The sequence below is a fragment of the Ambystoma mexicanum genome, chromosome 2p (genome assembly GCF_040938575.1).
Source record: "Ambystoma mexicanum isolate Mex_15411 chromosome 2p, UKY_AmexF1_1, whole genome shotgun sequence".
NCBI classification, from domain to species: domain Eukaryota; kingdom Metazoa; phylum Chordata; class Amphibia; order Caudata; family Ambystomatidae; genus Ambystoma; species Ambystoma mexicanum.
The window spans coordinates 1,177,408,754-1,177,552,932 of NC_090923.1; the positions used below are offsets into that span (position 1 = coordinate 1,177,408,754).

Sequence of the window (144,179 nt, forward strand, 5' to 3'; positions counted from 1 at the left end):
ATCCGGGGTACATAGATTTTAGCCCTAGTGTCTCCTTTTTTCACAATGTGTGTTTGGTTGGTGGTGACCTAACTGTAATGTTTTGCTGCTAAAGGCCTAAACGTGTCATCTTTTTGTTAGTAGATGCTGGCTTATTTGTGTTATTTGTCCTCGCTACCGCCTCCAGTGTATAATTTTTGGTGGCTACTGGCCTAACTGTTCATTTCTGGTCAATAGCAGCCCAACAGTGCAACTTTTGGGGGCTCTTGCAGCTGTGCTAGCAAATCGGATGCACTCAACCTTACCTCTGTGCCAACCGCCCAACTACTTACACAATGTGCTCACCCATCCTCAACATCCGCTACCCTTCTCCTGGGATTTCATGTAATCCACATCACAAGTCCTGCACTGCTCCTCTCTCACCCCCACCTTCTTCCTGACCCCCACACCTTGCATACAAGGAAAGCTAGCCAAATCCATTCCAGTCTAATATGAACCTCTCGTCTTCCTCAAGCAGCACCTCTAATCCCCCCACCTTCTCCTGCTCAACTACTGATCTTAGCCTCATGTGCTGGAATGCCCCATCACTCTAGAATAGAACTGCCTCCCTTGCTGACCACTTTGACTCTCATCCCTCTAAATCTGTGATGGTCATTAGAGAAATTGAATTACCCCTCAAGGCAAAGATGCTGACATAGCATTGCAGACTGAATCCACTATCTCTCTGACTCTCCTTGCCTATACACAAGAGAGAGAGGGGACGGCATCATGATTACACAGCCCATCTCACCACCCAATCAACCTCCCTCTCTCTGCCCCTCCATTTTTAATATATTGCAATTCTACTTCTCCTACAAACCCTGCATCATCATCATCATCATCATCTATCACCTCATGCCAGTCTGAATTGCTTCCCCCCTGAGCTTGATAGGCTACTAAAATCCCTACCCTCTGAAGCCTCGATTGTAATCATGGTTGACCTCAGCCTTCCAAACCCATTCAATGCTCACTGTCTTCAACTAGACTTGGCCATTTCCAACCACTTGCCTGGTTACCCTCAGCATACCTGCCAACTTATAATTTTATCAACTCATGAATGTGTTGCCAGTTGCCACCTCTGGTAATACCAATCCACCTGACCGCTCCCTCATTCACTACCCTGTCTCTGTCCCTGCTGCACCCCCCTACATGCCCTCATTCCTTCCAATGAATACTTTGCTCACTGCTTCACCTTTTGAGACTACATCTGGGACACTCCTGTCCTATATCTTCCTCCCACATTGGCCTTGAGCTCACCAGTGCTGCTCTTTACACTCCATGCCCCCCACTAGCATCTCAGTCGATTTTGCATCCATTCACTTGTCTGCCGACCCATCATGACCACCTGTCAACTTGATCACACGTCAGACAATCAAGGCTCTGGCCCCTTCGCATGCTCTTTCCTTTCTCGTTTCTTCAACCGTTCAGTTGCATCTGGGACCTTCCCAGATTGCTTCAGGGTGGCTAGTCCTCTACCCATCCTGAAGAAATCTTCAGCCAACCCCAATATTTTGTAAGCCTACCTGCTTCTCCCCCACTAGCTCAAAGTTCTTGACCTTGTGGTATTTCACCATATCACAACCTAAGTGGAAGTCAATGGACTTTACAACCCCATTCAATCTGGTGTGGGAAATCCACTGAAACGACACTCACCCACATCTCAAACTTCCTCCTTAGTGCCCAATGCTCTAAACACTTCCATTATCATGTAGTCTATCCCATTCCTGCACTTGATACGGTCAAACTTCACACACTCTCTCATCCTGGCCACCACACTGATTGAATCGCTTCAAACCAGTCTGACCACTCCTGGTTTATTGGATTACTGGCACCTCTTATGTGCCCCCATTGAGGTAGGGGTTCAGCAATAATATGTCCTTGGTTCACTCCTCTTCACACTCCTCTGCAGACTCATTCCCCATTCGGCGTCCCCTCACACTGATTCACAGATGACACCCAAATCTTCTTCCCCTTCCACGCCTTTACTACTGAACTATCTTCTGGCATCTCCCACTGCTTTGCTGTCATCCATCAATGGATGGTACTTTGCTCAGTAATGCTCAACTCGTCCAAAACAGAAGTAGTCTTTCTCCCTGCTCCTAATATCCCACCCTTTCTTTCTGCTCCTGTAACTTTTCTCCCTGATATCCTAACCACATTCATGAAGGAATTCAACTTGGGGTTTCCTTCGATAAAATATCTACTGCAACCAGGCTTAATCATTCGGAAGATCCATTCCCACGATCCATTCCCACCTCACTTATCACTGCCCAAAATCCACGCTCTCCACTCTTCTTCTCAGCAGCCTGAACAGCTGTTGGAACATCATTTTGGGGCTTTCTCTCTAGTCCTTTGCCGCCCAACAAAACACTGAACTTTGCCCCCTGTTCACATTTCATCCTCACACATTCCTCATCCAAGTCTGCCCACTGTCTCTGTGTAGGGAACTTTGCCCCCTGTTCACTTTTCATCCTCACACATTCCTCACCCAAGTCTGCCCTCATTCCTCATACAAGTCTGCCCACTGTCTCTGTGTAGGGAACTTTGCCACCTCTTCACTCTTCATCCTCGCAAATTCCTCATCCAAGTCTGCCCACTTTCCTCATTCAAGTCTGCCCGCTGTCGCTGTGTAGGGAACTTTGCCACCAGCTCACTCTTCATCCTCACACATTCCTCATCCACGTCTGGCCACTGTCTCTTTGTAGGGAACTTTGCCACCTGTTCACTTTTCATCCTCACACATTCCTCATCCAAGTCTGCCCACTGTCTCTTTGTAGGGAACTTTGCCACCTGTTCACTCTTCATCCTCACACATTCCTCACCCAAGTCTGCCCTCATTCCTCATACAAGTCTGCCCACTGTCTCTGTGTAGGGAACTTTGCCAGCTCTTCACTCTTCATCCTCACAAATTCCTCACCCAAGTCTGCTCTCATTCCTCATACAAGTCTGCCCACTGTCTCTGTGTAGGAAGTTTTGCCACCTATTCACTCTTCATCCTCAGACAGTCCTCATCCAAGTCTGCCCACTGTCTCTGTGTAGGGAACTTTGCCACCTATTCACTCTTCATCCTCACACATTCCTCATCCGAGTCTGCCCACTGTCTCTGCGAAGGGTGGGTCACTGTCCATTAGTAATCCCTCTCTCAGAGTTCCTTCACCTAGTCCATAAATCTATCCATGGACTGGCTCCCCCTGCATAGCTAACTCCACCTCTTGTATGGCCCTACACACCCTCTCCAATCCCATGTCCTGCTCAACTGCACTGTTGCTTACCCGCCCTGCACTGCACTGCACCTAGCTCCCGCTCCTTTACCCTCTTTGCTCATGTTATGCTAAGCTAATTTATACCCTGCATTGCTGCCATTTCTATGGTCTCCAGGCGCTCTCGTGGCTCTGTATGGTAAAGTGGGGTAGGTTGGTTAATCAGGAAGTGAGGGATAAGACAGGTGTATCGCTCAACTGTTGATGCGTGTAGAACCAGGAGAAACTGGCATATCTGCGTGCGTGCATTTCTGGCTGTGCTTTATTTTGTACCCTGGGTGTTTATTGTTTCCAGATGGGCGGCGGCCAGTGTTTGTTTCTTTGGGTGGTGGAGGCTATCAGGGTTTGTGAGTTGGTTGGAGAGTAATGCTTGTTTTGGTGTTTAGCAGGGTGGTTCGCTGGCCACCTGGGCATGTGGGGTAAGTGTGTGGTGAAGGAGGTTGGTAGAGAAAAGGAAAATGGTTAGTAGGTTTTTGGGGTGGTCTCTGGGCATTGTGCAGCTATGCTATTATCACCACTGAAGCTCTCTAACACTGATATCTACAATGCTACCAATGTACTGACCTAGATGGTTGTTATTAAGAAGCACCTCCTTTCTCTAGCAGGTGCACCTATGACATTTAGTGGCATGTATAATCCTCGGCACTATGTCCACCTGTAAACTATTGTAAATGGCTGTAGATCATGGAATTGTTCATCTGCATTGCCGCATATTCATTTCCCAATTTCCCCCCACAACCAGCTGGGATACATTCATCGACGTTTTAATGATCTGTCTTGTAAAGAACCAACAATGACCGCGCCCTACCGCCTGTTGTGAATAATGTACAGTGTCTCTGGTCAAATCACTCACTCACCGCAATTAGCACCTGATGGCAGGGTAGAAGCCGGTCATTTCGCTCAGATGCTGGCCGGAAGCTGCTAACATAAGCCCGCTTCCTGAGAGAAATGTACGCCACTTCCTGCATGGCAGCTCCATTCTGTTAGCATTGTTTGACCCGCTTTCCCCACCCTTTTCCTCATGCTGCTCACCGTGTGGTTCCTGCAGTCTTACCAGTGCCACCATCCCTTGTCGGTGGAGCTGCTCCATTCCACCAACTCCAACTGGGATGGCACCAGTCTCCTTAATGGAGGCAAGGGGCCACGGTTTAATAGCCAAAGGTTCTTTGCCCCAAAATGCTCCAAACGACGTCCTTCACAATTCTTTTCAGCCCACCCTAATCTTGGGTGTTTGGGATATCTTTGGGCAGGGTTGGTGTTGTTTGGACACATCTGCTATGTCTTGGCCTTCCCAGCGACTGGCACAGCCGGCTCAAATAAGCCACACAAACTAACGGTGCTTCCTCTAGACAGTTGGGGAGTGGGGGCGGGGGTATGCACGTGGGGTCAAATGGACGATTGGTGGCACAGCTGCCTCCCTTGCCATTTTACCGAGACTCCATATTACTTTATGCCACTCCACTGTTCAGACTTGCATGACAACACGGTCACATAGCCAACACCTGGGACGAAGAAGGACGCCAACACCAAGCACTCTACTGTATTACTTTATTGGGGAAGTGTAGACTATTGGCCTAAACTCAAAAAGCGAATCTCGACAGAAAATAACACAGCAAGATGGCCGCCTCGCAATATTTCTTTCACTCTCACGGAAGGGGGTAGGCATTTCCCTCTGTATATCTCATGAAAGATGTCATATTAGTCAGCCAAAAGATGGGCTGAGGGTTTCCCTACCAGAGAGCATGTCATTCCTTCACGCGCCCTCTCTGAGATCACATTAAGCTGCCTGACCCCAACATGCCTACTGGAATCTTCTGACTCTAACTGACTCTACTCTTCCCATGCCTTCATCTAAATGAGCAGTTCTTCAACAAAGGCTTGGTCTCTCAAACTGAACACGTTCTCCTTCCTTCCTTCCCTGCCTTCCTCACTACAATATGCTTCCACCTCAGTCTGAGGTTCTTCACTCCAAAGCTGCCAATCTGGAGAGATCTCTTCCCCAGGCTTTTTTCTATCTCCCACCTCCTAAGCCACCTCCTCCTCCTCCTTGTCCTTCACTGTCTCCCCACTACCACTTTGACCTGTCTTTCTCACTGACAAGTTCTCTTTACACCATTGCGCTGCTATTCTTGCTACCACCTCGCCTCTAGCACCTTTGGTGAACCTTTCTGCCACCACCTTACCTCTACTCCTTTGGGTGCTTCTATCTGCCACCACGTCTTCACCTCGCCACTGGATGTCTCTACCGCCTCGGGATGTTCTTGCTCTCTCCATCTCTCCACAAACGAGGCATGTCCCAACTCTTCTACTACCACCTCTTCAACCATCACTGTAGATATTATCACCTCCTTCCTCTTAGTGCCCCAGCTCCTCACCCACCTTCTCCTTGCATATCACCACCTCCATCACTCCGTTTAATACACCACCTCTTTCTCTTCTGGTTTTAGCACCTCCTTCCCTTCTAATCTCACCACTACCATCTCCACTTTAGGCGTCACCTTCTCCGCTCTCCTCCTCCCACTCTCTACTCTCCATTCCCCATCAAACTATCTCCAGTCACCTCTGTCTGTGTCACACTCCAAACTTCAGCATTCACTGAACTCAACCCTCTTGCTCCTGCAACCCACACTGCTGCACTGGGATACCTGGCTCATATAGGCAGATCCTCCACCCCGTGGGTTGGGGGGTCTTCACCTGTGACTCCGAAGTGGTTGAATGCTGTGTTTGGCCGTGGCTCTCAGCTTCCCATGAGTCCGATTGATTCGAAGGGAGCAGACCTAACACTATGTGAGTACTGGGGCCATTTTGGAATTTCTGCGTATGTATGCAGAGTCAGCGAGAGCCGTCGGTGCCTTGGACAAGTTTGTGCTGGGATTTTGCGTCAGTAAGTACATATTAGGGGTGTCCAGGTGCTTCCTACTCTATCCCTGGGTTCTTTTTTATGAATGTGCGGCCCCAGGAAGTTACAAGAGTCCCAGTGAGTGGTAAGGCCACCGGGATAGTCATGGATTGGTGTGTGAATGCCATGGAAAAGTTTAATGCTGTATCTGGCTTCTAATCTCATTTGGTAGGGTGCAGGGACACAGGTATTTTGCAACTCTCTGTACACTTGCTCACACTTTCTAGTGATGATTCACGCTCAATTGCTCAGCATGCCCGCAGTAGTTGGGATTTATGATGTTTACACTGATGGTTGTGACGGTAGGTGGATTAGTGTGATTCGTTGATGGTTATAATAAGAGAATTCAGGTTTTGTCTAGGCATGTGATTGACACATGGTGTGGTATTTAGCGTTTTTGAGTAGGGGATGTTGCATCTATTCAGGAATGCTCTTATTTGTGCTTTCATTTGCTGGAGAGTTGTGGGAATTCCTTTAGACCAAATTGTATTTTCAACTTCATTTGAATTTGACCAAATGTGGTCTGTGACACCCTTTATGGGCTTTCTATAGGCTGACCTAAGGGAGGGAGGGGGGTAGTCCCTTTCAGCGTGTAGCTGGAAGGGATGTTCTGGATGGTTGGGTGGTTCAAGCCCAGGAGTGTGTTTTTTTTCTTTTTTATTTTTTTTCTTTACTTGACTATAGTTTTAGGTAGTATTGTGTCTTGTGAATTCATTGCAAGGATTGGGAAACGGGATCTAGCAATGTCTTACACTTATCAGAGGAATTTCAGAGTGGTATCCTGGAATGTGAATGGTGCACATTGTGCTGTCAAGAGGAAGGTGATTTTGAGTAAACTAGGGGAGATGGGGGTGGATGTCGCGATGCTTCAGGAGACTCATTTGTTAGATGCGGATATAGATAAGTGGAAAAAGGAGTGGGTTGGTGATGTTTATGGTTCATCGTTCACTACTGGTTCTAGGGGTGTGTGTATTCTTTTTAGGAAGAATCTCCAGATCACTGGGGTGAAGTGTGTGAAGGATGGGGATGGAAGGATAGTATGTGTCACTGCACATATTCAGGATGCTCAGTATTGTTTCTGCAATATATATGCTCCGAATGGGGGTGATGGTAGTTTTTTTGTAGCTTTAACGCAAATGTTGCAGAATGTAAATGCGATTAATGTGATTTTGGGAGGGGACTTCAATGTGGTTTTAGAACCTGGACTTGATAAAAGTGTGGGGGTGTGGACAATGCCAACGCTCTGAAAAGAACAGCATTAAAGAGACTAATTGATGAATGGAACCTCACAGATGTTTGGAGATTGCAAAACCCTTCTACGAGACAATATACTTTCTTCTCGGCAAGGCATAATGCTTATTCGAGAATTGACCTCTTTATGACCTCTGGCCTCTGTACACAATCATTCCAAAGGGGTAACATCGGATCACTACTTGTTTCGGACCATGCTCCAATCTCCATAGACTTGCGATTGACCTTCCCGGTTCCTAGGTCTAACACCTGGCGGATGAATGTCTCCCTCTTGGACGATGATGAAATTGTGGACAAAATTGTTCAAGAGGCGAGATTCTTTATATCTGTGAATTGGACTAGTGAAGTCAGGGTGGAGTTTGTGTGGGAAGCCTTCAAATCATATATGCGAGGATTGTTGATTGGTTTGTCCAGCAAAAAGAAAAAAATGAGAGATGCAGAAGTGAAAAAGCTTATTGTGGACATTCAGGATATTGAGAGAAATAATATGCAAAACTTTTCAGATGAGACTATTAAAATATTGAAGCAGAAAAGGAGACGATTGGAAGATTTGTATTCTTCGAAGGCTGAGTGGTTGCTTTTTCGAACCAAAAGCAACTACTATGAAAAAGGAGAAAAATGTGATCGACTTCTGGCACATCGATTGAGGGTTATGGACAGTGGCAGATCTGTCAATGCAGTGGAAAGACAGGATGGGTTGGTGACTTTTGATCCTGTGGAGATTAATGCGGCATTTCTGTCGTATTATAAAACCCTGTACTCTTCAGAGATCAACTTATCTGAGCGTACAATTGGTCAATTCATTGATGACTGCCATCTGAAGAAAGTGAGTTTGGAATCCTTGGAGTGTATGGAAAGAGATTTGAACATGGAGGATCTCAGGTTGGCTGCTTATGCGCTGAATTCTGGGAAGTGTCCAGGCCCGGATGGGCTACCAGCTGAACTTTTCAAAATTTTCCCAGAAGAGGTGTTTGCTTTGATGCTAGAGATGCTGCGCGCCTCTTTGAGGAATGGGTGCCTTCCAAGTTCAACAAGACATGCTTCAATCTCCGTTTTTCTGAAGGAGGGACGATCACCAGTGAAAACTGGCAGCTATAGGCCGATCAGTTTATTGAACACGGACAACAAGATTTTCGCCAAGGCGTTAGTTTTGAGGATTGAGAATGCGCTGATGGATATCATAGATGTAGGCCAATCTGGATTTGTAAAAGGCAGACATGTTTCAGAAAATGTGAGAAGATTGTTGCTGACACTGTATGAAAGCAAAGAACACCATAATGATGTGGTGACGTTGTCCTTGGATGCTGAGAAAGCTTTCGACCGTATTGAATGGACATATCTTTTAAGTACATTGAAAGGCTTTGGTTTTGGAGATACCATGATCGGATGGATAAGACTGCTGTATTCCCGGCCGACTGCTTGTGTTCGGACTAATGGCATGGACTCGGGCATTTTTGAACTTGGGAGAGGGACGAGGCAAGGCTGTCCACTGTCGCCAATTCTGTTTGTGATCGCCATGGAATTGCTGGCTGTGAGGATAAGAGAAGAGGATAGAATTGAGGGCGTACGCTTTGGTGCAGCCTCCCAGAAAGTTTGATTGTATGCGGATGACATGCTGGTGGTGGTTCAGAATGTGGAGAGCTCCATTCCTGTGCTGATGGAGTTGATCGATGTGTTCAACAAGGTTTCTGGATACAAGATCAATTGGACCAAGTCGGAAGCGCTGCCGGCATCAACCACTTGCACTGTTTTGAAGATGCGGGGCTTTGCCTTTAAGTGGTGTCCGAATAAGATGAGATACCTTGGGATTTGGCTAACGAATGATGTCTCGAAAATAATGGATGTCAATATTACACATGTGATTCAATCTTTGGAGGTGGACCTGAAGAGATGGAATGCACTTAAATTGAGTCTCTGGGGGAGAGTGAATGCCATCAAAATGACATCAACACCGCGAATCAACTATGTGCTCAGTGTGCTTCCCCTGGACGTAAAGAAGGGCCATTGGCGGAAAATTGAGAGTTTAATCCAGTCTTTTCTCTGGGAGAACAAACAGCCACGCCTCAGCTTGTGGAAATTGCAGCTGCCCCAAGACTGTGGAGGTTTGGGGGTTCCTGACTTTGAGAATTATCATTTGGCCTTTGGAGCCAGGCATCTGGTTCCATTTATTGAAGATTCGGAGGATGTTTGGACGCTGGCGGAATCAAGTAGTTCTTCTCCGTTGCCGCCTAGGGCCATACTGTCCACGGTGGATGGATCTGGTTATCGCTCATTTCCGCCGACAAGATTCCTGAGAACTTGTTGGAGGGAACTATGGACGAAAAGTAAGCGTAAGGTATGTGATAATGATTACATCCCTATCTGGTTGAATCCAGGTATTTTGCTGAATGGGAGGCCGCTATTGTGGTTGAACTGGCTCCTGAGTGGTGTACTATGGTTGAGTGATCTGATGGAAGACGGCAAATGGATCAGCTATAGAAGACTTTCACAAATTAAAGATCTCAGAGACTGTACAATGGGTGAATACAGAAAATTGAGAGGTTTGCTGCGGAACCAGAGAACTGTTGATGGCGGTGGTTGGCAGTTATGGCTACCTGAATATAAGACATTAGGTGGTATGGCGTCCAAAGTATATAGAAATCTGAGCCAACAGTACACGCCAGCAGAGGGGTTGTTAACTAAGTGGTCTGAGGTCCTTGGCTCTGATATGACTGTGGAGAGGTGGAGGTTTCTTTGTAAAAACTTAACTCTGACATCCATTAATCTTGGAGAACAATGCCGCCAAATCAAAATTCTTAACAGAGTGTTTTGGACTCCCCAAAGACTTTATGCGAGAGGGATGATTGACTCAGAGTCCTGTTGGAGGTGTAAGCATGATGTCGGCTCCTTTGAACACTTGATCTGGGACTGTTATGAACTGAGGACATTTTGGAGGAGTGTCACTGAGAAGATTAATGAGGTTCTATTACTGCAAGAGGATTTTGATTATAACACTATCATCTTGGGTGAGGATGATAAAGTGGAAGATCTCACTTATCCACAGAAATGCTGGTTTTTTAGGGCTGCAAATTCTGCGAAAAAAATTGTTTTGAGAAAATGGAAATGTGATGAGAGGCCGACCTGTTCAGAATGGTTGGAGGACTTGAGGCAAGTGGCCAGAATTGAGAAGGTTATCCTTCGCAGGAACAAAAAGTTGAAATTGTTTGATGATATGTGGGGTGGGTTTTTGGATGATATGTGATAATAAGTTGGCCTGTTTTGCTTTTTAGATTCTGTGAAGGTTGGGGGTGGATATGGGGTGTGGATTCTATGCAATGAGTTCTACGATTACAATGCTGATAAGTTTGTTGCTTGTATGTTTTCTATAAAATTCAATAAAATTAATAATAAAAAAAAAAAAAAAGAGTCCCAGTAATATCCTTTTGGATTTTTAGAGGTGGTCTTGGTGTCCCTAATATGTGGAAGGTGTATAAAACGGGCCTGCCTTTCTTGGGGGAGGAATCTGGTGTTGTTAGAGTGACTGACCCCTGCCAAGGGATGCAGACCCCGGGAAAGTGATCCGAACATCCTACCCATTCTGCCCCCAGGCATAACATTCACTGGTCCAGGGAGGTGCCTGGCCCGCCAAACCACTCCCCCAATGGTCCACAGAGCCAGTCATGGGGTTTCATCACACAGCACGTACAGGCCCAAGCTTTCCCCCCTGATTTTGCAATTTGGTCAAACTACCAGCAGCTTTCAGGGTGCTAATAGCATTAACGGCTTCCCTAGGGGGCTTTGCTGACCGGTAATGGCCCTCACTGAAGACCCTTGCTATACTCTGGCCAGTCAGCTCTGGAATTATAATAATGGGCCTACAAAGCCCTGCAGAGAAGCCATTAATGTTATAATAATCAACCTGAGTGGCTGCCATCCTCTTGAAGCCCATCTGCACGGGGTGTCGGGTCAAACGTATGTTGGCTTGATCCCAACTTCCTTGTGGTGCTGTGACCAATCACGGCACACATTTTATTCCACTAGTGAGGCCCTTGCAGATTCACTTCAGATGATCCCTCTAACCTATCCAACCTATCCTCCTGACTGGCATCTTCCCACACTGCTCCAAAACAGCCAGAGTCAGCGCTCTTCTAAAGAAACCAAGTGATGACCCTAAAAACCTCTCAGTTTACGGACCAGTCTCTCTCCTTCCCCACCAATCTAAAATCCTTGAGAGGGTTGTCTTCAACTAAATCGTCATCTATATTAAGGTGCATCACTTGCAGATCTTCTTCCATCTGGTTTTTGGTATCCAAACACTCCACCAAGCCTGCTCTCAGCCACACGGCCCGCTCTCTCACCACTGTCCACCACTTTTCACCTCTCTTCTCTCTCACTCTTCTAGACCTCTCTGCCGCCTTCATCCTTGTAGACTGTCCCTCTATCTCATAAACTATGTTCACCCCTCACTTGAAGGACACTGCTGTGGACTGGATTTCCTTCTTTCTCTCTAACTGCTAATTCTGTATGTCATCCACCACAACTCCCCCGACACCGCTCTGCACGACTGTACCACGTGGATCAATCCTACACCCACTCCTCTTTACCATGTACACCTCCTTTGACTTCAAATGGCCCCTCTTTGCTGCTGAACATCAGATTTTGTTCTCCTTCTTCACCTTCAACCCTTGTTAGGAAAGATTTCATAATTGTATGTAATTTTCCCTCCATGTGTACACCCCAAACTTTTTGCTGCTGTTTAGACACCATTGACTGACTTTGCCAGAGAAGCTCAGCCTTCAGCTGCACTCCTCTGGGCTTTCGCTCACTTTTTATGGGGAAACTGACATGCCCTTAAGACAGTCAGTACTGGGAGACTTTGTTTCCCTTAGTCCTTTTACCATGTTGCAACTTTTGTGCAACATGTAACAAGTGTGCAACGTATCTTCCAATACAGCACACTTGGGTCTATAGTCACTTTCCAAAGGTCCTAGATACTCTTGCTGGATGTTTTATGAACTGTGCAGGTGTGTCATGGACAGGACTGGTGGCAGCTATCTTTTCGCATTCTTTTTAACCCTATCCTGCCATGATAACCGCGTTTACCGCGTTTGGCACGAAAAGGTGGCCTGCTTCCAAACTGGCCATGCCACAAGGTTCTTTGTCCTGTCCTTTGGCCATCTTACCCTTTCACCTTCCCCAGGTCGAGTTGACCCGGGTCAGTCCTTATTTGGTCATGCACTTTCCCACGAAACCCAATGCTTTCGCAGACTTCTGCATGCCTTGTGTGTGTGCCTCCAGGATGTGGGCTGGAACGTCTGAGTACAATACACATCGTGGTTGCCAGAGATTCTGGAGTGCCCTGAATGACTGGGACTACCATGGTCCGGGATTGGTCCACTTATGGAGTGAGTGTTTGTGAGCAGATCTCCCATTGGGTCCTCTTCATTTTGGCGCGAAGGGAACTTTGGATAAGGGGAGGCCAAAAACACCCATACCAGGTCGATCTCCTGAGTTCTTACTGAACAAAGGATAGGATCCAAGTATCCTGCAACTACGAAGCCGAGTCGAGGAACCGCTGGTGACCCGCTAGAAGGTTTGGCACCCTGAGCCCGCTGTCGTCCCATGGGACCCCTCTGAATCTGGTCGTCCTAGAACAAGGTTGTCCAACATACGGCCCGCGGGCCACAATGCGGCCCTCCGAGCCATTTCATGTGGCCCGCGAGGCCGAACAGACAAACAAAGGAAATCCAAAATAACAAGCTGCATGGTTGTGATTTCCATTGGCTGAGAAACAGCCAATGGAAATACTGTTGCCATGCAAGGTACGGCGAGCGCACCACCTTCACACTCCTGTTCCAGTCAGCTTCGTGTGAATCACCAGCCCAGCCCCCCAGCATCACGCCTATGACTGAGGCCTGGTAAGTTTTTCTTTTTTTTTATTTATTTGCAGGCCACGGCCCGGTTTATTTATTTATTTGTTCGATGTTCGTCGGGTCCGTGGACCCGACAAACATCGAACAAATAAATAAATAAACCGGGCCGTGTGTGGCGGAGCACTGTTACTGCCTGGTGCCCCCTTGCAGGGGGCATCAGAGGCAGTAACAGGCCACGGCCGGGTTTATTTATTCATTTGTTCGATGTTTGTCGGGTCCGTGCACCCGATTAATTTATTTATTTCTGCAATGTTGGGCCTGACCAACATTGCGGATATAAATAAATTAATCGGGTCCACGGACCCGAAAAACATTGAACAAATAAATAAATAAACCGGGCCGTGCATGGCAGAGCACTGTTACTGCCTCTGGTGCCCCCTGGAACGGGGCACCAGAGGCAGTTACAGGCCCCGTGCATTTTTTTTTTTTAAAGAATGTTTGTCGGGTCCGTAGACCCGAATTCTGGGCCGTGGCGGGGGACTGTTACTGCCTCTGGTGCCCCCTGTAAGGGGGCACCAGAGGCAGTTACAGGCCTGATGCATTTTTTTTTTAAAGTATGTTTGTCGGGTCCGTAGACCCGAATTCTGGGCCGTGGCGGGGGACTGTTACTGCCTCTGGTGCCCCCTTGCAGGGGGCACCAGAGGCAGTTACAGGCCCGATGCATTTTTTTTTTTAAAGAATGTTTGTCGGGTCCGTAGACCCGAATTCTGGGCCTTGTTTATTTATTTATTTGTTTGATGTTTGTCGGGTCCGTGGACCCGATTAATTTATTTATTTCTGCAATGTTAGGCTCGACCAACGTTGTGGAAAGAAATAAATTAATCGGGTCCACGGACCTGACAAACAATGAGCAAATAAATAAATAAACCAGGCCATGTCAGAGTTACAGCCTCTGGTGCCCCCTGGAAGGGGGCACCAGAGGCAGTTACAGGCCCGGTGCATTTTTAGACTTTGCCAACTTTGCACCAGACCTGCAGATGAACTTAACTGGTCTGCTGTTAAATCTCAGTTACCAGTTTAATGATATCCACTACACTACAGAATAATTGCTCATTTTACTATAGCCAATATGATAGCTCAGTGGGTTGAGCACTCACTGCTGCGATGTGTGTGTGATCTGCATATTCGAATCCCCGCAAGGCCATCTCAGCCTTTCATCCTTCTTAGGTTGATAAATGAGTACCAACACAGGTTGGGTGATATTGTATGCATATTTGTTCTATAAAAAAGAGCTTTAGTGAAAGTGCTATAATATAACATATTATCATTTGGCCTTGGACGTCTGCTGCCACTCATAGTAATTTGACAATAGGGATCTATACACACAGATATTAATGAAACATATGGTGATCCATTCTTGTATGAAATGTGTTCAATGTTTGTCGGGTCCGTGGACCCAAGTAATTTTATTTCTGGGGCATGGCGGAGGACTGTTGCTGCCTCTGGTGCCCCCTGGACCAATCACCTATGGTAGCAGACATACAGGCTGCAATGGATCTAGTTGCAGCTCACTAATTGTGCCCCCTGCTCCTCATGAACCCCCATAGTTGGTCAATCTAGTGGTGTCATCAGGAATCAAATTTAGGAGGGGCACAGAGGGGGCCAAAGGCAAAAGTAGGGGACATGGTCAACATAGATACAGAATATTTACTTGGCAACACTGGTCAAAACTATTATCTGCATAGTGAAGTACCTAATCACCAGAACCATGGTATGCTCAGGGAGCATCAATCATGCTTTGTACAGGACAATGCTGCCTAAATTGGGAACAACCAGCATAGACATGTTGCTACAGGGGCATATTTTGGGCACAACCAGCATGCCAATGTGTTACATCAGTGACAGTGCTGTTTTACAACACTGTGGACACATTGATCATTAAAATGTGTTGTGTTCTACAATGTTCTTGTCTGCTGTTAGTGACCTGGAATGTACATGTTCCCCTTTAGAACGGATTGTAAACTTATGGCTTTTTGGCCAGTTTTCCTGCTGTAAAATGCACCATTTCAGCCCCATATTTGGAAATAAAATCTTGGGGGGGGGACCCCCCAAACCCTCCCTAGATCATTATAGCTCCCTCGCTACGCTCGGTCGCCCCCACTGTTTCAGAAAAATATCAACACATACACACTGGTGGAAGAAATCACAAGAAACTAACCTTTGATCACTGCCCCTGACACCCAAAGCTATCTTTGGGACTGCATGGCTATCACTGCCTGTGATGCTATTGTGTCAAAGGTCACACACCATCGATTTTGAATATACTGCTTTGGGTAAGGGTGTTGACTTTTGGCTCGCCGGCCCACCGGCCCACCGGGTGACAAAAAGTTAATGCTTCGGCCCCACATTCAAAAAGGTTGGACAAGCCTGTCCTAGAAGGTCTGCAAAGATGCTTCGACCCATTGGAATAGTGGGTCCAACTATTCTCGCCACCTTCATCAAACCCTGCAAGTAAGCTTTCTCGGAAGTGTCCGTGGGCCAACCAGTGAGCTGACCAGCTTACCCAGTTGCTTTGCTCTGTCACTGCCGCTGTTTTGAGGAGGCTCCCAAAACCTGGTATACTGCTAGCTCTCTGTCCCTGGCACCCTCACGCCGAATTTCGTACACTTGGCATTCCCAGGTCTGAAGTAAGACGAGTGCGCCAGGACCGGAGTGAACGCAGTTACCGTGTTGCCCTGCCGCGACAACGTCTTTTGCAAGTACACTGCATTTGTGACCCTCTTGCCCCTGAAGCCTGCTGCAGTGAAACTGGGTTGATTCATCCACCTGGAGCGGCGAAATTGCCACTGTCCCGTTTGGGAATCATTGCTGTATCTCAGGAACTGAAAGCCACAGAGATGTCCTTTTTGTTGTGTTCGAACATGCAACCCGAGTGGACTGAATGGGCGAAGTTTGGGTCTGAGTGTGCCTGGGACCGGTGAGTACTTCCAACACTAATCAGTGGCCTCTGGCGCCAGGGCCCCTTTTACACACAAGTGGCCCCTGGGGGCCCCTCTCCTTTCCACTGGCAGTGCGAACTAGCGACTCCATCCCGCTCTCTGGAACTGCCTCTGCCTTCAAGTGGAGGTCCTCCCTGAATAGTGGGAACTTGTTCTGCATCACCTCATCCACATTCCCGAGCTGCTAGAGACCCCTGAAGAGACCCTATTTTGCCCATTGGAACAACCGCGTGCGCTTGCATTGCATGTACTATTGAGCACAAGGCTCCTCTCTTCTTAGGGTTTGGACTGCCTCTTAGTTAGGTGTATTGTCGATGTCAAAAGGGGCCTAAAGACTATCTGCACTGCCTGTTTTCTTCCCGTCTGCATTGTCGACATACTTCATGCATTTAACCCTTTAGACCCCAATGGTCTTGTATATACATTGTATTGATAATATTGTGTTGGTTTACTTAGTGTTACTGTGATTCTTTTGCTATGGTCTATGTTACAAAGGCCTTGTAATAAATGTGTCTATATTTTTGATATAACACCTGTCTGCAGTAATTTGTAAGTGTCCTTGCTTTGTGTGCTCATTGAATTCCTTCAGTCACCTTCACCCCTCCTGAGACTTAGGGCCTCATCACGAGTTTGACTGTAACCCTTAAATCCGGTGGTAGCGCTATTACTGCCGGATTTAAGGGTCCGTCAAATCAGGGCTTCAGCGGATTTCTCCCCAGCTCTGAGCTGGGGGAAATCCGCCAAAAATTCACGCTCTTACCGCCGGCGGGAAATCCGCCGGCGGTAAGAGCGCGAATATTCCCCATTGAGCCCAATGGGGAATGGGAAATTCCCGAATGGGCTCAGTGGGGAATGGGCAATACCCGTTCCGTCAAACCCGTGATCCCGTGCTATTAGTGCCAGGGGGTTTGGCGGTAGGGCTATTAACGCCGGCGCTATTAGCGCCGGCGTTACTGCACAACTCGTGATGAGGCCCTTAGTCTTGACCGCCTGCCATAGCTACCCTGATTGGTCTGGCTTGTCCAGAGGTTACCCTGTTCCAAGAAACAAGGCTGGCCTTCTATACCTCTGCCCTCCAGGTCAGAGTTCAGAAATCCATCTTAACAACCCTGCAAACACTGAATGGTTAAACTACTGCATAACTGCCATCCGCCACTGGATGGTTTTACAAAGCTTCATGCTCAACTCCTGAAAAATGGAAGTCATCCTTCTCCCTACCTCCAACATCAACCCCACTCCACCTTATCCCCTCTCATTCGGACTGGAACTCACCACCCATTCGCAAATGGCTCGCAAACCTTATAGTTCTCTTTTACAGCAACCTCAATCTCAGTTGATCATGGTTACTGCCACAACTACACTCAATATCCTAAACATCAGAAAACATTGCCCACACCTTACGCAGCACTCAATCAAAACCCTTATCTTTACTCTTGTGCTCAGCAAATTGGATTACTGTGTGAACCTACTTGTTGGTCTACCCGTCTGCTCTTTTGATCCCCTCAACAAAGTTCCCAACTTTATGACACAACCCTTTTCAACCTATCCCAATTCTCCCCCACCTCTACCCACTGTCATCATGCCGGATGGTTTCCTATGCAAAAACATTCCCTCTTTAAATTCTTGCTAATTGTCTATAAATCCATCCAGGTTCTGTCGCTCACTGCCTGGCTGACTGCGTCTATGTATACTGTTCCTCTGACCCCCTCGGTTCCTCTTCGCTCTACAACCTATCAATCTCCTGCCAACTCTGGGCCCTCTCAGAATTTTGCTCCTTCTCCCTACTTGCCCCTCTCCTCTGGAATTCTCTCCCCTGGCAATCAAAACCATCTGGTTGGTGGAACTCTATAAATGAAGGCTGGTGGTGAATGCCGTAGCTTCTCTGCCCTCAAGGGCCACAGCGTTCAATCCAACTATCCACTCTACCCACCTCTCTTACACTTGACCCTCAAAACGACTCTCTGTAAATTGGGCTCTATGTACATTATGGCCTCAGGCTTGTCCTCCTGTACCTAGTATTTGATCCCACTCTACCCCACATCACCTCCTTGGCCTCATTCAAACCAACAGTGCTTCCAATTTTGTTTGTTAAGGTGCCTTTCCCAAGGACTGCGTCCGCTCTCTGTGATTGCTCACTTTGTAAGACATTTCATTTCAGATTCTACAACAGATTCATTAAATAATGTGCAATTGTGCACAGTTGCTTTTATCTAGACAGGTGCAGAGCACAATCCCCTTCTAAGTACTGTAAGTGGAATGGAAAATTAGGGGGCTTTAAAAAGTCACAAAAACAATACATATTTGTGTCAATATTTTTATTTATTGTGTGCATATAATCTTATAAAGCCCTTATCCACTATCCAATACTTTGACCTATCCGAACACACAAGAATACAATCAATGTACAAAAGAAAAATAAATTTAAAGCATAGCCTGTCCTAACAAAGAAACTCCTGCAATAAATCAAATAGCACTTCGGCAAAGTGAATAATTTAAAACATCAACTTAAAATCGTGACCATTTAAAAATTGCACTCACAGTAGTTGCACATCAACAATTGTACCAATATTGCAATATTTCCGGAGGTGGCTCCCCCTTAGCTTATCTAAGCATATACAATCTATTATCAAAGGGTAATGGTGTGTCGATTCCAATACATTCTCATTGCATAGCCGGCAAACTCAGTAGGGATATCCATATGGCCCCCCCATCACCTCCAACAAGGGCATAATATTACATTTAATCTCTAAGTATTTCCTTATGATGTTTCCATATGGATATGCCTTGAGATATCTCGCCGGGGTGCAATTACCCTCAACATATTCCCAAAATTCCATGCTATTAGATTTGGTTGCGAGCACTGTAATTTGTCGATCTCTGTCCTGGGAGTCCAATGCCCCATGTAGGACAGTTATAAAACTCCCAACTGACAATAAAATCGACTCCCTTTCCCACCCACTGCAGCAGACTCAATAACAGTACACCCTGTCCAAGGGGGACATTCAGGCAGTTATACGCAGACCATAGACGATGTAACAATGAATTGCTTGCTGCTGTAACAAGCTATCTATATATGCCCCATCTACCATTTCAAACACTGTAAAAGTGTTTTAAAATAGCATTCCAGCGCTCGGCGCTCCAGTCCCCTTCCTCCTTCCCCCCTCCTTCCCAGCTCAATCCCGCCTCCCAACCCTCCCCCCGGCACCCTGATTGGTCTCGTGGCCAAAGAAAAAAAAAGGAAACAAACTCGGGAGCGTGGCGTCCTCGCCACCACCATCACTCTACATGAGGCTGGCCACAGTGAGTTTTCCCCCAGTTGCCCCATCTACCATTTCAAACACTGTAAAAGTGTTTTAAAATAGCATTCCAGCACGCTCGGCGCTCCAGTCCCCTTCCTCGTTCCCCCCTCCTTCCCAGCCCAATCCCGCCTCCCAACCCTCCCCCCGGCACCCTGATTGGTCTCCTGGCTACATATCATGAACCCTTCCAGGGCAGCCCTCTGCCAGGCAGCCCCTGTGGCTAAGGGCCCCAAGGCCAAGGACGGCTCCGACATTGGCGGCTCCAAGATGTGTCTGCAGGTGTCCGCAGGGGACGCCAAGGAAGCCAGCAGCTAACAGACACCAACAAAAACTGTGAGTGTGGCATGGGTGGGGAGTAGAGCAATTACTCTACTCCAGAAAACCACTGCCACTCTATCTTACCTCCCAATAACATAGAGTGCCATAATATTAGCATGTCCACCCTTAGATAGAATTGTGAACATTAGCTTGCGTTGCATCTAGATGGAATTGTGAATATTGGCATGTCCACACTTAGATAGAATTGTGAACGTTGGCTTGCGTTGCATCTAGATGGAATTGTAAGTATTGGCACGTCCACACTTGGATAGAATTGTGAACATTGGCCTGCTTCACATCTAGGTAGGACTTTGAATGTTAGCATGCCCGCACTTAGATAGAGTTGTAAATGTTAGCATGTCCACACTTAGATAGCATTGTAAATAAATACTAGCATGTCCACACTTAGATAGAATTGTAAATATTAGCATGTCCACACTTAGAATTGTAAATATTAGCATGTCCACACTTAGATAGAATTGTGAACATTAGCCTGCATCGCATCTAGATGGAATTGTGAATGTTGGCATGTCCACACTTAGATAGAATTGTAAATAAATATTAGCATGTCCACACTTAGATAGAATTGTGAACATTAGCCTGTTGCACATCTAGATGGAATTGTGAACATTGGCATGTCCACACTTAGATAGAATTGTGAACATTAGCCTGCGTCGCATCTAGGTAGGACTTTGAATGTTAGCATGCCCGCACTTAGATAGAGTTGTAAATATTAGCATGTCCACACTTAAATAGAATTGTAAATATTAGCAAGTCCACACTTAGATAGAATTGTGAACATTAGCCTGCATCACGTCTGGATAGAATTGTAAATGTTGGCATGTCCACGCTTGGATAGAATTGTGAACATTAGCCTGCGTCGCATCTAGATAGGATTTTGATTGAAGGTTAGCATGCCCGCGCCTAGATGAAACTTGAATGTTAGCATGTGCCACACTTAGAACTGTAAACACCAGCCTGCACCGCTTCTAGATAAGATTGTGAATGTCAGCATGCCCACACCTAGATAGAATTCTGAACATTGGCCTGCGCCGCTTTTAGATAGGATTGTGAAGGCCAACAAGTGCTACACTTAGACAAAACTGTGAATGTTAGCATGCTAAAGGTCAAGTAACCCACTAACCAATATAACCTCAAACTCTGCATACTTATATCATTCAAAAACTCACACAACCATCTCTCGCACCACAAGCCGCACGCACTTCACAACACTGCAACAACACATAAGCCAGAGCAACAGCACACGCAGACTGACACCGATCCAATACCCGCACCAAAGCTCAGCACCCGGTGTATACCGAGTTCAAGCTGCCAACAGAACACCACTCCTCTCACTATCCTTACTAACCCATCCCACCTTATCGTTTACAGATCCGCCAGTGCGCCTGGGGACCAATTCCATTGGTGACGGTGCGCGGTACAAATACCTTTAACATTTAACATTTAACATAGCAATATTAGCTTCTGTCTACATATTGCTTTACAGCTAGGCAGATTAAATTCCATGGTTAAATATTCAACGGACAGAGTGGGGCTTAAGTTTGCTAATTTCCTTAAGGTTTTGGGCTTCAATTTATCTGGGAAGGACATAAACATAGTACCCCATATTACCACCCCATACGTCATAATGGAGCTGATTTTTGCTTTGTACAATGTAACAATAGCTTACAGGCTATGTCCTACATGAATCTTTGAGAAAACATGAATTCCTCCCACAATTTTACTGACTTTTAGTTTTACCGATTCCCAGTGCTTAACCTATTTTAACTGGCCATCAACAATTAGACCAAGGTATTTGTATTCTCTAACAAACTCAAGTTCCTTGTCCTGGAGATATCACTTATAGTTCTTCAATTTTTGTAGAGCCTTTACTAAAGACCATTATTTTTGTTTTTATTGTGTGGTAATCCTCAAAGCATTATCTTTACACTACTGATCCAAGACAGATAATTTTTTGTGCAGGCCGTAAGTCATACAATGTATAATCCATGATGATCAAGTCATCCGCATAGCTCAACCAAGAAAGAGTTAACCTTCCAAATGTAACCAAGCAAACTTCCGATGAGTCAAGAGCACCAACAATGTAACCAAGCAAACTTCCGATGAGTCAAGAGCACCAAGGAGATCATCCAGATATAAGTTAAATAAACAAGGAGTCAGTAGGCATCCCTGCATAACTCCTCTATGTAGTCACCCTTTTTGTAGTCTTCCCAGCTTGATTCAGATGCCCTCGTACTCTAGTATTAGTATGTAGTGCCACAATCATACTCAGGGGGCCACCTGGTATAATCCAGTCACGCAGTTTCTTCCCGAGTTTACCTCTGTTGACTGTATCAAATGCAGCCGAGTAGTCTATAAAGGCCACATACAAAGGTACGCCCCTCCTGCCCCAAGTGAACCCAATTATGCTTGTAAGCATCAGGATGGTATTGATGGTCCCCATTGTGTTACGAAAGCCGATTTGGTTAAAAGGCATAATTTTGGCACTCTCACACAAAGCCGATTTGGTTAAAAGGCATAATTTTGGCACTCTCACACCAATCCGTAATATCTGCAAATAATATTCTTGCCAAAATGTTTGATTATATACGGAGCATCCTGTAATTACCCGGGTGATTTTGCTGTCCCTTCTTAAACACAGGCAGCAAGATTTACTATCGTTCCAGGATTTGGGGATTTTTCTGGATTTACTGATTGCAGCAGAACATCTGGTCCATACTAAGGGGTCTAGTTTAAGTAAAGCACTGCACTTTCTATCTGGGCCCATGAATCAAGACACCTTTAATTCACTAATCATTTTCACCAGGGCTTCAATCAATAAACGAAATGGCCAATTCTTACCATACACATTTCCCCCACCCCCTGGACGGCCACATCTGCCACCCCTAAGGAGGAGGTGAAATAATCCTGCCGTTCTTTGCTCGAGACCCCATTGATTAGAATCCCCGGGCAATTGTTTCAATTGATATATTGTCAAAATTGTCTGTACTCATTGTCATTCAGTGCCTTAGCCATACCCAGCAACTCCTCCTTTTTTTTCTAAGTTGAGTTCGAACCCACTTCTTAAATTGGAGTTTTCAGGCCTTCACACTCTTACTTAGGCTCACATTCGAGCTTAACTCCCCATATTGTGTATGCATTTGATGTATCGCAACCAAATCATTTCTAAGGCGTTGTTTTACTAATTGAGCCTCACCATCATGGTCTTTGCTTTTGGATCTAGGTCTTTCCTGCTATTGCCCATGTATTAGTCAATAGTTATTTGTGGGCATGACTTTAGACGTGACTATCGAGTTTTTGGTCACAAAACACTTTTTATGAAGAGAGAAAGGAAAAATCTAGACAAAGATTGTTAAAGATTCTATAAAATAAAACAAATTCAAATTTAAAAAAAAGTAATCAGATAAAAAAGGGTCACTGCGGTTTGCCTCCTGAAGAATTATGCTTCTACCCTTCAGGTCAGAATGATCCCATTCAAGTAAGACAACTCAGTGGGTTCGTTTGCTTGCTGCAGAGATATCTATGCAAATATGCAGGGCACAGCTCCATCCATCAAAACATCAGTGCTCTGTGAAGCCACTCTCACTATTCCTGCCCCGGCCTGTCCACACTCTCCAATGTGCGGCAGCTCATACACAATAGAAAATGCCTTCCCTTGGGCTAGAAAGGTGGAAAGCGCCTTTTCAGAAAGAATTGCTTCTCCTCCAGCCTATCCCTCTGACAGAGACAGCGAGGTCCTCGTGTATTGTATTAGCTTCTTTTAAGTTTCAGAATCTTCATCTTGGGAGAGGAGTGGGAAATCTTTCTGAAGGTTGCCCAGGATATTGGTCTGTACTGGCAAGACTCATTTGGTGAAAATATCTTCCTTTAAATGGTTACAAAGAATCTGGTCTTGATACCAAGTGCCCTCTGTGCTACAGAAATGTATGTACAGCTCTTTACCCAGTGCTGGCTAATTTTCTAAGCAGGCGTTTGCAGATTTTCGGGAGACAGCATTTCCCATGTGAAGGGGAAAAGGGTGCTTTACTTTTATCACCTTCATTGCAGGGAGGGAAGTACTTCTACTTGGAGCTGTGTGCGAAAGACCCCTTCAGTGCAATTTTTCAGTTTTCTAACACGTAGCAGCTCATTTTCATCAGAGCCGCAACATAGACGCATGGCGTATAAGGCTTGCGTATGGCGCCATGCATCGACGTCACGGCTCCTTTTCGTCCATTAGTATGGTGGGGAGGAGGGCGGAACGCAACTTGAGTTTACGCCGCCTCCCTTCCTCTTTGCCATACAAATGCACTAGCATTTGTGCCGGCATGCATTTTCATGCTGGTGCATATGTATTTTATTTATTTATTGTTTGTTTGTTAGATGCTTATACATGGTATCCCTATGGAACCCTACGCCTTTATGCATGGCAGGCAGCGTTTACAATTACAATTAAATGTATTCCGGGCAGCATTTACTTAATTTGCACCGGCGAGGTGCAGGGCAAAAGGTGTCATGGACGTGTGTGTGGCCACATTTTACCCTGTACATTTGCACTCCGCAGCGCAACTGATCAAAATGTAGCAACGGGGATGTGTGTGACTACACGTAACGGCTTCCCGCGTCCAAATTGCGGGGAACTCGAAAATGAGCCACGTAGTGGTAAAGTGTAAAACACAGGCAAAGTCAAGTCACTTGTGGACCTTAGTTTTTCACTGTGTATTTGGAAGAGTGTAAGTGCCTCACGCACTTAAAGACATCGGGATACACAATGGATTCCAATGGAATCGACCTGCAATTACCAGGTGAAAAAAACAGGCAGATTCCTTAGGGACCCATTGGTTTACTGCCAGTATGGACATCTTGTTGTTGTGGTAAACCTGGCTGTTTTGGCAGGTGGGTTGTAGAAGGTTCCCCAAATCCACCTGCTAACTCCGGGAAAATCCTGCGCATTGGCAGAAGTGGTGGAGAAAGTGTTCCTCCACTTTTCCCGATTTGCCCGACTTGTGAATTGACCCCAATGTTTTACCTCCATGCCAGGCGTGGCCTGCTGGCAGGCCATGTTGAATTGAAAGGCTTTTCAGCAAAGTGAAGGCTGTTTATTTGGCTTTCTAACAGGGAACCAGTGGAGAAATGGAGAAAAGGCAACTGCGGGAACGGAAAAAGCTGTCGCCCCCTGCTGGAGGCATGAGGCATAAGCGCGAACAATGCACGTTAAACTGGTCAAAATCAGCGTTGCACACATCTTTTGCACTCTGCATTGCCAATTAGTTCAAAAGTCTTTCATCGTGTGTGTGCAAGGTGGGCGGCGTTTCGTGTTTCCTGGGGTCCACAGTAGCTGGCCACCGAAATGCTGGCAGTAAAGCATTCGGATGTATCAGGCAGCCTTCCTTAAGTGGTTCTGTTTATGCAGCTGTGCTGTTTGTCACTTTTCATTCTCTTGTTCTTCGATGGGTGGCTCCACACACGAGTGTTGTGATTAGTCCGCTTGTGCTGTTTGTCACTTTTCATTCTCTTGTTTTTTGATGGGTGGCTCTACACACGGGTGTTGTGATTAGTCCGCATTTGATTTAATCTGGTGCTCTTTGTCACTTTTCATTCTCTTGTTTTTCGATGGGTGGATCTACACGCGGGTGTTATGATTAGTCCGCTTTTTGTGCTGCTGGTTATTTAATCTCGGGCTGTTTGTCACTTTTCATTCTCTTGTTCTTCGATGGGTGGCTCCACACACGAGTGTTGTGATTAGTCCGCTTGTGCTGTTTGTCACTTTTCATTCTCTTGTTTTTTGATGGGTGGCTCTACACACGGGTGTTGTGATTAGTCCCTTTGTGTGCTGCTGGTTATTTAATCCTGGCGGCTCTGGTGCTGTTTGTCACTTTCATTCTTCCCGAGTGGGTGCTCTGGCCAGTGCTCTGTGCTGCTTGTCAACTTTTTGCTGCTGCTCAATTCTTCTAAATGGAAGGTCCCAATGAGAGTACAGTGTGTCGCTGGTAAACGTCCAGGGAGATAGCTCAGTGGGCTAGAAGACACAACCGGCACTGGCGAGATGTCCTGGGAGGTGGAGGCATAGTTCTAGAATGCCTGGGCTGGGCCAGAGGCAGCCACGCCCCTAGCACCTGACATGGGATGGACTAGACAGACCCAGCCCATCTCACCTCCCAAACGCCAGTGGCCAGCAGAAGCGAGGCCCGCTGAACCCCCAGGCCCCGAGGTTTTCATGTGCTTACAGATGCCCCCATTGGGATACCCTAAGAACTCCTTCAAAGGCCCATTGCCTGTAAAATCTCAATGAAATGACTACTGAAAGGACCCAAAACGGCCTGAAATGACGGTTCCACTATGGTAGGCGTCTAAGATACATCTTCCCAGTGCCCATGCGCAAGCAGGGTGCTTTAGCCTCCGTGCCCCGCCCCCGCCGACCTTCAAATTCCTAAAAAAGTACTGATGGTGGGTGCAGTAGCCAATATTTCCCAGAACAGCAGCCAGCCTCTGGGCTATCAGGGGATGGTTTGTGGGTTTAGGGGTGAGGGAGTGGGGGGTGGGGGGGTTAAAAGTGGAAAATCCCTCAGTGGTTTACTGAGAGCGGGGGGGGGGGGGGGGCATACATGTGCAGCACATTGGCCAGCTGCGGTAGCTGGGGGTAGCAACACACACTTAGAAGAGTTGTTCAGAAGAGTTGGTCCTTGTAAAGCAGGGTCTGCGACCTTTGGCTCTCCACATGTTTTGACTACGCCTCCCATGATTCCTCATCATTGACTATGTTGACTGGGACTGATGGGAGTTGTAATCCAAAACATCTGGAGAGCCAAAGGTTGCAGACCGCTGCCGCAGGGGACGACAGGACACATGTTGACTCCCTCCCACCCTCTACTCTGGTGAAATTTGAGTCTTTCAACTCGACATTGAAGAAATTGACTTGGTAAAGGAATAAAGAGCGAGGAATCATCCCATCAGCTTTCCTGAAGTCGGGGGGTGTACATGGGCAGCACATCGGCCCATTGGTGGCAATTTGTGTCAGCCCACTCTAGGAGCTCTTTGGCCCTGTTGAGGAAGATGAGCAGCATGGCAAGGACATCCCCTTCGGCAGAGTGTGAGTGCTTTGGCAAATCATTGAAGAAACGCTTGTAGAGACCTGGCAGCGTGTACGCGCCTTTTCTCACCGCTGGTGTCGTACCTCGACGCTCGTCTAACTCCACCATGGCCTGCATGGTGTCCAGGCAGTAGACGGGCCCGGGCCCGGAAAGATCGCTGCTGTGGATCTGCAGCTCAGTCTTCAGCAGCGGGAAGTCAAATCTATCGCCATTGTGGGCCACCAAGCAGACAGGCTGGGCCTGGCGCAATAGGAAGTCCTGGATGAGAGCCACGGTGCGGGCGTCAAATATCTGCTTCTCGCTCTCGGCCAGCTTGCCGTTGCTGAGGCCGGTCATCTGAGCGGCTTGGGGCGTCACCAATTTGTCTGGGTCAAACAACAAGCAGAGCTTGTCCACCATGCGGGGCAGCTTCAGGGCACCAGTGGCGGAATCGCAGGTGGGGTTCTCCAGCGATGTGCGATGGACCGCCAACAGGCAGATCTCCGTCACTTTAGGGCGATCTCGGGGCAGGCCCGTAGTCTCCAGGTCGATGAAGACAAAGGATTTGATTGAGGAGGACATGGTAGCTTTCCGAAGGTATGCACGCTGACTGAAAGAAAAAGAATCAAAAGTGTTAGATATGGAAGTCAGAAAAGAGGGACGAAAGAAGTGGCAACAAAGCGCATAATCAAACAGGAACCATTTAACAAGTCCATAATTACAGGTGCAAGTCTCTGCCAGCTGAAGTGGCCAGAGCAACACTTAATGTAGAGTCAGGAGACCTTGAAGGCAAAACTAGGGCCTGCAGCCATCCTCTATGAACCCCACGCATTTCCATAAAAACACCAGCCACACCCCATTCTTCAAGATGACAGAGATAGTAAGCACTTGATAAATCTCTCTACTCAAAGCTCAAAAGCACCTGTGAAGTTCCACTGAGCAGGACCTCAAAGAAACACTCCATGAAAAAAATCCATTCTCCAGGACCCCGGACATACTCTTCAACTAGGAACTTCCGCTCACCCATTATCTTCAACCTCTTCATGGGACCGTCGCAGCCAGTCGCAACCTCCACACCCACCAATATGCAGACCATACATGAAAATATCATCCATCAAAGACATCCACCACCTCAAGGCCTGCCTCATCCAGATCCAAACATCTAACTCAGCAAGATGGAGCTTCTGCTGCTCACCTAAAACACAGAATAACCTCACACCCCAAACCGTCTGTCCAGGCAGAACCTTGGGGGCTTTACCCCGCAGTGACACAAGAGCCAAGCCTCTGTGGATTCCACAGAGACAGCCTCCACTCCTGCAAAACACACACAGGGGAGAAAACCCCAACACCACAGTACCAACTGCGTCTCTTACGGAAGATCACGCTCACCTCAACAGACATCAGCTTCAGATCCACCGCGCAGGTCGTATCTCGCCTGGCCGGAGGAACCACCCTGCTCACAATCTCACCCACCACCGCTACAGCACTTATAAGTAGCGTCCTCCATGCCGCTGCCCGCCTCATCATAGGTTTCTGCAAATGGCAGCCCAGCAGCAGAAACGCAAAAATGTAAGAAGCAGGAAACAAGTGTTCTCCATCTGCGCACCCGCCCCCTAGACTGTGGAGTTTCATCTCTGTCAGCATCAGACTCGCTGCTGACGTCACGCAACTGAATGAAGACCCTCCTCCACAAGGAGCACTCAATAATAATAGCCCATACCCAAGTAGCCCGGTGTCCCTCCTGCCAACCGCAGTCTATAGCCAACGCCCCTGTTTCACCTCCATGGCCCTTTCAGCACTGTACATGCTGCCCACTAACTGTAAATGTTTACTATTCACTGTTACTCTAAATGGTACGCTCTTAATACATTTCATGTTGCAGGAACTGCTCCCCTGTAACCATCTTATCTATGCATGTAACCCGACTGATGTATATCCCTTAGTTGGTTCTTGAAATTAGGTTCATGCTCAACAAATACCAAAAATAGAATGAATGCCCTCCTCCAGGATCTTAAAGACATTAACAACCCGCACACCCTTCTACAAGACCACAAAGAGGCCCCCAGGGCCCGAGAAGGCCCCTCATCCAGCGAGTACACCCTTGAACAGGTCATCAGAGGCATTCCTAGCTTGAGTGTGTCTTCCTCCAGGAACTCGATGGCCCTCACAACCTGAAAACATTTTCTCACCAACTGAGAGCAAGATTCTCTAGAGCCGGGACCACATATGACCTAAGAAGGCTCTCCTCATGGACATTAGAGTCACTCAAGAATTGGAGACCATGGTATCCGTCCATGCTGCACGCAGCCTGTAGCCCATAATGCCGGATACAGCCTTTGGTCCTGGTCTGTAAAAAGGTGTGCTACTGAGGTGATTCCTACATGAGTAGTTGTCCCAGCTAAGGAGTGAAACATGTGTGCAATGCTCAGGTTCCAGGTGAAAGCAGCTGTGTCAGTTCAGCTGTCAGTCACTTTCTACCAGAGGATAAGAACAATGGTCAGAGTGATGGAGTAATGGGAAGGGGATTCGGATTTACAACCAGATGCCCCAGGGTTAGGCGTGCTTTACAAATGCCAAAATAAATAAATAAATGAATCGAAGAGAGGGTTTGCTATTGAAACAAGTACATCACTGCAATTAACCCTGACGTTCCAAATGGGGGTGTCTTAATATCCTCCCTAGAAAGGAGAATTTGGGTGACGTTTCAGAAGACACACATCATCCTTTAGATGTGTTGCTAGTAGAGGCCACATTCAGAAGGCGCGTCTCTAGAACAGCGCTCAGATGTCTAGGATTGGCTGGAGCACACTTACACGAAGACCATCTGAAAGAAAGATCCCTCAAATGCATATTGAAAAGGGCCTCAAGCATTCTTGATTCGAACGGCGGATCCCTGCAAAACAACCAGAGGTGCTAGACATTTGGGAAGCCCTGGAGCTACAGGGGAGGTTGCTAGGGGCGATGGAAGCCTTTTCCACCCCCAATATTGCGGGTGGGTTAAGAGAATAACATTATGAAAGAACAAACAAAAGTGAATCAAAAGAGAAAATGTGAAAGTGTAGGGGAGCGGGCAGAAATTCTTAGAAGTAGAATGGAATTCGGCTGGGTGGAACCAGAATGGGGAGGGAAGAACAGATAACAAAGGGAGAAAAAGCAGTGGGATTGAAAGAGAATAGTAGAAAATGGGGAGAAAAGTAATTTATTAACAGAAAGAATATGGGATAAGAATTAATACAAAAGGGGCTAAGAGAATGGGAAAAGAAAATTGTACAGGGGGTAGTCGTACCCCCGCCCCAAACTGAATATATTGGAGATAGACCCCCTCGCACTCAAACCAAATGTCGATAATGTGTCGGATTGATCAATGACTCTAAATGTTGCTAAAATCAGAAATGTAGTGCCTTTCAGAAAGGCACTTTAAAGGCAATCTATTTTGTGGGGTTAGAATGTTGTGCATAGTAGAAAATATGTCAAGTAGTACATGTTTATTATAAGTTATTAAAAATCTAGATTAGAAACTGACCTGGTATCAAGTATTGAGTGAAAATAGGTAGGTCAGACATTTTGTAATGTAGTCGGCCATTCTTGTTAAGACAAGTCAGGCAATTCTAAGATGGATTCTTGAGAATAGACAGAATGGCCGATTTTTGCTAAATCATGATGAGGTCAGTGGATAACATTTTTCATAGAAGTTCATCTGGCGGCCACTGGTGTGGAATGAGTTAGATGAAACCTGTTCAGATTAGATCTGAGTGACAGGTAGGCTAACTAATCACAGGCAAGAAAGGGGGTTGTACATTGATCATGCCATTGCCTCACCTCTCTTGATTGTATAAAAGGGGGTGCGAGCTCAGGGGAGTGAGGAGGCCTGATTTTTCTTCAGTGTGCTGTATCCTGTGTTCTGCCCTGCTGCAAAGAATACAAGATGACTTTGAAACTCCATTCTGGGTGTCTTGATGTGCTTCAGCCTGCCTCCCCTGATCCCGGATTGCCAGAACTCACAGAAGGTGTTGGGACATTCCGGATTGCCAGACCCCACGCAGCATCCTGAGGCAGTGCTTTACAGAGCCCTCTAAGTTAACTCGTGCTAAATAAACCAAGCTCCATGGATGTCCATTTGGGTGTCTCCCTTGCTACCCCTAAAAATAACGTTTATTTTTTTTAAAATGGAAGTTCCTGTGCTGTGTCCAGCATCATGTGGCTCTTTATTTCTGGAGTGGCTGGCATTCTTGTTCAGGCCTCTTAAAAAAACATGGGGTGCCACAAGTGTAACACTTTAAGCAGTGACCCTAAATAAGAAAGAATAGGAATAACACATAATTTGTCTTTCTGGAATTCTACACAATAATTGCCAGACTCATTAAAGGTTTATTTCAGGCACACTTCAGGGGGGAAGTCACTGATTTACCCTGTTCTTAACACCTCCAATTTACAATGTAAACAAAAACTTACAAAAAGCATTTAGAGTACAATAAGCATCCATTTCAGACTATGTATTTTTATTTTCGCAAGTTGCAGTTATAGCATGTTTTTTTCTGCTGTTCTCTCTGTTATGATCATCACAAGACATTCCATCTCGGTGTCCTCGGTCACTTAACAAAATCCTTGTGCCTAAAAGCTTGTAAACAGTTTAGACATATTTGACCATAGCACATCAAGTGGCCATTGATGTCAATGTGCCACAATGAATGCTTTCTTGTAATGTGTCTATCTTTCCTATCTCCATGGCATGCTGTTCTGGATGTTTGTTTGCATGTATGAGGTAAGGAGTGCCCAGAGTATGGGATGTTGTGTTAGTGTGCTGCTTTCCCTATTTTGCCAACCTCTGAAGTCTGAAAAGTAGATGCACCCAGGCTTGACATGTGACTAACTTTGCACCAGACCTGCAGATGAACTGACCTGCTGTTAAATCTCAGTTACCAGTTGAATGGTACCCACTACAGAGTTTAATTTGCTTACTGACTTTGAGAACATTCAGACATTACATTACTATAGGCAGTAAGATAGCTCAGGGGGTTGAGCGCTTGCTGCTGTGATGGATGTGTGATCTTCAGGTTGCAGGTTCGAGACCCGGCAAAACCAGCTCACCCTTTCATCCTTCTGAGGTTGAAAAATGAGTACCAACACATGTAAAGCACTTAAGCTTAAGTGCTATATAATAATTTATCATGTTGCCTTGGACATCTGCTTTCATTCACAGTAATTTGGTAATATGGGCCTTTACACACTGATATTTTTGATGCATATGGTAATCCATTCTTGTGTGAAATGTATATCACATTAGTGATATCGTAACCATATTGTTCGTAGTGTATTTAGGAACAATGCTGTGATGCCACTTCCTGTTTTGTCAAGGTCGTGTGTCATCGCTTCCCATGATGTCACTTTGGGGTGGGATCAAATGACATCACTACCTGTGATGTCATCAGAGGTCAAGGGTCATGTGATGTCACTTCCGATACCCCTGGAATTTTGGTAAAAGGACATCACTGGCAAGATGAGGCAATTTTCACTACCCACTAAAGAATTGTCTGTCTCTTTATTTCAAAGGATGGTTTTGGTAATTGTGGCGGTTTGGGAGGGGGTTAACAATTGCCTTGGCTGGGATCAATATTGGTCTGTGTTGGGCTTGAAAAGGGAGGGAGCATGTGTGGGCTGTCGATGCTATTTCAGGATACGCTGCTGCTGGTTACAGGAATCTGCAGCTGCATAGGCCATCTGATGTGTCTATGCTATTACGAGGACCTGGGTAGAGGGAGCTGCAGAGGCCTTTAGCATGTATTGCTGTGGCTGGAGACCTTCCCACTTTGAAGTGAGCCCCACTTGCTAATTCTGCAAGATGAATGCTAACATTTCAGCAAGCCTGGTCCCAGTAGGGAAGGAGCCAGAAACCCTGCAGGTCAGTTTTCAATACTGTTTTTTATTTCATTTGAATTGAAGCATCCTTGAAGATTCACGACGGGGCAAAATGACACTCCTGCCCGTGTTGTTAAAAGAGTATGGGGGCAAATGCCCCCACTGCCCCAGTATACTCAGCGCCTATGGCTAGTCAGCATTCGTATTATAAGGAGATAGTTAAGTGAGTGACTGAAAAAATGGGTAATAACATCCATGTAATTGTCAACTTATATTGTTATTTTAGAAATATTGATCTCTTACAAGCCCTTAAATTGATATACAATGTATGATTTAATCGAATAACAGTGTATAAAATAAGTGAGACGGGTTCACAATTAATAATGTTCTCACTTGCAATGTATTGTTATTTTCAAAATACTGTAGAGGAGGTCCCAAGTAAAGCCTGCACTCCAACCACCCATTTCAAAGTACCAGGAACGTTCACACCGAAATATGTGATGTATGATGAGCAAATAAAGCAGCAGAGAGCCGCAGCGGGGCTTTGTCCAGTACCTATCAGAAGAACAGCTCCTATTGAAGTACCAGTACCAAGGAAACCATGGACAGCAAGGTACCCATTGAGAAAGCCATATCAACAAATGAAACTAAATGAGGATTGTCTGAGTACAGTCCCTGAAGAAACCAAAAAGGTCTTAATGGAAGACGAATGGTGACGTCAAAAGAACCTGGACTGACTCCCATAGAGAAGATAGAATGACCTGAGAATGATAAAAAGAGACGAAACACCATGAATAAAGGATATCGTGAATCTAAAGTGAAAGGACGATGTCAAACGTAAGAAGCTGAAGCCATGAGCATGGTGAAGATATTCAACCAGTTTACACATATACATATGCTTGGAACCGCAAGAAAGTTAAGATAACCGTGCGGCTTGCTATGCTTAGTAGAAAGATAGTGCGGCAAGCGCTACTGTACATAATCTACCTCAAACGAAGCACAATAGTATTTCCACTTTGCATGAGAAGCAGAATCTTGAGAAACACAAGAAGAAGCTTCATATTTAGCAAAATCGAGAAGAGACGGCTGAAATGAAACTCAGCAGAGGCAACTCATGTCAGGAAAGCCAAGGTCGTACTAATACAAGAGACGAACAGTAGCTACATTTAATTGAAACTAAGAACAGAATATCCTGCCTCTGAAAAGGTCAAGATAAGAAGACGAAGGCAGGTGGTGGGTGAAACGAGAATCAAATACACAAATTGATGGAAAAGAGGCAAATTCACAGTGACTGAATCACGTGATCAGCCGAGCAAGAAGAAGCGAGGGCTCACACCTACACATGGCACCAGGCCAGGCAAAGATATCAGAACTTTTTCCAGACAGAAGATGCAGTCTAGAGGCCAACCACAGTGAAATAATTGACACAAGGCTACTAAAGTGATCATTGACTGTAACAATAATTGGAGGAAGGCCGGGTAACTAAGGGGCACCCCGCACCTGGCCGACCATTCTGCATGCTGCTAAGCAAAGTGGAAAAGTATGCATGGGGTTGGTGCCAACCCAATCACAATGGACCAAATAATCTAGGGTCCTATGGTTAGTAGAACCAATGGGACGTCATACTTTTAGTAACGTCTGCAGTAGTCGTTTTGAACGAAGGGCTTAGATGCCCACCTGACAGTGTTTACCCAATCCTCTCACTCTGTTACCATATACAGATATAGTAGCTATATTAAAGTTACCTTTCCCAAACCAATAGAATTGCATGTCAACTTTTGAGTGTTACACGTCAATGATGGGAGTTTTCAGTATATGATTTTTGTGAAGATCGTTGGAGTTGAAGCGAGAAGGAAGATTGCGCCATTGCTGATATTCATAACTCCCAGTTTTTGTACTTGTCATTAAACTGACTCCCTTTGCCAAACCGTTGAGTTATCCTTATTGATTGGTGTTGAAGCATATATCTGCACCCCCATCCATCTCACAAGTTCTCGTTGGCGTATCACCCACCAGTTAATGAGATATGTGAGAAACTCAATGCCCTATTAAAGTAGAGGACAGCCAAGTTGAAGCTTACTCTAAGAAAGGGATGGTTGCACTGCCTTCCTTTGGCACTGTATGCACTCAGGAATCAACCCGGTTCTGACCATCATTTTATGCCGCACAAAATAGCCACAGGAAGAAGAATGCGCACTCCCCTGACACCCCGAGACAGGGCTAGATGTGATGCCCAGTCCACAGGAGAAATCTTAGGGTCTGAAAAGCAAAATTATTTGAATTGCATGACATCTTGCCTTACTATAATTTCAGACCAGCTGCAGCAACGACGAAAAGGGTGCAGGGCAGCACGGAACACAGAAGGAGATACTTCTACAGGCACAGCTCAAGGACTTTGCGTTCCATCCGTTTACCCTGGAGACACCGTCTTGGTAAAGAACCATACGAGGAAAAGGTGGGACGAGCTAAGCTTTAACGGTCCCTTTACAGTGGAAGACTGCACTCCCTCTGCAGTAAAGCTACAAGGAAGGAGAGCTTGGATCTTTTTGGGTGACATCAAACCATACATCGGAGAAGGCACCCTGCCTGCACCCCAGCGTGAGGAGACTACAGGCGACGGGGAAGAACCACAGCACGTGCAGACGAGATCCATGACGAAGAAGAAGGACGCATGATCAGCAGCAAAAGAAAGACAAAGAACTTTTGTGCAATAGTTGTGGTTTCACTTTGGACATTCCTCTGAGCAAAAAAGAGGATAAGGACATAAAAAACAGACACTCTGTGCCCCCTATTTGCAGGGTGAAAAAGAAAATTACATTTATAAACCACAACATAGTCTGTGGGCCTCATTACGACCTTGGCGGTAGCCATGCCGCTATTGGCGGCATGGCTGCCGCCGAAATTGCGTCCGGGTCCTCTGAATGAGGAATTACCGGGCCATTCGGAGTTCGGAACGCCCAGTAATTCCTCCCTCCAAGGACCCGGACCCGGTCCTTCCCCATTCCCATTTCAGTCCCCATAGGGCTGAATGGTAATGGGAGAGAGAGCAAACAACGGGCCATTACGAGTTGGCCCCTTGTTTGCTCCCTCTTCCCCTCGCGGGACCCGGTAAACACACCTGGTTTGACCAGGCGTTGCTTCCTGGGTCCCACGAGGGGACCTTGTAATGAGGCGGTACGGGGTAAATGGCGCCGGCACCTTCTACAACGCTGTTTACCCCGTACCGCCAGGGTCATAATGAGGCCCTGTGACTTTGAATTTTGGACAAAGGCACACTGAAGCCTTGACTAGAAAAGAATATGCCACATTTTGATCAAGGATACATAAATTGGAAGAAAATACAGTATCCAGATTCCTTCCACACACAGACCTTGTTCGGAATAACTTATGGTGTCCCACAGTAGTGACATCACCAAAGATGTGGTGACATACTTCGATCTAGTGCTAAGATCGTACCCGTCATTGTTGGGGAGGCTCACCAGTTTCACTGACTTTCTTCAAGATCCTGAAAATGAAAAAGACTATAAGGAGATTGCTTACTGTGATTGCCAAGCAGTTCCTCCTACTTCCTGAGTACAGCGAGGAAAAACCAAATGTCCCAAGCGGAGAAGGAAGCAAATGAGCTTATCAACGTATTGTTCTTTCACTTAATCGAAGACTGCCCAGAACTTGTCTGAGAACGACAGATGTATTAACTTTTCTTCGAGATCCAGCAAATACAGAATGTCTGAACACAATCCTAAACAGTATAGTAAGCCAAGTTGCTCTCCACGCAAATGGAAAGTGCAGACACTGTTCACAGTGAAGTGAAAGTCTACATTCCTGAAATCCAGCAAGACAGGACAAATGTCCCCTTCACCAGAAGACAGTAGGTTGGCAAGTAATGTTTTCTTTTGCCTTATCACAGATTTTCCAGAGCTAGTGGGGAGACCTGTAGATGTTGATGTCCTCAAATTCATCAGAGACCCAGCTAATTCTACACAGATGGGCATGCTCTTGCATGGCATCGTGATGCAAGTGGAACCTTTTAACCATCAACCGAACTATTTGAGAAGATTTTAAACCTTGCGCCGAGGGACAGATCGAGGGAGCTGAGCCAGAGATCTAATTTCTTTATTTTTCATATGGACAAGGACACAACATGTCTTTGGGAAAGAAGCAGATCAGGGACACAGACTGGGAATTGGTATATTTTGAACATGCACAATAGAGAGACGTGTTGGATTATTGCCTGTTTTGACACACACATAGAAAAAGAGAACTGTATCCAGAAATAATAGACATTCCAGGGTCAAACAGAGAGAGACAATTGTTTAAAAACCTGCAGCCCACAAACAGAACCAAACAGAATCCAGAGACAATATTGTTTAGAATTTGTATTAAATGTTAGCACATTTTGACAGATGATTGAGCTGGGGATCCAGAACAGTACTATAGTCTTCCCGCAGGACGAAAGACGTTCATATTTCTCTGGAAGTAAATGCTGCCGCTTAACCTACAGGGGCATAATGTATTTATGTATTATATTCATCATTGTTTTACTGTCATTAACGATGACAGTAAAACAAAGGCACCCAAACCTTACATATTCATTCCAATCACTAGAAGATCTGATGGTGGAAGGAATGAACTTGAGATGGATGTGATTAGCAATGACAGACACACTCTTGTGGTAACAAGCAAATCGAAAAGCCAGAGACAGGGTCAGCAGAGCATGAATGTAAAAAGGTTACTGACAACCACACGCATGCAAACATAGAATACACATACACCAGGCCTAGTGTCAATGACTGCAGAACCACAATCCAAAGCATGGAAGAAGAAAACACTGCCTACTATGAGAATTACCACTATAAGCAAAGTAAAGAGCCAAATGAAGAAAGCGGATGTCATGGAAAGACAAGAAGAGTCGGAAAGAAAGCCAACAAAAACCGCAGTATCAGTAACTCTTGATCCAACACCAAGAAAGGCAAAAGCAAACTCGGAGAAGATCTCTGCACGAGCACAACTGATAGCAAATACATTATGGTCATTCTTAGCCAGGACAAGGAAAAGACAAGAGGAGTTGAAAAATAAACCCACAGAGACAACACCGCCAAGCATATATGTTCCAGTGAAAGGGACAAGTACATGTTCTACAGTACAGCCATATACTGAACCGATGCCAGAGTGGATGCGGACATTTCTAACCAGAAAGAAAAAGATATATGAGGACAAGGAAAGAACTGCCAGACTTTTGTCTACTCAAATGGCACAGATGAGGAGGCCTGCACCAGGGACCGGGATACCCTAGAATCCTCCAGCAAGAAGGAGCCATACAGAGGCATTCAGGGATGTAGTTATAGCGAACTACATGAAAACCTTAAGAATCAAGAGAAGCATGCCCGGAGATGACAACAAACTAAACGATTACTTGGATAGCACAGCACATTTGGGAAACAACATTTGGTACCAGCTGTGGGATGTTTTAACCCACTAGTCCAGGCCGTGCAACATTCATGTGCACTGCTTGCATCAGGAACATCAGAATGGCCACTGGAAAGCATTATGCATGCTAAAATCACCCAGAAGTGCGCAGGAAAAATCTGAAAAATAGGCCACCAATCCACTTTTGCCTATGTCAGTGGTAACACAGGAGACCACTGCCAAAATCCACCATTGGGCTACCCACAGAGTAGCCTGAAACTACTTGAAAAAGCAATGCTGATTGCAAAAGGAACACAGAGCTGTTTGGAAATCCGTTTTTCTTGGTTGTCAAATTTGCAAAAATCATGGTTCACAAACCACACAAAAGATCCAACCTCCTTGTTGGGTGTTAAACATCATTCTACTTCAAGAATCCACATAAATATAATGTCAGCAGAAGTACATTTATCAGACGAAAATCCACATTTAAAGATGCTTGCTTGGGAAAATATGTTGAAAGTAGGCGCAATACTGCTACTCGCCTCTGTCAGAAGCTGGCGATCTCTAAACATGTCATGTTAAACTTGTGTCTCAAAATCTAAATGTGGGGAAAGAAGAGACTTCCATCAAATGCAACATAGGTTGCCACTATTAATTTTCATGTTGAAAAAGACTGGAATTGAAGATATTTATGCTTATTTTAAATTTGTAACTTTAATTTTCAAAAGGAACAATGTCACAATTTACTGTAAGGCAACCTGATTCAGCTAAAACTTCAAAGAGGTTTTCCCCCACTGAGAACACACCATCCTTTTCCTTCCCACCAAAAGGAGAGGATATCTCATTTGGATGCTAATGAGAAGAGGAGGAGACTTGCTCTGCTACTCTGGTAAAGAGACAATGGGCTTCTTGAACTGAAAGAAAATGCTAATTCGGGTGTGAACAGTATCCAACTGCCCAGGAAGACAAGCCCATGTGACTCTCTGGCCCAGCCAAGACCTTGGAGGCGGAGATAAACCGTTTGTGGATTCAGAAAGCACAGAAAATATGTTTGAGAAAAAGACCTATAGCAAATTGTATTGAACTGATAAAAATATGGAATTTATAGGTTATTAAAATGAAAAGTTCGCTCAGAGTTTAAAACTAATCTGGAATCTGTGCGATATTCAGAGACTGAACCACGGAAATTTTTATATTCTAGCTATTGTGATTATGTTAGGAATATGAAAATTTACAGGGATATGCCCAGATGGTATGTGCAGGTATGTAAAAATAATTGTACAGAACTAACACTGAGTAACCACCCAAAAGTGTGAAAAACTGTCATTTGTGAACCAAAACTCGTAGGAAGAGGAGACGTTGACAGAAACGTACCTTAGTTAATCTGTAATATAAATATGTATTATTAACCAGTTGGGGATATTGGAAATATGTTTTTTGGGGAAAAATAGATTTTCTGGGTAAAAACAAAGGGGAGGGTTTTTCTCTGGACCATAAACATAGTGTCACTCTGACACATGATGCCACATCATGACACACTGTTCCCTTCTCAAATCAGGGGAGAGGGAATTCTCTGACCTATCAGATTCTTAGAGGGTTGGGCATAGTATAATCAGCCTCCCCACCCCTTTGGAAGATGGATAAATAGGGACTGTTGAGGACCAAAAAAAGACACACATTCACCCATCACTGATCTACCGGCGAAGCGCTCTGCAGGAAGAACCCATATCCAGACTCCAGAACCAGATCCAGACTCCAGAACCCTGAAGCAGAGGCCCAACCCAAAAAGCTGAACCCTTCTCAGCGGGCCTTTAAAATCTTGCAACCTGATTTTAACCCCTAAACTTCCACGGGGTCTAATCAATTCAACAGCCTGGCTGTGCTGTTTTGGCTGCTTCTGGCCAAGAACCCTTGCTAGAACCCAAGATCCAGATCAGTCCAGCAGAGCTGTAACCCAGAACCAACCCGTCAGATCCAGTCCAAGAGCCCGTGCAGACCAGAGTGCATTGCTGAGAGCAGAACCAAGCGCCTGAGACCTGTCCGGTGGTGAGCGAATTCCAGCCAATTCTTTGACCCGATCTCTGACGGGCACATTCCAGACCATAGTTGTGAGTATTTAGCGTGGAACTGTCCATAACCAAACTCTTAGTATTAAGTAATCCAATCCAACACATTCCAACCTATCCAGAACTGCATTATAGAATCTCTTTTGCCTATCCTCAAATCCTTCTCCCATCCATATAATCCTGTGATAATTGTAGTGATAATCATCTGTGCGCTGATATTTTTCTGAAGAAAGTCAAGTGTCCTGGCAGACAAAAGTCCAAGCGGAGGTGCCACTGCTCTAGTGGCTGGCTGTTGGGTACCTTGCATCTTCATAGCCCCTTAGTATAAGCCCATCCTTATTGGTAAATCTTCAAAAGCGCAATCTTATTTGTAAAGTCTTGACACTTTTGAGAAAAATCGACCTTTACTAAAACCTCTGTAACTTCTGAACCGCATTCCAACACCTTATAGTTTTTCTGTAAGCGCGTTTTTCGTGTGCTGAAAGTTAGCCGAGATTTTGCATTTGGCTCAATTTCACCACATGTAAAAATAGCTATTTGTTGCATTCAACCTCTGAATTCTATTTCCTATCTGCCAGTCATTCACAATCATTGCTAGTGTCTACCTGAACCAATCCAAAGCAACTCTCACTAGTTCTGAATCCCATTTAGCGAATTAAAGTCATTTTAGCAATTTTTCCCATTCATTTCAAACCACATTTAAAAGCATTTGACCTGTTTTAAAATCATTCCTGTTCTCTCTAAGCTTGCTGGGGGGAATCAGGATTGAAACTGCAATTGTTGATTGCTATTCCTGAAACCTTTGTGCCCTCATTCCATCTCTTCATATTGCATATTGGGGGGAGTGAGTAGTATCAGGGGGAAAGAGTGATTACATTGTCTTTGATTGAATTCATATCAAGTTTCATTTCTGTGCTGCATTAATTTCATATCATTGCATTTCATTTGAACCCACACAAAGTTTTATTCTCTGCTACATCATTCTTCTATTCCTACTCCTAATTGATTAAAGAGATTGTTTGTTGATTATTGTAATATTACCCATTGCTGATCATTGTATAAATATTCATAAGTGTGATATTCAGATATTGTTCATATTCATAAAAGTGTGGTATATATATATATATATATATATTCAGTGAAAAAACTTTGTTAAAGGGACGTTATGGTTAAGTTGCGCTACTAAAAACCTATGAAATTCAGTGAAAAAACGTTGTCAAAGGGACGTTATGGTTCCAAGTAAAACCGAAAAACCCTTGAAATTCGCCAGTTATGGTAAGCTAAGCAACCATAACTCGCGCCACCACCGTGCACTGCTAAGACTAACACCCAGGACATCAAAGATAACATCACAAATGTCATTGATGACATCACTGATGACATCACATGTGTATGTACTTTTCATGAAATATGTGTACAAGGGATTCTTATTATAATGTTGCGAAACAAGTGTCAAAGATCATTGCAATAAATATCAGACCCTAATTAGTGCATTGAACGATGCATTGTTATAAATAGCATTCTATTATGGGGTTCTATCTAGAATACTAAGCTATTCATACAGAAACATAACGTGTGCAGTGTACAAGATGAAGGTATAATATTCATAATGTTAATATGTTGAATAATGAAATGATAATTGTTTTCTTAATAGATTTTTGTGTACTGTGAAATATGTAATAAGTAGCTAATAAAACACATGTATTACATAATTGCATTACTATAGACAAAACACAAAGACACAAGAACACATACCAATATGGGTATATACAGGGAAAGTGAAGTTAGCAAAAAAGCACAAGTGGTAGCAGAAACAATTCATAATTTAACTGATTATTTTCATGCAAATAAATGATTGCTCTGTTTCAAAGCTGCTATTTACCCTAGGTATATATATCACTTGATGTGATTGGACCCTAAGGAAAGTAGTGTGAGTACAATGTATACAAATATGACCATATACAGGGAAAGCACAGCCATAAAAAAAAACAACAGAACTATCAGAAAGTGCTCATAAGTCTATTGATTATATTCATGCACAAAAAGGATTGCTGCCTTTAAAGCTTGTGTCTTCCCGTATGTATATGTTTCATATGATGTGACTGTACTCTAAGGGAATTACTGTAAGAGCCTACTTGAAGGATACATCTACAAATAAAATAATTTTTTTAGTTTCTGACTGTTACTGAAGAAAACCATGTGGCCTAGATATGTCAGCAAAAGAAAAAAGAGTGAGCCAGACATGTGATGTCATCAGTGATGTCATCAATGACATTTGTGATGTCATCTTTGATGTCCTGGGTGTTAGTCTTAGCAGTGCACGGTGGTGGCGCGAGTTATGGTTGCTTAGCTTACCATAACTGGCGAATTTCAAGGGTTTTTCGGTTTTACTTGGAACCATAAAGCCCCATTGACAAAGTTTTTTCACTGAATTTCATAGGTTTTTAGTAGCACAACTTAACCATAACTTCCCTTTAACAAAGTTTTTTCACTGAATTTCATAGGTTTTTAGTAGCGCAACCTAACCCTAATGTCCCTTTAACAAAGTTTTTTCATTGAATTTCATAGGTTTTTATTAGTGCAACTTAACCATAACTTCCCTGTAACATTTTTTTAAAATAAATTTGAAAGGTTTTTATTAGTGCAACGTCACCATAACATCCTTTTCAATAGATGAAGACCACTAACATCTTCTGTCCCCAAAGTGGGAACGCCAGGTGGTAAAAAAAACTAAAAGATGGCCACCATGGAAAGGGAAGGCGGGGTGTATAAAGAACACAACAGGGCATGAGCGAGGGCTGGGGGGGAACAGGGGAGACACATGGGAATGATTGGGGGGTGAGAGGGGACAGGGTGCAAACGGGGCATGAGCGGTGGTGGGGGGAACACGAGAGAGACACGGGGCATGAGCAGCGGGTGGGGAGGAACATGAGGGAGACACGGGGCATGAGCGGGGGGTGGGGAGAACAGGAGACAGACACGGGGCATGAGCAGGGGGTTGGGAGAACAGGAGACAGATACGGGGCATGAGCGGGGGTGGGGAGAACAGGAGACAGACACGGTGCATGAGCGGGGGGGATAGGGGGTAACAGGAGACAGACACGGGGCATGAGCGGGAGGGTGGGGGGCAACAGGAGAGAGACACGGGGGCATGAGCGCGGAGTGGGGGGTACAGGAGACAGACACGGGCATGGGTGGGGGCAACAGGAGACAGACACGGGGCATGAGCGGGGGGTTGGGGGAACAGGAGACAGACACGGGGCATGAGCGGGGGTGGGGGGGGAACAGAAGACAGACAGGGGGCATGAGCAGGGGGCTGGGGGGCAACAGGAGAGAGACACAGGGCATGAGCAGGGGGTGAGGGGCAACAGGAGAGAGACACGGGGCATGAGCGAGGGGTGGGAGGAACATGACACAGACACGGAGCATGAGCGGGGGGTGGGGGGAACAGGAGACAGACACGGGGCATGATCGGGGGTGGGGGGCAACAGGAGACAGACACGGGGCATGAGCGGGTGGTGGGGGGCAACAGGAGTGACATGGGGCATGAGCGGGGGGTGGGGGAACAGGAGACAGACACGGGGCATGAGCGGGGGTGGGGGAACAGGAGACAGACACGGGGCATGAGCGGGGGGTGGGGGGAACAACAGACACGGGGCACGAGGGGGGGTGGGGAGAACAGACACGGGCATGAGCGGGGGGGGGTGCGGGGCAACAGGAGACAGACACGGGACATGAGCGGGGGGTGGGAGGAACAGGAGACAGACACGGGGCATGAGCGGGGGGTGGGGAGAACAGGAGACAGACACGGGGCATGAGCAGGGGGGTGGAGGGCAAAAGAGAGAGACACGGGGCATGAGCGGGTGGGGGAACAGGAGACAGACATGGGGCATGAGCGGGTGGGGGAACAGGAGACAGAGACTGGGCATGAGCGGGGGGGTGGGGGGCAACAGGAGATAGACACGGGGCATGAGCGGGGGGTGGGGGGAACAGGACATAGACACGGGGCATGAGCGGGGGGTGGGGAGAACAGGAGACAGACACGGGGCATGAGCGGGGGGGTGGGGGGTAACAGGAGACAGACACGGCACATGAGGGGAACAGGAGACAGATACGTGGCATGAGCGGGGGGTGGGGAGAACAGGAGACAGACACGGGGCATGAGCGGGGGGAACAGAAGACAGACACGGGGCATGAGCGGGGGGTGGGGGGAAGGGGAGAGAGACACACGGGGCATGAGCGGGGGTGGGGGGAGGGAGAGAGAGAAACACGGGGCATGAGCGGGCGGTGGGCGGGAGGGAGAGAGACACATGGGGCATGAGCGGGGGGTGGGCGGGAGGGGGAGAGACACACGGGGCATGAGCGGAGGGTGGGCAGGCGGGGGACGGACACACAGGGCATGAGCGGGGGTGGGGGGGAGGGAGAGAGACACACGGGGCATGAGCGGGGGTGCGGGAAGGGGATAGAGACACATGGGGCATGAGCGGGGGGTGGGGGGAGGGAGAGAGACACACGGGGCATGAGCGGGGGGTGGGCGGGAGGGGGAGAGACACACGGGGCATGAGCGGGGGGTTGGCGGGAGTTGGAGAGACACACGGGGCATGAGCGGGGGGTGGGCGGGAGGGGGAGAGACACACGGGGCATGAGCGGGGACTGGGCGGGAGGGGGAGAGACACACAGGGCATGGGCGGGGGGTGGGCGGGAGGGGGAGAGACACACGGAGCATGAGCGGGGGGTGGGGGGAACAGGAGACAGACACGGGGCATGATCGGGGGTGGGGGGCAACAGGAGACAGACACGGGGCATGAGCGGGGGTGGGGGGCAACAGGAGTGACATGGGGCATGAGCGGGGGGTGGGGGAACAGGAGACAGACACGGGGCATGAGCGGGGGGTGGGGGGAACAGGAGACAGACACGGGGAATGAGCGGGGGGTGGGGGGAACAACAGACACGGGGCACGAGGGGGGGTGGGGAGAACAGACACGGGCATGAGCGGGGGGGCAACAGGAGACAGACACGGGGCATGAGCGGGGGGTGGGAGGAACAGGAGACAGACACGGGGCATGAGCGGGGGGTGGGGAGAACAGGAGACAGACACGGGGCATGAGCAGGGGGGTGGAGGGCAAAAGAGAGAGACACGGGGCATGAGCGGGTGGGGGAACAGGAGACAGACACGGGACATGAGCGGGTGGGGGAACAGGAGACAGAGACTGGGCATGAGCGGGGGGGTGGGGGGCAACAGGAGATAGACACGGGGCATGAGCGGGGGGTGGGGGGAACAGGACACAGACACGGGGCATGAGCGGGGGGTGGGGAGAACAGGAGACAGACACGGGGCATGAGCGGGGGGGTGGGGGGGTAACAGGAGACAGACACGGCACATGAGGGGAACAGGAGACAGATACGTGGCATGAGCGGGGGGTGGGGAGAACAGGAGACAGACACGGGGCATGAGCGGGGGGAACAGAAGACAGACACGGGGCATGAGCGGGGGGTGGGGGGAAGGGGAGAGAGACACACGGGGCATGAGCGGGGGTGGGGGGAGGGAGAGAGAGAAACACGGGGCATGAGCGGGTGGTGGGCGGGAGGGAGAGAGACACATGGGGCATGAGCGGGGGGTGGGCGGGAGGGGGAGAGACACACGGGGCATGAGCGGGGGGTGGGCAGGAGGGGGAGAGACACACGGGGCATGAGCGGGGGGTGGGCGGGAGGGGGAGAGACACACAGGGCATGAGCGGGGGTGGGGGGGAGGGAGAGAGACACACGGGGCATGAGCGGGGGTGCGGGAAGGGGATAGAGACACATGGGGCATGAGCGGGGGGTGGGGGGAGGGAGAGAGACACACGGGGCATGAGCGGGGGGTTGGCGGGAGTTGGAGAGACACACGGGGCATGAGCGGGGGGTGGGCGGGAGGGGGAGAGACACACGGGGCATGAGCGGGGACTGGGCGGGAGGGGGAGAGACACACAGGGCATGGGCGGGGGGTGGGCGGGAGGGGGAGAGACACACGGAGCATGAGCGGGGGTGGGGGGAGGCAGAGAGACACACGGGGCATGAGCAGGGGTGGGGGGAGTGAGAGAGACACACGGGGCATGAGCGGGGTGGGGGGAAGGGGGAAAGACACACGGGGCATGAGCGGGGGTGGGGGGAGGGGGAGAGACACATGGGGCATGAGCAGGGGTGGGGGGGGAGAGAGACACACGGGGCATGAGCGGGGGGTGGGGGGAAGGGGAGAGAGACACACGGGGCATGAGCGGGGGTGTGGGGGAGGGAGAGAGACACACGGGGCATGAGCGGGGGTGGGGGGAAGGGGAGAGAGACATGGGGCATGAGCGGGGGTGGGGGGAAGGGGAGAGAGACACGGGGCATGAGCGGGGGTGGAGGGGAGGGAGAGAGACACACGGGGCATGAGCGAGGTGGGGGGAGGGAGAGAGACACACGGGGCATGAGCGGGGGTGGGGGGAGGGAGAGAGACACATGGGGCATGAGCGGGGGGTGGGGGGAAGGGGAGAGAGACACGGGGCATGAGCGGGGGGTGGGTGCGAGGGGGAGAGACACACGGGGCATGAGCGGGGGTGGAGGGGAGGGAGAGAGACACATGGGGCATGAGCAGGGGTGAGGGGGAGGGAGAGAGACACACGGGGCATGAGCGGGGCATGGGGGGAAGGGGAGAAAGACACACGTGGCATGAGCGGGGGTGGGGGGAGGGAGAGAGACACATGGGGCATGAGCGGGGGGTGGGGGGAGGGAGAGAGACACATGGGGCATGAGCGGGGGTGGGAGGGAGGGAGAGAGGGAGAGAGACACACGGGGCATGAGCGGGGTGGGGGGAGAGAGACACACGGGGCATGAGCGCGGTGTGGGGGGAAAGGGGAGAGAGACACACGGGGCATGAGCGGGGGGTGGGGGGAGGGAGAGAGACACATGGGGCATGAGCGGGGGGTGGGGGAAGGGGAGAGAGACACATGGGGCATGAGCGGGGGGTGGGGGGAGGGAGAGAGACACACGAGGCATGAGCGGGGGGTGGGGGGAGAGAGAGAGAGAGAGACACACAGCGTTCGTGTGCAGGTGGCAGATCCCGCTCCTCGGCCCTCCGCTGGCCACCGTGTGCCGATGGTGTGAGCGGGGGGCTGGAGGAACAGGGGAGACACGGAGCATGACTGGGGGTGGGGGGGACAAGAAGGACACACGGGGCATGAGCGGGGTGGGAGGAACAGGAGACAGACACAAGACTTACTGTGCTGGCGGCGAGGAACATAGATGGCGGGCGTCTCTGAAGCCAGACGCACTGCACGCTTTCACCGCATCCAATGAGAGAGCACGTCAGATGTCCGCGGACATCACGCAAGCTGCTTGCCCAATCACCGTCCTGTCCGCGGAGCGAACAGGGAAGTGTGTCCGCGAAGCGAACACAGATATCACACATTTTTTTCACTTACATTTTTGTAATTATTTTTAAAACTACTGGACGGATTTACACCAAATAAAGCAAAGCACAATTTCGTGACCAAGCCGCCACTCCTGCCACAAATTTGGTGTAAATCCGTCCAGCGGTTTGGGCTGTAGGTGTGAGCAAAGTTTTTTCCCATTATGTCTATGGGAAAATACAAGTTTTGGGACCCCCCCTATAACTTTGCCCCCCCTGGACGAATGCTAACCAAACTTTGCAAAAAAAAAAATTCAGAGTGATCCAAATACAAAGTTTGGTGAGGATTCGTCCAGGGAGAGCGAAGTTATAAGCCGCCCAAAAAGTGCTCTTCCTATGGAAACACCAACTTAACCATAACTACATGGCCACTAGCGTGGCCATGTAATATATAGAGATATATATATATATATATATTGTTCAATTCATCAAATAAATCTTTTAAATTTGCAAAACAAACCTACTTCTTGGTTCAGTGAGACCGGGGGGGATTCAAAGAGAGGAGTGTTATACAAGGGTACATCATCCACAAATAAAAGAACTTTTGACATAAAAATATATAAATAAGGGTTTCAATTGGGCATCCCATGCTAGGCATTGCCTTAGGTGGAGTGCTGGGTTGAAACCACTTACAGATTGGGGGCTCGTCGCATGATTTCTGGATTAGACCTACCACTTGTGCAGCTTATTACAGTGTGCTAACTGACGAGATACATAAATCCTGTTGGGCTACCACGCTGTGTTACACTGTAAACGCACCCCTCAAAAGGGAACGCTCTAAGGAAATGGTCTGTTTTGCAAAAAATAAAATAAAAAACTTCTGTAAGTCAGGAAGGAAATTAATATTTCCAGAATGGCGACATTGGTAGACATCAATATGGCTAGAGAACACCTTTTACATAAGTTATTTGTGAGAGGTAAATGGACAGAGCAGGATCAGAAGGTGCGGTTTCAGGCAATCACACAAAAGATCACTGCAACAGGGTTAGATACCTGAAAAGACCAGGCTCCCTTACATGTGGCCCTGAGTGAACTATATATGGCCCCTAAGGATAAGGATGAGCAAAAATAAGATTGCCAAGATAGCGGCATATCTATATTTATCTATTGCAGCCATACAGGATAAATATGCTGAAGGCCAAGATCTGGCAAGTAGGCAACTGATGGCATTAGAAAAGGCCCAATCTGATCTGGACTCTTCTGAGCAGAGGCTGCAGAGGAGCCAGGAGTCAGAAAATGAAAGCAGGCAGTATATAGTTAAAATAAAAGAGGACATGGGTATCCTGCAGCAGGAAAAGGCAGACCAGGATACCAGAATTCTGGATTGCAAAAGGAGTATCAAGAAGGTTTGGACTCCCTACTGCAGAGCCAGAAAAAGCCGGAGCAACAGATCAATTTCAACAGGGCATGCGCAGAGCAGGTAGAGAGAAAGAGGAGAGCAACAAATTAATTCTGAAAGACCTGGACACCCAGGCAGAGTTTGATGAAGAGCGCCAGAAAGCTGGCGTGCTTCAAGGACAGAGGGACGACCTGGCGGCACAGAGGCAGGCTCTTGCTCAGGAAAGGGACACCTTAGGCCAGGAAGTATGTCACTTAAAAAAGAAAGTAGAAGAAAATTACCTGGCCCTTCAGGGACTGGGTGACCTCCAAAAAGAGCATGATAGATTGTTAGAGCACACCAGGAGGGTGGAAGATGCTCTGGCAAGGAAGGACCAGGCCAGTATGGACAGGACTCAGGAGGTAACCCTCCTGCAGCAAACACTTACCCAGTACTCAAAAACCACCAAGGAAGCACAGAGAGAAAGTGAGGCTCTATGTGAGAACAATGACAGGCTCCACAGGCAGGTAGCCATGCAAGAGAGACTGATAGAAACTAGTAAGGCCTTGATTGAGGAACAGAAAGCTCAGGTTCTTGCATGACAACAGGGAGCAGGGGCTGATAGAGATGAGGTTCGCTGGGAAAGGGAAACACCTGAGCATAACCTCAGGAAACCTAGTACCAGAAGCCTTCATCTCTCCCAGTCCCGGGGCTCTGCCACCCTCATGTCCACTTGCGCAAATGAGCCCAGAGCCACGGGGATGGCAGATTTCCATCCAATCAGAAGTATGGGGCTCATAGACCAGCGCCTCCCAGGAATGGATGGGCGGGCATCTGGGTATGGGTTCCAAGCACAGTGAAATTCAGTGGGGAACTCTAGGAGAGTAGGCCCACTAAGGGCATCCTGAAAACCTCTGCCCAGCTAGGACAGTGGGGGGGGGTTACCCATCAGATCCTGGGAGCAAGGAGGAATCAGAAGATTCCTCTGAGTGTCCCAGGACTCAGGAGACTAGGTCCCCACATTCTGCCAGCCATTCCCAGGCTCACAGAATGCGGGAAAACCTAGAAGACCAAACGGGCACCTCTGGGAGCAGTGCCTCTGAGTCAGAGGAGGATTGGACCAGGGTTACCCGAACCAAGAAGGCCAATAAGGCCAAAAGGGCCTTACTTAAGGACCCCTTATAAAGCAAATCAAGGCGATAAGGAGCGTCATCACGCCTTATCATAAGAACGCTAAGTATTCTGTTTGGGAGCACTCAGAGCTCTTTGAGCAGATGATGGAAACTTTCCATTTGAAAGCAGCAGTAGCTGCATTAAGTATGTGAACTGGACCTTCTCACCAGAATACTCCAGTTTCTTTGCGGGGCTGGAGGACCAAAATCATTCTAGATGGTCCACATGCAGGGCAGCCATCTTGAAGCATTTTTCTGTTCACAGAAATCCCCAAGAGGCTCGCAAGGCAGCCTACAACTTACAATGTGGGGAGGATCAGGCCTCACAAGAATTTGTGCAGGAATTAAAGCGTGCCTTTGCACAGAATAACAGAAGGGTGCGCACGGACAGCAAAGAATTTGTCAATACTTTTTTCCACACTCTACCAAAGTACATCATGACCCAGCTAGTGAGAGATTTTCATGAGAAAAGATCACTAGACTGGGTCATTGAACAGGCCACCCGAATCTATGAGGTGCAAAAGTCCATAGAAAACAAAAATAATGCTAAAAGCCCCAAAGCAACCAATACCCCTGCTGCTGCGAAGGTGGCAGAGGTGAAGGTTGCCCCCATTTTAGATTTGGAGATGGGGGGCTAAAAACCCACCAGCACAGCAGAATAATCCTAAGCCCAGAAGACCCTTGGGCCAGTTACAGACAGTGAGCCAAGGAGGTAGTCCCACAAATGGGATCCCTCACTCCCCTGACTATATAAGTCCTCGCTACAAAGGGAACAGACCCATCCTGGGTTATGTGTGGACTCCTCCTGCCCAAGAGGGGGATACAACCAAGCACCTAACCCAGGGAACGTCCCTCCTCACTTCCCCCAGGAGGGCAGAAACTCCCCAAATCCTGGGCAGAACTTTTTCCCCAGGTATCCACAAAATGTTCAACCCCAGAACAATCCATCCTTTTTTCCCCAATTTCCTGAGCCCAGACAACCTAATCCGGGAGAGGGGAGGCCAAGGGTGGAGGGTACCCAAATCTTCCAAACCCGGGGTATTATCAGAGAAGGGATAGCCACCCTTCCCGAGATCAGCCCAGGGGAGAAATGAGAACCCTGTATCAGCCTGAGCGGCTATCACAGCTAGAGCACCAGGTCCAAAACATGGCACAGGATCTGGGTTGCATGCTGAAGGCTCAATAGAACCCTCAGATGAGCATGCCGGCACAGAATGCCTCAAACTCCGGACCTGGTTCTCCAGAACAAAGACGGGGGCAACACCCCGACAACCCACCGGTTCCCAGGGAGGATGCACAAGGGGAAGAGCGGTGTACAGCCTTGGAGGAAGCTTCCTTCCCCACTTGTAAAAAGCCCTTGGAAACCGAGGAAACGGAACCAAAATCTCCTGCCCCTGAAAGTCTGCCACCCAAGGAGCAGAGGGGGGGTAAGAGAAACAAAGAACCCAAAAAGACCCATTTTGAGGAGGAGGTACGAGTCTTCCAATTTGAAGGAGAGGGATCCTCAGAGGATCCTGGGAAAAGGATCTTCTCCTTCAGAGATGGGGGAATTCCTCTAAAAGAGAAATGGGTCCCAAAGGATTCAAATCCAGACTGGGTAGATGTGGGGACTGAGCTAGCGCCGCCCATCATCCAATCCCAGAACCAACAGTATCAAAATCCCCTGGTTCAAACCTATTCTGGTGACTGCCTCCAAAAAGGGGGGGGGGGTGGCCCAGAACCAGAACTAGAGGAACTCAAAACTTCTCCCATCTCTAGTTGCCACCTTTTTCTTTCAGATTCCCAAGGCTCCCCACAGAATTCTGCCCAAATCTCTTCTCTCTCAATGTCCAAAACTAGAAAATTAGCCCACCAGTTGTCCAAAAATGTGCATTATCTGTGTCCCCTTGCGGAGGAGGAGGGAAGATACTATGCCCTGGTTCAGGTACAGGGGCAGGGTACAATTTTGGCACTGGTGGACACTGGATCCCAAGCTACCCTTATGTCCAAAAAGGCCTTTGATAAGCTGAATTCAGGAAGGGGGAGAAATACTAAATTCCTCTCACCCCTCTTCCTGGACAACTTCAGAACTTTGATGGGAAGGAAATTCCCATCGAGGGGACTGCAGATTTGGACATTAAAATTGGGCGACACAAGGTGAAGCACCCAGTCGTAGTTGTGACTCCAGAGGGCACCCCTTGTTTACTAGGGAAAGACCTCCTGAGAAGGTTGTCACCACTGATAGATTGTGTAAACAAGGCCCTCTGGACCCAGACTAGCCGAACAATAAAGTTAAAACAGAGTGTCAACCATGTTAGTTTAAACAGCACATGCCACATGGTTAAATCAACCTTCGTTCCAGTTTAAGGTGGCATTCCACACTGGAAGGAAACACTCTGAAATTATTTATCAATCCACAATCAGACTTTCCCACGCCTATAGTCCAGAAAGATGAGACATCAGCTCAGAGCCTGGCTGACATTCAGCAAATTGGAGAGCAGTTGTTCATCCCTGTTCAGTTAAATGAAGGGAAGGACTCTGTTCTCGCCCGAGTGTGTGTGAACAACGGTAAGAGCTTCATCAGCGAAGCCATGTTCCGCCAACTCCCAAAAGAATCAGCCATTCCCACATTTAGACTCATAGACAAATGGGAAATGGATCTGGAAACACCCAATTCCAAACATCTCCTGCCAAGCAGGTGTATGCTCAAAATCTCCATAGGCAAAAAGAGCATAGTCCATAATTGTTGGGTCGTGCGAGACGTCACTGCCGCCTTTTACTTAGGCAGTGATATTCTCAATCGCTTTGCCATTAGTTTGAACCTAATAAACTTCAAAGCTTGGTCCCGATTAGCGGATAATCCCATGGGCCTTGATGACCCAGAGAAAGCATTTAGGTCAGCTTAATTGCTGCCTTATGCAGTTGAAATTCAGATTGGAGAGGAAGTCACCATCCCAGAAAGGACCCAACAATTCTCCCTGGAAGTGAAAGTTAAAAGTGGACAGAAATGGAAAAACACTGATGCCTATATTCATCTAAATGCTTATTTCTAACAGCAAGGGTTGGGGGTGAACCCAACACCACTAGTCAATATAGAACATGACACCATTCCAATAGAGGTGGATAACAGCAACTTAAAGAGTATCACTCTAGCCGCAGGCACCATTGCTGGAATGGCGGTTGATGACCGACATTTTTCCATCGAGTTAGGAAATGAACTGTTAGGACCAATCCCCAAGGACTGTTTTGACAGTGACAGTGATGACAACACAACACCAGACAGGATCTTTACCCAGCATGGGGGGAACTTCCTGGTGTACACTTCTTCCTGCCCTCATGGCAAGGAAGATGTGACCTGTGACTTCAAGAGGGATGAGGTGATTTTCCAGGTCCATGAGGGCTGCCTTTCCCACCTGAAACCACCAGTCCAAATCAGCACTTTGATCAGGGACTTCTCCACCCAGCTGGAGGAGGCCGCTGAGATAGTGAAACCAGAAGTCTTTCCAGGCTACAGGCAGATGGTTGAAGAGAGAGTCAACCTAGCTGATGCCTGTGAGACTCTGGAGCAGAAGCAAAAGTTGAAACAAGTTTTCTTGGATTTTCAAGATCTCTTTGCGGTGGACTCATATGACTGTGGTCGCACCGACATCCACACAACAACAATTCCCACGGACCCTGGCATGACTCCAGTGTTTGTGAAGCAATGTCGCTTGCCTCTCGCATCAATGGAGTCCCTTACTGAAATAATTAAGAACCTCGAGTCCTGTGGGATAATCTGTCCAGTCCACAGCGCCTTCAATAATCCGATGCTGGGGATATTGAAGCCAAACGGCCAGTGGAGACTCTGCGCCGACCTTAGGGAGCTCAACAAACGGGTCCATACTTCCCGATGGCCTCTTCCCTACATTGACCAAGGGCTGGCCCAGATCCAGGGGTCACAGGTATTCACTGCAATAGACCTGACCAATGGATACTGGACTGTACCTGTCAGTAGGGAGGACCAATACAAGCTGGCCTTTACCTTTGGGGGCAGCAGTACACATGGACCCGGACTCCCTTCGGATACATCAACTCCGGCAATGAGTTCAACATTTTTCTACATAAGGCTATGCCCGACCTAGGTGAGGGGGGTAGCATGGCCTATGTAGATGATGTACTCATTAAAAGCTCAACTGTTGAGGAACACATAGCGGAGATCCGTTATGTTCTGACGCAGTTGAGTGCTGCCGGAGCAAAACATTCCTTTCAAAAGGCACAGTGGTGTAGAACCTGTGTCAATTTCTTGGGGCATGAGATTACTCCTCAGGGTCTCTGGCCCCAGGAAAAGAAAGTGGAAGCCCTCCAGAAATTGAAAGACCCTACAACTCTGCGGGAACTAAGGTGCCTCCTTCGACTAACTAATTAAGTAGAAAGTTCATTCAGGACTAAGCAGAGATCACAAGACCCCTGATTCATCTTTTAAAGGCGGGGTCAAGTGGGAGTGGGGTCCAGAACAAGCCGAGGCAGTAACACAACTCAAAAGAAGCCTCTCACAAGCGCCTTGCCTAGCTTACCCTGTCAGAAACAAGTTCTTCTTCTTGGAGACAGGGTTCTCTAATGCATGCTTGACTGCAGTATTATACCAAAAGCATGACAAGGTCAATAAAGTAATCTCCTATACGAGTAAAACTTTATCCTCCATGGAGGAAAAATTCAACGACTGTGAGAAGGCACTCCTGGCAACGATGTGGGCATTGAAGAATTACCGCCCGTTTATCCAGGGGGAACACATCATAGTGGAGACTCCACACCAGCCTCTGCAATATCTCCAAAGTGACAGAATCCAGCCCAGAAATGTGAGTAATTTCCAAATTACTTCTTGGATTCTGTCAATGCAAGGCTTTCCTGTGGAGGTCAGATGTGGCCAAAACAAGAAGAGTCCCCTCGCGCAAGGTCTGGCTGACTTGCATGATTGTGCCAGAGAAAACTGTCTCGAGGACGAGAGTCTAAAAATCAAGGACAACATGGAGGCATACCTGAATTCCCCACACAAAATCTTTGAAGAAGACAAGTGTGAGGGAAGGCCCACTGTCTATGTGGATGGATGCTCTTACCATGTTGACAACAACAGGGAAAAAGAACAAGTGGCCGGCGTAGGGAATGCATGGGTGAATAAGACCCCAGAACCCTCCGCTGGGTACAAGATTGGTCCCGAAGTAGTCAAGTGGCAGAGTTGATGGCTGTGCATCAAGCCATCCTCACTGCTGTCCAACATCAACGCCACAAACTGGTCATAATCACTGATTCGGCTTATGTATGGAACGGGTTCGTGGAGCACCTGGTGAACTGGAAAACCAGAGGCATGCTATGTGCTAACAACAAACCCTTGAAACATGGGAAGTTAATTCACAATATTGATGATCTGGTCACCTTAAATGGGATGACCATCTACTGGAAAAAAGATCAGGGGTCATTCCAAAGTAGAGGGACCAGACAAAACTGGAAATGGAGTAAGGAGACCCCAGATGCTGATTTGATTACGGCTCAGAAGGGGGATCCAATAATTGGTAAGTTTTATCAACACATTGAGGACCCTGATAACTTTCCCCTGATGGATACCGATTACGTAGGGAAAGAGGACCTCAGAGTGTTGATGAAATGTCCAAAAATGTTCCGAATCCAAGACGGTTTGTTGGTGAGGAGATCCCTAGCTGGCCATGATCAGTGGGTGGTCCCTACCTCATTCCGAAGCCTGACGTTAAGTCACGCCCATGATGCGGCCACAGCCGGCCATAGGGGGTTTCATACAACACTTGAAATCTTAAGAGAGGTTGCATACTGGCCACGCATGGGGCAGGACCTCGACCAATACTTGAAAGGGTGTCTTGTGTGTGCACAATTTCAGCCAACATCCCTCACACACCGTGCGCCTCTCCAAAAGAGGAGGATGACACTGCCATGGTCAGATTTGCAAGTTGATTTCATCAGGCCCATGATTCGCTCCTCTAGGGCAAACAAGTACTTGTTAACCGTGACATGCTTGTTTACTAAATGGGTGGAATGTCTCCCGGCCCCAAACTGCAAGGCAGAAACAGCAGCTGCCCTGATGATCAACCACATCTTTTCACGTTTTGGACTACCCCAAAGGATAAAGTCAGACCGAGGTAGCCATTTCACCAGCGAAGTAATGACAAAGATGTGGGAGATACTTGGGGTCAAAAGGAAGCTAGGCATTGCTTACCGGCAAGCCTCTAGTGGTGCACTGGAGAGATAGAACAAAACAATAGTGAGCATATTTAAAAAGTTTGTGGCAGATTCTGGGCCAAGTTGGGATTTTCGATTACCTCTTGTCCTAATGGCCATCAGATCTACCCCTTCATCTGCAACTAAAATGTCACAGTTTGAGCTGATGACTGGACGCAGTATGGTGCTTCCCCAGCATCTGCTCTACAGAACCCAAGAGCAGACATTGATCAATGCCTCCACAACTCAAGAGTATGTTGAAAATCTAAGAAAACACCTTCAACATGCTTTTGCCTATGCTCAGCGAAATCTAGAGAGATCTGCAGACAGCATGAAGACTACCAGAAAAGAATACAATGTAGGAGACCGGGTCTACTTATACAATTTCCAAAAGAACCAGGCCCAACAGCACACATTTTTGCCTACCTGGAGGTGTCCTTTTGAAATTTGTAGACAGAATCTCACCAATCACCTACACAATTTGCATCCCCAAAGGCAGTTTGGCAGAGGGGGGAGATAAGTGGGTCTATATTAACCAACTAAAGTTCTGCCATCCTAGGCACACTCTGCAGCAACTGGAGGAGTCTTATGGAACCCCAGAAGGGGCCACTCCAGCTCCATAAAACTCCAACCATAAAATACTCCATATATAGTCCATGATTTACAATATAAAAATGTGTCCTGATTTTCAAAATGTATGTGTCCACCCCACTACATTAATAGTGGTGGGGAAATGTCTACAAATATGTTTTTGCTTTGTCATCTTAGGATTGGAAACCATGAAGACTAACCAAGGAGGACTACCCGGGGACCGGGAGGAAAGATCCGAGGGGCCCGGAGTATCGCTCAATACTCACATCAGGACTGGCGAGGAGAACCGATCGATCCACCCCTGATGGAGCTAAAGATGATGAACTTTGCCATTTGTGGAATCAGAAGAGAGGAAACTGACATCACAGTCTTGCGAATTCCGATTGATGGACGATAAATGCCAAATCGCAAGAGGGGGGGCTTGTGGGATGTTTTAATGCATTATTCCAGGCCCTGCAACATTCCTGTGCGCTGCTTGCATCAGGAACATCAGAATGGCCACTGGAAAGCATTATGCACGCTAAAATCACCCAGAAGAGTGCAGGAAAAATCTGAAAAATAGGCCACCAATCCACTTTTGCCTATGTCAGTGGTAACACAGGAGACCACTGCCAAAATCCATCATTGGGCTATCCACAGAGTAGCCTGAAACTACTTGAAAAAGCAATGCTGATTGCAAAAGAAACACAGAGCTGTTTGGAAATCCGTTTTTCTTGGTTGTCAAATTTGCAAAAATCATGGTTCACAAACCACACAAAAGATCCAACCTCCTTGTTGGGTGTTAAACATCATTCTACTTCAAGAATCCACATAAATATAATGTCAGCAGAAGTACATTTATCAGACGAAAATCCACATTTAAAGATGCTTGCTTGGGAAAATATGTTGAAAATAGGCGCAATACTGCTACTCGCCTCTGTCAGAAGCTGGTGATCTCTAAACATGTCATGTTAAACTTGTGTCTCAAAATGTAAATGTGGGGAAAGAAGAGACTTCCATCAAATGCAATATAGGTTGCCACTATTAATTTTCATGTTGAAAAAGACTGGAGTTGAAGATATGTTTGCCTATTTTAAATTTGTAACTTTAATTTTCAAAAGGAACAATGTCACAATTTACTGTAAGGTAACCTGATTCAGCTAAAACTTCAAAGAAGTTTTCCCCCACTGAAAACACACCATCCTTTTCCTTCCCACCAAAAGGAGAGGATATCTCATTTGGATGCTAATGAGAAGAGGAGACTTGCTCTGCTGCTCTGGTAAAGAGACAATGGGCTTCTTGAACTGAAAGAAAATGCTAATTTGGGTGTGAACAGAAACCAACTGCCCAGGAAGACAAGCCCATGTGACTCTCTGGCCCAGCCAAGACCTTGGAGGCAGAGACAAACCGTTTGTGGAGCACAGAAAATATGTTTGAGAAAAAGACTTATAGCAAATTGTATTGAACTGATAAAAATATGGAATTTATAGGTTATTAAAATGAAAAGTTCGCACAGTTTTAAACTAATCTGGAATCTGTGGGATATTCAGTGACTGAACCACGGAAATGTTCATATTCTAGCTATTGTGATTATGTTAGGAATATGAAAATTTATAGGGATATGTCCAGATGGTATGTGCATGTATGTAAAACAATTGGTACAGAACTGACACTGAGTAACTGCCCAAAAGCGCGAAGAACTCTCATTTGTGAACCAAAACTTGTAGGAAGAGGAGACGTTGACAGAAACGTACCTTAGTTAATCTGTAATATAAATATGTATTATTAACCAGTTGGGGATATTGCAAATATGTTTTTTTGGAAAAATTGATTTTCTGGGTTAAAACAAAGGGGAGGGTTTATCTCTGGACCATAAACACAGTGTCACTCTGACACATGATGCCACATCATGACACACTGTTCCCTTCTCAAATCAGGGGAGAGGGAATTCTTTTACCTATCAGATTCTTAGAGGGTTGGGCATAGTATAATCAGCCTGCCCACCCCTTTGGAAGATGGATAAATAGGGACTGTTGAGGACCAGAAAAAGATGCACATTCACCCATCACTGATCTACCGGCGAAGCGCTCTGCAGGAAGAACCCATATCCAGACTCCAGAACCAGATCCATACTCCAGAACCCTGAAGCAAAGGCCCAACCCAAAAAGCTGAACCCTTCTCAGCGGGCCTTTAAAATCTTGCAACCTGATTTTAACCCCTAAACTTCCACGGGGCCTAACCAATTCAACAGCCTGGTTGTGCTGTTTTGGCTGCTTCTGGACAAGAACCCTTGCTAGAATCCAAGATCCAGATCAGTCCAGCAGAGCTGTAACCCAGAACCAACCCGTCAAATCCAGTCCAAGAGACCAGATTGCATTGCTGAGAGCAGAACCAAGCGCCTGAGACCTGTCCGGTGGCGAGCGAATTCCAGCCAAACCTTTGACCAGATCTCTGACGGGCCCATTCCAAACCATAGTTGTGAGTGTTTAGCATGGAACTGTCCATAACCAACCTCTTAGTATTAAGTAATCCAATCCCACCCATTCCAACCTATCCAGAACTGCATTATAGAATCTCTTTTGCCTATCCTGAAATCCTTCTCCCATCCATATAATCCTGTGGTAATTGTAGTGATAATCATCTGTGCACTGATATTTTTCTGAAGAAAGTCAAGTGTCCTGGTGGACAAATGTCCAAGCGGAGGCGCCACTGCTCTGGTGGCTGGCTGTTGGGTATCTTGCATCTTCCTAGCCCCTTAGTACTTGTTGGTAAATTTTCAAAAGCGCAATCTTATTTGTAAAATTTTGACCCTTTTTGAGAAAAATGACCTTTACTAAACCCTCAGTAACTTCTGAACCGTAGATGCTAGAAACAAAATTTAAATGTCATTTTGAAACTTTCAAACAAACTAAGAACCGCATTCCAACTCCTTATAGTTTTTCCGTAAGCGCGTTTTTCGTGCGCTGAAAAGTTACCCGCGATTTTGCATTTGGCTCAATTTCACCACATGTAAAAATAGCTATTTCTTGCATTCAACCTCTGAATTCAAATTCCTATCTGCCAGTCATTCCACAATCATTGCTAGTGTCTACTTGAACCAATCCAAAGCAACTCTCACTAGTTCTGAATCCCATTTAGCGAATTAAAGTCATTTTAGCAATGTTTCCCATTCATTTAAAACCACATTTAAAAGCATTTGACCTGTTTTAAAATCATTCCTTTTCTCTTTAAGCTTGCTGGGGGGGGGAATCAGGATTGAAACTGCAATTGTTGATTGTTATTCCTGAAACCTGTGTGCCCGCATTCCATCTCTTCATATTGCATATTGGGGGGAGTGTGTAGTATCAGGGGGAAAGAGTGATTACATTGTCTTTGATTGAATTCATATCAAGTTTCATTTCTGTGCTGCATTAATTTCATATCATTGCATTTCATTTGAACACACACAAAGTTTTATTCTCTGCTACATCATTCTTCTTTTCCTACTCCTAATTGATTAAAGAGATTGTTGATTATTGTAATATTACCCATTGCTGACCATTGTATAATCATAAAAGTGTGAGTGACTTAGGTGGAGTGCTGGGTTGAACCTACTTACACAGCACATGAAAGAAGTTGGAAGACGAAGTTCAGAAGGGGAATGCTTAGTTTATGCACTCCTACCGTACATCATGGGGAAGTCCAAGATCTTTGTAGCTGTAGAAATCGATGTCCATACAGCACACTGTCTTTCACACGTAGCAATGTGCAAGACCAGAGGCCAGTTCATGGGTAGTGATGCCTCACTGAAATGGGCAAATGCAGATTTGGGGAACAGTGCTTTCATCAGATGGATGGGAGAAAGGAGTAGTGATATGCAGAGCATGGATGGTCATAGGTCAATACAAGCCTACCATCAACATAGGGCGAAATGGATGCAAGCCATTATGGTCAAAGCTTGCAAAACTGCTGACATGGGTCGAAGACAGTGGAGGACCCTTGCAGATTGTGCCACTGGAAAGACCAACATTCTGCTTCAGGAATAATGGCACAAGAAAAATGGGAGAGAACCAGAACTGTGGACGAGTTTTTGATGCTCCAGGAGTGGTGCATGGAACTGCAGTAATTATGGGTCATTATTGGGCATGTGGATCCAAAGCATACTTCAGACTGCCGAGAAACTGCAGAGGTATATACACAATGGTGAATGTCCACGTTCCAGCATTGGTGATCCCAAAAAGTGACTTGAGTATTGACAGTTTTCCCGAAAGCAGATGCTCACCTGAGGAAGAAGAGATCTGTGGACTGCTGACTCGAATTTCTGCCAAATCTGAAGAAGCTTTTCATCCAAACCCATATGAACATAGGCTGTTTAGCCTCACCTCATCTGTGTTCGCAACAATCTTCATGCCAAGATTCCAAGTTGGAGCAAATACTAAATGGTTGCAGATAACCAGATGGAAGTTACTGCTGACCAGCAACACAACCATAAAGGGATTCAACGCAATTAAGGAAGAGTTAAGGGCAATCCGATTGATGAATCTACAGAACAGATGTGTACTTGACATGATCACAGCTATGGATGGAGGTGTTTGCGCAAAAATTGTAGAATCATGTTGCACATTTATACCTTCTCACGATGAGGAAAATGGAAAACTCTAACAGAAGCCATAGGTATGCTGACAAAACTGCACAACCAGATGATTGATGAAACTGACGAAGTTGATGATGACAGTTGGTTTAGATCACTATTCTCATGGGTTCCACAATGGATGGCAGATGCATTTAAGTTCCTGGGAGCCCTGCTAGTGATGATATTGCTAGGATTCTGTGTTATCAAGATAATAATCTCTCAGTGCTAGAAAACTGTGAAAAAAGCCGTAGGAATGAAGATCATGATTGATGTCGAGCCAGGATGGAAGCCCAAAGACCTGACTCACGAGGAAATAAGTGACTTTGTGAAGGCCAGCATTCACGCACCAGAAGGAACAAAGTTCCTACATCCCAAGAAACATGGAATTTATGTGGAAGATGGATTTACTGCTGCCCGAATGGACAGTGTCAACTGATGACGTGGAACAAAGACGAACACGTAAGAACCGCAGGAAGCTTGAAAGGTGTAATAAAGATATGGACCCCAAAGAGACATTTCTTCAGACCATCATGTATAGACCCAGAAGATGAAGAAAGAATGGACTCAAACAATGAAGCAGAAGAGAAACTGAAAGAACTGAAGAAAGAGGTGAAAGTGGTCGATGAATCGCACAGAGGGGGGAGTGTAGAGGAGGTCCCAATTAAAGCCTGCACTCCAACCGCCCATTTCGAAGTTCCAGGAACGTTCACACCGAACTATGTGATGTATGATGAGCAAAGAAAAAAGCAGAGAGCCGCAGTGGGGCTTTGTCCAGTACCTATCATAAGAACAGCTCCTATTGAAGTACCAGTACCAATGAAAACATGGACAGGAAGATAACCATTGAGAAAGCCATATCAACATATGAACCGAAATGAAGATCGTCTGAGTAGAGTCCCTGAAGAAACCAAAAAGGTCTTAATGGAAGACGAATGGTGACGTCACAAGAACCTGGACTGACTCACATAGAGAAGATATAACAACCTGAGAATGATAAAAAGAGAAGAAACGCCATGAATAAAGGATATCGTGAACCTAAAGTGAAAGGACGATTTCAAACGTAAGAAGCTTTTCAACCAGTTTACACCTGTACATATGCTTGGAACCACAAGAAAGCTAAGAAAACCATGTGGCTTGCTATGCTTAGTAGAAAGATAGTGCGGCAAGCGCCACTATACATAATCTACCTCAAACGAAGCACATTATATAAGTGTATTTCCACTTTGCACGAGAAGCAGAATCAACCCGGGTTACTAAAGGCCACACGAGAAAAAGCTTCATATTTAGCAAAATCGAGAAGAGACGGCTGAAATGAAACTCAGCAGAGGCAACTCGTGCCAGGAAAGCCAAGGTCTTACCAATAGAAGAGACGAACAGTAGCTACATTTCATTGAAACTAAGAACAGAATATCCTGCCTCTGACAGGTCGAGATAAGAAGACGAAGGCAGGTGGTGGGTGAAACGAGAATCAAATACACAAATTGATGGAAAAGAGGCAAATTCACAGTGTCCGAATCACCTGACCAGCCGAGCAAGAATAAGCGAGGACTCACACCTACGCATGGCACCAGGCCAGGTGAAGATATCAGAATTTTTTCCAGACAGAAGATGCAATCTCGAGGCCAACCACAGTGAAATAATTGACACATGGCTACTAAAGTGATGATTGTAACATTAATTGGAGGAAGGCCTGGTATCTTAGGGGCACCCCACACCTGGCCGACCATTCTGCGTGCTGCTAAGCAAAGTGGAAAAGTATGCATGGGGTTGGTGCCAACCCAATCACAATGGACCAAATAATCTAGGGTCCTATGGTTAGTAGAACTGATGGGACGTCGTACTTTTAGTGACATCTGCAGTAGTCATTTTGAAGGAAGGGCTTAGATGCCCACCTGACAGTGTTTACCCAATCCCCTCACTCCGTTACCATATACAGATATAGTACCTGTATTAAAGCTACCTTTCCCGAACCAATAGAATTGCATGTCAACTTTTGAGTGTTACACGTCAATGATGAGAGTTTTCAGTATAAATGCTATGATTTTTGTGAAGATCGTTGGTGTTGAAGCGAGAAGGAAGATTGCGCCATTGCTGATATTCATAACTCCCTGTTTTTTTGTACTTGTCATTACACGCTTTGCCAAACCGTTGAGTTGGCCTTATTGATTAGTGTTGAAGTAATTATCTGCACCCCCATCCATCTCACGGGTGCTGCTATCTTGTCTTAAAGTGCTTCTGAGCAAACCTTGACTCTATGGGCCGGTTGGGGGTCTCAGAGCACAATACTGGTATGTTACATGCATGTCCTTAAATTGAGATACAGTATATACTTTAAACGTATCTAAGTTCTATTTATGGGATGAGTTTGAAATTGATAGCTATCCTTCCTACAGCATGGGGGACAATAATGGGGATTCATTGTTTAGTGTCAATGTATAATGCTTCCTGGCCAACTGCTATATTTAGTGTGGCTCGCTGTACTTTCCTTTGCAGTCTACTAACATGTATCACATTCAATATGTCTATAAGAACATATACATTTGTGTGGTGTTTACAAGAAAAACAATAAAGTTTGTAGTCAATATTCAGTCCATTTTGTATATTATCCATGCTGAAAAACAGCTTGGCTTACTGTTTTCGTAATTTCAAATCCCAATCTCCTCTTCTATTGTTGAGGATGAGCATTTCTAGGCCAACAAAGCAGAGGTCCTTTACTCTTCCCTGTAGGTGTGCGGCGTACCAGTATTCCGCCAGATGTTGACTCATATCTTGTTTCTTGATTCCTCGTATATATATGTTCCAGGTTTCGGACTCTCCGTTTGCCTGTCCTGCTGCCAATGCACTTTTAATTGCACACACAATTTATAGCGTTAACCACGTAATTAGTCTTACAGTTGATGACTTGTGTAATCGCAACCATATACCCCATCACAATAATCGGTTTTGACTTATCTTTAGCATGTCGATGTACTTTACATCTATCACATTTGTGAAAACCAATGACATCTTGGTGTAGCCAGTTTAAGGTTTTTTCTTTTTCATCCTCAAAATTACTAGGAATTTGAATCGTTTTCCAATAAAATTAACAAACTAGCATACATATAAGATGGACAGAAGCAACGGTTTTATCCTACAAGCAAGACAACATATTGTATTAGACAGTTAACAGTTCCTGCCACCTTTTCTACACAAAGCTTGTAAAATGAAGTGAACACTAAACACAGATCGAAGCAAAAAATAAAATACCTCTACCCTCTACCCGGGTGTCTTCTTTTTTTAATGTTATTACTTTGCCTCAGTGGACAAGCGATGTGGCCCTACTAGCAGGGCCCTAATTGGGCAAGGAGTTGACATTTACCCAGGCTTGTTGGTTTAAAAATGGCCTCCACCACATTAGATGTGGTTATGGCACCTACACTTAAAGTTGAGTACATGTATACATGTGCCAAAGCCAATCCCGCCTCTGCCAAAGTGTTAGAACCTGTCCATTCCCCCTTTTCTTCTCCCGAGTTGTGTCTTGCATTCAGTGTGGAAGCGTCCTTGACTTCAGCACTTAGACTTATGCGAGTTCCCTCCTCGTTTGTTCGACACTCCCTCCTGCTGATGCTCCTAGAAGATCTCATCTCCAAATGTGGTGGGTTTGCGGTGATGGCGGCTGACTTCTTTCAGTGGTAGCCATTGTCCTGTGAAAGTGTTGTATGGGGGGGCCTTTCTTAGTGGCATAAATGGACATCTCTCAGTGACGTGGAGGGACATGGATTCCTCATTTGTGAGTCTATAAATATCACAATGTGCCATTAAAAACACATCCATCGCCTCTCCTTTTAATTGGCATGGCCTGGCATTCAACTTTTCATCGTATCGAAGTATTCATCGAAGTATTTCCGTTGGCACTCCTAAAGACCTATTATTTAACTTGTCTGCAAGATATCGAATAGATCCTCGAAATCATCTACCACCAGGTTAAAAAAAAGTCTGTTGGTATTTTTGTCATAGTAGTCATTTCTCAGAGCCTCGAGATAATGTTGACATGTTCTGATTAGGTTTTCCCATTTTGACGCTAGCACTTTGATCTCTGATATGTGAAGTTGCTGGGTCTTCATGGAGATGCCCCCTTACTTTAAGAATCTGATAGTCGGTTGGCTGGTCGTCAAGCATTGCTGTCTTATAATACTGGACTGTGTTGGTCCACAGTGCATGTAAGTGATTAGTCGTGGCCTTGGGTTGTCTGCAGAGATTACGTTTCATTTTGTGTTGAAGTTTATTGGGTTTCCATCTTTAATCTGAGCAGCATTGTTTGCTGATTTGTGCTTTGTTCACGAGTGTCTGTGTGTTCTCTGCTTCAGAATTACCACCATATTTCAGTTTAACAGCTTTCTCTTTGCGATGCTAGTTTTTCACTAGGCCCAACCGAAGATGGCTGCCAAGTACTATGTATGACTGTCGTTCACTTTCATTTATGTTTGTGATTCTTTTCTGTTTCCCATATCCTGTGTGTATGCACAGTTCTAGTACTGGTATCATGCCATATTGAGTGTATTTCCGTGTGATGTTACTTATTTATCATTTTTCACGTTACGATCGCCCATGGACACGATCACTTCAAGATGGCCTCCGGGAGCATTCCTCGCAGTCGCGCACGGCATTCCTTGTTTATTTGCTGATCATCAAGAACACCGCCAGTCGAAGATGAAGGATTCACGATTCGTCACAGTATTCTGAGCAATTTTTGGATCTCGCAGGAGTGCACTTTCATGAAAGTTTCTCTGTGCTTGGGTTCATAAAAAAGAGTGCCTGTGAATGTCACTGCTGGCCGGGTTGCCACTTTGACCTCCTCTAGATTGGTTGCCATTGACTGCTGGGCCAATCACACTGTTTGGAAGCGGGTTTAGTAACACATGCTGTGCTCTGGCAAGCATATCTCTTCCAGCTCAAACTTGTGTTTCTTAACACATCTCCGCTCCACTCCGCCTCCTGGGACAATCGTTCATCACATGACCGCCAGAGCATGTGGATAAAATCTGCTGCGACACTGGAACTACTTGAGTGGTGCAGGAACATCATCAATGATGATGGTGGTACTTGCCGCAACAACGGAAGACCCAACACAAGACCCAAACTTACCCGGTCCTGCCCACGTGCCTGCTGGTTCTTCAGATGGGAAATGCCAACAGGGTCTACCCAGAGTTTAGCGGATGGTCAAGCCATCGGATGGATGGATTCTGAGCAGCCGCTGGCAGGAGCAAAATCGATTGAGAGCAGCTTGTGAGCAATTGCCTCCCTTTTTTGGGACTCCATCATCACCACCACAGTTTGAATGTGCTCAAGCCTAGACTGCATATGCACAGCAGTGCGACAATACTCCATATGCGGCTGCGGGATTAGAGCGGAGCACAGCCTAGCTGGGATGGATGGTGACCATTCAGTGACGTGGGCCACATAAGATGTTGAAGTCCAGAACCAGCCAACTAATACAAAATTCTGTTCATTCGGTTGTCCATGGTATCATAGATAAACAGAGTTGGCCAGGTATACACGTGGTCATCCCTGTTGTGTCTCTGATTTCTGTCCATGGTATTTTTCTTCATGGTCTGCCCTTGCATCACAGACACATCCATGGTCTCTGTTCATGTAACCAGCGCTGGTGATTGGGCCGGCTCTCGCCGGATCCGAGATCCGGCACCAGATGTGCAGCCGCATCTCGCCATCCGGCCAGAGTCAGCCGCCCCAAATCCCTGCTCTACGCTGGATCACTTAAAAAAAAAAAAGAAAGCACCTGCAATGGCATGGAGAAGGGGGGTGGAGCAGCACATTGCCGACATGAGCGCTCTTCTGCAGGATAGCAGACCAAAGGCCTTCTGAAGGAAGGCTTGGCTTGCACTCAGCTCACGCCATCTTGAGGAGCCACCATGTCGTCTTCATCAGCCTGCTGCTGGAGCTGCCATTGCCATCATTATTCTGGATTCTGGAGCCACCGACGTTGTTTTCCTACTCACTCACCGTCACTACTGGTAAGCTCTTTTCTTTGTATCTTGTTGTTTCCACTAAGACCCCCACCTCCCCTGAGCACCCTGAGCCGCCCCGCTCCCAGTTGCTGGTTTTGATCCCACAGTTTCCAACACTGGGGCTACTCGGGAGAAATCAGAAGGTCAAAAACTGAGCAATGACAAAAAGACAATTCAGTTACTTTAAAAAGTACGACTGATGGCTTCATCTGCTTGGTGTGCCTTCTTCAGCCACTCCTCAAGTTAAGACCGGAAGTAGACTGCTCAATGTTCACACATCAAGATGTCGCCTCATTGAGTACACGTTATTTCTAGATCTTGAGAAAGAGTGGCTATGACAACAATAGTTGATTTAGAAGAGGTGCAGCAGCATTCACTGCACTGCTCTGATCAAAGGTGGGTCCAAAAGCAATAGGCAGGTGGGAATTGGCAAGTTTTAAAGGATAGGCCCGCCTGCGCGCAATCTAGCCTTTAAATACAATTCTTTAACGGCCCACATATGCTTTATACGCCAAAGCCAGACTTTGTGATAATTCATTGGGGGCGGATAACCTCCTGGGGGAGGGGACATTTCTCGGCGGCTCTGAGAAGCACACCAGTTGGCAAAGGAGCTGCTCCTGGAAGAACTCCATTGGTGTGAACTCATTTTGAGGGTTGTGTAGCATATGGCTTCGTCTCACAAGGTGGTTAAAACATCCTACATAATCTCATTCTCTCTGTGAGCAACTTCTGCAAAGGGGCCAGTGTTAGTGCTATTCACCCCGGTCTGATTGATCGCAAAGTGTCTGGGTGTCGTGTCTCTCCGCGGGAGCAGTCCCACACTCCACATTGGTGTGGACCTATTTCTCTTTGCCATTTATGCAGCTTTGGAGGCTACGGATCGAGTGCACGGGAAAATAGCCAATCAGGGGCATCAACCCTTAGGTCACATGGCAGTCCCTCTGGTTCTCATGTCGTGCTAAACAGTTGAGAGCCCACAGGGAATATTGAGTGAAAATTAGACGTATGGCCCCAGGTCCAGGGACGTCATTTCACCAAAATGCTATGGGCAGCGGAAGTGACATCACATGGCCCTTGACCTCTGATGACATCACAGGAAGTGATGTCATTTGACCCCACCCCGAAGTGACATCATGGGAAGAGATAGAACACGACCTTTCACCCCTTTAATAACTCTAGCAATTAGTGTATAGAATTCCGGAAAGACACATTCTTTGTTATTCCTATTCTTTCTTATTTAGGGTCACTGCTCAAAGTGTTACACTTGTGGAACCCTATGTTTTTTTAAGAGGCCTCAACAGAAATTCCAGCCACTCCAGAATCAAAGTGCCACATGGCACTGGCCACAGCCCAGGAGAATCTTGAATCTTCTTTTTTTTAGGGGTAGCAAGGGAGACCTCAGGGGTCCCAGGTGCGACCCCTGGCGACCCCCAAATGACGTCCATGCCCAGGTCCTTAGGACAGGAAATGGCCAGGGCTTGCTATCTAATGCAGCCTAATGTCTGGGCCTAAACGGGCATGGGACCAGCCCCAGATCCTCTGCAGAAGAATAACACGCCCCTCCTTAACGCTCAGACTCAGTACTGGCATTGTGGAGCCTTGACACGGTGGGCCTGAAGCACTGATTTTTCTTAAAGAGGGACGGTTGTGAACAGGGGGTCAGCTATTTTACCGTATAAGGCCCTAAATAATTCTGGAGGCACTGAGCGCTTTACATTAACCTGTCATTTGTTATTAAAACTCAGGCCTAACAAAATCGTTTTTCCACAAATATTTAAGCGTGTGGGTCTCTTCACTATTCCCTTAGTGTCATATGTTCAAGCAAAAGTGGCTCAGTGCCAAAATGTGTCTGGCGGCCATTTGCACTCTCACCGAATCTCTCCAAGGCCGCCATGGAAAGGGACAACGGACTACGTCTCCCAGTTTGCAGTGGCCATTTAAAAAATAAAAGTTGTTTTATTTTTCATCTGTGAAACGCGACGCGTCTCGCAACTGAAAAAAAAAACAACATTAGTACCCTGGTCTAACGGGCCGGGGTACTAATGGCAATAAGCCCCTCGCCGGGGGCATTACCGCATCAGGTATGGGCCTCTGAAGCATTACCTGACGCAGTAATGCCCCCCTAGCTCAGGGCTTATTGCCTAAATGATCACTGGACCCACTCTATGATATCGACGGACTTAAAGGAATTCTTGTATAGCCTTCCTTCTGTAGAAGTCCGAACCTGTTACAGCATCTTCTGAATCACATGGGGGCTGCTCTTTGTTGATCTGCCTCAATCCTGGTAGGACGAAGAAGTGTCCTCCTCTCCGACACCGCTTCCTGCCTTCTCTTGGAAACAAGAAGTGGTGCAAAGCTGGAGGGAGCAGCGCACGACATCCCTTAGTGAGAGTGCGAGGAGACGTGCATGTTGGCCTGTACTTCTTAGGAACCTGTTTACTGGTTTAACAATCAGCAACAGTATTAAGAATCTTGGCCAACAATAAGCCAACCAGAGCCATGATTTTATGGATCAAAACCAATGGCAGACAATCATGGACATGCCGTGGTCGAAAATGCCACAGACAAAAGTCAGCGATGTGCTTATCCATGATACCATGGACAACCATGGACAACCAAAGAACTGGGAAATCGGCCAAGCATTACTTAATTACATGTAAGAAACGTTACTCCTTACTAAGGAAATGTGTCAAACCGGTTTGGTTGGAAGACAATACTCGAACTCAGGGCTCTAGTCCTTAAAAAAAAAGTGGGGGGACTCTGACGTGTATTGGGAAGTGATGTCACAGGGCGTCACAGCCGAGCAGGCACATTTCATTTAGCTTGTCTTTCACTAGTGACAAAAACACACACGACAAAAAGCAAGTTCCACAAGAACAGATTTTCAAATTACCTTGCTGCCCAAGTATAACATGCACGTACCTTTTACATCTAAGAGCGTGTAACAAAACATGTCCCGCATAGGAAGATGTCGGCCCCCCTTTACTAGTTCTTGAGGAAATGATCACTGATTCACTATAGATGTGTGATCCTTTCTAAGGTTGTAATTCTGTAACTGCTTCTGTAACTTCTGGCCCCCTTTTGGGTGATCCCCATTCACCCCACTGGTGTTCAGATAGTTCGGCAGCGTTAAGTTAGCCTTGACTGGTTAGACCGTCTTGTTTTTACATAAGCAATGTGTTTGATCATGCACTTTATCTTCACAAGTAATATGCTTATATTAGATATGAGCTCAGAAGAGGCTTAATATGTATTTTTTATATGATAAAATTGAAATAGAACGATGATATTTTTCCAGTAGATTCATGCTTGGTTTGATCTGTGATTTAGTACCTGGGGCTTTTCCTTTGTTTTTTTGTTTTGTTTATCCCACTGACACGATCTATGTCCTTATTATACGTGTTGCTTCCTCTCTGTCAGCGAGGAAGAGGTTACCCATCCTTTGCTCGATTGTCAATATAAGACATGTCAGAGCGTAGAAGGGGCTGTTCCCCTGGTCTTGTGGTAAAGTGTGTGGTTTCAGAGGAATAAGGCCAGCATTCTATTTCTGCCCGGCTCTGTAGCCTGGTAATTATTTGATTTTAAATGTCTTAAACACGTGAGTGGGGCGGCGTCTGCCCTCTCAAAAAAGTGGGTGAATGCCGTCCCCCCACGTGGTCCCTCGATGTAAGCCCTGCTCGAACTTGAAAGGATGCTTAGGAAAAGCTGCTGACTGGGAAACACGAACATCGTTTCTCCTTAGCTAAATTCCTAGCCGAGTTTGTCAAATTAACAAACCTTTAGAAGCGCTAAATAATTTAAAGGCAGGGACGTGGCTGTGTATCGGATTGGTTCCACTTTTGAAGGGCCAGGAATGGTTGTGAAATGAGTGAAACAAACAAAAAAGAAAGAAGTACTTGTTTCTTGTTTTCAAAAAAAGGAGAACTGAATTGTGTGGTCTGCTTTCAACACCGACCAAAAAATAAACAGAAGAAAAATCCTCTCTAAAAAACACCTGGTCATATGAGTGGTGCGGCAAGTGTCGAAATAAACCCTCAACATCCATGGGAGCCGAATCATTCCATCCAACAGAAGCATTGCAACACACTTCGTTTTATTTATACACAGAGGTCAAAGTGAGCAGGAACTAACAGGAACCGAGTTCTACTAGTTTGGCTGTTTGCAGTTAATTGTTCCACTACATTTTACAACCACTTTCACTGGCCCTGAGCTGTTCCTTTTGCAGTTTTAAGCATTCCCTTTCTTTTTACTGGACAGGCTCTTTGAGGCTAATCACGTCACGTGGCTTTCTGCTGAGCTGGTGAGCAGCAAAAAAAATGTGTAAGGCCTTGTTAGATGCTGCTTTCTAAGCACCTGTGTGGCTACGAATGGGGCTGCAAGGAATCTGCTTAAAGTAATATTGTGTACAAGTGGAGAAGCACATATCATCACTTTGTGTGTGCAGCGATCTGGATTTTTAGTCTTAAAGTCCTGAGCAGCACCCTGTTGGCCAAAGGGCGTGTGCCTTGGATGTATGCCCCCTTTCTAGTTTTTTGCTCAATCAAAGCTGTGTACATGTGTCTTTCTCCGACAGCATCTCCCAGAGCCTGTGCAGAGAAAGAGGCAGATTGGAGAAACGTATTGTGCTACATTAACCACTTAGACATGGCAACATCAAAAAACACTGCCGAAAAGCGATACGACCTGTTCCTGAAGGTGCCACAAGCACAGGCTCGTCCACGTCCTTTGCAATCGAGTGGGTTTGATCAGGGTTGGCCTGGCCTATATGGAAATAGGGCAATGGCCGAACCAAAAACGCAAAATGCTGATGTGGGCCCGTTTTTTGGGTCAAAGTAAGCCACTTTTTGGGCAAATGTGGCCCAGTTTTATAAGTTAATTCACCATGCAGCTAATCGTTTTCACTAGTGCTTCTGAATTAATATTCTTTAAAATGCAAACTGTGCATCACATTTTATCAAAAAAAACTCTCCCTTGGTTACTCTTCAAACAGTCTTGTCACAAAAGGATTGAAGTGCCATTCGCAACTGAGAGCCACTTTTCATTGGTGCCCGAGACAATGTTATGCCCGGAGTAAAGGGGTTAAAAAATGGAAACTTCACAGCCGTCGCAGTACCGCTAGTTTTCATGACACTCCAAAGATCATAAATTACAAGAAAGGCAAACATGTGTACAATATCACGTGTCACATTGGGGTTGACAATGAAACAGAAGTAAATGGCCGCATTGCCTACACTTTATCTAGAATGAAGGACATTTGCAGGCGGGAATCCTCTCAAAGCCCTCATGAGTTATATCTAACTGGATATTAGTTTGACCAGAGAACAAAATAAAAAACTATTCAAAAGCACTACTTGTTCTTTGTCCCATCCACTTGGCCATCTTCCAGCCACGCCCCCGCCGTTCTGCTCAACACGTGGGTTGCTGCGTACTTCCGCGATGCTGACGCCCGCGCCATAGACCCATTACTTTTTTGTTACAGTTCTACTATCTCTGTTTGTGCATGAAGAAAAGTAACCTTTACGGCAAAACCTAGGTCGTAAAGAAACGCCAAACAGCTTGGTGACTGCTGTCACTCATTCGGAAAACCTGTTACTGCTTGGCTGGCGACAAAGATTCTCGGGCCAGAGCCCTGGCCCCTGAAAGCTGTCCAGCATGTTGCAGCCCATCTCGTCAAAGGACTGAAGGAACATGACCACATCACCGCCGCACCCCTCCCTTCCGAGGGGTACCTCCCAAAGCCTGCATCAACCGTTAAAGATGTCTGGATCACGTAGACGGCAAGGCCAACTGTGGGGACATCACATGATCGCGGGAGCACGGTCTCGCGAGATCTCGGCCCAACGTGATCTCGTGGACCCGCACTCCGCGAGCGGGAACTCTTGGTGCCAGTAGGAGGCTGATGTAGCGCCAGACAGGTCGTTCTGGACAGCGCTGCTCCTTATGAGGGGCCAATGTGACTGAAGGCCCAAGTCAATACCAGCTCACTTCCAGGGCGTAAGTCCAATGCCACAGGAGGCCTCCTGGAGGCCCTGGAAGTACACAGCGTGCAGTCTACTGCACACCTGCTTCCAGTGAGGTTAACTGGGAAGCCCAGCCAAGACTGTGAGTACCCGCCCTGTCCCATCTCCTGGACTATTGCTACCCGCGTTCTGTTATTGAATAAAAGCAGTTGCAACTACCTTGGGCGTCCTGTCGTCCTTTGAGGTCACAACATAACTGGCGACGAGGATACCTGAATACCCACGGCCCACCATGCAAGGCGCCACACAGCGCCCGGCATTTCTCCCCTTGCCCGGGACTGCGGCAATTCCGTGGATGCAGTGGGAGCCACTTTTGTCCACGTACCTTGAGGCTGTAGGTGGCACAGGATACGCCCCCGCCAAGAAGAAGGCGATGCTGCTGAACGCAATGGGAGTCGAAGGGCAGCGCATTTTTGCCAGTTTGTCAGCCATACCAGTGGACGACGACGACGACGACAACGTTTACAAAGAGGCGATCCGTCGTATTGGAAAGCGGTTCACCAACAAGGAGAACATAGGCTTACACAGGCTGAGGTTTTACACCCGCAAACAAGAAGGGAGCGAACCCGTGGACGACTACATCACCCGGATGAGAGAGCTGGCGTCCTTATGCGCTTTCGGTGAAAACATGGAACAGGTCATCTGCGACATGCTGGTCGTCCACACAATCTCTAGAAAAGTACAAAACAAGCTCATACAAGAAAAGGAGGTAACCCTCGACAAGGCTGTCCAAATCGCCAGGGCGGAAGAAGAAACCTCCAGCAGGTGCAAGGAGGCGGGAAGCCATTCACCCGCACCCGAGTTGACGGCGCTGCAATAGAGAGGGTGCAAAGAAAGGTGGTCCCGCGACAGCCCCAGGGAAAAGGGCCCCAAGCAAAGGGATTTTCCCAAATGCTACAGGTGTGCCAGCACCAAACACATGGCGAACGATTGTGACTGCCCCGCCAGAAACAAGGAATGCTCGAAGTGTGGGCGCATTGGTCACGTGGCTCCTGCATGCACGTGGTGGGAAAAGACAGCTTCCCGCGTCGATGGCGACCGTGCTTCAAGCGATGAGGACGAGTCACAGGACAGACCGATGGTCGTCATGGTCACGCTCTTCACGCCAGGAGGAAAAAGCCCCACTGCACCATTAAAGTCGAGGGGATGGAAACACGCATCATGGCGGACTCAGGTTCGGACCTCACCATCCTTCCAATAGACACATACAAGGAGATGATGGGGAAGGACAAAGTGGAGACCAGATCGACCCGACAAAAACCGACAGTGTTCGGTCGCGCAACCATTGACCTACTGGGCTACATCAGGGCCCAAATTGAATTCAAGGGGAGGTCTACCAACTCCAAAGTGTACTTCTCGACCAGAGGGCCGGCTGTGCTTGGGTGGGACGACCAACACAGACTCAGCATCAAACTAGACCCCAGCACTCCGGAACAGGTACTCATGGTCTCCTCAGGAGCAGCGCTAAACTTCAAGGAGATGTTCCCAAGCCTGTTTTCCGAGAAACCGGGGAAAGTGAAAGACTTTGTTCACAAGATTCGGCTGAAACCAAATGCTGTACCTGTGAAACACAAGGTCAGGTCGGTGCCCGCGACAGCAAGACCGGCGTTAGAGGCCCATCTTCAAAAGATGGTCGAAGAAGGGACCATTGAGACCGTGGAATCCTCAGAGTGGCTGAGTCCGGTGGTTCTAGTAAAAAAAAAGTCCAGCAGCGACCTCAGAATATGCATCGACTTGCGGAGTCTAAACCTAGAGGTCATTACCGATAGCTTCCCGCTCCCCAGTATCAGCAAAATTGTCTTGATGATGAAGGAAACAACCATTTTTTCAAAGCTTGACATGCGTGACGCTTATCACCAGATTCCGTTGCACAAGTCTTCGCGCCCCCTAACTGCTTTCATCACTCCTTTTGGCACCTTTCAATAAACCCGCATGCCGTTTTGGCTGTGCTCGGCAGCATCAGCATTCCAAAGGATGATGAATGCCCTCCTCAAGGACCTCACAGACGTCTCATTCTTTCAGAAAAACATCCTCGTATATGCCAGAGACAACGAGACTCATGACCAGGCACTCAAGGCAGTCCTAAGCAGGCTTCAGGAAGCAGGAGTTCATCTTCGCCACGAGAAATGCATCTTCCGAGTCAGGAAAGTAGAATACCTAGGTTACTGCATCTCGAGCAAAGAAGTGAGCCCCAAGAAAAACCTGATGGAGGCCATAGCGGATGCCCCAGCTCCGAAGTCCAGAGAGGAACTCCGCTCATTTCTGGGCCTAGCGGAGTACTACGCGAAGTTCGTCCCTAGGTTCTCTGAAACCACGTCCCCCATGAGGGATCTCTTGAAGAAAGGGGCAACCAACTCTTGGGGCACATAGCAAGACGGGGCCTTCTCTGAAATCAAACGCAGAATTCTGCACGCACCGTCCCTAAAGCCCTTTAACCCCGAAAGGGACACCTGCATCACCACGGATGCCAGCGCATACGGATTGGGGGCCACCCTGACCCAGAGAAAGGGCGACACTGAAAACATTGCGGCTTTTGCATCCAAGCCTCTGTCGCCAGCAGAGAAGAATAACTCCACCGTGAAGAAAGAAATGTTGGCGTGTGCCTGGGCCGTCGACTACTTCAGGTCGTATGTTTGGGGCACGAAGTTTAGGCTGGTAACCGACCACAAGCCCCTCATCCACATGTTGAGCCCAGGTAGCATCAAGACTGCCACCCCGAGACTGGCCAGAATTGCCGCAAAACTCCAAGAATACACGTATGAAATAGCCCACATTGCGGGCTGGAGAAACGCACAAGCGGACTGCATGTCCAGGCTCCTGAAACAAAACGCCCCTGGGACTACATTCCCAGAAGACCATATTCCAGCGCAAGGGCCTACCCAAAGAAATTGTGACGGACAATGGGGTCCAGTTTACCTCTCGTGAAATGGAAACATTTCTCAAACACAACATCCAACAGCGAAGAGCAAGTCTCTACCATCCTCAGGCCAATGGCCTGGTCGAGCGGGCAAACCGCTTCATCAAAGGGACGCTGCAACTTGCGAATGCCTCGGGCTTGGACCCATACAAGACGGTCAAAGAGGCCGTCGCAGCCCACTGCATCACTCCAAACCCTGTCACCGGCGTGTCACCTTTCCAACTGCTGAGGGGGAGAAGGGCAGCATCCAAACTGGTACCACCGTGGATCCAGCAAGTGAGAGCTGACGAAGAAGTGGACATGGAAGACGTAGTCTTCCGCATGCAGCGGAGCAAGGAAGCCATGAGGACACAAGGAGACATGCGGTGGGCTGCCCGTCGCACATCAGTCAACAAAGGCGACCTGGTCAAGATACAGCTTCCCCAAAAGGACACAGTGACAGGCTCCACGTACATCAGTCCCATAGAAGTCGCAGCCAAAGGGCCAAACCACATCTGCACCAGCGAGGGAAGAAAATGGAACCTAGAAAGGGTGGCCATGTACCGCCGCAAAGAACCTTGCGTACAGCCACCTTGGGAAACCGGAGAAGACCAAGACCCTCCAGAGCCACCTGAAAGTCCCTGCCAGCCAGAAAGGGATGCCCCGGAGCCACCCTACTGCAGTGAGTCCTCAAGCAGCAGCTCCCCCGCTCCACTCAGAGAGCTGCAGTGAAAAGCAAGACAAGGAGGATCCGAATCACCTGTACCTCCCCAGGAGTACCCCCACAACCCTACTCCACGCTTAGACCAGGGCAGACCATAAAGGGAGAAAAGAAAACCCAGCAGGTTTGCAGACTTCGTCATGGGATGACCCTCTGTCCTCTTTTCCAGCAAGGGGGGTGTGTGGGGACATCACGTGATCACGGGAGTGCGGTCTCACGAGATTTCAGCCCAACGTGATCTCGCAGACCCGCGCTCCGCGAGCGGGAACTCTTGGTGCCAGTAGGAGGCTGGTGGAGCGCCAGACAAGTCGGTCTGGACAGCGCTGCTCCTTATGAGGGGCCAATGTGACTGAAGGCCCAAGTCAATACCAGCTCACTTCCAGGGCGTAAGTCCAATGCCACAGGAGCCCTCCTGGGGGCCCTGGAAGTACACAGCGTGCAGTCTACTGCACACCCGCTTCCAGTGAGGTTAACTGGGAAGCCCAGCCAAGACTGTGAGTACCCGCCCTGTCCCATCTCCTGGACTATTGCTATCCACTTCTGTTATTGAATAAAAGCAGTTGCAACCACCTTGGGCGTCCTGTCGTCCTTTGAGGCCACAACACCAACGCTTAATCCTACCTGGCTGTACAGCTCTGCATTTCTGGAAGCCTCCACAGCACCAACGCACCAGCACCAGAAGACAACATCCACAGACTAGAATATAAGAAACCCCAAACAAGCACACTGATATGATATGAAATGATGTGGCATTTATAATGCGCCTGTACACAAGTGTTTCTAGGCGCAGGGGGCCAGCCTGATGGACATCAGGCTGGCCCCCTCTCTCCTGTGCTTAAAGAAGGGCTGAAGAACTTACTCATCAGGGAATCTCTTCCACCCTTGACTTCCACCCTTGACCTCCTCCCAGCACCTCTTACCCATCCCCAAGGCGACCGCCCCAAGGAACACCTTATCACTTGACCTCTTGCTCCTCCCCTCCATGACCCCGCCAAGGAACATCTCACCACCCCTTGACCTCCTCCCAGCACCTCTTACCCATCCCCACGATGACCGTCCCAAGGAACACCCCATCACTCGACCTCCTACAGCAGGGTTGTCCAACATGTGGCCCTCGAAGCCCAAGAGCACAAAGCATTAGGGTTACTTTTGTACATTTTGTATTTATTTTATATGCAGCGTGCGTTGTGGCTGCAGTTTCAGGATAGGAATTGTAGTCCACACACATTACAATTTCCATTGGCTGAGAAACAGCCAATGGATATACTGTTACCATGCAAGGCATGTTGTAGTAGTGTAAATAAATAAAAAAAATAACTGCCTTGCATGGAAATTATAATAACGTAATGTGTGTGGGTGTAGTGACGGGCACACAGAGCCACCTTCATACATCTGCATTGCCGAGCCCAGGACAGAGCCTGCGTGAGCCAGCAGCTCAGCCCAGCCCAGGTTCACAGTGCTATGTGCGGTGCACCCCGAGGCCTAATTCTCCTTGCCTCCTATAGTGGGAAGTACTGCCTGCCATATTTTCCGACGTTTGTTTGCGGCATGCAGTGCTTTTGAACCTCCGAGATACTGCTGGCCAGATACACCGAAACACAAGTATCTGGCCAGCAGTATCTCGAAGGCTCAAAAGCAGCGTGGGCTGCCTTAATGTTTGAACATTCCGCCTCCGGAGGGAGGGTACAATTTGCATCATTTTTTTAAAAAAACCTCCCCCTTGGGTAGTGTTCAAATTGCATCACAAAAGGAATGAATTCCCACATGATTTTACCACATGTGGGAATTAATTCCTTGCCAAAATAGCTAGGCAACACAATCACGCCACCCACACACGGAAAAGCAGCCCAGCGGGTAAAATGCCTGGGGCTCTATCCAGTTTTTGTTTTTGCAACTGACAAGTGCTAACCTGGACGAGGCAAAACTGCCCTTGGGAGGTGCCGGTGCCCATGTCGGAGGAAGGCCACCCGCGGGAGTGAATCTTCAGAGCGCATAACACCGTAGCCCACCAGATCCAAGGCACTGTGGTCTTTACAGCAGCCACCATGAGGTCAATTCCCTCCCTGGTTCCTACAACATGGCCCTCAGCTCAGCTGGAGTGATCCGAGTACCGGCGCACGGGCCACCCCTAGGTCCCAGGAGAGGAGGGCACCCGGCCATGTCTAGTTCTTCATTCTTAAAGATTGTGCTCACATTGCGTTTCTTTATTTAGGTTCACCTTTGGGTGATCGCTTTTCCCCATTTTATCTGTTGAATTGGATTATGTTTCTTTCATTAACACAGAAGTAATGAATGTGTATTACAGAGATACGCTGCCATATGTTTTGGGCACACTGCACAGGCAGCATCAATCATTAACACATAAGTAATGACTGTGTATTACAGAGATAAGCTGCCATATGTTTTGGGCACAACATTGCACAGGCAGCATCAATCATTACCACAGAGGTAATGAATGTGTATTACAGAGATAAGCTGGCATATGTATTGGGCGCAACACTGCACAGGTAGCATCAATCATTACCACAGAAGTAATGAATGTGTATTACAGAGATAAGCTGCCATATGTATTGGGCACACTGCACAGGCAGCATCAATCATTAACACATAAGTAATGACTGTGTATTACAGAGATAAGCTGCCATATGTATTGGGCACACTGCACAGGCAGCATCAATCATTACCACAGAAGTAATGAATGTGTACTACAGAGATAAGCTGCCATATGTATTGGGCACAACACTGCACAGGCAGCATCAATCATTAACGCATAAGTAATGACTGTGTATTACAGAGATAAGCTGCCATATGTATTGGGCACAACACTGCACAGGCAGCATCAATCATTACCACAGAGGTAATGAATGTGTATTACAGAGATAAGCTGGCATATGTATTGGGCACACTGCACATGCAGCATCAATCATTACCACAGAAGTAATGAATGTGTACTACAGAGATAAGCTGCCATATGTATTGGGCACAACACTGCACAGGCAGCATCAATCATTAACGCAGAAGTCATGAATGTGTATTACAGAGATAAACTGCCAGATGTATTGGGGACAACACTGCACAGGTAGCATCAGTCACTAACACAGAAGTCATGAATGTGTATTACAGAGGTAAGCTGGCATATGTATTGGGCATACTGCACAGGCAGCATCACTCATTAACACAGAACTAATGAATGGTTATTACAGAGGTAAGCTGGCATATGGATTGGGCGCACTGCATATGCTCAGGCAGCATCAATCATGCTTTGTAAAGGACAATGTTGGCCTAAATTGGGAACAGCCAGAATAGACATGTTGCTACAGAGGCATATTTTGGGCACAACCAGCATGCCAATATGTTACATCAGTGACAGTGCTGTCTTACACTGTGGACACATTGATCATTAAAATGTGGTATGTTGTAAAATGTTCTTGTCTGCAGTTGGTGATATGGAATTTTCATGTTCCCCTTCAGAACTGATTATAAACTTATGGCTTTTTGGTCAGTTTTTCTGCTGTAAAATGCACCATTTCAACCCCATATTTGAAAAATAATTCTTGGAGGGGGAATGCCCCAAACCCTTCCTAGGTCCTTATAGCTCCCTCACTACGCTCAGTTGCCCCCACTATTTCAGGAAAATATGAACACATACACACTGAAAAAAATCAACAGCAACTGACGTCGGATCATTTGATGGAGGGGCTCCCTTAGATACTGCCCCTGACACCAAATACTATCTTTGGGACTGCATGGTGCATCACTGCCTGTGATGCTATTGTGTCAAAAGTCACACAATATTGCTTTTTAATATACTGCTTTGGGTGACAAACAGTTAATGCTTCGGCCCCACGTTCAAAAAGGTTGGACAAGCCTGTCCTAGAGCCTCTTACTCCTCCCCTCTGTGACCCTCTCAAGGAACATCTCACCTATTGACCTCCTCCCAGTACCTCCTACCCCTCCCCTCTGTGACACTCTCAAGTAACATCTCATCACCTCTTGACCTCCTCCCAGCACCTCCTACCCCTCCCCTCCGTGACCCTCTCAAGGCATCTCTTCACCCCTTGACCCCCTCCCAACACCTCTTACCCTTAGCCTCCATGACCCTCTCAAGGAACATTTCATCGCCCCATGATCTCCTCCTAGCACCTTCTACCCCTCCCCTCTGTGACCCTCTCAAGGAACATCTCATCACCCTTTGACATCCTCCCAGCACCTCCTACCCCTCCCCTCTGTGAACCTCTCAAGGAACATCTCATCACCTCTTGACCTCCTCCCAGCACCTCCTACCCCTACCCTTTGTGACCCTCTCAAGGACAATCTCATCACCCCTTGACCTCCTCCCAACACTGCCCACCCCTCCCCTCTGTGACCCTCTGAAGGAACATCTCATCACCCCTTGACCTCCTCCCAGCATCTCCTACCTTCTCCTCCGTGACCCTCTCAAGGCATCTCTTCACCCCCTGACCTCCTCCTAGCACCTCTTACCATTAGCCTCCATGACCCTCTCAAGGAACATCTCATCGCCCCTTGACCTCCCAACATTTCCTTCCCCTCCCCTCTGTGACCCTCTCAAGGAACATCTCACCACCCCATGACCTCCTCCCAGCACCTCCTACCCCTCCCCTCTGTGACCCTCTCAAGAAACATCTCATCGCCCCTTGACCTCCTACCAACACTTCCTACCCTTCCCCTCTGTGACCCTCTCAAGGAAGTTCTCACCAACCTTGACCTCCTCCCAACACTTCCCACCCCTCCCCTCTGTGACCCTCTCAAGTAACATCTCATCACCCTTTGACCTCCTCCTAGCACCTTCTACCCCTACCCTCTGTGACCCTCTCAAGGAACATCTCATCACCCTTTGACCTCCTCCAAGCACCTCCTACCCCTCCCCTCTGTGACCCTCTCAAGGAACATCTCACCACCTCTTGACCTCCTCCCAGCACCTCCTACCCCTCCCCTATGTGACCTTCTCAAGGAACACCTCATTGCCCCTTGACCTCCTCCCAGCACATCCTACCCCTATCCTCTGTGACCCTCTCAAGGAACATCTCATCACCCCTTGACCTCCTCCCAACACTGCCCACCCCTCCCCTCTGTGACCCTCTCAAGGAACATCTCACTGCCCCGTGACCTCCTCCCAGCACCTCCTACCCCTCCCCTCTGTGACCCTCCCAAGGAACATCTCATCACCCCTTGACCTCCTCCCAGCACCTCCTCCCCCACCCTCCGTGACCCCCTTAAGGCATCTCTTCACCCCCTGACCTCCTCCTAGCAACTCTTACCCTTAGCCTCCATGACCCTCTCAAGGAACATCTCACCGCCCCATGATCTTCTCCTAGCACATCCTACCCCTATCCTCTGTGACCCTCTCAAGGAACATCTCATCACCCCTTGACCTCCTCCCAACACTGCCCACCCCTCCCCTCTGTGACCCTCTCAAGGAACATCTCATCACCCCTTGACCTCCTCCCAGCACCTCCTACCCTCTCCTCCGTGACCCTCTCAAGGCATCTCTTCTCCCCCTGACCTCCTCCTAGCACCTCTTGCCATTAGCCTCCATGACCCTCTCAAGGAACATCTCATCGCCCTTGACCTCCTCCCAACATTTCCTTCCCCTCCCCTCTGTGACCCTCTCAAGGAACATCTCACTGCCCCGTGACCTCCTCCCAGCACCTCCTACCCCTCCCCTCTGTGACCCTCCCAAGGAACATCTCATCACCCCTTGACCTCCTCCCAACACCTCCTCCCCCACCCTCCGTGACCCCCTTAAGGCATCTCTTCACCCCCTGACCTCCTCCTAGCAACTCTTACCCTTAGCCTCCATGACCCTCTCAAGGAACATCTCACCGCCCCATGATCTTCTCCTAGCACCTCCTACCCCTACCCTCTGTGACCCTCTCAAGGAACATCTCATCGCCCCTTGACCTCCTACCAACACTTCCTACCCTTCCCCTCTGTGACCCTCTCAAGGAACTTCTCACCACCCCTTGACCTCCTCCCAACACTGCCCATCCCTCCCCTCTGTGACCCTCTCAAGGAACATCTCATCACCCCTTGGACCTCCTCCCAACACTTCCCACCCCTCCCCTCTGTGACCCTCTCAAGTAACATCTCATCACCCTTTGACCTCCTCCCAGCACCTCCTACCCCTCCCCTCCATAACCCTCTCAAGGCATCTCATCACCCCTTGACCTCCTCCCAACACTTCCTACCCCTCCCCTCTGTGATCCTCTCAAGGAACATCTCACCACCCTTTGACCTCCTCCCAGCACCTCTTACCCCTAGCCTCCAGGACCCCCTCAAGGCATCTCATCACCCTTCGACCTCCTCATAGCACCTCTTACCCCTAGCCTCCATGGCCCTCTTGAGGAACAGCTCACCCCCGCTTGACCTCATCCTAGCACCACTTAGCCCCCACTATGACCCTCTGAAGGAACATCTAATCACCCCTTGAGCTCCACATAGCACCATTTACCCCTTCACTCTGTGAACCTCTCAAGAAACACCTCATCGCCCCCTGGCATCCTTCTACCACCTCTTACCCCTCCCCTCATTAACCCCTCCTCTCCTTCTCACCCTGCCTTCTCGCCTTTTTCATGCAGCGCTTCACTGCTTGCTTGCAGGGAGTGTGCTGTGTAAACCCCAGCCCTTCATGCATGCATACATGCAAGGGATGAGCACGACACTAAATAGGTCGAGCCTTAGTAGAAAGTGACCCCTTACAAGAAATGGAGAATTAAAACACATGTGTGTTGAGAATGATTGAAATAACTATGGATGGATGTTCTTCAGTGGGATGCAGACATGAATAGGGACTACATTAAGGCTAAGTATGTTGGAAACAAAAATCATTTAAAAAAGAGTGAAAATAATAGAGTGGAAAGTAAAGAATATGACACAACTCATGCAAGATGTATTATAATATCAGGTGTCAAAGTTCCATGTGCACATGTGGATGGGGGAATATAGAGGGTCATTGGACGGTTCACCCAAACAAAGCTCATCGCCTTATTCACAAGTGCCAACTCCTACTCTACTCACAGGTGCCAGCTTCTTACCCTGCCCACCAGTACCAGCTTCTCACCCTGCCCACCAGTGGCAGCTTCTCACACTGCCCACCAGTGCCAACTTCTCACACCACACTGCCCACCGGTGTCTGCTTGTCACCCTGTCCCCAAGTACTGGCTCCTTATCCTGCCCCTACTAGTGCCAGCTTCTTATCCTGCCTTCAAGTGCCAGCTTCTCACACTACCCACCAGTGCCAGCTTCTCACACTGCCCACAAGTGCCCGCTTTTCACCCTGCCCACAAGTACTGGCTCGTCATCCTGCCTACTAGTGCCGGCTTCTTATCCCGCCCACCAGTGCCAGCTTCTCACCCTGCCCACCAGTGCCATTCCCTCACACTATCTACCAGTGGCAGGTCCACACCCAGCCCACCAGTACTGGCTTCTCACCCTGCCCACCAATTCCAGCTACTCATACTACTCACCAGTGCCATACCGTCACACTACCCACCAGTGTCAGGACCTCATCCTGCCCACCAGTGCTGGCTTCTTACCCTGCCAACCAGTTGCCAGCTTCTCACACAGTCCACTAGTGGTGCCAGCTCCTCACCCTGTCCACCAGTGCCAACTGCCCACACTACACACCAGTGCCAGCTACTCACACTACCAGGAACAGCCTCAGATGAGAACATTGATGCAGACCCACTGGCTGAACATTGCAGTTTTGAAGTTCAGATGTATTGGAACCTCACTGAAATACAGCTTCAAGGTTGACCTGCATTTTATATATATTTTCTTACTGTTTTATTCTCTGTTTTCTCCTCCTCTCCCTTCTCCCTCTCTCTTCATGCCCCCCTTTGCTTTTTTATAGGCACTTGCTCTATCAGAATTGTTCCTGGACTTAGTATGATAGCAACCAATGGTTGTCTCCCCTCCCCCCTTTAATCCTCCCCCCCAGCACTATCTGAAATGTCATCAGGCCTAGTACAATAGTCACTTGTTTTGTTCCTCTCCCTCCTTTCTCCTCCCCTTTTCCCTCACCTCTTGTTAATCTCCGGCTATACCAGAAATGTCGTCAGGCCTAGTACGGTAGTCGCCTGTCTGTTTCCATTTCCTTCCTATCTTGCACTATCTGAAATGTCATCAGGCCGAGTACGATAGTTAATTTCACATTCTTGTTGTTCATGGCCTGTAAGAATATCATTGTATTTTCCCTTGCCTTGAAGCGCTTTGAAACACATTATAGGTGCTATATAAATAAACGATCATATCATATCTACCAGTGCAATCCCCCACACTATCCAGCAGTGCCCCTACTCACACTGCTCAAAAGAGCCAGCTCCTCACCCTGCCCAGCAGTGCCAGCTCCTCATACTGCCTATCTCTGCCAGCTTTATGCTTTGCCCACAACAACCAGCTTCCCAGTCTGCCCACCAAGGGGGGCTTTTAAGGCTGCCAATCCGTGCATGCACTTCACAGTGTTCGAAAGTTCATTCTTCTCACAATGGCTGACTGGACATCTCACACTACCCACTAATTCAAGATTGTCACACTGCCCACCAGAACAAGCTTCTCATACTGCCCCATTTTTGCCCGCTCTGCTCTGCCTGTCAACTGTAGCTCCTTACTGCCCAGTGCCCAATCTTCACACAGTCCACCATTATAAAGTCCCCACACTGCCCATGAGAACAAGCCTCTCACTTGGTCCATCAGTGCGAGCTCCTCACACTATTACTAATGTGGCCCACCTGCCCAGAAGGGCGAGCAGGGAGTCCCTGCTCATTCAACCCTTGGTCTCTCTGCTGAGATATTCACCAGAGAGGCTGGGTACCCAGATGTAGGCGGGCCCTGGGTCACACGTGCGGGGCAGTCCCCAGGTACCATCAAGCATCCAAACTGCGGCCTAAAAACCTACTGGGATTGGATGGCGCGTGTTTGAACCTGCGTCCCAGTAAGGCATCTGAACCGGTTATGGGCTTGCACCAGAGATTAACATATAACAACGGAGACTCGCCGAACTCAGCATTTCGTCCTTGTGAGGTTTGTATTATTCCTCAAGCACCAAGAGAGGTATCACTGTGAGGGTGTTTCTTATATGAAAGATCAAAAATCATTACTTACAAAGCTGAACAGAGATCTTCAAGGGGTGTAGTGAGCTGCGCATGCGTAAATGAATTGATTTCTATTGCACAGCATGACCAACTGAATCGCCTCAAGGCGCTGCCTGGTAAAAGGAGTCAGAAGGTTGATAGATCCAGAGGTGAGGATTCGATTTGTTTTCTTCTGAAGAGCAAAGGTTTGGCATCATTGTCAGGGAAGTATCTCCTTTGCTGATGTTTGTTTAAATAGTGGGCGTGCTGCACAGACTGTGCCCTTCTTGGGTTCAGGAGGGGTTGGGCTGGCTCATGGCTCAATGACTCACTAATTTTGCTCACCCCCTCTTACCCCTCCTCCTCACGCCATGGACTATTTCCCAAATGGTTTACTCCTGAACTGAGGAATGCCAAAAAACTAAATAAATCCCTGGAATGCAAATGGCGAGCAGAAAAAAACAGTCTTAGTAGATCCACCTTCGCCTTGCACCATCGCAACTACAAAGCAGAAATCCGAAAAGCTAAAAAAGCCCACTACAACAATCAGATTCTCAACTGTGGAAACCGCAGCAAGGAACTCCACAGAATCATATCTGAATTCGTCAAACCCACCTGTACCTCTGCCCAATCTACCCAATCACAATCACTCTGCGACTCTCTCTCGCTCCACTTCTACACCACAGCTCTCGACAGAATGACTTCCCTTAATAATGGACTGTCCCTCCTCTCCCCACCCCAAAAGCCCTCCAACCCAAAAACCACCCCCCACCCCATGCCGCCGCAGCACCAACCTTACCCACTTTTGACTCTTGCAAACCAATCTCCAGAGAAGAATGTCTTGACTTTCTTTCTGCTTGCAAACCCGCTTGTTCCCCCTAGACCCCTGCCCCGCCTCACTCCTCAAAGAAATATTCTCATCCACATGCGCAGGAGAGCACGCAAGAACCATCCTAAATGACTCCCTCAGCTCTGGAATCTTTCCCGATGCCTTCAAAATTGCACATGTCAAGCCTCTTCGTAAAAAAAACATCACTTGACCGCCCTGACCCCAAAAATTACAGTCCCTTCTCGAACACCAGATTCCTTGCAAAACTCATCGACCGAACTGCATACTCCCAACTAAACGCCTTTGTTGAATCCAACAACCTCCTTGAACCCACCCAATCAGGCTTCAGACCACGACATGGAACCAAAACCACTCTGGCCTCAATCTGGGACAATCATAATATCGCTGCAGACTCTGCAGGATGCGCTGCACCAATTCTCCTAGACCCGTCTGCAGCTTTTGACACAATCAACCATTCAATCCTACTTGACCGTCTCCAATCCCAAGGAATCCGGAAAACCGCTCTCAAATGGATTGCCTTCTTCCTCAACAACAGGAAACAAATAACCTTCCTCTCCCCTTTTGCCTCGGCTGCTCGCCCAGTTAATACTGGAGCACCACAAGGCGCATGTCCATCAGCTCTCCTATTCAACCTCTATACGTCCACCCTCCCTGGAATCATCTGCCTGCACAATATCCTGTGCTACAACTACGCCGACGATACACAAATCATCCTTACACTCCACAACTCAGACTCCAACCCTCAGCCTGACCTCACAGCTTGCCTCCTTGTTATCGACTGTTGGATGTCTACAAACCACCTCCTCCTAGACCCCACTAAAACCGAAATCATGGTGTGCGGCAACACTGAGCTTCTCCCCGTCCACTGCTTTGGCCGCCTTCCATAGGCCAACCGCCCACACCCTCCGTCACAGTAAAAAAACTTGGATGCACTATGGACACTCGCCTAACCCTCTCCCAACAGATCAAAATTGTATCTAAATCTTGTCACTACCATATCAAAATTCTCAGGCGCATTTTCCCTACCTCTCCTTCCGGAACAGGCTTGCCGCAGTTATAACCATTGTAATGTTGAGACTGGACTATGCCAACTCCCTTTACCTAGGAGTCCCGGCATACCACCTTAATAAACTCCAAAGTGCACAAAACGCTGCTGCTAAAAGGCTACTAGACCTGGGTCCAAGAGATGACACCTCTCCAGCTCTCAGAACCCTCCACTGGCTCCCAGTTGGACGAAGGGCAACTTTCAAAACTCTGTGCATCACTCATCATGCAGTGCACAAGGAAGGCCCTCTATACCTGCAAGACAAGCTAAATCCTGACCTCCCACCCCGCACCCTAAAATCAAGCTCCGCCCTACTTTTAGAGTTCCCAACCACCAACTCCGTCAGGATCGGAGGATCCTCTTTCTAAGCATTGGCCCCGACTCTGTGGAACTCGCTTCCACCTCACATCCATCACACCCAAGACTATATGACATTCCGCAAATAACTAAAAACATGGCTCTTTCCATAACACCAATGACAACCCTAAAGATATGTCTGAACTCCCAACAACCCAATGGCTAAACAGACAATGAGACTCTTTAACAGATGTTCAAGGACCTCTGATCCTACCCTCAGGATAGGATGGAGTGGATGGAGTGGATGGAGTGGATGGATTGGATGGAATGGATAGAGTGGACGGAATGGATAGAGTGGACGGAATGGATAACAGCGGATGGAATAGATAAGAGCGGATGAAATGGATAGAGCGGATGGAATGGATGGAGCGGATGGAATGGATAGAGTGGATGGAATGGATAGAGTGGATGGAATGGATGGAATGGATGGAATAGATGGAATGGATGGAGTGGGTGGAATGAGTGGAATGGATGAAATGGATAGAGTGGATAGAGTGGATGGAATAGGTGGAATGGATGAAGTAGAAGGAATGGACGGAGTGGACGGAATGAATGTGGCAGATGGAATGGGCGGAATCGATGGGGTGGATGGAGCGGATCGATCAAACGAATGCAAGAAATGGAAGAAATGGATGGAATGGATGCAGTGGGTATATGGAATCGATGGATGGTGTGGAGAGATGTAATGAACAGAGTGCATGGAATGGTGGAGTGGATGGAGTGGATGGAATGGAAGAAAAGGATTCAGTGGATCAAATGGATGGAAATGGAAGGAATTAATGGAGTACTCAGTTGGCACTGTGAACGTTAGCCTGCGCCGGACCCTGACAGGACTGTGAACGCTAGCCTGTGTTGCTTCTGGATGAAAATGCAGATGTTGACAAGTCTCACGCTTGGCTGGAGCTATGAAAGTTGGCCTGAATCGCATCTGGATAGAAATACGAATGTGAATGTTAACATGCCACACATGTGGATCACTGTGCACCCTGCCTACCTGTACCCCATGCTGTTGCTATATATCCGTATTCCCCCCCTGTCGCTGTAAACCCAGCCCCAGTCTCTATGTGCCTGTGTGTCGCTATGTTCGCTGCCATCCCGTTCACGTGCCTGGTTTCGGGCGTTTTAAAGATAACCATCATATCACATCACTAGGCTTACTCTCTACTATACACCATCATTCAACTAGAACACAGCTATACCCCTGATTAATTCAGCCTAGCTGTTCACATACGAATACGTCCCAATAAACACCTCATCACCCTTTTAATATACAGCTTGCCGAGCACATTCCGGCCTAGCTGCTCACATCCCAGTCTAGGTGTCCACCCACCAGACTGCACACATCCAACTGATATCTGCAGCACCACACCTCAACGCTAGGATGCAGCTACCACCCGGCAATTACACCAGCTGCACACATATCTGGTGCACCCACGCACCCTACGACATTATCTCTCTCTACTGACCAGAACTACGGTTCCCAAGGGCGTTCAACCTACCAGTGCTTTGAGGTCATACCAATGATATATAGAGCACTATACAAATGCCAAGTATAAAATAACAGGTACTCACCAATCTAGGGTTTAAGTGGGCTGGGGCTCAGACCAGATACGGTCCAAAAACTGCTCTCGAGCCAGGGCTTGGCTGGGTCTCTGTGACCCCGTTCTATGAAATTCACACCTGTCACCCACCCAGTCACATAGTTCTCTTTTTGTCTCACTTTCTATTTGCCTCTCTCCACACTTACCTCTGCTCCAGTAATATTTCACTCTGTAGAAGTCACTTCTTTTTCTAGCTTCGGCCTTGGGACCCTGGCAAAATACAACATTATAATTAGCAATTCCACATAATGCAGTACATGTAAGTCCTTCGATTGGCATTTTATTCTGTCAGCCTAATGCAGTCACCTCTCAAAGACCTCCATGAACCACAGACTGATTTTGCCCTGTTTGGCACGATATTGTACTGTATAAAGGTTGGCAGGCTTTGAAGCAAAAGACAACTAATACTACATGAATAACTATGATCTTTGACTAAAGTAGGGTGCTTAAAGAAAACAGTCATTGATAAACTCTCACAATCCCCACTGAAACCTGAACCTGCTAAGGGACACGGGGGGGGGGGGGGGTGGAGGGGGCTGCATACATGAAATTGCCAAAGTTTTCGATGTGCACATTGGCTTCAAGCCGGATCACCCAAATGCAGATCTGAAGATTTTACTGAGGGCAACATGCCATGCCTCCTCCTTGGTGTGAAGGGGGTCATTGTCTTCCCTCTGCTAATTGCAGAGACAGGGCCTCTCTGCCCAACACTGGCGTGTTAGCGGCCCACCCATGCCATTGGTATTGCTTGCACCACAAAGCACAAATGCATGGAAATGCAGGCAGACCTGAGCTTCAGCGCGTCCTTTTAACTTCATCGTGCCATGGTTATTGCCCCTGCCATGCATTTGCATGGCATGAAGCATGTCCCTATATTCCTATGGAATCCGCCAGCTTGTACTAGCTGCTAAAAGCTGGCGGAGTCCATAGGAATTTAATGCATATCGATCACTGTGCCCGCTTCCCCAGCCAGCATTACCTCTTCCAACCCCTGCACCCCACTTTGCTTTAGGGCGGCACACTTCTGCGTGTGCCGCCCACACTCTGCGATCCCTGCATCGTCAGCTCTGCCCACTAACGTGGGTTAGCGCTGACGCTGCAGGGTGCTTTTCTTTTTGTTTGAACACCGCTGCAACCCCCGACCCCCATTACTGCACCCAAGTAGAGCGCAGACACCCCCCGCAACCCCAGCTCTGCTTGGGCGCAGTAAATGTCACCCTCATTTTGTGCGCCTCCAAAGTCGCAGTGACTGCGGCAGAGCACAAATGAGGGCGACATTTTGGTACTATACCTTGAAATTGAAAATCACTTTGGCTGACAAATAAGGTTAAAAAAATGCGCAAATCTTGCACACACGTTTTTACTCTTCATTTCTGGGGGATTGGAAAATGCCCCCCTAAATCTTGCCCAATGTCAGGGAGAATATTGTCCCAGGTAATGCTTTGTGTGGGACGTTTGACCACGTTGAGTACCGGTCCTCAATACGGCCAAAAAAGGGAAGTGCAGGTCTGAGGGCCGGATGAAAGCATTGGTTCTCCTCGATCCAGGACGCCCATAGAGACTTTGGCCATGAGCGGTCGGACCCGCTTTGGGTGCACACCGCCTTCTCTCCCACGATATCTGTGGAAGCTCTACCATTTTTCTAGTTGATATTCTACCACACTTTTTCAACTTTCCGCCGCCTCAGATTTATTTTCCTAAAATGCAAGTTGCTGGGGAAAACCCCAAACTCCCTCATTCTGCTGTAAACTTTGCCTCTTAACTGTCCTGAAATATTGGATGGAAATGATGTGAAGGAAACGAATTGATGTGCACGGGTTTTTGTTTCGTGTACAGGGCCCAGGGGGACCACTGAGCTGTGTGCCCCCTAGTCAGGGCACTTTCTTTGCCAGAAGACACCAACACCCGTTTGAAGCTTCGTCAGGCCCAGGAAGGATACGCCAGCAGAGCGTGCTACACTAGAACGATTTACTCTACGCACAGCACACTACTGGGCAGGCGAGTTGTCTTTAGTTTCCAGTGCTTGAATAATAGGTGTTATCCTTACCCGACTCAGCTGTTCTCATCCAGTCAATCTAAGAAGCACGTGCGGCTGAGATGGCCCAACCACATGCAAAAGACCTCTGCCTCCTAAGAATTAACCAGGGCAGTTTCTAGGCAACTTGGTGCCCAGGGCGAAACACTAGAATGCACCCCCACCCCCCGACCGGCACAGGTCATTCCCAAACGAGACCTCTGTGGCGTGCAACAACCCCCCCCCCCAATATCAATAAATCATTGCTATAGAAATGGAGCTGGTTTCATGACATTGGAATTGAGGTATTTTAAAGAATAAATCTAATGTGAAAACCCAGCTGTTGCTGGCCAAGTAAATGGCTCTTCTGTCACCTGCTCTTAGGGAAGGCCTGGCCTCAATGCAGCTTCATACTGTCCCTACTGGCACAGTGCGAGTGACCAGCCTGTCGCAGTGTGGGGGCCCCCTGGCTGTGTTACAGGCGTTCTGTTCGTACCACCGCACTTGTATTTTGCAAGGGACAATACTAGACTAAACATACTATCTATTTTCTGATAGAAGGTTATCATTCCAAGAAGGACAGTCTGGTACACTCCTATTATACTCTTTCAAAATACCTCTATGAGAGTGGGAAAGGGGACAAATAGCACCAATGAGGGTTCCTATATGCTTTCCATTAAATCACAAAGTATTTCAGGAATAAAAGAGTGATCAGAGATCTCTATATTTGATAAACAAGTCTGTGATAAAAGGATTGTATGTGTGAATCTCTAAATTCATAACAGACACATGGCCTGGTGCTCACATCACGGTTCACAACGCTCACCCCAACACTAAAATGTTTGCAACCATGAACCACACATACTCATTCGGAAATGTTATGTTTTTATTCTTTTCATTTCTACTGATAGTGAAATTGGTTTTAACCGTGTGACGTCTTTTGTGCTTAGTCCTCGCACTGTGTTTTGCTAGGTTTGCCGGCCACTTGTTTTTCTCCCCTGTCCCCCTTATTCTATTGGACATTGCTCATTTGACCCGCTCACTTGCATGATGGGTAGGGTGACCAGCTTTCCAAAACGAAGAACCGGGACGACCAACAACATAAAAGAGGGACTACCCCACCGCAGACCACCGATTACTGCCCCTCCTCCAACACGCCCCCACAACCACCACCTAATCATATTTCCAGCACTTCTCCTTTCTATAAACTGTATATGATCTCATTTGTGCAGTTTTGTCTGTGAATTTTGGCAGGTTAATTCAAAACAGGCGTTTGCTCTAATTGACATAACATGGCTTGCTCTACACTGATTCACAAGCCAGTCTCTGTGGCACAGTCAGTAAATGTTGTGTCTTGGATCTGAAAGGCTGGGGGTTCGAGCCAATCTTCGCTTTCAAAATTCTGAAAGAGTTGTAGAAAAAAATTTGAATTTTCATGAATGTAGCCACCCAACCATGCAAACCCCGAACGGTGTTTCATTTCCGGGACCCCGGGACGGAGGGTGATTTCCCTGGACTGTCCTGGGAAAACCGGGACGTCTGGTCACCCTAATGATGGGAGAGGAGGGTGGGCAAGAAGAGCACCAGTCCTGTTCAGCTTGCCACCGGCAGGGGGCACCCCTGAATAACTGAATAACTGCTGTCCATCAAAGCAGGTCCTGCCTTTCGCGCGAGTGACCCTCAAGCCCACTGTGAAAAGTTGTCATGAATAGCCGCTGCGAGGGAAGGGGTGAAACGCAGCCATTCTGCAGCATACACTTGTCTGCTATTTAGAGAGTAGAAAATCCATTCAAAATGGTGGTCACAAAGTGTCTCCCCTCTTAAAGCTGTGCTCTTTTGCTGGCCTGCTTGGCTTGGCAACAGGGGTGTTGCTAGGTCTGGAAAAGATCAGGGTCTAAGCTACTGTCGGCACTGGCGGGATTCGGGGATAGCTATAGCCTTTTGGTTGTAGTCCCTGAGCTTCTATCCGGGGACTAAAACCAAAAGATCCACCCCCCCCACCCCCCCCGCCCCCAGCAACGCCTCTGCTTGGCAATGCTGCAAAGGGCCTGAGCGGATTGAGCGACACACTAGCAATTCACTGGCTGGCCTGGCCCAGACAGTCCCCTGTTATTTGTGGGTGTCCTTTTGGGGTGCTTTCAACTGTAAGTGACTTATGCTTGGTTTATATGGGAAAGGCCCCTCTGCCCCCTCCCCCCGCTTGTGCAGGGCCATTGAATGGCGCACACTGCATCGATATGTAAATCGCTATTTTGGAACAGCACTCTATTTAAAAAACTAACAACGATCTTAAAATTCCTGAACAATAAAGAATAGCTGAACGTGTGGTAAGTATGTACGGGGGTTTGTTATAGCTACGGGAGTGCCCCCCTGGGGTGGGGGCATTGCTTCGAATCATTGAAGCATGGAATGTCTCGTGGCTGGTTCTTTTTGTGGTTTGCTAGTTCTCTCTGATATTCATTTTGGGGCAGTCGGGGCGTGCAATGGACGCGGCGGAATGTCTCCACGTCCTGCTAGTGTGCTCCAGCTTCAGCTGAGCCCGAGGCCAGGCCGGTTTGGTCTCTAGGTGTTAGATTTAGGGGGCCAGCACTGCACTGCCCACCCCATCCCTTCTTGAGTGGACATCCCCCCATTAGCATGTCCTGGCGGCATCCCTTTCATCTCCCTGTGGACGGGGCATGCGCGGGCGGTGTCCCTTGTGCGGGCGAAAAGGTGCTAACAGCCCTTTTGTCCAGACCTCACTGCAAGACCCTACCAGCCAGGTGCCGAAGTTACAGTACCTTGTCTCCCTTGTCAGCCTCGGACCACGACCTTCATGGCTTCGTGGCCATTGCGGGTTCAAGGACGATCATTTCTGTTGCAAGCTGAGAGGCTGCTTTATGAGTGGGCCCCTTGCTGAGCCCACCCCTGAGCTATTTAGCTCTGCACACCGCCAGATCCAAGAAACGGGTCTGGCCTTAACCCACTAGACCATACAAGCCAGCAAATAACTTATCTTCAAGTTAATAACAGGTCTCTACAACAGGTGCATTAACCAACCAAGCTACCTCACAGATTAAAGCTGTGCCCTGTGTCTCTACACGCGCTTCACGGCCCGCTCAATCTCCCAGCCCCCATCTTGCCCACTTCTTCCATCACTACATAGCCAGCGCCCCTGCACCTAGGGTGACCAAATGTCCCGGTTTTGCTGGGACTGCCCCGGAATTGGGCGCGCTGTCCCCCTCACCCCATTTCTCAAGATTACGTTCCCATTGGAACCTGTAGTGGTCCCGTTTGTAGTAGGTTTTCCTAGCTGGCAGGCAGGAATGCACAATCTCACACATAAGAAAAGCTGCATTTTACGAATTATGATAATGGTAGTGTGTGATACATTAATTATAGTATGTGTTTATTTGAACAGAAACACTTAAACCTCCTTCCCCTCCAACCGCTACTGAAGTGTAGTGCCTTGACAGCCACTTTCAGTTAGTCCTACTTATATGTTAGTTGCCCTGTCCCGGTTTTTTACTTTTTCCATTCGGTCACCCTACCTGCACCCCCTCACCACTAAAGGTGATATGGATACGCGCTCAATGGCAGCTTGCTCAGTACTTCGCAGTTGACAGCGGTTATTGTAGCATTGTAGCGCCCTGGGCGAGCCTACCCAATAATGCGCGACTTCAGTATGCAATTGCAGTAGCATGAAATACAGCGAGGCGTGCTCTGCCGCTTACCTGGCGACTGAGATGGCAGCCACTCTCAATGTCCCCGAAGCTTCCCAGAGGCGACTGAGCCCTGCAGTGGCCGGGACCCCGTCTTGTAGTGTGGCAGCAGACTGGCCAAACGCCCACTCTGACATCATTTCCCCTTTTCTAAGAACACGGCAACACCACCGGTCCAGCTGATGGGTGTCACAAATAACACCTTATTGGCCCAACTAATCTCCATGGATCGCCAGGCTATGCACGGGGTACAGAAAGCGAAACGACTTCCTTATCAGGGCAGGGCAGTTTCCAGGCAATCTAGTGCCCAGGGCAAACGACAAATATTGCGCCCCACTCATGCGTTTGCAGCTCACCCCTTAACACAAGCAGGGAAACACAGAAGGTGCTGAGTGGCAAATCTCCACCATGTGCCACCAGTCGTGTATGTTCCGCGCTTAGTGAGCTACTGAACACATGGTTATAGTCTGTGTGCACATTAGGTGCAATTGGTTGCCCGTGTTGACAGTCTAATGAAGAGTGCTAGATGTCCAAGGCTTTTACGTGGCTTTGTTTAAAATGTATACCGCGCAAACCAAACCGACCCGGAGGCATAAGGGTGCATAAGATGACAACCCAGGGGAAGGAAGCTGCAGGCATAAGGGTGCAGAAGATGACAACCCAGGGGAAGGAAGCGGCAGGCATAAGGGCGCAGAAGATGACAACCCAGGGGAAGGAAGCGGCAGGCATAAGGGCGCAGAAGATGACAACCCAGGGGAAGGAAGCTGCAGGCATAAGGGCGCAGAAGATGACCACCCAGGGGAAGGAAGCTGCAGGCATAAGGGCGCAGAAGATGACCACCCAGGGGAAGGAAGCTGCAGGCATAAGGGCGCAGAAGATGACCACCCAGGGGAAGGAAGCTGCAGGCATAAGGGCGCAGAAGATGACCACCCAGGGGAAGGAAGCTGCAGGCATAAGGGCGCAGAAGATGACCACACAGGGGAAGGAAGCTGCAGGCATAAGGGCGCAGAAGATGACCACCCAGGGGAAGGAAGCTGCAGGCATAAGGGCGCAGTAGATGACAACCCAGGGGAAGGAAGCTGCAGGCATAAGGGCGCAGAAGATGACAACCCAGGGGAAGGAAGCTGCAGGCATAAGGGCGCAGAAGATGACAACCCAGGGGGAGGAAGCTGCAGGCATAAGGGCGCAGAAGATGACAACCCAGGGGAAGGAAGCTGCAGGCATAAGGGCGCAGAAGATGACAACCCAGGGGAAGGAAGCTGCAGGCATAAGGGCGCAGAAGATGACAACCCAGGGGAAGGAAGCTGCAGGCATAAGGGCGCAGAAGATGACCACCCAGGGGAAGGAAGCTGCAGGCATAAGGGCGCAGAAGATGACCACCCAGGGGAAGGAAGCTGCAGGCATAAGGGCGCAGAAGATGACAACCCAGGGGAAGGAAGCTGCAGGCATAAGGGCGCAGAAGATGACAACCCAGGGGAAGGAAGCTGCAGGCATAAGGGCGCAGAAGATGACCACCCAGGGGAAGGAAGCTGCAGGCATAAGGGCGCAGAAGATGACAACCCAGGGGAAGGAAGCTGCAGGCATAAGGGCGCAGAAGATGACAACCCAGGGAAGGAAGCAGACAGTCAACACACAGCGCTGACCTAGAATAACTGCAGTGAGTGAGAACACGGGCTAAACACAAGGGAGCGACTTGAAAAGGTAGGTCTTCAATTTCTTCTTGAACTTATCCAGAGATTCTTCCCCTCTGAGCACAACTGGGATTGAGTTCTGGGGACTGGGAGCTGCCGTATAAAAAGCACTCTTATTAACTCGAGCCAGTTGGACTCTTGGTACCACCAGCAAGTTCGTATTGTCTGATCTCAGATTTTTAACCGCAGGCTTCTTAATGATTCTTTCTGCCAAATATTGTGGATTCGAGCCATCGAGGCATTGGGGAACTATGGTCAGCCAACGAAAGTGTACCCTGGCCTCTACCGGCAGCCAGTGTAAACCCCCACTGGCTTCTTTGATAGAGTCATATTTTTTGAGTACGACTATCGCCGAAATTCACCTTTATTGACTCCAATCAGAAGGCTACTGCAGGAGTCTATCTTAGAAACTACGATCGCTCTGGCGACGGTCTCACTGCTCTTTGTAGAGAGATTTGGGCGTAAATGAGACAGATGTCTTATATAACAAGAGGATGTCGACACAAGGCTACCAATGTGCATGTTCATATTAAGGTTTTGATCAAAATAGACTCCAAGCGTTTTAATCTTCTCTTTGGTAGGAGATTTACATTCTGCTATATTAAACTCTGAATATTCAATTCCTAATCTGGCAATTCGGGGGCTCGTCCCTATGATCTTGAGTTCAATTTTATCATTGTTACGCACAAGCCCATTCTCCCTCATCCACCGTTGAATGAGATAAAGTATCTCATTTATAGCAAGCGTATCCTCGAAATCGTTGCCCGATAGGTGGATGATACACTGCGTATTATTGGTGTGGTTGGAAAAACAAATACCCTTACTCTGTAACAGTTGACACAGAGGGGCCGTGAACATGTTGTACAGCGAGGGAGACAAACAGGCTCCTTCTGGTACCCCGTAAGGCAAGGAGACTGGCAGGCTTTTGCTTCCTGGCTTCAGACCCTGACAGATCTATCATCATCAGCATAGTTTGGCCGTTGTCCATGTGGCGCAACGTATTCGTCTTCAGATCCAGGAGGGCCAATTCATTTCTAAACCCTGGTCTGGAACCTGACTAGCAGTTATTATGGACATTATACTTTGTCAGGTGATCCAATATTTGCTGATAAGCCACCTTGTCCAGAATCATCAACAGGAATGGGGAATTGGTGATGGGCCTGTAATTTCCTGGTATATCTGGGTCTAATTCAGGTTTTCTATTAGCCGAGTTATCCATGCACTTTTGAGATCCCTGGGCACACAGCATTCAACAACGAGGTGTTTACAATTGTTGTCAGGATACTAAGAAGTGAATCTGAGCAAGCTTCAACCAACACTGCTGGGCAGATATCTCCCGTGTTATATTTCTTGGGCCCCACCCGTTTAGTTTTAAGCAGGGCTAGGTAATTCGTGGATTTCTTCATTGGCTCTTGATAAGATTGCGTCAGTTGTTCAGCAATATGCATGTTGGGAAGCTCATTAATTAGGGGTACAATCCATTCATGCATATTTTCTGGCTTCACCTTCCCAGTATTTCTGAAACTACTCCAAGTTTTGGCCACTACCAGTGGCTTTATTTTGTTGGGACAGAGGATAGTGCAGTGGATATAGAAAAAGGGGTCAGACCATGGGCAGGGCGTGATCCTGGGTTTACTTAGTGCAATATTATATGTCGCAATGCAATCCAATATATTGCCTTTTATATGGGTAGCTTCTTCAATACACTGGGTAAACCCATGTTAGTTAGTATGTTCACCAGCTCTAAGACCTATGCATCAACTTGATTGCCTTTCCACAAGTGAAAATCTCCTATCAACATGAATCTAGAGGCGTACTAAGCAGTGGTGGAATCAGATTGCCCATTTGAGTCATAAAAAGTCATTCATCGTTGTAGGGGGCCTATATATTAACGCACTATTAACTGTTATCGTGGCCTGAGTCTGTACCTCTATTAAGATGGCGTCCCATCCCTCTGGGCTAATAATATCTATGGCAAAATAGGGTTTGTTTAGCTACACTTTTTCTGTTTGTTGATTGTGCTTGTTTTATGTTAAATATGACACACGTTTGTTATCTTTCTGTAATGGTGTACGCTTTATTGCTGTGCTTTAGTAATGGCTTAAAGTTTATTGCTATTTTTTGTTTTGTTTATTTGAATGTCATACAGTAATGCACTCCTAGTGCCACACTAACAGTTTAGCTGAGCAGGAACTGCTAAGGCCAACAGTCAACTCGGGTCAAAGTGTAATGCTTGTTGTTGGAAGGATTTTATTAGTATGCAAGTGCTTTAGTGAACAGAAAGCGCTCAATAAATGAAAATATAATTGTTGAAGTCCATCTTGCAAATGGGTGTCGACACCAGGAAAATTATATCTTTAGTGAGGCATTTGAGGGTTGACGTGGCATATGTTGGCAGCACCTGGACATCTGGGGTAATGCCTTTGATATGGTGACTATGCAAACCTTGTGCTGACATTAGGGCATTAGAGGATGGCTTTGGTCCATGATGGCAGCTTCTGCCAAGGTAACCATTACGTATGATGACTTACTGCGCGATGTTGAGACATTACTGGGAAGTTCAAGACTGCACTTTGCATTGTGATTGCACCTGCGCAGGTGGGGTTATACCATAGCCTATGGTGGCATTAATTAGGGAGTTTAAGGCTGTACTTGACCCATGTCTGATGAAGCCTATTGACTTTGCAATTGCTTGGCAGTTGCCATTGAGCTAGAATGCAAGCGGGAGGGCCTGCTGGCCGCGCGCCACCCACAGCCCACAGGGAACCTCTCCATGGCCCCAAATCTTTCCCACTAATTACTTTATTATCACCGGTACCTTGAAGCGAAATGGGCTGCTATTGGTCTTATCTGATGAGTTAGATATATTGAGGCTTCGATGTTAGCCTCCATATGTTGCATTGAGTTCTTTGAGAAGAAACATTAATGAATATGGATGAGAGAGTGGTTGCTCGCACTGCCGAGACTGGGGCACTCTGTACTGCGGGTGAGGTTGTGCCTGGACGTGGCAGGTCTAGGTTTTGGGTGTGGCAGGGCCTTACAGAAGGAGCAAGGTTCTTTGTAGGTGAATGATGTGAGTTAGTGACGTCTATTGCTCATAGGGAGCAAGCTGTGCTTGGGGGTGGACAGAAGGAGTATTGTTCCTCGGTATGTTAGTTTTCCTTGTGCACATGTGGAGAGTTTTCCGTTTTCTTCTTTTGAGGAAGGAGATGTGTTGTGGCCTATCACCTAGTTTTGCTCCTGGCAGGATGAGCTGTGTGTGTGTGCGCGTATGTGTGAGTAAGTGGAGCTTGGAGTGAGGCTTGGAACCTGGGGCAATGGGGGTTCTGGAAATGACGATTACGGAGAGAGAAAAGGAGAGCCAGAGGAGGTAGCGGCAAATGACCTGCTCTCCATTCTTACCTTCCTACTTGACCTGTAACAATAAAGCAACTTACCGTTTCTACATACTGGCTCCAGAGTGGTTCCTGTGTGTCCTGCCTGAAGTTGAAGCCACTCCAAGATACATCAGTTGCATATGGTAATAAAGCGAGACTCTCTGGTTATTTTTCTGTGAAAAAAACAGTACAATTTGTTAAACAAGATTGTTTGAAACCTTTAATTGCATACAGGTGTACACATATATTTACTTTTTTAACCCTCATAAATAGTACATTCTATGTATTACGCTTGTTACAACATTAGTGTATGCTAAACTGTTGTTGTATTGACATGAGATAATCATTGGGTCATTGGGAAAAAAAACATATTGGATTAAAAAAAACAACTGTAATTAAATACAGTTTTTGGCATTTACATAGTTGTAAAGAATGCACATGTTACAGAATAGTTGTATGTGATAGCATGGATATATTATGTGAGTGTAAGTGTGATAGCATGTTTGTTTGAAGTGTGTTGTAATTAAGGGAATGTTTAAAGTAGTTAGATAACCATTGGCGTATTCTGACTGTCTTGGATTTTGAAAGTACTATTATAGTATTTTAGATGTAGTTAGATACCTGTTGGCGCATTCTTACTGTTAATTGTAGTATACTTTAGTGAGTAAATTTGGGGTGTAGGAATATTGAGTAGGCATTTGTTAGATTTGGTGGTAATATTGGTGCATTAGAAATATATCAGATTTTTTAAAGAAGTATTGCACTAACAAGAACTGTAATTGCATACTTGAAGTGTATTATGATGAGGGGTATTTTTAAAGTAATTAGGTGCCTGTTGGTGTAAACTAACTGTCTTGGGTTTTAAAAGTACTATTGTAGTATTATGGATGTAGTTAGATACCTGTTGGTGAATTCTGTTTATTGAACTAGTTTATTGTACTATACTTTAGTGACTAAATGTGGATTGAAGGAATATTAAGTAGGCATTTGTTAGATTTGCTGGTAACCTATGTTTTGGAGTAACGGAAGTGTTGTTACATTCACACCAACCACTTATTTTGACATATGTAGTATAGTGGTCTGAAGTGTTTCTGGCACCAGTGTGGTAGATTATGGCCACTGTTGTGAAGGTTTTCTTGCCAAGAGATACTTGGCCGTATGTGAAGCTAGTGAACTTGCAGGTTTTTTTGGTGCCATATGCATTGTACCTTAGAAGCATTAGTATCACATATTGGCCATGTGAGTTTGTCTGAATTACAAAAAAGGCATAATATTCCATGATTTGCATTCTGTAGAAGCTGGTGAAATGGAAATGATACACAATTTGGTATGGATACATACAAAAATCCTTCATTAGGAATGTGCTCTTGGGAAACATGGTTGCAGAGAGTGCATGTATGTTTCCACGTGTATGAAATCTGCAAGATTTCGTTTATATGGAGGTTTTTGGTTTATAGTACTTGTATTAAGTACATTAGGAATTCTTGTGGATCTTCTTGTGTGTTAATGGTGAATTTTACCATTCCTGTACAGTAGTCCAATTCTTGCCTCATACCTGAGACATTATAAGTGCTGTCATGATTATTTGTGGCATTTCTATGAAGGACAATCATTTGCATACAGAACTGGTCCAAGCAGTTTAAGTAAATGTTGTGAACAATTGGTGGCAATTGGAAGGCAAGATTGATTGCTATATTTGCATAGCAATTTACTCCAGTTGTGTTGCTGAATTTAAATGGACCAGATAGTTGCACCTGTGTATCTTTGATTGGCCTGCAGTTGTTTTTTGAGAAGAGACATTTGTCTCTTTTTCTTCTGATGGAGGTGCAGTTGTTTTTGCACTAGAGAGTTTTGTGGTTGTATTATGTGATGGAGCAGCAATTGTTCTTTGTTTCTTTAGTGGTATTGCTGGGAGATCTGCTATAGGTTCTGTTTGTATTCATTTTTTTAAAAGGCTTTCTTTTTGAGGTACAGTCATATCTTGATGGAGGGGTGTACAGTGCCCATCGCCTGTTGTATTCTAGGATGCAAGGAATGTCAGCGTTGACTTTGTTTGCATCAAAGTTAACTAGGAATAGACCGTTGAGTGTATGCAGACGCGAAAGTGCTACGTAACTCATACCTTCTTTAAAGACTGTGCTGCCAATGTCAACCAATGCGTGATATAGGGTTAGACCTTGCGATTTTTGAATAGTGACAGCATATGCAAGAGATAAAGAAAATTGTTCTCTGCATACGTACATGTCTTTAAAAAGAAGGAAACATGCTATTATGCAGCCTATTTATTTAACTTCTGCAAGTTTGTCAAAGTGGATTCTGACAAACTGACTGTTGCTGTCATGTGGATATGTTTGGATGCCAACAACTGTACCAATTGCTCCATTGACTAAACCTTGTTCTACGTCAAGGTTACGTTTTAGAATTACTCTGCATTTTAGACACAGTTAATACTTTTTCTAATCCAGCTGTGTTGGAGATACATTTTTCTAAGCTATTTAGTCATGCTGTTGCTTGTCGACACATACAGAGTGTCATGCCATGTACTTCTAGTTTGTCTGTGGAGCTGATATGCAGTATGGGTTGCATTTCAGTTTTCAACATTGTATCATTGAGTTGACTACAGCTTGCAAGGGTTGGCATTAAGGACAAGCATTTTATATTTTGTTGAGTTAATTTTCCATGACACCAGGAGCAGATATGTTTCACCCATATAACTCATGGATTAGTCTACTATTTAAGATGGATGTTGCATCCTTAGAAAGCAGACAAGTTCTAATGCTGTTGAAAATGTTAGCATAGGTGAGATCTTCAGACTAACGCATGTTATAAGTTAGTTCTCTGTAGCAAAAATGTTGCCAGAGATTTACATTTCCAATGTTGCTGAGTGTGTTACAGAATTGTTTGTGTCTTGTAGAAATGTGCTGATTATTTTAAATAAGAACATTTAGCCAGAACCAGCTTCACCACTTACATACAGGAGCAGAGGTTTACAATTTTACAACTACAAGTTTTAGTTTCATGTTTAAATCCATGTTCAATTTCTTCAGTGACTTCCAGATAAATGGGGAGTTGTTCATCATTTAGCTGTGATTTGAGCACTGACAAGTCTTCTTCAGATTGTTTAGATTGATACATGGTATTTTCTACCTCAGTCATGGCTATTTCAGCTTCATTTAGAATGAGTGGTTCTCAAAGTGGTTTTGGCTTCCTGTAAGAGAAGGCGGACTGCCACTGTCTTTATCTAGTAGAGCTTCAACATTTGTTTGCATTGTTTGAAATGGACATTTGTTATACTGCTTTCATTTGCCTTGAATGCAGCTTCAAATGAGTCATGGTCACTTAATAATTCTTCTTCTTTTCTCCAAGGTTTAAAAAGTTATAGTAGGGCCATGTAACAACGTTCTCTATGTTACAGAGATTTAAAAGATAACTCTATATGATTAATTGGGATGGGTTCGGTAAGTTTTACTAGGCTTCCTTCACAAGTTGAGACTGAATATTTGCCAGTTGTGTCATCTGGTGTGACATTGTTTTTGTAGGAGTAGATTTGGGCAATGTCATACAGGCACATGTTTTCCAAAGCAGTACTTTTGTTTGGATAGTGTGTAGCAATTAAATTGTTTTTTAAAATGTCCTGCCTGTTGGGACCACTTGTGGCTATTGTTTCTATCTCTTGCTAGGAGTTTGGTACTCTTTTGTTTTGGGATGAAGCCGGAGCAAGGTTTAATCAGACAATGTTTTCAGATTTGCCATATAAGAAAGTACCTGTTAAACGGTCTGCAGCTTTGTAGCACCTGCATTATCTATTGGAGAGCATTTTCACACCAAAGCTGTAAAGTTTTTGTGACAGTGTTTGGTCAGATGATATGCCATCCCAGAGGTCTTTTAGCTCTGTTTTCTCAGCTTTGCTGAGACTGTGACATATCTTGCAAATGTGGTGGAACAGTCTGCAATGTATTGTATGTCTATATTTGCATTTCACAAGAGGGCAATTATTGCATTGGATTCATTGATGTACTTGGATGATTCATCTCTTTTAATGCTGTATGTGTTTTTGGGGTATTTACCGTTTACACTGTGTCTAACAGAAGACATCAAGCTATTTACTTGTCTTTTTGCGCGAACTGCTCAAGGGAAGCCAAATCAACCTTTGGTATAGTATTTACCTTTGTTTTTATAACTACGTGGCAGTATTTGCCACACTTATATGTTTGGAAGTGTAAGATGTGTGTACATAGGTCACTATGGGGATCATTACGAGTTTGGAGGTAACCATGGCGCTATTAGCGCCATGGCTGCCTCCAAACCCTTACCGACTCCGCCCTGGTGAATGGAGCTATTACCTCCCCATTCCAAGGTTGGCGGGGGCGGTAATTCCCCATTCACCAGGGCCCTTCCCCATTCCCATTTGAGCCCCCATAGGGCTCAATGGGAATGGGGAAGGCGCTAATAATGGTACCACAAATTGCGGTACCATTATTAGCTCTAAGGTCCCTTTGTGGATCCTGTCCTTAACGCCTGGTAAAACCAGGCGTTAAGGGAGGACCCGCAAAGGGAACTCGTAGTAGGGCAGTAAGGGATTACCGGTACCAGTGCCCTTACCGATACCAGTAATCCCTTACTGCCCGGGTCGTAATGAGGCCATATGTGTGGTTTATGAATGGATGCCGCAGGTTATGTATTTTTCAATAAACTGTAAAACTGTGCCATCACTGTCATGGTCAACTTTGGGAGTATCTTTTATCCATTAAAGCATGTGGATGTGTGGTGCTCCTCTAGATTGATATTCTTTTCTTAAAAAGAAGTGTTCCACTTCTCCGAGTGGAGGGGTATTTTTATTGCAGATGAAGTGCAGCATGGCAATGAAGCAATGTTGAAAGTACCTTGATACATTGACAGGGTCAAGAGAACAGAGATCTCATGGTGTTTTCATATCTATTCCCTCTTTTTTTTGGTTTGTAGTGCTTAAGAAGTTGTGCAAGTTATCCCATGCATATTCTTCACAATTTAAAGTAACAAACCATGTGGGTGGGCCTGGGTTCCATAGCATTCAACGTACATCAGTGTGACATCAGAACCAGTATTCTTTTGTACCACACATGTTTGCCAAGAGATTTGTGATACCTGACTGCAAAATTTCATCTTTGTCTTTTATCTTTTGAGACAGATGGGTAGCGGACATGTTTAAAAAATTGAAGCCTGTTTTTAATGTGTGTGCAACTCCATAATATAATAATAATAATTTGGCACTTATATAGTGCTACGAACCCTCAGGTATCTGAGCGCTGCTTATTATTACCCACGGTGTGTGGTGCTCATTTATCGACCTCAGAAGGATGAAAGGCTGAGTTTGGCCCCGCCGGGATTCGAACCTGCGTTAGCAGGCTCTGCATGGATGTCAAAGCGAGCGCTCTACTCACTGTGCCACTTGACCGGCTAGTTCACTTTCAAACAGGAGGTGGAAAATGTATTCTACATTTTGTCTGAATCTGGGATCTTCCGAATACATTGGTAAAGAGCGATTTTCTGATGCACTAATTTGTGTGGATCTTTCTTCATATCTTCCTCCTTTTACTGTAGCAAAGAGTAGAGGAATGGAACGTGCTTCTACACTTTTCTCCCATATGCTCGTTGGGTATCCTTTGGCTTGACGCATTTGATATGTTTCTAATGCATCTTCTATGGTGTCTTTGGAGTCTAGTGGGTGAAATGTATACTGACCTAAAATGTTGGCTGTAGTAACAGGATCTACACGTTCAAATTGGCCAGTTTGTGGTGAATCTTTAATTATTTGGGTGGTTTCTCTTAAGTTTTCCTCTATGTTAATATCTTTGTAGTATTCATTGTTTTCTTTCAGATATTGTAGGGCTAGTCTCACTTTGTTTAAGTGTACTAGTTGTTGCCATATTTATTTGGCTTTTGTTGGTACACCATTAACTAGTACAATCAAAGATTGATCTATTGGTTGTTGTACACTTAGAGTTTCTACATTTTCTTTAAGGTCTAATGGCAAATATACTACTTTGCCACAAATGCCTTTTAGTAACTCAGATGGAGGCAATTTGGCTGTTTTCAGTTTAAGGCGTATTACAGCTTGAAATGGGTGTACTGTTTGGATTATAATGTTCTCATACAAGTTAAGTTGTTGGAGAGCCTTTGGAAGTGGGAATATTTTAAAGTTATTAGTGATAGCACATGGTGGCATTTGGTTATTGTCAAGCTTTGTATTGCAGTACATGCAAACTATTGCGGGATGAGTTATTTTGTATTTATTTTCTGCTGTTAGATACACAGCTAATTGGGACCATTGGGATTCCTCATTATCCTCTATTTTTGTGCACTTTTTATTAAATGTTCTGCGACTACAGAGACATATACTTGGTTAGGTATTTCAGCAGATATGTTCTGAAACGTATCTATTTCTTTTTTGTATGTGTTTGTTAGGAGGTTGGTGTTTGTGAGGTTTTCGCTAATGTTTTCTGAAGTGACTGAATTTTCTAAGCCAACTTCAGTTCCAAAATATTTACTTTGGATGTGCTCTATTCTCAAAGGAGTTCTTTGGCTGTACCATGTAGGCGAATGTTATTTAAATGTTGAAGTTCTAGAGCAGGACATTTTACATGGTACAGTCTATGCACAAGATTCTGTATAGTGGAATGGTGTGTTGTGTAAAGAAGCTCCTCAACACTCACACTAGAAAAAGTGCAACCCAATAGGGAAAAAACCCAGCACACCTCTTGCAATGAGAACAAAGTTTTCTTTCCACACAAATATGAATGCACCAGCAAAAAGCTCTGCTGCCACCAAACGTTCTGCTCTAATAAGTACAAGAAACATTTTTATAAAGACACACAGCGTCATCAGTGATGTAATTTACATAGGGTACAAATCTGAAATGGCTGGTTGGTGCAAACCTATACATAGGCAACCTACTCCATATGTGATGCCATGCCATTGGTCCCAGCCAAGACTGTCCATCTTCTTCCACGGGGGCTCCTCCTCACATGTCAGCAGACATGAAGTTACAATTAACAGCTCATTAGGCAACGAAAAAACAATACATTCTCCATCTCTGACCTAACATGCTTCTGGTATGGCAGACACAGGCTAAGAAGAGACCTTGAGGCCAATGCTTCTTACTAACTACAAGATTAAAATTCTCCAGAACAACGCCTTGAGATCGGCACTGGGCATAGCTAGAAGAGAGCACATCTCAGAGGCAAGGAGACAGATGAAATGGCGATCCACCAGTGACAGAATTCTGCTGAAAACTGCCTCGTTAACACACAAATGCCTAAACAATGCTGCACCTCGCTACCTTATGGAAAGAATCATCAGAAAAACCTCCAGCCGTCCTTCCAGATCTGTGAACACAAACTGCCTAGTTGTACCTAGGTTTAAATTGACTAAAGCCGGAGGCACTAGCTTCCCAGTCAAAGCAGCACAGCTATGGAACTCCCCCCCCCTCCTAAGGGCAGACCAAACATTTCTGAATTTCAGACATGACATCATTAAATGGCTCAGAGAGAAAGATCACTAATTAGCTACTAATCCAGTGACCGACCTACCTCTACATTATCCTCTGCACTACCCACTATTTTGTACTGTAAATAGATATGACATAGCTTATTACATGTTGAACCCCAATCCTTGTAAATTATGTAATTATGTACCGATTGTGCCTTTTGTATGTATATATTTGTCACATTGCCATCTGACTGCCTTCTAACCTAATGTTCTCTTCCTATTATGTAACTATGTAACTACAAGCTGAAAGTATTCATGTTTCTCACTGTTCCTCTGCACCCTGATACCTCTGGGTCTGGGACGCATTATAAATAAATAAACAAACAAACCCTTGTTTTAGCTATGTTGTTTCATCCCTCACAGCACCTTGCAGCACAAATCACGTTACCTATGGTGAAGGCAACTGGTCCCTGCTTTTTGATCTTTTCTGATCGATCGTGGGTCTAACAGTTTTATGGTCAGTGGTCTGGGACTGGCTGGTACTTCGGAATGCTAGGGGTCTTGAGGTGGGGCATTTGAATGCTATTACTTAGAGTTGGAACGGGTAAGGTCGGAGGCCTGTGCCCTCCTTCTCGTGGGATAGATTTTTACAGTGAGCTCTGAACCCCCTCATGGCCTTGCAGGGTGCATTATTACTGGAATATGAAGACTGGCAACATGATACAATGGGAGGCCTATGAATCTCTATAGCTCTGGCCTTTCTCACTGGTGGCCATGCCATGACCTTTTCTTGCATGTGATCACCTACCTCCCCATGTGTGCCTTGGGGTCTGTGGCCCTGACTGCAGCGCAACGCTAGGCCTCAATTTTAAGATGACTGCTGCTATCGAAGATGGCGTTTGCTTCCTCATGTATACCAGAGTAGAAGAGAACACGCCCCTCCCCACGTAACGGCCCTATGGACATCCCCTGCCCCCTATACCCATACCTAGCCCCTACTGTACACTCCCAGGCCTCTTCCTCATCCAAAAGTGCTGGGGGGCCTGGGATGAGCATCCCTCCTACCCATCATACCCCTCTTTTGTCAATACTACATTTACGAATTCTAATGCAAGTCCGTTATCTTCCTCACCCCTTGTTTTCCTTTCTAATCTTTCAACTTCTAGGCATGGAGGCAACCCTTCCTTTGGTACCCATGCCCTACACACATGTCGTAAAACGTCTCCTGCCTGTGCATATTGCTTGGGAGTACATGTCATGTAAATACACCGCCCATCCCCTGCTAAATCTACCCATCGTTCTGTGTAATGCTCTGTATCAGGTGGAGGGACTGTAGTTGTGCCTAGGGGATGAAGGCATTGTTCTATGACAACCCTACGGGACCATCATCATTGCACTGCTAGGCACTGCTTTTGCACAGCACCGATGTTCCATCAGGCATGTGCAGAATATCATAAATACAAACACGATCACTGGGACCTGGATCTTCGTAATGGCTCCCATCCAAGATGGTGTCCAAGAAGAAATGTCCAAGGGACCAATCAGCCCCTTAGATGCCAGCTTTTGTTTGCATGTGGGTGCTGAGGACGTACAGGGCCCCTATAACGTATGTGAGAGAGCCATTTTCCACATTATTAGGAGGTACATAAGTGCAACATGAATCTCCGATCTTTTTGCAGACCCCTCCCTCCATGGCTGTGAGGAGGACTAGCACGCATTTATTCTTCAGCGCATTTCCATTTTGATTGCATTGAGGCCTTGTTCAGTGTCAATGACCAGCTGGATCACTTCTCACCTCACTATTTGCAACCACTTGGCATTCATGGCCGTCTGCACTCCTGTTAACAGCAGGTAAGCAAAACATTTCTCTTCTTTACTGTACAGTCGCTATTCATCTCATATCTCTTTGAGAAATTCTGAGAAAGGTAGTACGACCTTCTTCTTCTCTGCACTTTTTCTTTCTTCGCCTTCCCTGGGAGAATTCGGAATATCGGTTCCTGCCTTGGTATCACAGTTGGTGGGTTGGTTGCTTGTGTGGATGTCAGAACTAATAAGCTACCTTGTCGCAGTATCAGATGTTCTTCAGGGACCACCAGGAGTGCCGAATATAGCGACACCAGCGAGCAGGTGCCCCTCCGTGATGGCGGGAGGTGCAAGAAAGCCTGCTGACCGGACACCCAGTAATTGTCCATCACAGCTGCTGTCCCTTTTTTGAGGTCTGGAATATATAAAGTCTTGTTGCACCTACTATTGGACCCCACAGGACTACTTCCTTCGTTATAAAAGCACAGTTCATATTGGTCCTGCTTTTGCACTTTCACTGGTTTCTCCGTTGCCTCGATACATGTGAGCTTTGAGACTTGCTCATTCCTATATCCACTACATGCACTATTCGCTTTATCTATCACTTCTTCTCCGAATCCTCCCAGTCACAGCTCATTGTGGTTTCCTGCCATTTGTTTGCCATGAATTTGACACCTTCCAACTGTAGATACAGTCTTTGAAAGCACTGCGAACCTTTAAGGTTTTGGGCACATTGCAGTTGATCGGGGTCTGCCACTTCTAACCAAACTCTTTGTGCGTGGAACGTGCTTCGCAGCCTACACAATGTCAGGTGGAGTAAACATTGCACCTCTGCCACAGGTATTTCCTGTGGCATTAATACCTTGGGGGGCCCCAACCCGTGTGGAATCAAAGAACATACGTAACAAGTTGCATTAACTTTCGTTTTTCCGACTGAGCTCATGCCTGCGTACCACGTGTTACTCAGCTCTGGATGGTGCATATACTCTATGGTATCTAACCCAAGCCCTCGATATTGGTCATACTTGACACTTCTAATTTGTCTTTTTACACGATTTGAGACATTACAATGTGAGATGCCAGGCAAAAAATGATTATTTACAAGTATGCTATAACACACCAGAAAAAGTGATAACAACACCAGTGTATCTGTGTGCTTTTCCATAAACTGGTGGGTAACCCATGTGTCAGTAATAGATACATTAGGCAGCATGTTATGGACTACATCTCAGTATAATTCACATCACTTGATTTAGGTAAAACAGGTACATTTGCAGTAGTGGTATGTGTACAAAACCCAAACGAACCATTAACTCCAGTGGCATTTGTTATATTTACATTTGTGGGGGTATTTGCATTTGTTATAGCCCCCCTTTTATATGACCACCCCATATAAAATCACATCCCAAATATATTCCTAATCCTAACATAGAAATAGCAAAAATAATACCTACACAATGCATAACACAATTATAGGCAGAGGAATACACTTGTATAAGAGAATATTTGTATTTGTATTTTATATAGTACCTTAAGCCAAGGTTCTGTACAGAGAATCAGAAACGGAACAATAAAAATGAACAAAAAAATAAAAGCAATCTGTCACATTAACCAAGATGGAGAAGATAGGATGCCAGTTACTTATGAAATAGAGGATAGAGAGAAAAAGAATGAACAGAGTAAGGGAGAGCATTCCAATGTAGGGGAGATAAGAGGGTAAAGGATTGAAAGCGAGACTGAGCACAGGGAGGATGTGGAACCACGAGAAGAAATTGTGAAGAGGAGCGAAGAGATCGAGAATTAATATAGGAAGAGACCAAAGATGAGAGATAGTCAGGAGCAAGACTGAGCCTGAAAAGAGAGCCAACGAAGAGTAGAAAGAGAAGAAGAAATGGAGTCACAAAAGGAAAGAAGACAAAGAAGACGGATGGAAGCATTGAAAACAGATCTCAGAGGAGCAAGACGAGTAAGCGGAAGACCAAACAGAGCAGTGGAACAGTAAAGAAATTTGAGAGAAGATCAAAGAATAAATCAACAATTTTTTAGCTTGAAAAGTCAGAAAGGGTGAGCTAAAGCGGCGCATAGAAAAGTGATGAGGAGAAAGCCATGGCTGAGAAGGTTTACGGGTGGGATAGAAAGGTGAAGTAGGATAAAGCGCATCTAAAGAAGAAGATAGAGAAGAAGAAAGCATCAAAGCAGCTTCATCAGGAGACAGAGCTGCGAAGGAGGAGTGAGAGGCCTGCACAGAAATGCAGGAGGAAACAAACAGTGGGGTGTTAAAGTCTCGAAGATCACAACAATAGAAAGGTGATTTGAGAGAAGAGACTAAAGAAGGTATATGGCCTTGGGAAAGAGGGATACAGAAAGAAGATAATGATCAGAGAGATAAACAGGAAGTGATGAAACAGAAGAAGCAGACAAAGATGAAACAAAGATAAGATCAAGACACACGCAGAAATGTGTGAAGGAAGTAGTAGAAAGAAGAGAAAGAATATGAGAATCAACAATAGAAAGTAGAGGAAGCGTAGAGTGAGTAGAAGAAAGGTTAAGGTTGAAGTCACCCACAAGTATAAGAGGGGTATGAGAAGGAAGAATAATATAAAGAAGAAGGTGGACATCTTCACACAAAAGCTGACAGGCCCAGGAGAGCAGTAGATGAGAAGAAATGAGATGGGATAGAGCTTAGTAAAGGTAGTATAAGAGAAATCAAATGAGGAATATGTAGGACGAACTAAAGACGAGGACAGAGTCAGAAAGGAAGAGTGATATAAAATGTCAATACCCCCTCCGTGGGCAAAGAACATTCATACCAGTAAGTATTTTTCTTTTTATAAATGGAGTTGTTGGACTTTTGCATTTCCATTGAAAAAATGAGGACAAGGGAGAGCAAGAGAGAAAGAGAAAGAGAGAGAGAGAGAAAGATTTGGTTGTACAAACAAGACGTAGGAGCTTTTTATTTGTTGATGAAGTAGTTACATTTCAGTTTTATATATTTTCTTTTTTTTAAAGACAAAATCAAAAACACTAAAGAAACAACAAAAAGGGGATCCTCTCACAAAAACCCCCCCACAAAAACACAAAAAGGGGAGTCACTTATCCTTCCTTTGGGAGCATGTTAGGAGGACAATCAGTGAGCAGTGGCTGGGCTGCCTAATCATACATTTTCACTTTGCTTGGGCACAGTGTGTGGGCTGGGGAGCTTTGCAAACATCAGATAGGGGCACCCAATATTGTAATTCACAAACCTTTTCAGCCAGGGGGCTAGCATGACAACCTCAAAGGGACCGTTGTATATAGGCTTGTTCCATCGATGGACACAATTCTTCACAAAAATTAAATCTGCTCTGAAAAGCTGGGGCAGGGGTGCCGTGGGCTGTAAAACAGGTGCAGTGTTGGTATTTTCCTCAGTTCTTGGTGGTGCAATCTGTTGAGAAATTAATTTTATCTCTTTGGTTAGGGCATGCAAATAGCTCCCAAATTCATCCCCCAATATAGGCGCAGCCCTTTGAGCATCAGATGCTCTCCTGATTGGAGATATGGGCATGTGCATTCGCTGCCCCATTACCACCTCATGGGTCGATAAATGATGATCCTTACAGGGTTGCGTCTGCATGCTAAACAGAGCGAGGGGTAAGCGGTGCACCCAGTTTTTCTTCAATGTGGTGAACAGCTTAGACAGTTTATTGATCCGTTCTACAACCCTGTTGGTCTGGCTGTGGAACATTTTGCATATCTGATGCTTTATACCCAATAATGCAGTGATCTTTTTAAAGAGCTCATTGAAAAAGTACATGCCATTGTCAGAATTTAAAAGTGCGCACACACCCCATCGAGGAAAAACCTCTCCTACCAGGAATGTGGCTGCACATTTGGCATTGCCTCGTGCAGATTTGGGACAAACCAGTCCTCTTGTATATCTGCAGCAATATGCTGTTTGGACACGTGGGATGGATGGTGCAGCTGGTCGAAAGCGACCTGCAACAATTTTTGCAGCATATCTGCCTTGCCTGATTTTTCTTGTCGCCATAATAAATCTGTAGGGGACTGCTTGCACCCCTGTTTCAACCATAAATCTTTTTCTTCCTGCAGGGCTCGTCTCTGCAGTTCAATTAGCTGTGCTACAGGTAAGGCATTGTAAGAATCTGGCAGCTGTTCTTTGCCCTGTGCTAGGACTGGGTATTCAGAGACACTCGGCATTTGTAAGTATGCTGCTTGTTTGGCCGCCGCAACCACGGTAGCGTTACCAAGGGAGACCATGGGCCTCATTACAAGTCCGGCGGTAACCGTGCCGGAAAGAATGGGAGGTTAACACCGGACTCATATTACCATTCCGCCTCCGTGATTCCCAGAATCACAGGGGCATTACGACCCCGGTGACCCGGGAATTCCGGAGGCGGAATTCTGTAAATCCCATGGGAATGGGGAAGTGGAAACACCGGCACCATGCTGTAATGGTGCCGGTGTTTCTACGTCTGATTGCAGGCAGGTGGCGTTACTCCCGCCAGGTCAGACCTGGTGGGAGTGACACCTCCCACCTGCAGAACTCGAGATCAGCTGGTCCGTAAACAAAGGTGGCGGCGGGTTTACCGCCACCGTTATTTCCGGACTGGTTGACTCGTAATGAGGCCCCATGTCTGTATCGTTAGTATGGGCGGTGGATTTCACCACTGCTGTCAAGGAGGGTTGCAGGGGTGCATCAATTAGTTTGTCTAACAGTACCGCATGTTGAACGGGTGACCCATCAGCCCTTCTGAATCCCCTCCTCTTCCACCGTGCCAGACCCGAGTGTACCGTAATGGTGACATGAGCGAATCAGAATAGATGGTAACACAGCACCCCTGAGATGCCATAAGCACCTCAATGAGTGCTATAAGTTCTGCTGCTTGGGCCAAATAGTGCATGGGTAGTCTTTTTTTTCACCAGAACCTCATAAGTCCCATCTACTAGGTAGACTACTGCCACCCCAGTATGTCTCAAACTCGTTCTCTGATCAACAGTTGTGGACCTGTCAACAAAAAGCACCCCCTGTGCCTCAAGAGGGCTATTCTTTGCCTTCGAGATGTCATCCTCTTCGCCTTCAAAAGTTACGCAATCGTGCGCTGCAATGTCTTCCTCAGTGCACTGTTCTGTCAGGAATGTGGCAGGATTTACAGTTTCACATCATTCAATATGGATGTTTGGGATGGACAGAATAATCTCATATGCGAACGCCTGCTGTGTGGTCACAGTTGATTTGGAAAGCTCTAAAATGGCGAACACTGAATGTTCCACGTACAATGTTACAGAGCACCTCATGACAATTGTGGAGCTCTTTTCAATCGCAAATGCAGCTGCAGCAAGTGCTCATTCGCAGGCGTACTGGCCCTGCATCACAGTACCTAGCAGCCCACTGTAGTGGCCCATGGAGCTTTTTTGAGTTAGTACTGCAGTAATCAATTGGCCATTAGAATGGGAAAACAAATATAATTCTTGTGTATAGTCTGGGGCAGTAGAAGTTGCTTCTTTTAGATCCTTGAAACTGGTGAGCATGTCTTCTGTCCATATAAGCTTCTGATCTTTCTTCTGAGTCTCTTTGAGGCCCTGCAATAAGGGCCTTGAGTATGCAGCATAATCTTAATTCCATGCTCTGCAGTAGTTACACAACCCTAGAAATGTCTGCATTTCCTTGACCGTTTTGGGCTGTGGAGTGCTGCGCACTGAGGCTGCAGGATCGGATATGATTTTCTTCCCGTGTACAGATATCAAATGGACCAAACAGAGCACTTCAAGAAGACAGTATTGCAACTTTGCCTTATCGACCTTGTACCCTTTGTATACCAGCAGCTGCAGGATCATTATAGAACCCTTCCTGCACTGCTGCTCACTGTCGCTGTACACCAGCAAATCATCAACATACTGAATAATGGTACTGGGCGCTTGGATATTTCCTAAATCAGCATTAAAGGTCCTGTTAAAGATGCTGGGGGGGTCACAATACCCTTGATATGATATGATATGATATTTTATTTGTATCACGCTCATACACAACTGTTTTTAGAGCGCGACAAGGCAAGGGAGGGGAACAGGGGATAATACAACAACGATCTTACTAGGCCCAGTGACATTGAGAACGTGCAAGTGCATGGGAAAGGGGAAAAGCGCATGGAAGGCGGAGAGTGGAAAGTGCAGAGCAGAGGAGAACAGATAAATATATATTTTTTAAAATAGATAATGAAGGCAATAAAGAGTGCTAATGCAGCCAGCAAGTAAGTGGCAAGTGCTGTGTTTACGGCAGCAGAACTGGGAAGGTCTGATAAGTGCAGAAAAAGAAGAAAATAGGGGAGGTGGAGGACTGTATGGGTACAGATATAGTCCCCAATGCAAGGGGTGGCCAGAAGGCAGTGCAGGAAGGTGGCACTGTGAGCAGGAACCTGGGCCCAGGGTACAGAGGGTGACCAGTTTCACAGTGCCAAGAGAGAGCAGATCAGCAGGGGAGAGGGGGAAAGGAGGAGCAAAGGCAGAAACAAAGAGGAAGGTCTTGAGGTGCTTCCGGAACCAGAGATGGTTCTCCTCAAGTTTTAGAGTGGCAGGGAGGCTGTTCCAGAGGGAGACTCCAGCCGAAGACAGAGCTCTACCCCAGCTCGTTTCTTTGAAAAACGACTGACCCTGAGGGAGTTAGAGGTAGAGGAGCGAAGAGCTTGAGAGGGGAGTTATTTGCAGAGGGATAGCTGAAGGTCTTTAGGACCCAGGCCCCAGAAAGCCTTGTGGACAGTGCAAAGGGTTTTGAATTTAATCCTTGCATCCACTCGGAGTCAATGGAGAGATTTCAGAGCTGGAGAGATACAATCACAGGGCTTGAGGCCAAGGACAAGTCTTGCAGTCCTGTTCTGGATTAGTTGCAGAGGGCGGAGAGTAGCGGCAGGTAGATTTAAAAAGAGGCTGTTACAATAGTCCAACCTAGAGAGAACCAGAGCTTGGGAGACAGCGAGCTTCTTGGGGAAGGAGAGGAAAGGCAGAGTACCTCTGAGGAGGTGCAGTAGGAAGTTTGATATTTTAGAGACCTCAGAGATGTGGGCGGAGAAGGAAAGTGTGGGGGTAGGAGGAGGGCCAAGAGAGGCCGGCCAGAGAGTAAGGAGAAAGGATGGTGAAGGTATGCCGATGAGGAGGATCTCTGTCTTGCTGGCTTTCAGACAAAGATCATTGGTGGCACACCAATCTTGAATGGCAGTTAAGCAATCAGAGATGAGAGAGGGAGAGAAGGTGGCCGAGGGCAGACTGAAAATGAGTTGTATGTTGTCAGCGTAGCACTGGAAATTTGATCTGAAAATGGCAACGCAATGGGCGAGAGTTGCCAGGTATTGGTTTAAAAGCCAGGGTGAGAGGGTAGACCCCTGGGGAACACCATAGGTAAAGAGGAAGATAGATGATAGGAAGGGCCCGAGTTAGACCTGGGAGGGTCGATCAGAGAGGAAAGAGGTCAGCCAGGCCACAGCCTGATCAGTGATACCGAGGTTATCATGGAGACGGTTGAGCAGGATGGTATGGTTGATTGTGTCGAAGGCAGAAGAGAGATCAAGTAGGATGAGGACAGAGAGAATGTTAGAGTCAAGGTTAGAGAGCAGATCTTCACAGATGTTCAGGAGAGCAGTTTCCGTGCTTCTGGCCTCTCTGAAGCCAGACTGGTGGTCATGGAGACAGCCAAAAGAATCAGAATGAAGGTTAAGCTGAGAGATGGCCAGCTTTTCCAGGGGTTTGCCCAGAGAGTGACTAATGTAAATTGGGTGCTAGTTATCCGGACAGGAAGGATCAGCTGTTGGTTTCTTGAGAAGAGGATGCACAAGGGAGTGCTTCAGAGGGGAGGAGAAGGATCCTGAGGCAAAGGAATGGTTGCAAAAATCAGCAAGGGCCGGAGCGAGGGTGTCAATGTGGTCCTTGATGCTTTTAGAGGAACAGGGATGAACCAGTTGTGACGAGGCTTTCATAGATCAGACTTGTCTAGCGACCTCATCAGGGGAGAAAAGAGGAAAGGACGAGAAGGAGGAAGGGGTTAGTTAAAGGGGGGGTCATCCAGCACAGACTGAGAGGGAATCGGAGGGGGAGGGGTGGAGAGGGTGGACAGGATATCCTGGGTTTTTTAGATAAAGTGAGAAGCAAGGGCATTGCAGAGAGTCTGGGAGGCAAGAGGAGTAGAGACTGCAGCAGGGTTGGCAAGCTCCTTGCAGATTTTAAAGAGTTCGGCCGAGTTGTTAGATGCCGCAGAGACACAGGTTTGAATGTGGACTCTCTTCTTGGTGTGGACAGAGAGTCGGTATTGCCTTTGGAGCAGGTGACAGGCCAGTTTGTCAGAGGATGAACAAGAAGCCGTCCATTTCATGTCAGCCGCCCTACACTTACTTTTAAATGTAGCTAGTCGGAGTCATACCAGAAAGTGCACTTGGCTTTGGACTTCAAGCCGATCCTCATAACAGGGGCAAGAGCATCAAGAGTATCAGAAATATAAGAGTAGAGAAGGGACAGGGTTGTGTCCTGGTGTGAGTCAGCCAGAGGAGGAGGGGGGAGAGAAGGTGGCAGTGAAAGCCTCAACTGACACACGCTTCATAGGTCAGATGTCCGAGAAGGTAAGTGGCAGTATTGGTGTAAGCTTGGCTTAGGGAGAAGAGAGTGAGAGATGAGAGGAAAGAAGGCATTGGTTACTCCTAGAGAGAGGAGTGGTCAGAGGAATAGATAGGGCGAGGCCAGAGGAGATTAGGACATCAAGTGTGTGTGCTTCAGAGTGTGTCGGGCCAGAGGGGAGGATAGAGAGGGAGAGGGAATCGCAAAGGTCGTGAAAGAGCAGAGATGAGTGACAGGGAGAATCGAGGTGGATGTTGAGGTCACCAAGGAGGAGGAGTTGAGTGGTTGAGGCCAGGAGGTAGGAGGAGAGGTCAGCCCACTCAGAAAGAAAAGAGGTGATTTGCCCAGGGGGCCGGTAGAGAGTTGTAACAGTAAGAGAGTGGCTAGGAGAGATTGAGATCCTGCAGTTGAGGCATTCCAAAGAGGAGTAAATCTGAGTTGGAATGATAGTGGCAGGAATCCACTCAGGAAAGATTAGGGCTACACCCCCTCCAGGCCGAGTGGATCTGGGTGCGGAGAGGATCTTGTAGCCATCAGGGAGGAGAGTGTCAAAGCTTGTGACAGAGCTGGCCGTGAACCATGTCTCCATAAGACCAAGGACATCAAGGTCCAGTTCTTCAAGGAGGTGGGAGATGTCAGAGGAGTGTTTGACAGCAGAGCGAGAGTTGAGAGTGGAAAGATGAAGAAGGTTGCCGGCCTTAAAGGCTTTCCGGGGAGGGGCACAAATCAGAGGAACACCCTGCAGAGTTGTGGAGGTAGTCTGAAGAGGGGCAGAGGAGGAGGAAAGAGTGGGCAAGGTAGCCAAGGAATGAGAGGAGGGGACAGCTGGAGATGAAAGGAAGTTGATGAGGCGAGGGAACTGCCTATCGAAGAGGAGGAGATTGGCCGAGGACCTTGGACCACGACAGTGCCATTTAGGTAGACATTAAGGATGATTCAGGAGCAGTCAAAAGAAGCCATGAGGACTTCCCAACGAGTGCCACCATTAAAGGGAGAGGAGGAGACAGTACAGAGCACAGAGATGATATGGGGCGTCCATAGATCCGGCGAAGGAACAAAGAGGATGTCGGTGAGGGTCTGTCTGGAAGAGGCGCTGGAATAGGTATCATCAATAGGGAGACCAGAGTTGGAGGCCAAGATATCCTTTTCAAACTTCTTCTTTCCAGACTTAGTGATAAGGGAAGGATAATTGATAGAGAAGCATTTAGAATAGATGGGAGAAACAGAAAGCGCCATGAGTGGGAAGAGAGGAGGCAGATGGAGGAGTAAGCAAGTACAGCGGTAGAGAACAGTCACTGGGCTAGCAGGTAACAATCAATGGCCAAAGTTAAATTCAAAATACACCCAAGTTTGACTTTCAAGTTAAATGCAAAATACACCCAAGTTTGACTTTCCGGTTATATGAGGGCCCAGTAGTTAAGGCATTTAAAATGGGAGTGAGATAGTAAAGGTGAGTATAAAAACAGCTTCAAATGAATACATAACAGGGAGAGCTGAGAGTACCCGCCGAGAAAGGAAGTACAGGGAAATCAAGAGGGAACTAACCCATGCACAATATGGTAAGGGAGTCATAGTAGTCCGCTGTCATGATGCCTAACCCCGGGGATCCAGATCAAGTCCAGCAACCCCGGAAGCAGGCATCAAGTTATTCCAAGCAAGCCCAACAACCCCTGCTAGGGGCTATTTGTGTGCAGTCCTGGCGTCTATGGTGCCAGGCTCATATGGAGGGTCAGTCCTGGTGCCATAGGCGCCAGGCTCATAGATTAAAACTTACCTGATGCAGACCATGCTGCAAGAGCTCCAAGCCAAAAGAGGCTTGGAGGGGACTACTTTACCTAGGGACTATTTTTTACTCGGGTGGGGTCGAGGAGGAATACTTACCTGGGACTACTTTCGAGGCTATTTAAACCACGGCCGAAGAGCAGCACACGCTTCGCGTTATTCTGCATCCAGCAGCGTAACTCTCACCGTGCCTGCAAGTCTGCATCCAGCCTTCTGCCACGCCCGCCTCGAGTCTAGAGCTCCTAGAAAGAGGGAGAAAGAAGGAGAAAAGGTTAGAACAAGAGCAACACCTTTAATCCTTACCTGAATTCCCAATCCACCGCGCCTTCGAGCTGGAAGAAAGAAGTTATTTTATGCGCGTCGCCTCGCCTGCTGCAGCGCCGCGCTGAACTCACCGGCCTTCGCAGCATCATCATTATCCACTGCATCCTTCTGCATGTTCCCGCCGCACTCCTAAGGGGAACACAAGAACAGCAAGGTGAGCCAAGGGAATAAACAGAGGCAATATTAGTTACCCCCCACAGACTTACCTGATTTTACCGCCGGGGGTACTATTCCCCTTCACGGGTCGGCGCAGCCTCCACCGCATTTTCGCCGCACCTCGGCCCCTAAGGGGAACAAAAGGACAGCAAGGTGAAACAAAGGGACAAACAAGGGGAATCCTTCTCACCACAATAGACTTACCTAATTTTACCGCCGGAGACATTATTCCCCGAGACTTCATAATTTCTCTCAGCACCAGAATAAGGGAGAAAGCAACAGGTTACATACTGACATTATTTTATCGAACTGTGTTGGATAATACAAATCCTCACCTGAATGTTACCGGTTGCCACGAGGAACTCTTTGCTAGGGTCAAGCTGCAACCTGCAAGGAATCGGACAAGAGTGAAAGTCAGACATTTGAACTCTTACGAACTGTATACTTACTGCGTCTCGCCGGAAATCTCAGAGTCAATATTGTTCTGGAACTCACCAATTCCTTCGAACCAGTGAAGCAACTGGTTATCTACGCGCCCCTGCGCTCAATGCAGGATGGAGAGCTCATCTTTCCAAACCATCAAGTGAGACTATAAGAGGGGACATTAAAGGTGATCAGTGGGGAGAACAGCAGGGATGAGGGTTAACACTCCACTCCACGGGTGGTTAATTCCCTTTCTCCATTTGCAGAAGAATACTCCTACGGGCCAAGCAAACGAAGCTAGGTGGGCCAGTCCGGTCTGTCATCTCGGCAGTACGCATCACATTGGTGGAGACCGCAGCTGTCCAGTTCAGATCGACGCCCCTGTGGGAGCCAGGTGAGCGTAACATCCAATAGCCCAGGGGTAGCAGCCTCAGGGAGGGTTGGGCTGTGGCAGAAGCAGATGTCTCATTTAGCGGCCTGTAAGTGGGCAGGGAAGCTGACAGGGGCCTTAGAAGTGGGCCTTTGAAGCAGGGGGCCGGCAAAAGCCTGCCGGTCACGTGATGGTGGTGGTCTGTTCCCAGCTGGCCAATGGGAAGTGCAGGAGGCATAGAGAAAGCACTGCAAGTGGCTTCAGATCACACAGTAGCTGACGGCCATCTTCAAAGGCACAAAGGATAACACCAGGATACGCAAACCAAAAGCTCGGAATGCAGCTTAAATTAAGCTGCACCATGTACAGCACCTCGGAAAACTCAGCGAAAATGACTGTGCTGACAAAAACAATGAACACACTGAAGTTCCCAGTCAATTTAAGTGATTTAGATTCTCATTTCCTTTCGTCCCGCTCATATTCAGTGAGAACAGCTATTCATATCAAAAGATGCATTTAGCAGCAAAAGTCAACAGTAACTTGGTGAGCGCTGGGCGCAATATGAAAGCGCCTCGAGATAGAGGATGAAGACAGGAAAAGAGCGCTGGATCACGCGCTTCGCTGATGTCAGAAGGAATGGAAATCACTGTGAAAAACACAGAGGAAGGCCTCCAAAGCAGGAGACTGGCAAAAGCCTGCCGATCACATGATGTTGGTTTTCTGTTCTCAGCTGGCCAAAGGGAAGTGCAGGAGGCACAGAGAAAGCACTGCAAGTGGCCTCAGATCACACAGTAGCTGGCAGCCATCTTCAAAGGCACAAATGATAACACCAGAATGCGCAAACCAAAAGCTCGGAATGCAGCTTAAATCAAGCTGCACCACGTACAACACCTCGGAAAACTCTGCGAAAATTACTGTGCTGACAAAAACAATGAACACACTGTTTTCCCAGTCAATTTCAGTGATTTAGATTCTCATTTCCTTTCGTCCCACTAATATTCAGTGAGAACAGGTGTTCATATCAAAAGATGCCTTTAGCAGCACAAGTCAAGAGCATCTTGGTGAGCGCTGGGTGAAAGATGAAAGTGCCTCAAGATAGAGGCTGAAGGCAGGTAAAGAGTGCTGGACCACGCGCTTTGGTGATGGCAGAAGGAATGGAAATCACTGTGAAAAACACAGAGGAAGACCTCCGAAGCAGAGGGCCAGCAAAAGCCTGCCGGTCACGTGATGTTGGTTTTCTGTTCCCTGCTGGCCAATGGGAACTGCACGAAGCACAGAGAAAGCACTGGAAGTGGCCTCAGATCACACTGTAGCTGGCCGCCATCTTCAAAGGCACAAAGGATAACACCAGGATGCGCAAACCAAAAGCTCGATATGCAGCTTAAATCAAGCTGCACCACGTACAGCACCTCGGAAAAATCTGCGAAAAATTACTGTGCTGACAAAAACAATGAACAGACTGAAGTTCGGTTCCATGTAATAATGTCGCCACAAAAATCTCGCCATGCAAAAATATAGCTGAAAAATTTACGTTTTTTGTGGCGACATTATTGCATGGAACATGCGGGGACACCCCCGCAAGCCCCAAACTTTATTTTTTTTCTTAAATTTATTTTTTTTGCGCCTGTCCCCATATATATGGTCAGCCAAATGGAAATGAAGGCAGGAAAAGAGCGCTGGACCACGCACTTCGTTTATGGCAGAAGGAATGGCTTGGGCAATCTTGTGTGCCCTAAACGCATTCCCTTGTGAGTGAATGCAGTGAGGTACTGCAAATCGGGTGCAGGGTTATGAAGAAAAAGACGTTCTTAAGGTCCACCATGGTGAAGTGTGTTGCCTCTTTTGGGATGATGCACAATATTGTTGCAGGGTTTGGAACTACCGGAAATTACGGATGAACATTATCATTTAGGGGACAGAGGTCTTGGACCATCCTCCAACTCCCCCTTTTGAATTTTTTATTGGATAGATAACCGTGTTGCATGGGGAGGTGGAATGCACTATTATTCCCTCATTCGAGAGTGCCATGATGGTGTCCCTTATGCCCTCTTCTGCTCTTTGGACAACGGGTATTGCTTAGCTCGCTGTAGAATTACACCTGGCTTGAGTGTTATTTGACCTGGTGTCACCCCCTGCAAGAGCCCTACATCATAAGCTTTAGTAGTCCATAATCTCTCTGGAACATGCTCTAAGTCTGTTACAGTGAAAAGGGCGGGGCCACAAGGGCCATCAAGGAACATTGCACTGCAATATTGTACCATCATTTCAAAGGGGATACAGATCGCTAGTATAATTTCTCCATCGTTATCCCTGTCTTTGAACTACGCTGCATCTGTCACTTCCTTGAGAGGCACTGTAGAGTCCATGCAGAGCACTGTCTGCCAATCAAACCCATGTGTATCCGTCCTGACCACAACAATCATTTTGGCCAACATGACCTGGCCCTGTAAATCTAGGGACAGTATCGTACCTGCCACAAGCTCTGGGGTCACCACATGGCAGAAGATGAAATCTGAGGGCACCCGCCAACAGCCTTGCCAATCCGGGGCAATGCATCGAGTAATACCGTTATTCCATAGACAAACATGTCTGGGTCCACTGGGATGCCGCGGAACACCACCTCCTCTCCCTGGGCCTGAATGAGGACCATTGCCCACAATGCACACATGCCTGAGTGACGCATACCACCACATTGTCCGTAAAGGAGGTGATCATGTTTAGCTTGCTTAACAAATTTTGTCCCAACAAATTTATGGGGGACACTTCTGAATATAGCAAGGGGGCACACACCACTTACTCTCCTATTTTGATAGCTACCACTTTTGTGAATGAAACCGTCGCGACAGCTTCAGGAAATCCTTGCATGTCCAGAGATTCACCTGATTCTGTGGGCTGTCCTTTTCAGGATAAGTATTGGTACCTGGGAACATGAAAGGGTTTCCTCCCAGAATGCTGACCCCCTCGGTAAGGTACCACCATTCCATTTGGTACTGCATTTTATGTGAGCATTTGTCCCCCACACACTGTATTCTGCTGGGCCGCCTAGGGGGTGTGCATTAAGTGGTGCTTATGCCTGCATATGTGAGAGGTTTGGTGGTAACTGGGTATACGCCTGGTGTATTTCATAGGGTATGGAGGTGAACACCGTGGGCTGGGGTGCAGATGGCTGTCGTGGGGTGGGGATGGGTTGGTTGTCTGGGTTGTATCCTCCCCCCTCCCTGCTTCTGCATTCCCTCCCAAAATGTCCTCACTTGCCACAGCCCCAACACTGAAAGACCCCATACAACCCCAGGGCCCCATCCCCCTAAACCCCATCTGCCTCCCTTACCCCCTTGAAACCCTCCGCCTCCCCGCTGCTGACCTCCTTGGTGCCATTCAGAGTACTGGTGTTGAGGTTCGCCACCCTACTGCCCCTGTGCTCCACCTGCCTGAAAAACGCTGCCATCCTCACATTTTCGCGCGCTGCAGCTTGTTCTGCCGACTCTGTCTCTGTACTTGCTACTACCGTACCCGCAAGTGCTATTTTTGCTATCTATTTCTGCACCAGTTTTGCTACCCCAGCCTGCAATCTCTGAGCCATTTCCTTTTCTCATTCCTTAATACTTTTGCAATGATGGAAATCAATAGTCTGACTTTCGGCCCACCCCTTCACTTCCATGCCTACTATCTTATCAAGTGCTTTCTGAACTTCCTTTGGTAAGCTCCTCTTAATAATGAAAAAAAAGAGGAAATGATCTGTTCCACTGGTCACCCGTCTCTGTTCACCACATCTCTTGCACTCATTGTCCTCCATAGTGTCACTGGCATAACAGGGGCCCCTGCAGCCCCCGTGGTGCGGGGGGTGGGGGGGCTGCAACCACATGTCCTGGGAGGGGGCCCCACTTGGAGTAAAAAAAAAAAATCCCAAAAAATATTTCGTTTTTTTTTTCTTTTTGAATTCCTTCTGCCTTTATAAAGAATTTATTTCTGTGACAGTTGAGGGGAGTCATAATACTTCAAAAATAAATTGTTTCTTTTTGAAGGTCACTCTGACTTCATAAAGAAATTATTTCCGTTAAGGACTGAACTGTAACAGCAATAATTTCTTTATGAAGGCAGAGTGAATAGAAAAAGAAACTTTCTTTTTGAAGTCCGGGGTCTACTCCCACCCCATGACATGAAGACCCTAGGCTGGAGGCCTCCATGTCATGGGGTGGGGGAAGCCCTGTGACTTCAAAAATAGTTTATTTTTGAAGTCACCCTGCCTTCATAAATAAATTATTTCCGTTATAGTTCAGTCCTTAACGGAAATAATTTCTTTATGAAGTCAGAGTGACTTCAAAAAGAAACAATTTATTTTTGAAGTATTATGACTCCCCTCAACCACATGACGTGTGCGTGTGTGAGTGTATGGTGAAAGAGTGCACACAAATGTATGGGTGGCTGGGTATGCGTGTGTGCGTGAACACATTTAAATGTATGGGTGACTGCCTGGGTGTGCCTGTATGGTGAAAGGGTACACACTTAAATGTATAGGTGACTGTGTGAGTGTATGGTGAAAGGGTGCACACAAATGCATGGGTGGCTGGGTGTGCGTGTACGGTGAAAGGATGCACACTTAAATCTATGGGTGGCTGCCTGGGTGTGCCTGTATGGTGAAAGCGTGCACACTTAAATGTATGGGTGGGTGCCTGGGTGTGTGTGCCTGTATGGTGAAAGGTTGCACACTTAAATGTACGGGTGGCTGCCTGGGTGTGCCTGTATGGTGAAAGGGTGCACACTTAAATGTATGGGTGGCTGCCTGGGTGTGCCTGTATGGTGAAAGAGTGCACACTCAAATGTATGGATAGCTGGGTGTCTGTGTGTATATATGGTGAATGGTGTGTGTGCTTGTGTTCAGGGGTGCAACAAAACCGACATTTCAGGGGGGCTAACCCTTCAAATGTCGGGAGAGGCTCTAACTTCATGTGTGCTGGGGAAGAGCCAACTTATTTGTGTGGGGGCATCTAACTTCTTTACGCATTTTAATGAGACTATTCTAGTGCAGCTTCAATGTTACAAGCAGTTAACTCTCTCCTTTAAGTCTGAAAGCACCCACTTATGGACTGCTGTGAGAATGACCGGTCTCCTGTTCCCTTTCTATCCTTCCAATCACTCCCCTGTCATGCAAGTACTAAACCCACATCACAATTTCAATTGCTTAAAAAATTGCCATTTGAATGCAGGTACTGACAGTGAAATGCTGTACGTTAGTAATTGCTGGGCTGGGCCCTTGTTAACAGCGAAACCCAGGTGCCGTTTAACATCTGTGTCCTTTTCTGTCCGGCAACTGCTTTGTAGGTCAGCCAGGTCAAGTCAACATAGCCCACAATTTCAGGGAAGGGGTGTGTGCTGAAGCCCAGTCAGCTCAATGCTGTTGCACCACTACTTGTGTTTAATGCCTGGATTACTTACTGGTAATCTTCATTACTCCTAGCCCTATTCTTCCTCATCCGAGCACTTGTGTATGAGGCAGTACTTGTGTATGAGGCACTCTGCCTCATACACAGGTACTGGGATGAGGTAGAGATACATGAAGGTATTGCCTGACTTAGCTTCCTGTAATCTTTATTACTCCTAGTCCCCCTCGTCCTCATCCCAGTACTTCCCTATGGGGCATGGAGTCCCATACATAAGCAATGGGACAAGGAAGAGGGACGTGGAGGTAATTCTGGACCAATGAGCTGATTTAGGAGGTTGGGGTAGGGAATGGGAGGGAGCAGAGATGTGTGGGGGGGGATTGTGCAATAAATCATCATGGACGTCCATGTCCATGCTAGGCAGGCATGATATGTGGTATTAGTGGCATTTTGGTGCAGTCAGTCTAGTCATTACTCAGTTTGGTATGATTTTCTTTAACTGGGCATTTCTGATAAAGCAGTCCTGCTAAGTGTAATTACCTGGCTAGACTGGCATTTGGGTTCTGCCAGTCTAGCCGTTTCTTACTGCGGCACTGTATATTTTTCTGGGCATCTGTGATAAAATTATATATGATATGATAAGTCATATATAACGCACCTGTACACAAGTGTTTTTAGGCAAGACAAGGGAAGGAAAATAGAGGGAGGACAAGACAAATGATCTTACTAAGCCTTGTGTCATTCAGATTGTGCAAGTGCGAGAACAAGAAGTGCAAGGGGAAAGGGAGGGGGGAAGTGCAAGGGAGAGGGGAGGGGAAAACTGGGCAGCAATGCTCTGAGTAAGTGCAGCCAGGGCAGCGCGGCTCTGGGTAGTGCAAGGAGAACAAGGGACTGTAGGGTTACAGTTACAGCCCATAACTGCGTGGTAGGCCTGGAGGCAGTGCAAGGGTGACTGATCAAGAAAGAGCCTGGACTCAGTGAGACTGAGGGTAACCAAGCAACCAGTTGGTACAGCAGACAGGTAGGTCAGGTAGGTCCGCAGGGGAGGGAGAGAGAGAAAGCAGAGGAGAAGAGGAACGTTTTGAGCTGCTTCTGGAACTTTGAAACTTCAGGTGGTCCGGCTCAAGTTTGGGAGGGACAGGGAGGCCATTCCAGAGGGCGGCACCTGCAGGGGAGAGGGATCTACACCCCAACCCTACACTTTCTGCCTGGAGAAGCATCTAACCCTTGCGGCTCGAGAAGGAAGGTATTAGGGAAGAGAGCATTGGATGTAGTGCGGATCCCAGCCCCAGAAAGCCTTGTGGGCAATGCAAAGGGTCTTGAACTTGATCCTTGCAGCCACCGGGAGCCAGTGGAGAGATTTCATGGCTGGCGAGATAAGGTCCTTGGGCTTGAGGCCAAGGATAAGTCTCGCAGTTCTGTTCTAGATTAGTTGCAGAGGGCGGAGAGTAGAGGAAGGCAGATTGAGAAAGTGGCTGTTGCAGTAGTCCAGCCTAGAGAGAACCAGAGCTCTGGAGACAGTGAGCTTCTGGGGGAAAGTGAGAAATGGAAGAGTCCCTTGGAGGAGGTACAGCTGGTATTGGGACTTCTTGGCGACGTCCGAGATGTGAAGCGAGAAAGAGAGAGTGGAGTGGAAGATTACACCAGGAATGAGCGAGAGAGGAGAGTAGGCTGAGGGGAGCCTGAATGAAAGCTGAGTGTCATCAACATAACACTGAAAGTTATAGGAGAAGGTAGGGATCAGGTGGGCCAAAGGGCCCAACTAGAGGTTGAAAAACCATGTTGAGAGGATAGAGCCCTGGGGAACGCCACAGGTAGAGAGAGGTGGCAGAGTGAAAGGGACCAAGTTGGACCTGGGAGGGGGGTCCAAGAGGAAGAAGGTCAGTCGCTCCAGGATCTGATCCAGGATGCCCAGGTTCTCACGGAGTCGATTGATCAGGATGGTGTGGTTGACCATGTCGAAAGCAGAGGAAAGTCCAAGGAGGATGAGGACAGAAGGAATGTTGTAATCAAGGTTAGAGATCAGATCTTCACAGGTGTTCAGTAGAGCAGTTTATGTGCCTCTGGCAGCTCTTAAGCCAGACTGATGGTCATGGAGACAACCAACAGATTCAGTGTGGAGAGTAAGCTGGCAGATGGCAAGCTTTTCCAAGAGTTTGGGGGAGGGGAAAGTTCCAGTGGCAAAAGAATGATTACAGAAATCGGCCAAGGCTGGAGCAAGGGTGTCAATGTGGTCCTCGATGGTTCTGGAGGAGCAGGCGAGCACCTGTTTCGATGACACTTCCATAGGTGGGACTTGTCTAGAAACCTCGTCAGGTGTTAGAGAGAAAGAGGGGAAAGGAGGAGGAGAGAGAGAGAGATGGCCAAAGGGGGCTGAGAGAGGATGAGGAGATAGTGGACCGGATGTCCTGAGTTTTAGCACAGAGGTGAGAGGCCAAAGCCTCAGAGGGCCTGTTGAGGGAACAGGAGAGGTAGAGACCACAACAGGATTGGCCTGTTCCTTGCAGATTTTAAAGAGTTTGGCTGTGTTGTTAGAGGCTGCAGAGACGCAGGCTTCAATGTGTGCTTTCTTCTTGATGAGGCTTATTGCTTCGACTGCCATTTTGGTACAACCAGTCTAGGTATGTCTTAATGTGGCCTGGCATGCTTTACTGTAATGTTATTATGTGTCTACACTGGTCTAGATTGTGCAGCTAGTTGGACATGTTTTCATTGTGGCATGGCATTTCTAATAGCAAAGCATTAATTACCCAACAAAACAATAGCAAACATTGTGGCTTTTTAGCCAATTTTACTCAGAAAGTGTGCTGTATATTGCATTAAAACACATATTTATATCTTTTTCCTATTGCAGTGTGTGGCATACCCCTTCAGCAGCATGTTAGTTAGTGTGTATTGCACAAGCATGGTAATCTAGGCCGGCCTAGAATGTGGCGCGACCCGTGACTTGTCGCCAGTTTGGGGGGCGCCCCTCAGCATGGCTCGCAGGGGGGCCCCCAGATCTTGTGTTACGCCACTGCATAGTGTACTGTATTATGGACTGCAGGTCCGATGTGTCTGGGTACGCCCACCCCAGGGCATCCCACACTTGCGTTCTGATGTTGTTAACAGGGGCCCCATTGTGTGCATCATTGTCCAACTTTACTCCTGGATACCCGGCTTTAACCCACATGTCCCCCACCTGGTCTCCCTCGATTGCAACAAGTAAACCTTTCATGTCTCCTACTGGTAGGGGTATCCCTGCTGCCGGCTTTTCAAAGGCATATATCCAATTTCTGGCACCGGCAGTAAGGGGCGGGAGTGTTTTAGTGAAATCATTTTTACCCATCTGAGCCCATGGCACATAATACACCCTCCCTGGCCCTTTATGCAACAGAAGCAGCTGCTTGCCCTTTCCTCTCCGCTCTTTCTGCCGTCACTTCAGTTTTTCCTTGTCGATGCTACCCACCCAAATCTGTTCCTCAATCCCGGTCCCCATAGGCTCTCTTATCTGGGTGATATCACAGGCACCTCCTGGGCGTCCCCCTCGTTGTCTTCAAATTTGTCCACAGTATCCCATTCTCCTTCTTGGCGTTCCCTGTTTGCTTCCCTATCTGACCTCACTGTTCGGTATCCTACGCTTTCTGCTCTGGAGTGGTCACCCTTACCTCTCTCCACATGCACATCCTTTATTGCGGTGCTATCAAGTCTGAACAAAATGTCTCCTGCCCTCCACCCATCCAAACCCACACCCCTTTTTGCCCTCTCCTGCCTTCACTGCCCTCAGATGAGCCAGCTCTGATTGTGTCTCCTCTAAAGCCTTTTTTAACTCCTTTCGCGACTTACTTTCCTGCAGCACAATGCTGTTGGGTGTTGGTGAGTGGGTAAAGCCCCTCGGTAGGCACAGGCTGCAACCCTTACTCTAGTGCTGTGGTGGTCACTATATTTATGGGGGCACTATCTTTGCGTTGGGGCACACACCTGGCAACATCTTTTACATCCTCTACCATCTTCCACAGGCCTAAAATCTCTTTTCGTTTATGCAATTGTTTGCCCCTGTATTTAGCCGCTAGGAATGTGCTCATATGTTCCAGTATCTCTCTGTGTTAGTCCCTTTCTCCGGCGATGGGTGGGGCATCCCCCCTCAAGTCTCTGTTACCCACTGGCAGTGATATTTCTCTATCTTGTCTTCTTACAATGGAAACCCACTATATATATACTCCAGTGGAGCCATTCCCCCCATATTGACACTTTATTCCAAAAAAACTCTTAATATTTGCCCCACACAATACCCGCACAATTGTCACTACCAGTCTTCCAAGACCACCTCCCAGTTGCCCCCTGTTTTGCCCTCCATGCCTCACCACACTTTCACACTGCTCTCTCCACACACTCACAACACTTCCACAGGCCCTCCTTTGGCCTCCACCAAGTCCACAATAATAATCCAATACACCAAAACAACGAACCAACATAATAAGCCAAAACAACAACCACTACTTTTCCTTCTTCTACGGAAATCTGAGCTCTCTAAATATAAAGAGATCCTACTTTTGTAATCTCCTTTTCACAAAATAAAATGACACCACATTCTCCCCTCACTCGGGAAGGTTCCCACACTCCTGTTTTCCTCCACATTATCTCCTTAATAATAAATATAATAAATTAAAAAAAACTCTGCCACATGGTCTTTCACACTCTCCATCCACACATACCGCACCCCCCCTCTCCCTCTTCTCCCTGTTGTCATCACTCGCAAGAGGTGTACTTACATCAGCATGTTCATCCAGGCTTCTCTGTCACACGGTCCCGACAACGACCTGCACCCTCCTAGGAGCTGCGCCCCGTTTCAAAGAACAGACAGGAATTCTGTAAAAATGGCTCCTGTACACCACTGCAGGTTTGCCCGCCTGGGACTGGTCACTGTAGGTGGACGGAGCCCCTCCAGAGATGCGGCCTGGAAGCCTCTGTCTTCACGGGGTCGCTGGGATCACATCGGGGTCACCAAAAATGTAGAGAAGCCCCTCAACGCTCATAGAAAAAGTGCAACCCACTACGGAAAAAATCCAGCACAACTCTTGCAATGAGAACAACGTTTTATTTTCACAAAAATAAGAATGAACCAGCAAAGATCTTGCTGCCGCCGAGCGCTCTGCTCAAATTAGTACGAGCAACATTTTTATGAGGACACACAGCGTCATCTGTGATGTAATTTACATAGGGTACAAATCTGAAATGGCTGGTTGGTGCACCCCTATAAATAGTCTGCCTGCTCCATATGGGATGCTAGGCCATTTATCCCAGAACCGCCTGTCCATCTTCTTGCACATGGGCTCCTCCTCACACATCAGTAGGTATGAAGTTACAATTAGCTGCTCGTTAAGCAATGAAAAAACAATACCTTTTCTATCTCTGACCTATAGTGCACCTGGTACGGCAGACATGGACTACGAAGAGACCTTGAGGACATTGCTTCTAACTACAGCTCGATTCTAGATATGTTGTTGAACTCCCAAGGTATCCCACCTTTGTTTTAGCTATGTCTTTTTTTTCCCCTTTTTCCGGCACCTCGCAGCACAAATCATGTGACCTTTGGTGAAGGGAACTGGTCCCTGCTTTCTGATCTTTCCTGATTGATCATGGGTCTAACACTTTTATGGTCGTGGTCTGGGACTAGCTGATATTTTGGAATGCTAGGGCTGATGAGATGGGCGCGTTTGAATGCTATTACTTAGAGTTGGAATGGGGAAGGTCGAAAGCTTGTGCCCTCCGTCTCGTGGGATAGCTTTTTACAGAGAGCTCTCAACCACCTCATGGCCTTGCAGGGCACAGATACAAACACTGGCAACATGAGGCAATATGAGGTCTATGAATCCCTGCAGCTGTGGCCTTTCTCACTCGTGGCCATGCTATGACCTATTCTCACATGTGATCACCTACTTCCCGATGTGTGCCTTGGGGCCTGAAGCCCTGACTGCAGCGCAATGCTAGGCCTCGATTTTAAGATGGCTGCTGATATCCAAGATTGCGTTTGGTTCCTCATTCATACCAGAGTAGTAAACCACACTGCCATCCCTGCATAATGGCCTCTATGGACACTCCTCCCACTGTACCCTTACCAAGCCCCTACTGCACACTCCCAGGACTCTGCCTCATCTGAAAGCACTCCTCCTTCCCAACAGTTGTTAACATTTTGATGTGGTGGAAGGTGCTTTTGCAAGCAGTTCGTGAAATGCAGACTATTGAATGTCCTTGTAGTCCAGTGTGGCTGCGCACTGGGCAGGAGTCCATGCTGTGTAAAGTTTTCATTCTACCTTTGTCTTTCAGTTTCACATAGTTATTGAGGAATTGTCGTAAAGATTTGAAGGATTGTTGGTGTATGTTACATATTGAGCTGAATGTCTATTTGTACACTGGACTTTTTTTGGGGGAAAGGAACATTTGGTTGAAGGTTTGCTGGATCAGTTTTTTCTATAAGGGTTTATTTTGCCATAATGGTGTCTCCTACCATTTCATAGCCTCGGCCATTACTGTCTTTGGCAATAGTTTTTTTTATGTTCTTGTTTATAAGCCTCTTCATTGATACATGGTTCTGTGATGCTTGTGTGAATCCATTCACCTTCACAGAAGTTTGAAAAGGTATCTCTATTGACATTGCACATGTTTAGAAGTACCTTTTCTAATGTATTGATTAATTTGTTAGTGGTTTCATTCTGTTTAAAATTATTTTAAACACCTTTCTCTTTAGTAGAAATGCGCTGTTAATTGGAGCTTTGATGATTAGTCTTCTGCAGTAGTTTTTAAGAGTAGATTGTGACTTTTTAGCTGTATTTATAAGATTGTGAAGAACTCTATGGTGGAACATTTTTTGTAAAATTAATTGCTTGGAATGCTGTACTTTGGGTACGTTAACATTGGTAGATATGGCGGTAGGTTCATTAGTAGGTCTGCTTTTGTTTGTACATCTTTTTTTAATTTTAGTTTTTGCAAGAGGTCTTATTTTTTAGTGGTGGCTGGTTTAGGTTTGTTCAGTGAGGTTACTAGCTGTTTTGTTTTACTGTTTTCTATACATTGTTTTAGAGGTAGACGACTATATGGTTGCTTTTATTTTTATCTGCTCTATTTTATCTTGGTTTTCAACAGAGTTGTCTTTTAGTAGGCATTCTGTTCTGTCTGTTGGGAAAAAAGAAAGTTTGGGGTTGAAAGTTGTGGAATGTACATGCATGTATTATGCATGGGTGTGTGGGTGTGATTGTAGAGACGAATAGAGCACTGTGTGTTTGTGTAGTGGGATGATAGGTGTGGTTGGGAAGGTTGTAAGAGTGAGAGTCTGCACAGGTGTGACGGCTTGGATTAGTGAGTAAGGGCGTGGTAGTGTGATTGAATAAGTAGGGACATTATGATGTTTTGAGGAAAACAATGGTTGTTATAATGGTGTGATTTGGCGCATTGGTAGGATGGATGAGTGGGTTTAATGGGAAAGGTTTGAGGAAGTGTGTGTATGTGTGGTAATGTGTGATAGTGATTTGGAATGTAATGAGTGTGGAAGTTGTTGGGTTGGAATTAGGACATCATGTGGATAGGGGTGGGGAATAGTAAGGAAGTAAAATGGTGGTATAGATGTTGATGAGGGATGGGTGTGTTGTTAGCCAGTAAGGAATGGGTGGTGTATTGAATAAAGAGCTATGTTTAGATGGGAATAGAAAGAGTGTAAATGTTGTAATATAATGAGTAAGAGTGAAATACAATGTTGTTGACTCAAAAAGAATATTCTAGGTTAATAAATAGTGAACGTGCTTTGTTACAATTAGAGAGATATACATGCTATATTGATGTATTTACTTTGTAGGATGTGAAGAGTGTTCTTTCTTTGGTACCTGTCTTTGTCAATCTTCTTTTTCCTGTAATTGTAAAAGAAAGTTAGTGGGTATATGTGGTAATGGTGAAGTACCTTTAGTAAGAGAGGTTGTCATTTATGAAGGTAGGAGGAGTTGTTGGGAAAAGGAGTTAATAAAGTTGTGTTATGGATGATGTAGTAAAGTATGTTAACTATGTTGTTAGAACAATTGGAGCATGGGTAGTGCTGTTCGAAAATTGCAAGGAACAGGGCAAAAATGGGTGTGTAAAAAAAGATGCATATCTATGTTATCTTTTTTGCTGTGGATTTTAATAAGAGAAGTGCAGTATTTGTGGTGCAATCACAGATTACATGTTTTTAAATAATAGGGAAACTGTGGCCTAGTGGTGATGCAATGGCTGATTGCAGTTGCAGCAGTGTTTGGTGTCTTATAGCAGTGGTTGGGAAAGAACAGTACAGTGTATACACATATGTATGAGGAGGTGGAGAATGGTGGCACTATAAGGGATGTAATGAGAGAGGTTGGAAAGTGTGACTTTATGGAATGAAAAATGAAAAATTGAAAATGCTGAGTGTTTAAAAATGTTTCTTTTTAAGAGCATTTTGTTGAAAGTAAAAGAAATGCAAATGTGAATATGTGCATTTATAGCAGCACTATGTTTATTTTCTTGCTAAAAGAAAGCCAGAAGCAGATGGAAAAGATTTGTAGAACATTTTTAAGTGGCACTTTGTGTGTTAGCAAGTATGCATGTACTGCCAATATATTAAACTTCCAGACGCCAAGTGCCACTTAAAAATGTTCTACACATCTTTTGCATCTGCTTGTCCTTTCTTTTTAAAACAAAGTGACACAGAGTGCTGTTATACATGCATATATGCATTTTTTTTACTTTCATCATAATGCTCCTAAAAGAAACATTTTCAAAGGCATAGAATTTTCCATTTTTCATTCCATATGCATGTCACAGATTCCAACCTTCCAGTCCAGTCGTGTTTTTGTCTTTGCTTTCTGGGACCTGTAGTCTAAGTTTTATAATGGGAGAAGTGGAACCACAAGTCCCAGAATGCAAAGAAAAAGAACAAGACTTGATAAGTGTTAGGGAAAATTCTCATTCTATGGCTAATTTCCCTCACCTAGTGAGTTCCCCAGCAGCTTTGCTGGATTTTTTTAGTTTATTTTTTCCACCTGGTAAGAGTGTGAGCTTCCCCCCCACTCTTATCTGTGTTTTGCATGTGTATTTTGACTGTTTGTGTGATTGTGGACTCTGGAGTACACCACTTCAGTAGCCACACTCTTTAGTGTGTTACACAGCACCTTCAGTGCAGTAACACAGGATTGTCTCTTAGGCGTCCCACCGACTCCATTTTCTGGGGCTGACTACTGTCCCCCAGAAAAGGGTAAAGTTGCCATTACCTTTACATAGTCACTTTTAACCACGGATCCAGTACACGCCATTTTATATGGAGTATTAGAAAGGGTTAATTCTTAGCCCTTTTTTATCTGTGCCTCTTGGAGCATTGTTTCACTCCCTTAACATTAAGACTTGGGTGGTGGCAGTGCTCCCTACCCTAATTTTCCTACTGTGGTTATATTATATAACATTGTAACGTTTTAGGCTATTTTAGTAGCCTCAAACTTTAAACCCGCTTGCCCAAATACTTTTTATTTCGTCTCCGGCTGGGTTTAATCGCCATTTCTTTTTGTGAACATTCTTCTTGGGTCTTTCTTTGCTCAGCAAACCAGGTTTGCCTCCTTTGTTTGCCGACCTTTTGGCGGGCTTCTGACCAGAAGCCCTCCTTTGGCGTCTGGGTGTCTAGATGGGCTGAATGTGAGGGAGGGGTGAAGTCATCCCCTGCACAGGGTCTCCTTGGAGACCCAAGTCGCACTTTGTGTTGATTGGCTGAGGTGGTTGTCCGGGCTGGAAACCCCCCCGCTGAGTGATTGACAGCCAGGCTGTGTGAATGGGGGAGTTTGGCATAAAAGGCAGGACTCTTGGGCTAGAAGGCAGAGTCACCACTGGAACTGCAAGGAACCAAAGAGAAGCAGAGAAAAAGACGGCTGCTGCAACCCCGGATCCTGGTGAAGCCCTGCTGCAGTCTTGAGCTATCTACCCTTCAACGACAAGAGAAGATCCAGTCCGGGGTCTTCTTCCCTTGAGTCTGGTGGGATCAACCAGCTCACCCTTTCTTCAGTCAGAGCATCCTCTCCTGGGTCAAAATCACTGCTGTGCTGTAAAGGTCCAGATAGCCATCAGAAGAGCCCTCTCCTGATTTAAAGGAGCACACCTTTTATTCATTGTTGTCTTTTTCGCTGCTGCTGGCCTCATCCCTGGGTAGTGCAGATCACTCCAGACGTCCTCCTTCTTGTCCCCACGACTGAAGCCGCAGGAACCGTGAGTCTGCAGGAACTACCAGGAACAACTGCTGTGGCATCAGCTTTTCTCCAACGGAATAAGGTACTGTGCACATGTGGTCGTTCTCTCTGACTGAGCATCCGGAATCGGGGTGAACCCTTTTCCTCCACGAAGATTTATACTTTCTTCCCTCCCTCTCATAATCTTTCCTTCCATTTGACAATATCCAAGTACTCTTAACATCTCGAATCTCGAACTGTTCAACGTGTGATCCTCGGCAACTGATTATCTGCTCCATTGTCACTGGCACAGGCCTATTGACTTTAATCTGTATCTTTGAACAAGTCCTCTGATTCCCTTGCCTGGACAAAAGTATTGCCTGTGATTTTATCCCCTTTTTTTGTGTTTTAACTTTGTGAGCATTTCTATCCGCAGGTACGCGTTAGTATCGCAACGCGGTCTGTGAAATCCTACTGTACTTACCTTGAATTGCTGGAACAAGTGGATGTGGCTGTGTGTGGTTATTTTACCTGTGGTTTTGAAGTTATAGAAGTGTTTTATGAACAGATGGTTTTAAATAAATGTACTTATATTTTTTACCTGAAACCTTGAGTCAGTGTTTGCTTGAGTCACAGTAATTGTGGTCCTTTGTGTAATCTCTACTACTGCTCATTTACTCTTGAGATAAGTCTGGCTGCTCCGCTACTGCTACCACTTTAACAGTGTAGTACAGGCTTGTACCAAAGGTGAACTTGTATTACCACTTATAGTCTTAATTGTGTGTAGTGGTCCCTAAGGGCACTGCACAGGATTCTGCCTAACACTGCCGTACAGCGGTGAGGATTTGCAAGTATAGTGATTACACTTAGAGTGCTGCTATTGCTTGGGTTAAACTAACCACAAGGCTAAACACCACTAATTCTATTAACTGAGAAATCATGTCAAATATGGAAATCTACACTGAGGAGGGTCTCTTAAACTACACTGCTGAGGTTTTGAGAACCATGTGTAGGGAGAGGAGTTTCTCTGGTAAAGGAAAGACATCTGAACTGGTTGCTAAGTTATTGGGAAAACAAAGTCTGGAGAGTAGGCCAGAAGGACTTACACCTCCAGCAAATGTGGATACTGATGTTTATGATTCTGAGAGTGGTGAAGAAGAAGTAGATAACCCTTTGTTAGGAGTTCCTACCAACCCCTTGCCTGCTCAGCAACCACAACCTCTGTACACAGGGACCCCCACAGGTCCTACACTCACTCCTGAGTGTATTGCACTAGAAGAAATGAGACTTGAATTAGAAGTGGAACGTATTGAAGCACAGACTGCCATGAAACACCAAGAATTAAGGCTCAGAGAAATGGAGATATCTCTTGCTCTAGAAATGAAGAAATTGTCTTTGGAAAATGTTTCTCTCCCAGAGTCTTCTAGGTCTTCCAGCCCTAAGAGACCCTGTATGCCAAAGTAAATGATTGGTATGTATGAGACTAAACTTGATGTTTTGGATTGGTTAGCAATGTTTGAGTACAATCATGGGATTCATGGTATCTCGGGGAATCAGTTGATTCCTTAGCTTTTTTCTAAGCTTCCCCCTGTTGCAAGTGATGCTGTAATGGAGTTGGTGAGGAGGATAAGCAGGATTATGAGTGTGTGAAGCTAGCATTAATAGCTAGATTTGGGAAGACCCCTTCCCATTACCTTAAGAGGTTTAGGACCCTCAAAAAGCATGATGGTACCCCCCGGCTACCTGGGTGTGTGAATGTTTGAAAAACTTAGATGGTTGGGTTAAGGGTTACAAAGTAAACTCTTATGAATGTTTGAGGAATCTTGTAATGTTGGAGTCTATTTTTGATGTCTGCTCTCCTGAGCTTAGACAGCACTTGGCTGATTCAAAGGAGGTAGATCCTAAGAAGTTAGCTAAGGCTGCTGAGTTGTAGGTTGCCAACAGGGCTACTCACAAAGATTCTGGGGCAACTCAGAAGAAGGATGAGGGAAAGCAGCCAAAGAAAGACAACAAAGAGAATTCCAATAATTCCAATCCAAAAGAGGGCCACAAACATAACCAGGGTAAGCCACAAGGGAAACCCAATCAGGCTAGTGTACCATCTGGTCCCAAACCCGATGGAGGTCAGAACAAACCCCCATTCCATAAAGCATTTGGTAAATGCTTTGTTTGTGGGTTAACTGACCATGTGAAAGGAGATCCTAGATGTAAGGGTAAACCTTCAGGGGTCCACACTGTCTCCTTAGCCTTCTCCCAGGTGGATGAAGTACTTATAGCCAGTGGAAACTTTCAGTTACGAGCTGATGAGCCCACAAGAGTCTCAGCTGGTGTTTCTTTAATGTCCTGGGGTCTTTGGGAACAACAGAACTTAGATGTATATAACTCAATCCCAGATAATACTAAAGAGTATTACAAAGATAGTGTTCTTGCGAAAAGTCAGGAAACCCCTGCCATCAGAGACACTGACGCCAGCATAACTCTGGTTGATGAATGTTTTCAAGGTGAAGGATGTTGCTAAGGCAATCAAACACCTAACTAAGTTAGCTGGAGGCCCTGTGCAAATGGTTCCCCAGTTACCAGCTCTCATCCAGTGTAATGACATGAATGACAGAATACCTGTAAGTGTGCAAAATAAAGTGCCTGGGAGGGTCCTGTTGGGTAATGACCTTAAAACTCTTGGAGGTGTGTCCAGTACCCCCAGACCACCCAGCAAAAGGATGCAGGAGCTCACAAGGTCTGCTAGGGAGAGAACCATGAGAGGCTCTCCTGGGGATTTGATAGAAGAAACTATCACCCCAAGTCCACAGGACTTACTTACTGCTATTGCAAGACAGAAAGAGACCAAGGGGAAACCCAAGTCTGCCAGCAAGAAACCAGCAAGCACTCCTGTGCCCAGAAGGACATCCCCAAGATCGTCCAAAGTCACCTCTGTGACTCCTCCACCAGCTGAGGCTGAGTGTGAGGTTCAACCCTGTATGGTACAACTAGATACTGAGAAATCAGATCTAGAAGAAGATCTTACTCTGGTTGGAGATCTTGGCCCTGTTGAACATCCTGAGCTGCAGTCTTTACTGGCAGAAGGTGGACCCAACAGAGCAGACTTCAGCAGAGGACAAAGAGTGCCCAACTCTTGAAGGTCTTCGCCTACATGCAGCTTCTCGTTCAATGTGACTGAGCGTGGGAAGTATAGGATGCATTGGGAAGATGGCCTCTTCTACAGTGAACCAACTTAGTCAACCCCTGGAGACTGCAAAAGACTTGTAGTACCTCTAGTGAACCGACTCCAGTTTCTGCAGTTAGCCCACGAGATACCTTTGGCTGGTCACTTAAGTTTTAAGAAAACCAAGGAAAGGCTCTCTCTTTACTTCTACTGGCCTAAGATGGGTTCGGAAGTAGAAAAATTCTGCAGGAGCTGCCACACTTGCCAAACCTCTGGCAAGAGTGGAGCCAAGAATGTGGCACCCCTCGTGCCTCTCCCAGTGGTGGGAGTCCCTTTTGAGAGGGTTGGGATTGACATTTTTGGTCCTCTTGACCCCCCACATCTTCAGGCAACAGGTTTATCCTGGTTGTAGTGGATTATGCCACTAGGTATCCTGAAACAATACTTATGAGGACTGTTATGGTTCAAGCTGTGGCTAACTCCCTACTTGGTATTTTTACCAGAGTAGGTTTTCCTAAGGAGGTGATATCTGACAGGGGATCCAGTTTTATGTCCCACTACATGCAAGCCACGTGGAAAACCTGTGGAGTCACCTACAAGTTCTCTACTGCCTACCACCCCCAAACCAATGGATTGGTAGAGAGGTTTAACAGAACTATGAAGAGCATGATAGGTGCTTTAGAAGAACCCCTTAAAAGAAAGTGGGACCTTCTACTTCCATGCCTTCTCTTTGCATATAGAGAAGTCCCTCAGGAGAGAGTAGGTTACAGTCCCTTTGAACTTCTCTATGGCCATCCAGTCAGAGGTCCATTGGCCCCGATCAAGGAGGGGTTGGAGAGTGCTCCCACCCCAAGCCAGTCAGAGTGACTGACTATGTGATAGGTCTCTGTAGGAGAATGTCACACATGATGGCAGAGGCAAGTGATAACTTGAAGGCTGGTCAAGCTCTTATCAAGCATTGGCATAACCAGAAGGCTAACATGGTTGAGTTTACTAAAGACCAGCTTGTTCTTGTTATGGTACCTGCAATGCAGAGGGCCTTACAGGACAAATGGATAGGACCCTTCAAAGCTGTGGGTAAACCTGGAGAGGTGAACTATCTGGTGGACTTAGGCAATCCTAAGGAGGCTCTTAGAGTCTTTCACACCAACCATTTAAAGGCTTATGTCTCTAGACCTGACATAGGAGCATTGCTCCTAGCTTCAGCTCAGGAGGAGGAGGAGGAGGAGAGTGAACCTCTACCTGACCCCCTCAGAGGCTTACCTTTAGATGAACAAGTGGAAGGAGTTAATCTCTCTTCCAGTCTCACATCTGACCAGCAGGATGAGTGCAAATTACTGTTAAATCAGTTTTCCTCCCTGTTCTCACTTTCACCAGGCTTGACCCTTTGGGGCCAGCATGATATCCTCATTGGTGACTGTATTCCTGTCAAAAGCAGTGGGTACAGAATGTCAGACAATGTAAGGACCCACATAAGGAATGAGGTCAACAAGATGCTTGATCTCTGGGTTATAGAGCCCTCTACTAGCCCATGGTCAAGCCCAGTTGTTCTTGTACCAAAGGCAGGATCTAAGGATTTGAGATTCATGCGTGGACTTAAGAGCTCTAAATGCAGTCACTAAGACTGATGCCCATCCTTTACCAAGGACAGATGAGCTGGTGGACAAGCTTGGTGCAGCCAAGTACCTCAGCACATTTGACCTCATGTCAGGCTATTGGCAAATAGCCCTGATAAACCATGCCAAGGAGAAAACTGCATTATCCACCCCAGCTGGCCTCTACCAATGTAAGGTAATGCCTTTTGGATTAAAGAATGCACCTGCTACATTTCAGAGGGTGATCAATAAAGTTCTGAATGGGATGGATGACTTCTGTATGGCATACTTGGACGACATTGCAGTGTTCAGCCCTACGTGGAAAGAACATATTGATCACTTAGGATATGTATTGCAAGCTCTGGAACAGGCCCATCTGACCATAAAGGTAAGTAAATGTCAAATTGGTCAGAGTACAGTGGTCTACCTTGGACATGAGGCAGGAGGAGGTGAGATAAGGCCATTGCCTAGCAAAGTACAAGTTGTACATAACTGGGCCAACCCTACTACTCAAACCCAAGTGAGAGCCTTCCCAGGTCTCACTGGGTATTACAGAAACTTCATTGAGAACTATGGCACCATAGCTTCTCCCTTGAATGTCATCTCCTCTCCCAAATTTCCTAAAAAGGTCAGGTGGAATGAGGAGTGCAATCAAGCCTTTGAAGGTCTAAAGAAAGCCCTTTGTCAAGCCCCAGTCCTAAGAGCTCCTGACTACCACCAACCCTTCATTGTACAAACTGATGCTTCTTATGTAGGTATAGGTGCACTCCTTAGTCAACTGGATGAGAAAGGTAGTGAACATCCCATTTGTTTCATCAGCAGGAAGTTAAAGGATCCTGAGACAAGGTGGGCAACAATAGAATGTGAATGTTTTGCTATTGTGTGGTCACTGAAGAGGTTTAGGCCATACGTGTATGGTTCAACCTTCACTATTCAGACTTACCACCAACCCTTGAGATGGCTGATGCAAATGAAAGGGGAAAACCCCAAACTACTCAGATGGTCAATCTGCCTGCAAGGATTTGATTTTACAATTGAGCACAGAGCAGGAAGTCACCACCAAAATGCTGATGGTCTCTCTAGGATGTTTATAACCGACTAGAGGTATGAGATCCATCCAGGAGTGGATTACATCCTCCTGTCCCTTAGTCTGGGGGGGGGAGGAGGTGAGTGTTAGGGAGAATTCTCATTCTATGGCTAATTTCCCTCACCTAGTGAGTCCCCCAGCAGCTTTGCTGGATTTTTGGAGTTTATTTTTTCCATCTGGTAAGAGTGTGAGCTTCCCCCCACTCTTACCTGTGTTTTGCCATGTGTATTTTGACTGTTTTTGTGATTGTGGACTCTGGAGTACACCACTTCAGTAGCCCCACTCTTTCGTGTTTTACACAACACCTTCAGTGCAGTAACAGAGGGTTGTCTCTTAGGCGTCCCACCGACTCCATTTTCTGGGGCTGACCACTGTCCCCCAGAAAAGGGTAAAGTTGGCATTAACTAGTCACTTTTAACTACGGATCCAGTACACCCCCATCTTATATGGAGTATTGGAAAGGGTTAATTCTTAGCCCTTTTTATCTATGCCTCTTGGAGCATTGTTTCGCTCCCTTAACATTAAGACTTGGCTGGTGGCAGTGGAACCTACCCTACTTTTCCTACCGCGGTTATATTTTATAACGTGGTAACGTTTTAGGCTATTTTAGTAGCCTCGAACTTTAAATCTGCTTGCCCAAATACTTTTTATTTCGACTCCGGCTGGGTTTAATCGCCATTTCTTTTTGTTAACATCCTTCTTGGGTCTTTCTTTGCGTGGCAAACCAGGTTTGCCTGCTTTGTTCGGTGACCTTTTGGCGGGCTTCTGACCAGAAACGCTCCTTTGGTGTCTGGGTGTCTGGGTGTCTAGGTGGGCTGAATGTGAGGGAGGGATATAGTCACCCCCTGCAAAGGGTCTCCTTGGAGACCCAAGTCGCACTTTGTGGTGA

General features: G+C 46.8%; 1 protein-coding gene across 2 annotated transcripts; it reads right to left on the reverse strand.

Annotated features, from left to right (window-relative positions):
* Window positions 1–18,579: 18,579 nt before the first annotated feature.
* LOC138567291 (three prime repair exonuclease 2-like) lies at window positions 18,580–96,075 on the reverse strand. Of its 2 annotated transcripts, XM_069645346.1 has the most exons (3): window positions 95,908–95,984; window positions 90,327–90,390; window positions 18,580–27,576 (listed from the first exon to the last, which is right to left on the reverse strand). In XM_069645346.1, the coding sequence occupies exon 3, from the start codon at window positions 27,546–27,548 to the stop codon at window positions 26,847–26,849; it is 702 nt and encodes a 233-aa protein (XP_069501447.1). In that variant the 5' UTR covers window positions 27,549–27,576; window positions 90,327–90,390; window positions 95,908–95,984; the 3' UTR covers window positions 18,580–26,846. The 2 variants fall into 2 exon arrangements, with proteins under 2 accessions (XP_069501447.1, XP_069501446.1); XM_069645345.1 differs by lacking the exon at window positions 90,327–90,390 and having other exon boundaries at window positions 95,908–96,075.
* Between the last annotated feature and the right edge of the window lie 48,104 nt (window positions 96,076–144,179).

Coding starts and splice junctions, on each gene's coding strand:
- LOC138567291 (XM_069645345.1), bottom strand. CDS start 96,035: ATGATGTCAGAGTGGGCGTTTGGCCAGTCTGCTGCCACACTACAAGAC. Junction 27,577..95,907: donor GCTGCCATCTCAGTCGCCAG/GTAAGCGGCAGA, acceptor TTTTTCTTTCAG/TCAGCGTGCATACCTTCGGA.